This window comes from Marmota monax, unplaced genomic scaffold, assembly GCF_021218885.2.
Source record: "Marmota monax isolate L192 unplaced genomic scaffold, Marmota_monax_Labrador192_F-V1.1 WCK01_AAM20220418_F8-fsc00954, whole genome shotgun sequence".
NCBI lineage: Eukaryota > Metazoa > Chordata > Mammalia > Rodentia > Sciuridae > Marmota > Marmota monax.
The window spans coordinates 1-116428 of NW_026694622.1; the positions used below are offsets into that span (position 1 = coordinate 1).

The 116428-nt window shown below is 37.1% G+C and overlaps 1 protein-coding gene and 1 gene segment (V, D, J or C); both read right to left on the minus strand.

Moving 5' to 3' along the window:
* Positions 1 to 51939: 51939 nt before the first annotated feature.
* On the minus strand, positions 51940 to 52577 carry LOC124078073 (immunoglobulin lambda variable 1-40-like). The segment is given in 2 exon segments: positions 51940 to 52379; positions 52490 to 52577. Coding segments are annotated over 2 exon segments (498 nt in total).
* A 12053-nt stretch (positions 52578 to 64630) lies between these two features.
* LOC124078074 (uncharacterized) lies at positions 64631 to 105890 on the minus strand. Its single transcript, XM_046422695.2, has 3 exons — positions 105716 to 105890; positions 105243 to 105605; positions 64631 to 64959 (listed from the first exon to the last, which is right to left on the minus strand). The coding sequence occupies exons 1-3, from the start codon at positions 105882 to 105884 to the stop codon at positions 64631 to 64633; spliced, it is 861 nt and encodes a 286-aa protein (XP_046278651.1). The 5' UTR covers positions 105885 to 105890.
* Between the last annotated feature and the right edge of the window lie 10538 nt (positions 105891 to 116428).

The following is a 116428-nucleotide window of genomic DNA, read 5'->3' on the forward strand; positions in this document are numbered from 1 at the left end:
AAAATATAAAATGAGCACATGAAATAACACTAGATCTCATTTATTTTTAGACTGTGCATGTTAAGGTAGCAATGACATTTGTTACACATTTGTTTAATGGTTTGAGTATTCCACAAAGGCAATTAAGTGAAAATAAACATATATACAGATACAGTACATTCACTGTGAAATCAGGTACCTGAAGGTCATGTGGAAATCAAAAAGAATGATGACTTATGCTCAGCTAGCATGAGTTCACCCATTCACTAAAGCCAATCTGTGGATCACTGCCTAGATGAATGAATACACTGGTTATTCATAAGAAGAATAAACACTTCAGTGAGGATATTTGTCTATCATTATAATATCTTTCTTCATTAATTTAAACACAAGTGCAGGTCTATGATTACTGACAAGAAGCACTCTAAATATAGATTATTCTTTCAACCAGGCTTGACATTATGATAAGAGTAAAATAAACCAATTTTATCATTATTGTCTAAGGCTTTGGAATATTGAAATATGAAATCAAGTTTGAGAAAGATCTTATACAGGGCAAGACAACTTCTTATAAAAACTTATTTTTTACTGCCTCCACTTGAAGGAGAACATCTGAATTTTATTATCCACATAGATAGTTCACATGAGTCTATGAATAAGAAGTTTTAAAAAAGCAAATAAAAGAGAAAAAATAAAACACAATTTTACATGACAATCTGAAGAGACATCGTGGATATTTACATGTTTAATTCAATGATACTCTTTTTATTTTTTATTTTTATTTTTTTATTAGCTACACATGACATTACAATGATCTTGGCAATTCATACATTTGAATGAATTGGGGTATAATTTCTCTCTTTCTGATTGCACAGATTGCAGAATCACACTGGTCATAGAGTCACCTATATACATACAGCAATCATAATGTCCATTCTATTCTGCTGCCCTTCCTATCCCCCCTTCCCCTCTCCTCATCCCCATCCTTTCTCTCTATCCAATATAATGTGACACAATTTTTTTTCTTTTCCTCATCACAACATCATACATGTATTCTGTATAATGATGAGGGTCTCCTTCCATCTTCCATGCAACTCCTTTTCTTCCTTCTTTTCCCTCCCAAAACTCTTCCCTCCCAACACTCTTCCCTATTTACTGGTAATCTTCTTCTCATGCTCTTCCTCCCTATCCCATTTTAAGTCACTCCCCTTATATCAGAGAAGACATTTGGCATTTGTTTTTTTAGGGATTGGCTAACTTCATTTAGCATAATCTGCTCTAATGTCATCCATTTCCCTGCAAATGCCATGATCTTGTTATTTTTTAGTGCTGAGTAATATTCCATTGTATATAAATGCCACTTTTTAATCCATTCATCTATTGAAGGGCATCTAGTTCCACCATCTAGCTATTGTGAATTGTGCAGCTATAAATATTGATGTGGCTGTGTCCCTGTAGTATGCTCTTTTAGATCTTTTGGGTATAGTCCAAGAAGGGGAATAGCTGGGTCAAATGGTGGTTCCATTCCCAGCATTCCCAGGAATCTCCATACTGCTTTCCAAATTGTCTCCACCAATTTGCATTCCCACTGGCTATGTATGAGTGTACATTTTTCCCCTCATCCTCACCAGCACTTATTTTTGTTTGACTTCATAATGGCTGCCATTCTTATTGGAGTGAGATGGTATCTTAGAGTAGTTTTAATTTGCATTACTCTGATTGCTAGAGATGGTGAGCATTTTTTCATGTATTTGTTGATTGATTGTATATCCTCTTCAGAGAAGTGTCTGTTCAGATCCTTGGCCCATTTGTTGATTGGGTTATTGATTTATTTTTGTTGTTTAACTTTTGGAGTTCTTTGTATACTGTAGATATTAGAGCTCTATCAGATGTGTGAGGGATAAAAATTTGTTCCCAGGATGTAGGCTCCCTATTCACCTCACATATTATTTCTCTTGCTGAGAAAAAACTTTTTAGTTTGAATTCATCCCATTTGTTGATTATTGGTTTTAACTCTTGTGCTATAGGTGTCTTATTAAAGAATTTGGGGCCTTCCCCCACATGATGAAGATTAGGGCCAACTTTATCTTCTATTAGATTCAGAGTCTCTGGACTGATTCCTAGCTCCTTGATCCATTTTGAGTTGACTTTTGTGCATGGTGAGAGAAAGAGATTCAATTTCATTTTGTTGCATATGGATTTCCAGTTCTCCCAGTACCATTTGTTGAAGATGCTATCCTTTCTCCATTGCATGTTTTTAGCACATTTGTCTAATATAAAGTAGTTGAAATTTTGTGGATTGGTCTCTATGTCCTCTATTCTGTACCATTGGTCTACCAGCCTGTTTTTGTACCATTACCATGCTGTTTTTGTTACTATAGCTCTATAGTATAGTTTAAAATCTGGAATTGCGATACCACCAGTTTCATTCTTCCTGCTTCGAATTACTTTAGCTATTCTGGGACTCTTATTTTTCCATATAAATTTCATGATTGCTTTTTCTATTTCTGAAAGGAATGCCATTGGGATTTTGATGTGAATTACATTGAATCTGTAAAGTGCTTTTGGTAATATGGTCAGTTTAATAATATTAATTCTACCTATCCATGAGCAAGGTAAATCCTTCCATCTTCTAAGGTCTTTTTCTATTTCTTTCTCTAGGGTTCTGTAGTTTTCATTGTATAGATCTTTCACCTCTTTTGTTAGGTTGATTACCAGGTATTTTTTGAGGATATTGTGAATGTGGTAGTTATCCTCATTTCCATTTCAGAGAATTTGTCACTGATATATAGGGGTCTTGATTTATGGATATTGATTTTATATCCTGCCACTTTACTGAAATCATTTACTAGTTTTAGAAGTTTCTTGGTTGAACTTTTTGTGTCTGCTAATATGGGGTCACGTCATAGGCAGATAGTGCTAATTTAAGTTCTTCTTTTCCTATATTTATGACTTTAATTTCTTTCATCTGTCTAATTGCTCTGGCTAGTGTTTCAAGAACTATGTTGAATAGAAGTGGTGAGAGAGAGCAACCCTCTCTTGTTCCAGATTTTAGAGGGAATGCCTTTAATTTTTCTCCATTTAGAATTATGCTGGCCTGAGGTTTAGCATCTATAGCTTTTACCATGTTTAGGTAATTTCCTGTTATCCATAATTTTTCTAGTGTCTTGAACATAAAGGAATGCTGTATTTTGTCAAATGCTTTTTCTGCATCTATCGAGATGATCATATGTTTCTTATCTTTAAGTCTATTGATGTGGTGAATAACATTTATTGATTTCCGTATATTGAACCAGCCTTGCATCCCAGGGATGAATCCCACTTGGTCATGGTGCACTATCTTTTTGATATGTTTTTGTATCCGATTTGCTAGAATTTTATTGAGGATTTTTGCATCTATATTCATTAGGGATATTGGTCTGAAGATTTCTTTCTTTGAAGTGTCTTTATCTAGTTTTGGAATCAGGGAGATGTTGGCCTCGTAGAATGAATTTGGAAGTGCTCCCTCTTTTTCTATTTCCTGAAATAGATTGAAGAGCATTGGTATTAGTTCTTCTTTAAAGTTCTTGTAAAACTCTGCTGTATATCCATCCAGTCCTGGGCTTTTCTTGGTTGGTAATATTTTGATGGCTTCTTCTATTTCCTCACTTGATATTGGTCTTTTTAGGTTGTTTATATCATCCTGACTCAATCTGGGTAGCTCATATCCCTTAAGGAATTTATCGATGACTTAACTATCCTCTATTTTATTAGAGTATAGAGTTTCAAAATAATTTCTAATTATCTTATGTATTTCTGAAGTGTCTGTTGTGATGTTGGCTTTTTCATTCCATATGCTAGCAATTTGTGTTCTCTTTCTTCTTCTCTTTCTTAGCATAGCTAGTGATCTATCAATCTTATTTATTTTTTCAAAGAACCAACTTTTAGTTTTGTCAATTTTTTTGATTGTTTATTTTGTTTTGATTTCATTGATTTCAGCTCTGATTTTAATTATTTCTTGCCTTCTACTGTATTTGCTTCTGATGTGTTCTTTTTCTAGGGCTTTGAGATGTAGTGTGAGGTCATTTATTTGTTGGCTTTTCCTTTTATTAAGGAATGGACTCCATGAAATTAATTTTCCTCTTAGTATTGCTTTCATAATGTCCCAGAGATTTCAATGTTGTGTCTGAGTTTTCATTTACCTCTAAGAATTTTTAATTTCCTCTTTGATGTCTTCTGCAACCCTTTGTTCATTCAGTGGCATATTGTTTATTCTCCATATGATGTAGGAATTTTTCTTTCTTATTTTATCATTGATTTCCAATTTCATTCCATTATGATAAGATAAAATGCATGGTAATATCTCTTCTCCTTTGTATTTGCTAAGATCTACCCTGTGACATAATATATGGTCTATTTTTGAGAAGGATCCATGTGCTGCTGAGAAAAAAGTGAATCCACTTGATGTTGGGTGGTATATTCTGTATATATATATATATATATATATATATATATATATATATATATATATATATATAAATTACGTCTAAGTTATTAATTGTATTATTGAACTCTATAGTTTCTTTATTCAACTCTTTTGGAAGATCTGTCCACTTGTGAGAGAAGTGTGTTAAAATCTCCCATGATTATTGTGTTGTGGTCTATTTGACTCTTGAACTTCAGAAGAGTTTGTTTGATGAACATAGCTACACCATTGTTTGGGGCATATATATAATGATTGTTAAGTCTTGTTGGTGTATGGTTCCCTTGAGCAGTATGTAGTGTCCTTCTTTATCTCTTTTGATTAACTTTGGCTTGAAGTCTATTTTATTTGATATAAGTATGGACACCCCTGCTTGCTTCCGAGGTCCATATGAGTGGTATGATTTTTCCCAACCTTTCACTTTCAGTCTGTGTATGTCTCTTCCTATCAGTTGAGTCTCCTGTAGGCATCATATTGTTGGATTTTTTTTTTTTTTTTTTTTTGTAATCCAGTCTACTAGCCTATGTCTTTTGATTGGTGCATTTATGCCATTAAAATTTAGGGTTACTATTGAGATATGGTTTGTACTTCCAGCCATATTTGTTTATTTATGTTACTTAACATGATTTGTTTTTCCTCTTTTATTAGTTTTTCCTTTACTGTACTACCGTCCTCCCCCCCCCCGTTGGTTTTCATTGTTATTTTTCGTTTCCTCTTCATGTAATGTTTTGCCAAGGATGTTTTGAAGAGCTGGTTTTTTAGCTGCAAATTCTTTTAACTTTTGTTTATCGTGGAAGATTTTTATTTCATCTTCAATCCTGAAGCTTAATTTCTATGGATACACGAATCTTGGTTGGAACCCATTTTCTTTCAGCATTTGAAATATGTTGTGCCAGGATCTTCTAGATTTCAGAGTCTGTGTTGAAAGATCAGCTGTTATCCTGATTGGTTTAATGCAATCTTCTTCCTCTCTCTTGTGGCTTTTAAGATTCTCTCCTTATTCTGTATGTTGGGCATCTTCATTATAATGTGTCTAGGTGTGGATCTCTTATGATTTTGTACATTTGGCATCCTGTAGGCTTCTAGGATTTGGATTTCTGTTATATTCTTCAAATCTGGGAAGTTTTCTAGCATTATTTCATCGAACAGATTGCTCATTCCTTTGGTTTGGACCTCTTTACCCTCTTGTATCCCAATAACTCTTAAGTTTGGTCTCTTTATGTTATCCCATATTTCTTGGATATTCTTCTCATGGTTTCTTAATATTCTCACTGAGCTGTCTATGTTCTTTACAAGTTAAAATACTTTGTCTTCATTGTCTGATGTTCTATCTTCTAAGTGTTCTACTCTGCTGGTAATACTGTCATTTGAGTTTTTAATTTGGTTTATTGTTTCATTCATTTCCAGGATTTATGTTTGTTTGTTTTTATAACCTCTATCTCCCTGTAGAGTTGATCTTTTGCTTCTTGGATTTGTTTATGTAATTCATTGTCAAAGTGATTTTTCGTTGTCTGATTTTGCTGTCTAATGTCTTCCTTGAGACTCCAGATCATCTGAAGCATGTATATCCTGAACTCTCTATCTGACATTCCATCTGCTTCAGATATTACCTCTTCTAATGTTGAATTGACCCACATTGTTTGTGGTCTTTCTTTCCTTGTCTTTTTATACTGCTCATGTTTCTTTCAAGTTTGTGAAACTGTTGTGTTAATGATTTTCCCCTTATATATTTATATAGCTCTTGTATAGCTCCAAAATCCCTCTTTTGTGGAGAAAGACAATGTTAATCGTTCCCAATATCAATAGTATATCATCTAAGCATAAGTTTTCATTATTGATACATTTATGGTTAGACTCTAAATCTACAGATATTGGTTTCAATTATTATTTAAATATATAGTCATTAGTTTCATAAAAGGTATACCATTTCTGGTGGCATATAGAAAACTGAATTTTAGACAAAGGATGCTATGCTTAGGGGGAAAGGAGGGAGGGTATGAGATTAGTCTAACTTAGCAACTTTGGAGATCTCTAACCAATAGACTGGTAATTTATGGAAGAATGTATAGATTCAACCTCCTATCTGTATTTAGAAAGTTACCATATGTATAGATAGTAAAAGTTAGGAGGTTGAAAGTGGAATAGAGGGAGTAAGAATGAAGAAAAAATGTAACAATGAATGAAGAAAAGAGAAAAATGAGAGAAGGAAAAGAAAATAAGGAAGAAAAAAGAAAAAAAAGTGGAGGGAGTTGGGGCATATGTAATTCCTCTATATTATATTATTTTGGTGATTCAGTTGTTAAAGTTCTATTTCATGCACAGTTCTTGGTTTCACATATGTTGAGGTTGTGAAAGAGAGAGAGAGAAGAAAAGATAGAAAAAATGTCTCTCAGAACTATGTTTTCTTTTCTTCCAGTAGGTGGTGTTGTCTATTCCTACCTTGAGCCTCTGTGTTCAGGGTGGTGGATGTAGCCAGTGTGAAAGGACATGAGCTTCCACCTGTATTTTCCGTAATGTTTCTCTGTGTCTGAGTAGTACTGCTCAGATACAAATACTTCTAGTACCAGTACATGTTTTTCTACCAACAGTAGGTTCCTATTCAGTACAGATGAATCTGGCTCTTGATTCAGGGATGCAGAGAAAGGGAGTGTCCATGTCAGAATAGGCAAAGAAAGGGGATCTGCAAGCACAGACACATCAGAGTGAAAGGCAAATGCATGGGAAAGTGAATTTGGTATTTGAAGAATAGGGTAATAATTCAGGTTAGGGACTTGCTCTAGACCTCTGAGGTCTGTACCTACCTGTGCATTAAGAAAGGAGCAGAATAAGGAAAGGAGTCTAGGCCATTGTGGACACAGCACTTTCATAGGCCTAACTCTGATAATTCCACTGCCCAAGGCCTCTTTTATACCAGCTTCCATGTCCTCCCAGAGTTGGGGCTGCTCATGCAAATGGGTCCCTACACCTTGTCTCTACCCCATGTGTACTTGCAGTGTCTGGGTTCCTGACTGCGGGAGGATGGCATGATGAACAAGCTTGATTAATAACTGGGGCTTAGGAAAAAACAACTTCAGAGACCACACCATGAACATGGGACTCTGTACATATCTACCTTTCTTTATGTTCATAAGGTGACTTCTGCATTAACCAGAACATGTTCAACCAGGTCAGTGCCAATCATTATATCTCATATAACAGCATCTGCTCTGGGAAAATTGTAAGAGAAAATTGGGACAAGGTGATTGGGCAGGAGGAATTTGTGTGTATGCAGTGTAAGAGGAGAGCAGAAGAAATAGGAAAGAGCTGAAATATCAAATGCATCTTAGGTGTGAACATCTGGTATGAGAGGAGAAGGTAGTCCGTAGTACAAAATGAGGGAAAGGCAATACCTGAGTTCTAATTCACAAAGATAAGTCCAGATTCTTTTAAAAAGCTGATCAGAAGAGGTTTTGTTGAACATTTATCACATTGTTAACATGGCATGAAAAGTTGAAATTATTCCAAAATTTCAGAGACAATCAGTGTAGAAGAGATTCATCCCATCCCTTTAGAAATAATGTCAAAGTTAAATTAACCACTAGTAGGGGAATTAGATGAGTTATTCATTTTTTCTTTCATTCATTTTTTTCTTCAAGAATGAATGAGATGCTTCACATTCATCAGACACTAGAGATGTGTGGAGAATTTAAAGAGTGGTCCCATGTTATGGGAGCAGCAGGAGTCACAAAAAAGAGGGGATTGTATTGCCCCAAAGAAAACCCCAAGCCTGAGGACCTCCTCCTCATTCATCTTAGAAAAGAGTGTATCTCAGTATTTGCAGGGCCTTATGACAGCAAAGGCTCCAAATCCCAAAAAGACCTCAACTTTTATTTCATGTTGGGTTTATATAGAGGAGTAGGATGATGGGAAAAGGCAAAGCACCTATCCCAAGGGTTAATGCATCACAAAAGCTGGTTGCAGCAGCCAAGGAAGTACCAGTAACACCTCTTACAGTGCATCATACATGTGAACAACAGTTGATGTTAGCCCTCTGCCCTTTATTTGCTCCAGACAATGCTGACATCTGCAGTAACTAGTGCAGGGTCCTTCTGTGGGAACTAGTGTCCCTCTGATAAGAACCCAGGTTCCTGGAGCCACTCAGCCTACAGATTCTCTCTCAGACCTGCCTGTGATAGAGGATATTTTTACCCAATACATTCATTCCTTGCTCTTGCTCCTGTCACAGGTGTTAGAACTGTGGTCAGAAGGAGCCTGTCCTCCTCTAGGCCCTTTCCACTTTGTCTCCTCCCAAAGCATTATCTTATTTGCATATTCTTTTTCATAGCCTTCATATTAAAAAAATGCCAGTTTACAGAGAAAATTAGTTTAAGGGAAAAATGGGGAAAAAATTTTCTTTTTTGGTTGATTGATATAAATTGCAAAAATTCACAGTATGATTTTGTATAAAATTAATGATCCAAATGTTATATATATATATATATATATATATATATATATATATATATATATATATATATATATAAATTGAAAGGTAGGTAGGTATATTTATTTATCACATCTGCAAAACAAACACACATATGTGAGCACACACAGAGAAGGAGAAGAAGAAAATAACAGAAAAAGCAATTATTTTTACAGATAACAGGAATTACTGTTTCTTCAGAGATACTTTCTTCTCTATGAGTTAATTTAGATCAACAAAATATACCGCAATACCAGTATTAAGTAGACCATATCTAATGCAGCCACTGGAATAAAATGTATTATTTTATGATTTTCTATTGTCACTTCATGTTTACCCTGCTATTGAAGGCATTTAAAGAATCACGTGTGCTGCTGTTCTATTTATGCAACCACAGGTCCTCACCGTGAATCAGCAGCCACTGGGCACACATACTTCCCTCTGAACTGTTTCTCCCAGAATGTGTTATGCATACCAGCTAGAATAGGGATGACATGGGGATACCACAGATTCCACTTAATGCATTCTCTACAATGAAGGAAACACTTCAGGTTTGCCAGAAAGTTCAATACTTGAAGACTAAGGGGTTACTCCAACAAAGTAACATTTTCAAAACTAACAAATATATTGTAGAAATTGGTTTGTGCTTTTGGATTATGGTGGGGTTAATTTACATTCATTATTATGAGGTCTTTTTAGCAGGTGTATTATTTATGTAAACCACAAAAAGTTAAACCTAGATTTTTAAAAGTTAATAAAAGCAACAATATGTAGCAATAATAAATACATACCTGGACCTTACCTACAGATTGTTTCCTTTCCCTCTTGCTGTGTGTTATCTCAACATCACAGCTTATAATATCATTTTCTATGGACAAAGCAAAAAACTAACTCAAAAATAATTTCACACAATTCTTTTTCACCTGCTCATCCAGTATTGAGTGTAATAGGGCCTGTTCATATCCACGTATAACCTTCAGTCCTGAACATTAATGTTCTTCAACAGGAAAGTTACCCCAGTGGATTCTAAAAGAGTGTATATAAGCCAGTCTTGTATGATAGTTTCTAGTTATATAAATACTAGGTAGGTATTCATATGATTCTCTGAAAATATGCTTACAAGGAAGTTTTGCAGAAATACCTGCTATCTTTTGGCTGCAGTTTGAATTCTGATAATTTTTCTTTGCAATGACTTGAAATTTTTAATATCACAATAATTTAGACATGGATGGTGATTTTGATTGAATATTATTCATAAATCCTAACAAATAAGTTTATAACATAATTATAAAAGCAACAGTGTATTGTTAGAATCATAAAAATATTATAAAAGCAATTTTGCTTTTAAAATTTAAAAGCAAATTAGTAATAAATTGATCTCCATAGTCAAATCAATATATAAGAAAAGACTAACCATCATTTGTTAATATTCTGAATGAAATGAGTCTTAAAGGTACAGGGCATACCCTGAATCTTCCTGATAGTTAGCTATTTGAAGATTAACTCCTCTGTTCATTTTTCAAACTGAAAGGGAAAGAGGAAGTCTAGAGTAGGAGGAGGAACACTGAGAAATGGACATATACTGGGAGGGAGAGTATGAGCACATGGCATGAACCACTGGTAGGAGCAATAGCCTCATCTCCACATGAACGTGTTGAATATATTCACCCTATAAACATCTCTCCATCATGTAAATTAGAGACAGCTGAACATATGAAGATATTTTGGTTATACTTCCCCAGGAGTTTACATCACTATGTGAATACCAGTACCCATATAGAGTGTACAGTAATAATTATCCCTATCAATAGCCTGAGCAACTGTGATGGTGAGGATGGCATTGTTTCAAGGAAAGAACCAGAGAATAGATCAGGGACCCCAGAGGGGCAGAAGTTTGCACTATAGGTAATTCAATGGGAAGCATGTCCTGGTGTCTCCTAGTACCAGTTAGGGTAGGGACTTGTTGAGACTGACTTGGAACTAAGGCTGAAGGTGAGTGTCCCTGTCTCACCTGGAGACACAGAAAGTGAGGGCTCCTGGATCACAATGGTCTGAGAACACAATACTAAAAGGAATAAGACATACAGCTATTGTTATGAATAAATGGTCCCCCTGAGACACTGATTTTTTGTATCTACTCCAAGGATGCAGTTTCTCTCCCCTGAACTGCACCATGAGAGGAGCAAGTCAGTATAAACATCATCCAGGCCATGGAGGGGAATCTCAGAAGCACATAATGTCATTAAACTTCTCACTTTAAGTTTGGTATTTTAATGTCTCTTCAGACCCAGAGAAAGGTTTTTCATGCTAAGCAACCTTCATTTCTTTTCCTTCCCCATAATTCAGCCTGATGTCCCCTGAAGGAGATCATGTAAGAGGCAGAAGTTGGCAGCTCACATAGACCAGGGAGTACAGGGTCCTAACACACATGAGGTTTAGTTGATGCCTTTCCCCAGATCAGGTTCCACACACTTCAACTCAGGCATAAATTTCATCTCTTGAAAGTCAGAGATGGAATAAAAACAAGAGTGAATACTCCCTGTCTACCTAGTTCATCTATTTTATTGCAAACCCAGTTCTTCCCAGTGAACATTTTTTTTCTTGTTCAGTAAATGAGTATTGTTCCCCCTTGAGTTAATTGTCAGTCCCCTTTTCCTCTCCATGGATCCCATTTTTATACTCTGGATCCAGGTTTGTGGGAAGCTTCCTGGCCAGTTCCAGACGCAGGGGCTTTCACTCACTGAATCCTGAAGATTGTCTCAAGCAGCCTCAGTAGAGTCAAAGATTGAGATTGCACACACAGACAGCAACAGCATAAGGCTTGGGATGCCACCTGCCTTCACATAAGAAGTCATCAATTATATGGCTTTAGAACTAGTAAAACTTCAGAATTTGAGAGAAATTATTTTAATGTGTTATAAATACATGAACCCATATTTGGATATTCTTCCAAATATCAAAAAATAAGAAAAAAAGAAAACCATGTTCATCATACTTAAAAATAAAATTAAGAATATTTATGATCAAATTAATGTGAACATCTCTACCATTTTAAGTCACTTTCACTCTTGAAGATGATTAGAGATGCTAAATGAGGATAATTGGGAAGTTCAGAAATGAAACTCCTTTAATTCCTTTGTGAAATAAGATTTTCTTTTAAAAATGGTGTTCATAAATTCAAAATAAAATACAATTTCTACATTATTCATGATCATTTTATGAGATTTTCATTGATATTTTTGTTTTCTTTAGATTCATTATTTCTTTTTTATGTTTTTAAGGCATCCACTCATAAATAGAAATAAAGATTCATATTAAAGTAGGTTATGGCCAATAGTCAAAAGTATCTCATAATTATCTATCCATACATTTGATTGTGTGTGTGTGTGATAATAGTAAGATAAAGAAGATGATCTGAAATTTAAGTGAGAAAGAAATAGAAATGCTAATTTTAACACATAAAATCCTAATTATATCAGTTTTATCTTTTGCAATAAAACTCACTGAAAGAAAAAAATGACAACAAATTATTCAGATGCAATAAAAAATGAAAACATATGGGTTCATGTATTTATAACACAATAAAATACAGATGAATTGGAAAATCATAGTGACCAGAATGTAATCCTAACCTCTGTGGTGAATCCTGTGCTACCTCTAAAGTTCTTTCAGACGTTCAATAGGTACCATGAATAAACAGTTTTTCTCCTAGGATGTCCACTAGGCATTAAGGAGACAAAGGAGGAATATGAAGCCTTGGAACAGAGAAAATCTCAGGGTACCAGGAGCTCATGACAGCAAAGCAAAAGCAGCTCCATTGTGGATGGAGGTGATACTGCTTGATTCAACTAAGAGTTTAAATTGAGCTGTGTATTTTATCACTGAAGGATAGTACTGATATATTCTGCACACTGTGGGAACCTATATTTATTAGTCCCATTGAAGTCCCACTGAAGTGGGTCCTGTGATTTCATCTTTCTCCCCTACAGTGACTCAAGTCACACTGCTGAGAGCTTAGAAGTGATCTCCCTGATTGTGACATCTGACATTGTCTCATATGTCTTATATCTACCCACCCTCAAAGTTCATGTTCAGCATCCTTCATAGACCTCAAGAAACAAAAATGTCCTATTTTCAGCCCAAATCCTTCCTCTTCATCAAGGTAAGACTTTCTCAGTCTTCATGAATTCAACTGCCTAACATACTGGTAAACTGTGGGTTTAATTTGAGTATCTGCCAAAGTTCCATATATAGAGAATTTTTCCCAGGGTGGTAGTATCAGGAGGTACTAACTGGTGATAATATCTTGTGTGAGGTGGTAGGACCTTGTGAGAGAGCTATAGTTCATTGGTGTCATGTCCATAAAATGGTGGTTTAACATCATCCTGTTTGCCTTCTCTCAACTTCCTGGTTTATGATGTGACCATTCACCATAGCTCACACTTCCCATTTTATCAAACCCTCACCAGTGTCCCCAAACATATGGAACTAAATATCCCAGGCTTAAATCTCCATATCCATGAGCCAAAATAAACCTATCTTTATTTTATATGTACCCTGTGTTTTCTGTATTATTTTACTAATACACAGTAAATTAATATTCATACTAAGAAATATTTGGAGGTTTTTGTTTTCATTTTTATATAATTTTTAATTTATGTATGACAGAAGAATGCATTACAATTGTTATTACATATATAGAGCAAAACTTTTCATATCTCTGGTTGTATACATAGTATATTCACATCAATTAATGCCTTCATAATTTACTTTGGATAGTAATGATTATGACATTCCACCATCATTAATTATCCCATGCTCCCTCCCTTCCCCTCCAAACCCTCTGCCCTATCTAGAGTTCATATATTTCTCCCATGCTCCTGGTCCCTATCCCATTATGAATAAGCTTCCTTATATCAAAGAAAACATTCAACATTTGTTTTTTGGGGAGTGGCTAAACTTCACTTAGTATTATCTTCTCCAACACCATCCATTTGCCTACAAATGCCATAATTTATTCTCTTTTATTATTGAGTAAATTTTCACTGTGTATATATGCCACATTTTTTTATCCATTCATCTACTGAAGGACATCAATGTTGGTACCACAGTTTAGCTATTATGAATTGTGCTGCTATAAACATTGATGTGGCTGTGTCCCTGTAGTATGCTGTTTTTAAGTCTTTTGGGTATAAACAGAGGAGAGGGATAGCTGGGTCAAATGGTGGTTCCATTCCCAAATTTTCAAGAAATCGCCATACTGCTTTCCACAATGGCTGCACCAGTTTGAAGTTTAACCAAAAGTGTATAACTCTGCCTTTTCCCTCACATCCTCGCCAACACTTATTGTTGTTTGTATGCATAATAACTGCCATTTGACTGGAGTGAGATGAAATCTTAGAGTAGATTTAATTTGCATTTCTGTAATTGCTAGTGATGATGTACATTTTTCCATTTATTTCTTTATTGATTTTACACCATCTTCTGAGAGGTGTCTCTTCAGGTCTTTGGCCCATTTATTGATTGGGTATTTGTTGTTTGGCATTTCACTGGGCTTGTTGATTTCTTATTTTCAGTATTGAGATATACTTTTGTCTGATTTCTTCTCAATTTCTCTCCAGAGAGTCTCCTTGCTTGTTTCTTCCCTGAAATTTCTTCCTGCTCTGTGACCATTCTTCCATTCTTCCAGGAAAACACACCTAAACAATCAATCCATGAGGATGGGAGAATGAAATAGGAAGCAAGGGTATGGGTCAGATTCCTGAAGGTGCAAGAAAGTCACAGTTTGGTGAGGACACCTTCTGTACAGAGGTGTGAAGCCAGTATTTCCCTTTGTGACCTGATGCAGAGCCCGGACCTAGTTCAACATAACTAGTTCAACATCACCCCCTACTGGCCTCTGATGCTCTATCTTCAAACCCCTCTCATAATTTGGCAGTGACTCTAAAAGGACAACTGGACTATAGTAAATGGACCTTTCTGATTTTATTTCCCTGACGATAAAACCCCCATGGTGTATTTTACTAAGTCCATTTATTTTTCCGGTTTCCAATGATTTCCTGAACTCTGTTTATGTTTTCCAATATACTGTTTATGGTCCCGCATAGTTCAGAATTATCTGGTATTTGACTTTGCTTCAGCCAGGTACTTTGGGTTATTCCAGTCTATGAACTGTTAAACAAAGTTTAAAGCTGATTTACTTATTGTCAGGTTGCTGCTTTTCTAAGAGTCTCCTGTTGTGTTGTTTTTTGACTCACTGCACTCTATAGGCCTTGGCTTCAGATGTCTGTTTTCCTTGTGAGAATATAATATTGTCAAGGAATGAGTGTTTTCTATTTTGACTTGCATCTCTGTTCTCTAATTTTCCCTTGAATGTCTACTTAAAAAAACAATCTTATTTTGACTCTGATGTATGTCAGTTATCTTCTTCTAGTTTTACATTTTTCCATATAAGTATTTATATAAAACAGTGTTGCTGTATATATAAATTACTGTTATATTGTTGTTTCTACAAGTGCTCAACTAACAAACCCTTGTAAATTTAAGTATCAGAGAAAAAGTTCCTAATCAGTTTCATTTGTGAATACTTCCATGGATTTAAATGTTGATAGGTTTATAAAGTCTATGTCTAATAAAGCCTGATATTTATCCAACAGCCTTCTACTTGAGGAATATTGAGGGTAAAGCATAACTTTTGAGATCTAACATGGAAAAGACCATTGGATGATCTGAGATTTGTGTGCTTAGAGGAGAGATTTCAATCTTCATCAGGGAATCCAAAGCCACATCAGAGTGTAATCTAATGAGAAAAATGAAGCACAGCTTCTCTATGTTTTCAGAGTCAGGGAAAGATTGGCCAGCCTGGGAAACAATCAGGAGACATGAAGGGGGTTGAAGAAGCAACACAGGAGTGTGGGTTGCTCATAGGAAAGATAAAACATGATGGGGCAAACAGGGTGAGTGGTGATTTTGTCTCAATTTACCCAAGAGTGGAGAACATTGTGGCATTGATGATGTAGCCAAATGGGAATGAGGAAAAGTGTATATTTGTGGAGTGGACACTGATAATCATCCTTTTCTATTTTAACACTGATTTTCAGGCTGGAACCTAGTGGTACTCAATGAGGCCCTACTGAAAAACCTTGGGCCTAAGTTTAGGCCTGAATCCTTGATGACGGAGCACTCATATCTGAGGTCACATATCTAGAATTTCTTCCAGGAAATCCTGGGTACCAATAGCCACAGTAACCTCTATAGCTCCCTGTGTAAAATAAAATGGCCTCAGGCTCTGTGGCACATCATGTGACTTATTGGGAGATATATATATATATATATATATATATATATATATATATATATATATTTTTTTTTTTTTTTTTTTTCCCTGAAGGTCCACCATACACTCCTAATCTCTGGAATTTTGAAAAGCCCCAATGGGTATAAGAGGAGAAGTCAGTTCTATTAGGCCAGAAAAACCTACCTAGGAAATTCTACATTATCTTGAGAAGTTTCACATGGAGAAGAGTGTCGTCCTTGGGACTTACTTCACTGAACTTCACAGGAGGACTCTCAAGAGTTTTCTAATCAAAGGTGGAGCCTCACCTTCAGTCACACCCCTGAAGAAAGTTTGCTGGCTTCAGTTTTAAAATCCTTACCACTTCCCGACCCCAATGCCTAACATTCAATCCTTGACATCAAAACTGAATGTGCAGAAACCCAGCAAGGAAAGCAGGCTAGGCTTGGGCCTGAAATTTTTTCATCCTTCATCCTCATAAAGCATTTCATATCTTAGTGTCTCAATCTCAGATAGACTGTTACACCTCTGAGCACAAAAACTGGAGACAAATTAGGTGATATATTCTATGAATCCTTGAAAAGCCAAGCTTATGCTGTAGAGAAATGTTCACCTCCTGGAAGGGTCTCTTGCCCTTGGCCAAGAAAAAAACTGATGTTTTATTTTTTGTTTTCCCATAGTAAAAAAAAAAATAAAAAACTACAGGATATGTTTATAAAATCAGATCACCATAAGGAACACAAGAAAAAGATTGGATATTATATTTATTTTGGTGTTATTGTAATTTTTCCTGAGATTTCAGAAACTTTGATTAGAAAAATTGAAGGTCAGACATTGTGACCCAGAACTTGCTTAAATTCATATTTAGAGTTAAAAGCATATTAATTTGAAATTGTTGAAGAGTTATAGTCCAATACCCTGAGCAGGCAGATTTTTTGTACCTATTCACCATCTGCCTATGTCACTGTGAAAAGCATTAATGTGGCCAGTGACACAGTAATAGTCAGCCTCATTCTCAAGTTAGAGCCCAGAAATGACCAAAAAAGATGAATTGAATGGGACATCTTTGGATCCAGAGAAGAGGCTAGGAAATCCAGAGCCATGTAGAATATCCAAATGTGAGTAGTGTCTCAGAAAAAAATCTAAAAATTGTTCCACATCTTGTCCTGGTACCATTGTATCAATTTTTCAGCAACTCTTAAGGTATTGCTCAGGGTGCAGATGAATCCAACAGATGCTTCAGGAGGTGCTGAAAGGGAGGGTAGCTGAGTCAGCAGAGGCTGGGCAGAGAACCTGAAATCACAGACAATCATGGGTGCTAGAGTGGAACATATTTAAGATAGTGGTCATCTGAATTAGAAGATTAATATAAGATGGGAGCTGTCCTGAGTCTCTAAGACCTGTCCCTACCTGTGTAATGAGAGAATAGCAAGATGGATGAGGGTACATGCCATTTTCTCCACAGAGGGACTTTGCTACCTTAGACTTGTCTTAGTCTTTCTGCTGCTTTTAGGGAAAATAAGTGGCTGATCAGGTAAATTGAACTCCTCCCTTCCTGGTTTCTCAGACTACATCTGATCTCTAATTCATAGGGGAAAGCATGCTACATTCTGAGTTTCACCATAGGAAATGTCATAGACATAGCAGCTATTGGAAACCTTGCACAGGATCCTGCTCAGGACTCATCATTAGGCCCTGAGAGCAACAGGCTGAAGATCTCCTTGGGGAACACAGGAGGCAGTTCAGCCTCTGCTAGACCTGAGGCTAGTGGGCTCAGCCAGCTGTGAAAAATACAATGCACAGCACTTCTTCACCACCTTCTGGTCAAAGGTCAATATTTGGTGTCCTAAGTGTTGAATGCCACAGAGTGTTCCAACATCATTTAATACATTTTTTTGGCCTGGAATGCCTGTGTGATAAGTTGCACATAGACACAATTTTATCAGTATTAGCATGTTGTTTGTCACTTTAGAATTATGCAATATACGGAAGAAATAATACAATGTTGTGAATGTGAACAGCCAAGCTTATGCTGCATCTGTACCAAAATACAAATCCTAAACAATAACAACTCACTATTTGGCATATTATGAGGGACTTCTGTTGCACTGTGAGTTAAGTGTATAAAATTGAGTGAGGATTCTTGGGAATATTATATAGTGGTAGAGTGCTTGATTAGTGTGTGGGAGGTCCTCAGTTGAATCCCCAGCAATTATTTATATATGTAAATTAATAAATATTACATTGCATTACTGGGGAGTCTCAAAAGGATTTTTATGAAATCAATTTGTCCATACAGAAGCAATGAGAAGGAAAAATAGGATGGGGAGATTCATGGAAGCTCTGTTCTAAGAAGGAATATTCATATCCTATTAACTACACGGACATGGTGTGAGAAAATAAGAATATATTAGGAACTGAACGTTTCTTATTTAAATAACCAGGCCATTGCTATCTCTTTTGAGTACTGTGGAACATATTGCAATTTGATGGTTTCTCTATCCATCAAAGAAATAAACACTTGGTAAGAAGTTACAAATTTTGGCTTCTTAGTTCAGAAGCAGTTGATTGTGACCTTGTCTAGTGGAATGCTCTCACTTTGATGTTGAAGATGGATTTCACACAGTGTGAGAGCAGTCATTAATATGGAATGTGGATGCTAGGGAGAGAGAAGAGCAGAGATAGAACCCTGGTACCCTGCTAAACCAAGGAGTAAAGGGTAAAATAATCTGAAAAATATTATATCAGCTCATTCTGGCTGTATATTATATGTGCATTTTAGCTCATCTTTCATGCGGTATGTTTATTTATTTTTTATTTTTTGGACACAATACCTTTATTTTCTTTCTTTATTTATATGTGTTGTTGAGGACCGAATGCAGGGCCTCACACGTGCTAGGTGAGCACTCTAGCACTGAGCCACAACCCCAGCCCAGGATGTTTGTTAATTAAGTAGTATCCTCAGGTCTGGAACCAAAGTGATAAGGTGATTGCAGTTTTGGGGGGGCCTAGCACCTCTTTGATTTGACCAAGTAGAGGTTACAGGAAGGACTGAAGAGGAGTTCAGATGTGGCATCTGCAGACCTTTACATTCCTTGGAGACTGCACTGAGATGTGCCATGAAGTGTGCCTGAGTGCACCACATCTCAGAAAGCAAGACTCAGAAATAGAAAGAGAATGCAGAAAATCCTGATTCTCAGTACATGATAACAAATATTTAATTTACCCTCTCTGTACCCTGCTCAAATTCTCAAGTTCATTTTTTTTTCCTCATTATTAAGTCTTTCCTAAACTTCCGTTTGTTCTCTGCTACTTTGTGGCTTCATTGACTGTATTTGGTAAAAAAAAAAAAAATAAATAAGAATCCAACATTGTTTCTAGTGAATGCTCACCAATGTTTTATCAACCCAAAGAATTCAATATGCCTGAGAAAAAAGGCAATTCTACTCTCAAAGTAATGCAGATGGCAAAAACAACAACAAAAAAAATCAAAACAACTTCTCTCAGGAAAGTCTCAAGGACAGTGTTGTATGTGTCCTTAGCTAATCAGGTATAGCAAATGTCGCTCTATGAAATGCTATTTCCTACCTTCTATTCCTGTCATAATTGAACTTCTGTACCCAGTCCTAATCCTATAGTGATAGAATCAAGATAAGAGTGGAAATAACCCCATTAATTTATTTAGTATAATTTCTGGTATCTATTTCCCATTCAAAAATGGTCTCTATTTATCTTAAAGCTTACCTTTGGTATCACTTAGATGGTTTAACAATTGTTTTCATACTGGGTCTTACTTTGGGATGCCCATTAAACAGTTCCTGTGGCTAGGATTTTGAGTTAACTCTATAACTATACCAAAATACTTGAGAAAATCAACTAAAATTTTTGGAGCAGTTTCCTATGACCTAGCAGAACAATTACTTTTGAGCCTGCAGCTAGGTAGCACATTGTAGAAAGCATGTATAGAAGAGAACAAGTATTCAACTTGTTGCCAAATGCAAAAAGAGAAAAAGAGTTGGGAGCCGGGATTCCAGTATCCCCTTCATGGTTATGCCATCAACAATGAAGAGCCTCCATCAGTCTCTGCCTCTTAAAAGTCCCATCTTCTCCCACTAGCATCATGGACTGGAGATAAAGCCTTGACCACACGGGACATAGAGGGACAATTCCCTAAACCAAAGCACTAGAATTTATTTGGAAGATGTTAATTTGTGCTTGAAGGAACTCACAGGGAGCAACAGTGAACCATTGGGAGGGAAGGCCATGCAGTATATGGGACATCTAGGGTTCATTTTCTATGTACAAGAAGCTAAGTTTTCAGGTACTTCTGATATATGGAAATAACATACTCCAGATCCTTTCCTAGAAATTTGAAGATTTATTCACAGGCCTCCATGTCTTGCTAATGATGGTGGCTGCTGGGGGTCCATTCACTGTCTATGCCTATGAGTGGAGGAATTTGTCCTGTGAAGCTTGGACCACGTTTTCATTCAGCTCCATCACTGGGTCACCTGAAAACTTTGTAAAATTTTAGTAAAATAAAATATTTTAGCATTTCTCCAAATTATAATAGCTCAATGTTTCTTCACAATCACTCTGATGGGTCTATTGAGTGCTCCCAATTTGAGCTATGTGGTGACTGCTTACAAACTGAATATATCTCATCCTTGTTTGAATTATGTAAATTGTTCATTTTACAGATCCTACTTTTCCTATTAAGAGACCTTGTGTTGATTCACTCTAAGCATATATATTTACAGTTTCTTTAAGGACATTATGGGGCACCACATAAGAGTGTCAAATGATTATCTTCATTTAATAGAAGCCTCATGCTTCCTAACTTCTGATTTCTGTTTCATCCACCAACATAAATACTGGCCTTATCTTCAGGATCTTCTCTGCTTTGTGGTTCAATGTGGATATCCTAAGAACAATGAGATGATTACATGATCATATCATTGCTGAAATTATTTGTGTTTTCAAATATACAGCTAGATAATAGTTTCTATAGTTATCATTGTAAATCTCAATTTTTAAATTAAAAATTATAATTTTCTATTTTTTAGGTAATTTCTCTTCTTAATTTAATTTTTATTATTTCTTTTTGGTTATACATGACAGTAGATTTCATTTTGATATAATTATACCATAGAATATATCATTCCAATTAGGACAACATTTCTGTGGATGTAAATGATGGTGGGATTAATTGTGGTATTTTCATGTATGTGCATAGAAAAATCATGTTGATTTAATTCACTGTCTTTGTTTTTCCTATCCATTCCCTTCTTTCCATTCCTCTTTATTTAATCTATGGAACTTCTCTTTTTTTTTTTTCCTAACTACCAAACCCTATTTTGGGTTAGCTTCCATATATTAGTGAAAACATTTATCCTTTGGCTTTTTGTGATTTGCTTATTTAAACTAGCATGATAGTCTCCAGATCTATCCATTTACTGGCAAATGTCCCCATAAAGTCATTCTTCTTCTTGGATAAATAATTCTCCATTATGTATATATGTTACATTTTTTACCAATTCATCTGTTGAAAGGCTCAATATATGCTTCTCTTTGATAAGAAAGTGTGTTGTGTCTGCTTTCGAATATTGAAGTCCATCCTAAGCCCATTGAAAACAACTGAAGGTGTATTGCACTCCCTTTGCAATATTTTTATTTATTTATAGAATTTACTTATGCAACCCTCATCCAGTGAATATCCAGATGCTTTGGGGCTCTGTGGATAACAAGATGGAACGGTGTGTGTGTGTGTGTGTGTGTGTGTGTGTGTGTGTGTTTATGAAAAGAGAGGGAATCAAGTATTCATAAGTATCCATCCATGACTTTCTACCCAGTGAAGCTGCAGATGCTGGACATCAAGAGGCATCATTTGTGTTTTCTTTGTATTTTTACTCACTTATAAAGTGACATATTAAGGAAGAGGTTCTATAGAATGTCTGGAAACCTAGGTACCTTATAAGGCTTCAGTGTTACCCACTTACAGGTCCCACAAAGTATCTATGTCTTCTGATCCTGCCATGGATGGACTGCCTCACTGTGAGTGTTTTAATTGTTCCTGAGAGAAGGTTCATTTTTGTCAAAGAATTGCTGCTGTGTAGATCTGAGCAGGTGGAGTTAGTGTTGTCACCAATGGCTTAGTCTAACATGTCATGAAGTCAATGATTCATGGAAAAGCCTTATTTTGACTTCTCATAGTGGGTTTAGAATCAATACAGCTCCTGAATTAATTCTTAGTGTCATTAGTCATTACAAAGAAACCCATAATGAGATATAACATAATTTCCATTTAGGGTGGCTCTATTAAAAAAAGAAAGGAATAATAAGTTTTGGTTAGAATGTGTGGAAATAGGAATATTCACACATTGCTCATGGCAAGGAAAATTGGTAAAACCATTGTGAAAAGCAGTACACATTTCCTCCAAGACAGTTAACATATAGTCCCAAATTTCTATTTAATACCCAAAAGAAAAGAAAACACATCCACAGAAGAATGTGAGGTGTGCATAACACAGAATGTAGCAGAATTACTCATGAATGTCAAAATATTTAAAATACTCCAATCTCCAATGACTAATAGATGAATAAGCAAAGTAGTTTACTCATATAATGGAGTTTTCATGAGTAGTAAGAAGGAACACAGAACTGATATCACATAAGTGCATTCTTGTGTTTTAGTATGTTCAAAAGAATGAACTAATGATCACAGTATTGATCCATTAAATTACATATAAAATGGTGTTATAAATGAAAGTCATAGTATTACTAGTTTTTAGACTAAAATTGTTTCTTTGTAGTATGATGAAAGTAATCTAAACCTGGATTGAGTTGGTTTGCACAACCTTGAAAATACAAATTAAACACATCCTATTGCAAACTACATTGGATGTAATTGATGGTTTGCAAATTGTATTTAATATGTTTGTCAAACATGAAACACAAGGTTCCAACTTGTTATGGTTTTGATTAAATGTCCCCCAAAATCTCATATGTTATGCAAAGCAAAAAAGTTTAAATGTGAAATAGTTGGGTGTGAGAGCATTAATATAATCAGTGCATTAATCCCCTTATAGGTATTAACTGGATAGTAACTGTGGGCAGGAGGGTTGTGCGTGAAGAAGGTGGGTCCCTGGGGGCATATGGAGAAGATTCAGGTTCTCAGGTTCTCTCTCTCTCTCTCTCTCTCTCTCTCTCTCTCTCTCTCTCTCTCCTCTCTCCTCTCTCCTCTCTCCTCTCTCCTCTCTCCTCTCTCCTCTCTCCTCTCTCCTCTCTTCTCTCTTCTTTTTCCTCTGACTTCTCCCTGGTGTGATATCTTATGTTGCTTCCCTAAACCACACTATTTTTCCCTGACATCCTGATGTTCTTCCTCATCTTAAACCCAAAGAAAGTGAGCCAGCTGTCTATGGACCTATGAAAATGTGAGTCCCAAATAAACTTATCCCCCTTAATGTTATCCTTGTCAGGTCTTTTGGTTGCAGTATCAACAACAACAAAAATGTCTAAAATACAGATCTTGCTAAGCATTTAAATCTGGTATATTGTCTAAGAATCAGGTATTCAGACATGGACACTGTTATGTTTGCCAAAGAAATAATGTTGATTATCACAAGTACTTAGTTATGGGGGGATCAGCATTATGGGAGGATGAGGGCAGGTTTATGTCTCAGCGCCCCCATAGGTCTGATATACCATGTAATCACTAAGGTCTTTTTCCCCCATTGAACAGGAAAAATAAGCATCACCCTCAGGCTGAAGGCCTGAGATACTCAGGGATTCTATGTCTCCAAAAGTGAAAACTGAGAAGTGATCAGAAACACTCAAGAGTCAAGAATTCCTATTCATTAGTGTTTGGGGTACAGCACCAGGAATCTGTTGGTACCAGCCCATAGGATAACTTCCAATGTGATTGCTATTTCCAGTGCAGGAGAAAGTGACTTTCTGTACCACAGATCCTGAAACTGAAGTTTCTGGATCAGCCCAGACATATGATCAGAACTCCAGAAGAGTTAGAGACACAAAGATAAATTTCCTATGCACTGTGTCCAAATTAAAAAATGGTAAAAGTAACCCAGGTGTCCCATATCATTACTTTTCTTTCCACAGTCCATCTCTTGCAGATTATGAGGAGGCTGAGGCATTCAGGCCATGGTGAAGATTCCTGCAGATCTCTGATTCCTGAGGATCCACAGCTGCATCAGGGCCCCATAGTGCATTTTGGACTTTTTTGTGCACTGAAGAGAACTGGCACACTTTCAATATAAATTATGTCCTCCCACTGAATAGTATCATATACCCTGAATTTAGAATTTTTCGGATTAGAAATGGATGGAAACTGTCCTCAGCCTCTCTGGACTGAGCCTTAATAGATGGATCTCCCCATAATGCCCTGATCACCAGTTTCACATAAGAATCAGTAACAGGTTTTCAATTAGTTAAGCTGACTGCACAACTTTTCCCTTACGAACGGGAAACTCAGGTTTGAGTGCACAGAAAGGGGTCCTGGAGAGTGAATTTGTTTCTTCAAGGTCTTTTCTACCTCATCCTCCTCAGAAAGAGGGGCAACTCTTCACTGCCCACATGCCTCCTTCACAGACTGTAGCTTCTTCATGATGGTTAAACCTTAAATTCCGAGATGTAGTATCCTGAGAAGTTTTACAGTGGCCAATTCATTCACTGAAAATTTATTCTGGGTTCAACACACACCAGAATGACAAAGTGCAGGGATTCACAATTCTGGATTCTGCCACCTACAGGTGACCACTCAGTGTCCATGATCCCAGTCTCTTTAATCACCATCATAATCTTAGCTGCTGTACACAAACCAAAACCTCCTCCTTGCTTAAGAACACTTCTCCTAGAAAGATTCTCTCATGAAACTATGTCTGCCTCTGTAGAGATGATCAACTTTAATGTTTTCTTTTCTCAAGCATGGAAATGAGATTAACTGGGGACTTGTCTACAAATTTTAGAAGTCACAAAAGTCCCCAGTTCTAAAGGCAGTAGTCACCCTCAGTAAAAGAGAGATGTGAGCTGCACAGTAGGAAATTGGTGATCTGTATCCACATGTGAGAACCTTGCTGCTTCCCCTGAGAAGAAGTAACAATCACACAATGCCTCAGGCTGCTCAGGAAAGCCCTGTTTCCAGATCTCAAATGCCAGGATTAGCCTCACAACTCTGGGAGCACATAACTATCAACCATCATGTTTGTGTTTTTTTTTTTTTTTTTTCTCACTGATGGATGGTGTTTCCCTTCAGCAGTATAATAATTTACATTGCTGTTTCTATCAAAGATTTTTGACACCAGGGTTCCAGACATTGGAGATGGATGATACAATTGACCATATACAAGTACTTAGAAATGAGGGAACAATGATAGATAATTATAAAATTAACCTATAAATGACCAGAGCCTATAGACCAAGGGAACGTGGCAGTCATGAGGGTCTCATTATGGCCACTTTATCTGAGCAAAGCATCAGCCACCTGATTATGGAGAAACAGATATATGATATAATGGACCTCAGCTACAGTAAATTCCCTCAGAGTTCTGCATCCTGTAGTTCCATCTCAGGGATTGTATTGTAACACCTGGCTCCTGTAATTATCTGAGGGTAGAGTTTTGTGGCCCAAAAACTTCCAATTTATTTTTACATCCATACTGAATAAAGACACCACCAGGGTATGACAGAAAGTGACTTTAAGGAGCAAAAAGAGGGTAAGGGAGTCAGAATCAGGCAATCATGGAGAAATAATTGAGGGCATTAAGGCCATGAATGTTTTATAATAATTATGACTAATCATGTTGTTCTATAACCTGAGTAACTGGATGTTTTTCTGCAACAATTTTGTTAATGCCTCATATCTAGGCCCATGGTGACTCATGGTGAGCAAAGGAACTCACTTTCCAGGCTCCTTAAAGCCTCAGAGAATTCAGGGAAAGGATCCCTGTTTCTTTGGAAGATCTTTCCATTAGCAACATGAGCATAATTGAAGTCCAGTGCCTGGGATGAGACATATTTCCCCCACCTCAGGGTCAATATTGAACAGATTGCTTAAATTTAAACTCATTGGTTAATCACTCTGATAATGATATCTTCACATAATTTCAGATTGTTGATCTTACACAACTATATTCTTAGTTTAAAACTTCATAAAAAACTCATAAGTAAATATAATTAGAAAAAAAATTGTCACAACTCTATATCCTTGCAGCTGCCTCAAATAATTCTCCTTTTCACAAATAACCATAAAAATGCCAAATATTTTATGAGAAAATTAAGATTTCATAGTTTAATATTCTAGTACATTAGAATCCATCCAAATCTCCAAAAACACATCAGCAGTCATCTTACTTCAAGTTTTCCCATGACACTTTTTTGTTGATTTCTTTTCCTTCTCCATATCACAAATGTAGCATAAAACATCACAGCTTCCCCATAATGGATCATGTTTGTTGACTAACATGTCATGCTTCCCTAGGCATTTTTTCAGTTTCCCCTTCAATACTTTCTGCACTGAATCTTGAATCCCCTCATTGGTACCTGATGGGCACACTTTGATGTCTCCAAATAACCTCTACAGTCAAGTGTACATTCTTGGGGTGTGTCTTATTAACTATCTCTCCATCTCTTTCCTTCATGTCATTCAGACTCATCTCCAGTTACTTCTCCTCTACTCACTGCACACTGAGGTCTGTTGCAATTTCTCCTAGCTAATGTGATGAGAAAGCAAATTTAATTTTCTTCTGTTCTCAGCAAATGCTATTGGCAATTCTGGAAACATAATTCCTTCATCCATCCTTATGTTATATTTCCATTAATCTTGAAGATATCATATTAGATATAACGACATGGGGTTAGGGTTCTTTGCTTCACAGAAACCCTCACTAGGGAGGTAACTCCCTAATGCCCTGAAGGCATTCTTTACTGCTTCTCATACACCTACCATGAAAGAATGGTAGGAACTGCTGCCCTTGGGGGGAGACAGATATCCTAAAACTTACAGTAATTGTGCTTGGTATCACTATCCCAGAGTTAGGGATGGCAGGGAGGGAACAATCTGAAATGTAAATGGTAGATATTTGGCATAACTTATGATTATGTGATGTTGGAAGTTTATGGAAGAGATTTAGTACCTGAATGGAATTTCACATATTCTAGGCATTACGTCTGATAAATCCCTTTATAGAAATAAGTCAGAACTTAAGAAAATACTTCTAGCTTTCTTGTTCTTTTAAAATTTTTATTATGTATTATAGTTGAAACTAAGTATAGGGGTTCATTTTCACATGATTGTAAGTAATAATTTGCTCCAATTCAGTCCCCAAGCATTCCCCTTTTCCTTACCTCTTCTGTCCTTATTCCCTTTCATCTATCAGTCTTTCTTCTATTTACAGTTCTCTTTAAATCAGTGCGTTATAGATAACCATAAAGGTGAAACTCACTGCTGTATATTCATATGTGTACTTATGATAGTTTGGTCAATCTCATTCCAGTATTCTTTCCTTTTTCAGTCACTTCTCTCACCCCCTTAAGATCCTTCCCCTATTGTACTGAGTTCTATTCTATTTTCATAAGATTCCTCTCAGCCACACCTGTGTTTATAGCAGCACAATTCACATTAACCAGTTTATGGAACCAGCTCAATTGCATTTCAGCAGAAAAATGGATAAAGCAAAAACAGTGGTATATCCACACAATGAAGTTTTACTTAGTCATAAATAAGAATGAAATCATGACACTTGCTGGTAAATTAATGGAAACAGAGTGAGATAAGCAGACCCAGATATTCAAGTTCTGTCTCACATGCAGAAGCTAGATAAGGGCAAAAATCAGGAGGCAGAGATCTTTATTTTTTAATGTCTTTTAAAATCAATATATGCAACTGTATTTCCAGCTGTTCAGGAGGCTGAAACAGGAGGATCATGAGTTCAAAGCCAGCCTCAGAAAATTACCAAGACCCTAAGAAACTTAAAGAGACCCCATGTCTAAATAAAACATAAAAAGTGCTGGAATGTGGCTGAATGATTAAGAACCTCTGTGTTTAATTCCTAGTACCACCCCCAAAAAATCAATATATGTATTTCCTATAATACAATCAAAACACAGCTGTTTAAAACTAAGCTTTAGAATTTACGTTTTGGTGTGTGCCTATTAGATAAGTAATTCTAATCATCATTATTTATTGAGTTGTGTTTGTGATCTAAGCTCAAGAGACACCATTAACTAAGACTTTATCATACACCCAATATTGTGAACCACGCTGTCAGCCTATGTCTTCCCATCATTCAATGCTCCACTCTGCTCATTGCAGTAGAGAGGAGAGGAAGCTAATAAAAATTAATGTCATTTCTAATTGAAAATGGTAATTGGCAATAAGTAGCATCATCTCCAGACTGGAACCCAGAGAAAAGGAGGCATACTAACAAACCAAGAGCAAGGAATCTTTTTAAGAACTCTGAATACAGTGTTTCCTGAGTAACAAGAGTTTGGGAAAAATGTACCAGGTACTGCTGCTAACAAGCTGTGTCCTAATAGACAGTATGTTGCTATTTCAGTGCAGGTGATTATGGCATTCTGTCATAAGGTCTTGTTCATTGACAGCCCTGCCTATGTCTCAAATCCCAGAGGGAAACAAAGAGAAAACAATAATAGCAATGTAGCACAGTGAGGCCCATACATTGAGACTTTCATCTTGGACAGGTCAGAACCCATCTGTGCAAAGACTGAGGAGGGGGATAAAAGAGAGGCAAGGCATGGTGCAGGAGCTCCAGAATTCACCCCCCTGAGACTCCAGCATAGAGTCTGATTCTATTTAATTCTACATAAGACCCAGTCATGGAGGATCCTCTACATGCTAATGTTTCCCTCCTCATTGATCATTTTCCCATTCCTAAGGAAGAAGTAAAGTCTTCTCAGCTCCCCATCCATCACAAAATGATGGTGCTGTGTGTTCTGCAAGTTTTTTTCTGGAGAGTATCTTTTAAAATTCTAACTTGGTAACTTTCAGGGCATGGCAGAAGAATGATTTCACAGTCTGACATTTGAACTATCCATTTTCCATAGCTCTCTTACTCCATGGCCTGATTAACAGGGGCTATGAAGTATATTAGAAATCTTTTCAAGTGACAATAAAGATTTGATCTTAAATAAGACACATGCATTGGAGTTTTTAAAACATTTCCACTTTGTGAGATCCCTGTACCAGGAAACCATGTGTGTTCAGGATTTTATAACATTGTAAATCAAAATCAGTTAATTTTCCCTTGAGAAAATTTATTAGATAGGATGACAGGAGCCATCAATTGACTTACCCACTGTCACATATCATTATCATTATGGGTTATATTAAACCTACTGACAATTTGTGTGTAGTCTAAAATTTAGTGGCACTTCCTCAAAAGAAATAGCCTAGAAAATAATACTTTAAAAGAAAGAGGCATTTACATTCCAGTTTTGACTAGATGGATTTCTCACTGGAATTAGAAAGGAGATTAAAACATGAGCTTTGGAAATATTCAGGTAGAAACAATGGAGTCAAGTTTAAAGTGTCCTGAGCTTCTCTAAGAGCTGCACATGGTCATGTGGTCAAGTGTCAGGTAAGGAGGGAAAACCCAGGAAGTGATACACTGGACATGAGAGGAGAGGAAAGGCCAAGAGAATTTCTGCCTGCACAGGTGGCCTCTTTGTGTGGTGAGCCGTTCCTATAGACTGTGGCCGCCATTAGAAGATGGCGCCCGCTTCCACTGTGGCCTGTAATAAACAACTCCTTTTTTGGAGAGTTGGCATGCAATCCCTTCCCACCCTATGAGAGAGATCCACGTGGCAACTTGGGATTGGTATGCGGGAGGCTTTATTAGGCTGTGCTTGGGCGCTCGGCGGGGGGGTCACTAGAAGATGATACTTGAATCAAGGCCTGAATAAACTGCTGAGAGAAGAATCCTGTGTCGTGTTTTCCCTTGCCGGCGAGGGGTCGCGACATCTTTGGTAGGAGTACATCTACTTGAAAAGACAAGAAACTTCCAACATTCAATCTCAGAGTTTTCAAGACAGCTTTAGTGGCTTTCTTCTCAATCTTTCATGTTTATTGAGGTATATATTGATTGCCATCTTCACTGTCATATGGTCATTCCTTCCTCCCTGTTTCTCCAGCAAATCCTAGGTGCTAAGCACCTGATATAAATTCAGACAAAGCCAAAAACTATAAGAGCTTTTATTCTCACTGTGATTGTTCACTCTATCTCTCTCTAAACCCCATTCCTTACTTTTTATGTTGTGATTTCTATCAATTTCCTATAATTCTCAAACCTTTAGTTCGTAAATTAAGAAAGTTATAATCCACATCTGGGGATTAAAGTAAACTTGTATAAGTAAGGTAAAAATGAGAGACTAAGCCCTATTGTTCCAGACTGGAAAAGAATATATTTTTACTCTCCAGGTAACAACACTGTATTCATACATAACTGTTTTTTTCATATATTCATCATTTCCATGAGCAATACATACCAGTCCAGCCATCTATTTCTCAAGAAGTACATGATGGAAATCCATTTAGATATGGCTTTGCTCTTGAGAAACAAACAAACAAAAAAAAAGCATTCCGCAATGTTGACAGCACAACAAGACACTTATGAACCCCCTTACAATCTTGGTAATGAGAGAGAGAAAATAGGTCTTTGACCCATCTCTTTATTCATCTTGGTTTCGGAGCTTTAGCCATATGGTTCAACAATCTTAATATTTACACCACAGATATATCCATCTTCATTCTCAGAGTGGTTGTTAGAGATCTCTAAGTAGCAGTAAGCCAACAAGTTGGAGTCTTGGAAATAATCAGAGATTCTATCTTTCTTATTCTGGCTTTCATCACTGTGGAGATGAATCACATACAGAGGCACATTCCCTGGGCTGCTGGTAATACTCTAAAATGTAGACGGTGCTCTTCTTACTGCTTAGGCACAGTTGAGTTTGGCTGAGTCTGCCAGGAATCAGATACGGATGGCAACTATGTCAGTACTGGCTGGGAGTGGGACCTGAATACACAAACTCATTATATCCTGGAATAAAGAGAGAATGAGAGATATTAATGGCAAATCGTTTCAAGGTTTTTGAGTGAGTTGAGGAGGTGGATGTTGAGGACTGTCCTGACTTGAAGGAGGAGGGTGAGAAAGAAAAGTAGGATGAATGTCATGAATTTCATGGTGCATAAACCCCAGAGGTCTGCTGAGACAGATAAATTGAAGGTCATTCATATAAACCCTCAAGCATCAGAGGAGTAAAACAAGCCCTTCAGGAAAATTGGCTCCTCTCATTATGGATAACACAATCAGATTTGGGGTAAGTGTATGGCCCAAACTCTGGGCACTATTCCTGGAATAAAGTGGGGAGTGCAGATGGCTTGGATTAAGGCTCTCTGTGGGCATAAAGTCCCTGAATACTAGGCCCAATAAGTCTTCATCAAAGACAAGGAGGCAAGTTCATAGCTGACAGCCCCACAGGCCCCTCTATAGCATTTCCACAGAAATTCTTTCTGCCTGGATAAAGGTCATCATATCTGTGAGCACATGACAGGTGGTCCTGACAGAATCTTCTGCCTCCATCAGGGCCTTTGCCTCTGTCCTCTCCTTACCCAATGGCTGAATAAGGCTCCTTTTCAGGAGCAGCCTCTGACCCCACCCCAGTCTTTAGTTTTCTATTGGGTTGAGCTTAGTAGGAAGAGGACATATGAATTATTTCATATTAGAAGACAACCTGAGGGAAAGGGGTGTCTCATATTCAAACATTACTGAGAACATAAGTCCAATAGCTGAGTCCTGGGGGAGTTCAGGAATGACTCATTTCTCAGGCTGCTTATGAAGCCTGATTTTTCTCTTCCTACTTGATTTCTTACAAGATCAAGCAGGTAAGAGCATATAAGTGAGTAATTGGGAAGATAAATTGGTACACTCTATAATTCAGCAATACAGTGCAAATGAAGAAGATGTGAAATTAGAATACCTACAAAGGAGTTGAAAATTAAAACCATGAGCTTAAGGATTCATATGAAGTTAGGAATTAGAAAGGTTTAACAAACAAGAGATGTGACTGTCAACTTCCAAAGACAGATATCAAATACTTTCCATGGATTTTCTGGTATAAAAACCCTGCTATCAACTGAGTAGGTCACAGCGAAGAAATTGTAAGAAAGAAAGAGAAAATCAATGAAGTAGGGAAGTGATGAATAATGACTAGATGTGACAGCAATTGGGAGATGACATAAGAGCTAGAGGAAAGTCAGGTCAGTATGAAGTTTGTTCTGTGCTTGATTTGTGTTCTGCTTCTACTTTTCAAAGCAAACCTAGTCTCTCCCAGACATTTACCTATAATTTTGTTGTCTCCCAAAATGACTTAGTGGATTTTTCTTTAATAAAAACTCTGATTTAAGGGCTGGGGGTATATATCAGTGGTAGAGTGCTTTCTTAGATGTCTAAGGTACTGGGTTTCATTCTCATTACCACAAAAAATAAATAAAGATATTGTTTCCAGCTAAAACCAAAAAAATATATTACAAAAAAGAAATATTTGTTTTATTTTTTATTAGTTACACATGACAGTAAAATGATCTTGAAATATCATACATTTGAATCAAATGGGGTATAATTTCTCATTTTTCCAAGTGTACAAGTTGCAGAATCACATTGATTATACAGCCATGTATATACATACAGCAATACTAGTGTCTATTTTATTCTGCTGCCCTTCCTATCCCCTTTTCCCCTACCCTCAACTCCCATCACTTCTCTCCACACAATATAATATGACACACTTCTTTTTTTCCCCCTTACATCATCATACAATATTTTGTATAACAATGAGGTTCTCCTTCCATCTTCTGTGCAATTCCCCTTCTCCCTTCTTTTCCCTCCCACCTGTCTTCCCTATTTAGTGGTAATCTTCTTCTCATGCTCTTCCTTCCTATCTCATTTTGAGTCACCTCCTTATATCAGAGAAGACATTTGGCATTTGTTTTTTAGGTACTGGCTAACTTCACTTAGCATAATCTGTTCTAATGCCATCCATTTACCTGCAACTGCCATGATCTTGTTATTTTTTAGTGCTGAGTAATATTCCATTGGGTATAAATGCCACATTTTTTTATCCTTTCATCTATTGAAGGGCATCTAGGTTGGTTCCACATTCTAGCTATTGTGAATTGTGCTGCTATAAACATTGATGTGGTTGTGTCCCTGTAGTATGCTATTTTTAGGTCTTTTGGGTATAGTCCAAGAAGGGGAATAGCTGGGTCAAATGGTGGTTCCATTCCCAGATTTCCAAGGAATCTCCATACTGCTTTCCAATTTGGTTGCACCAATTTGCAGTCCCACCAACAATGTATGAGTGTACTTTTTTCCCTGCATCCTCACCAGCACTTCTTGTTGTTTGACTTCATAATGGCTGCCATTCTTACTGGAGGGAGATTGTATCTTAGAGTAGTTTTAATTTGCATTTCTCTGATTGCTAGAGATGGTGAGCAATTTTGTGTATTTGTTTATTTATTGATTGTATATCCTCCTCTGAGATGTGTCTGTTTAGGTCCTTGGCCCATTTGTTGATTGGGTTATTTATTTTCGTTGTTGTTTAACTTTTTGATTTCTCTCTTTAGTCTAGAGATTAGAGCTCAATCTGATGCATGAGGGGTAAAAATTTGTTCCCAGGATGTAGGCTCCCTATTTACCTCACATATTATTTCTCTTGCTGAGAAAAAACTTTTCAGTTTGAATTCATCCTACTTGTTGATTCTTGGTTTTATCCCTTGTGCTATAGGTGTCTTATTAAGAAATCAATGCAATTCTGATCAAAATCTCAATGACATTCCTTGCAGAAATAGAAAAGGCGATCATGAAATTCATCTGGAAAAATAAGAGACCCAGAATAGGTAAAACAATTCTAAGCAGGAAGAGTTAAACAGGTGGTATCATGATATCAGATTTTAAACTATTCTACAGAGCAATAGTAACAAAAACAGCATGGTACTGGCACCAAAACAGGCTGGTAGACCAATGGTACAGCATAGAGGACAGAGAGACCAATACAAAAAAATTACAACTACCTTATATTATACAAAGGTGCTAAAAGCATTCAATGGAGAAAGGATAGCATCTTCAACAAATGGTGCTGGGAGAACTGGAAATTCATATGCAACAAATTGAAACTGAATCCCTTTCTCTCACTATGCACAAAAGTTAACTCAAAAATGGATCAAGGAGCTAGGAATCAAACCAGAGACTCTGCATCTAATAGAAGAAAAAGTTTGCCCTAATCTCCATCACTTGGGGTCAGGCCCCAAATTTCTTAATGAAACATTTGTTTTATTGTGCAAGAGATTGTTCTTGGGCTTATGTTTGCTAAAGTGTTTCCTTCTTTTTTATACCATTCTTATAAATTGGGTGACAGGAAAACATAGGTATTCATTTTAGGGAAAAGGGATTTTTAAAATGCAGAAATTCACTTGCCACTTTCAAACCAGTGACTCACAATCCAAATTTTAAAAGATACACAGAAGAGCTAGATATGGTAGCACAGGTCTGTGTAGTTAGGGAGACTGAAGCAGGAGGATCACAAGTTCAAAGCCACCTTCAGCAACTTAGTGAGGACCTAAGTAACTCAGTGAGACCCTGTCTCTAAATAAAACATAAAAAAGTGGGGGGATGTGTCTCTGGTTAAGACCGCCTGGGTTTAAACCTTAGTACCAAAGTAGTAATAGTAGTTGTAGTAGCAGTAGTAGTAGTAGTAGTAATAGTAGTAGTAGTAGTAGTTGTTGTTGTTGTAGTAGAAAAAGAAAAAGAAGAACAAGGAGGAGGAGGAAGAGGGTGATAATGAGGAGGTGGTGGAGGAGGAGGAGGAGGAAGAGGAGGAAGAGGAGGAGGAGAAGGAGAAGAAACACAGAAGGTCCCTATGCAACTGTGCAAATTAAACTCTGAGAAGCACTGATCTAAGAAATAGAGACAAACATGTGTGTTTGGTAATAAATTGTTCTTTTTGCTTCAATGTATTCTACTTCTTCCAAATATATCCCCCAGACTCGCCTGGTTTACTCTTTTGTTCATTATGCACCACCTTTAATGTACTCAAGGATCTCATTGAAAGGGAAGTCATATTGCTCTGAGGTTAAGAAATCTACAAAAATATCAAGCAACATTTTATTAATGAGAATATGATCTCCTTGAGTTCATATCTTTGCATATTGGTGTCAGAGAAAATTTGAGATTATATAAAATTGTAATGTTTATATTAGTACTTCTAATCTTAATATTAAAGAGGTAAGGCTATGTTTATATATTTTAACACAGAAATTTCTGATTTTAGCCTTAAGTCACAATCACAGTCCTCAACATTAGATGTCTAAGCAGAAATATTTTCTCACTTAGTTAAATTATAGGTCAATTATAGAAAAATGCAAGCAAGTTTAGTAAAAATGTGATATTGAGTATAAGGTCTATTCATTTCATAAGATGACAATGACAATGTACCATAAACTTGGTGTACATGTAATGTATTGTTTTATTACATCTTGTAACTAGGCATCCGAAAGCCACAAGTGAAATCCTATCCCCTGTGACAATTCTAAAGTAATCACTCTTTTTCCTTTCCTGGCACCTGGTTGTTATAGACACTTTGGGTTAGGGTTAACTATTAACTTTTCATAACATTGCAAAGCAAAAGCTCCTCTGTTAGGACATGCATTACTCCTTCTCCAAGTCAGGCACTAGATTCTGGAAGGGAAAGATATCTGCTGAATGTTTGCATCTTAAATCCAAAAAATGTACTCCATATGCTACAGACAGCCTCAGATCACAGACACATTCTTCTGTGGTTTCTTAATGGAACACCTTATCTCTTCCTGCTACTTTATAGGCATAGAGAAGAAACAAATACTCAAGTTTTTAGGTAGGTCATAGGCAAGTGCTTTCATATTTTTTCCCATCTTGTGACTGTAACCATTCATTCTGCCTTCCTTTCTTCTCTCTCTGTTTTTTGCAAAAATTTGAGTATTTCTGAGAACACAATGATTTTCAAGAATATCATCCTTCATCTAATCCTTCTCTAAGAGATGCCATTTGCCATATTAGGATGTAATAGTGGAGAACTGGTGTGATGTTGATGCAGGAAACACAGATCTTTGTTCCAGGACTGTCTCTACTATTCATTTCTGGCTTCAAACCAATCACCTCTCATCTCTGGCTTTGGTTCTCTACTATGTAAAATGAAATGTTGCTTTAGTCAGCATTTAATCACTGTGACCAAAATACCTCACAGTAATATCTTAGAGAAGTTAAAGTATACTTTGGGCTCATGGTTTTAGTTCATGAATGTCCCACTCCATAGCTTCAGGCTCAAAGTGAGGCAGACCATCAAGGCAGAAGAGCCCAGCAGAATAAAGCTGCTCAGGTCATGGCAGAGTCAGAAACCAGGGAGGGGTTGGCTGCAGCAAGAACAACCCTTCCAGGGCACACTCCCAGTGGCCCACCTCGCAAAACCAGATATTTTTACAAAATTCTTCCATGTGAGGAATATGTAGGTAAAATCATAACTTTTGTGTTTTAACTTGGAAAAATGAACATGGGAGGTTGGAGAGGGCTTATTCTTCATTAGAGAATCCAAAGCTACACCAGAGTGTAATCAAAAGCTATAATGCACAGCATCCCTAATTTCTCTGAGCTCAGGGAAATCAGCAAAGCCTGAGAAAGGTTCAGGAGATGTGAAGTGGGTAGCAAAAGCTAAACTGGAGTGTGTGTTGTTCATAGGCAGAAACAAAGTAATGGGGTAAAAAGGAGTGGTGATTTTTTTCTCAGTTTATCCCACATTGGAGATCTCATTGGCATTAATGATGTACCCAAATGAGAATAAAGGAAAGAGTGGGTTGAGTGGGGGTTGGAAAGTGATAATCAGCCTCTTTTTTTAAAATTTTAAGTCTGTTTTTAGGCTGGAATCTAGTGGTACACAATGAGGTCATACAGACAAACTTTAGGCCTGTGTTAAGACTGAATCCTTAATGACCAATAACTTATATATGAGGTCACAGATCTAGGTCTTCTTCCAGAAAATCCTGGGTACCAATTTTCACAGTAATCTCCAATGTTTCTATACCTCCCTGTGTAAAACAAAATGGCCTCAGGCTCTGAGGCTCATTATGTGATTTTCAGGTAGAGTTATACATATATGTACATATGTGGGAATTTCTGTTCCATGAAGGTTCATAATCAACTCTTAAACTCTGGAACTTTAAAAATCCCCAATGGGCATTAGATGAGATAAGGATGGAAGTCAGTTCCTATTGAAGCCATATTTAAAGATAGGTAATTAGTGTAGTTAGGTAAATTAGGTCTGATATTGAATCTAATAGAGTAAAACAGGGTTGAGTCTAATGAAGAAAATGGAGATCCATCTGAGTCTGGAAAATCAGAAACCACACATGGGAGATTGAAATATTAACATCCCCAAGGCCATGGCCCATCCTAAAGAAGAGTTAATGAAGCAGCTCCCAGGAGATAGGAAGGCACTAATCAATTCATCCTAAGCCCTTCCTGCCTGTACCACTCCTCCCCTGCCCCATTGGTCCACTTGTTTCCAAACTTTTGGCCTTACAAACTGCATCCCACATCTCATGCATAATAAATAGAAATAAGCAAAATAAAAAAAAAAAAACAGAAATGTCTAAGGACAAGGAAAAAACAACTTAGAATTAAATGGGATGGAACTTCCTCATCCCATGGACTCCATCTGCCTTTCAGATCCCCTACTTCCTGGGGGGAAATCTGTTCTGCTATCCTTTAATAAAGCCTTCTACTTTCTAAACTAAACTTACCTTGGTGTGCTTCTCAGGTGTCATACCTCAGCATTCAGGGGAAGCAAGACTCTTCAAGGTAACTGGTGGAATCACTATGATGCCAGAAAAACCTATGAAAGTCCACATTATCCTGAGTGCTGTCACATGAAGAAGAGTGTCATCCTTGGGACTTCCCTTACTCAACATCACAGGAAGACACTCAGACTTTTCTAATCAATGGTGGAACCTCTCCTTAAGTCTCTCATGTCCCTCAAGAAAGTTTTCTGGTTTCACTCCCAAACTTCTTACCACTTCCCTTTCCCAATACCTAACTTTCTCTACTTGACATCAAACCAAATGTGCAGATACCCAGCAAGGGAGCCAGGCCAGCCATGGGCCTAAAATTTATCTGATGCCTCCATCCTCTAAAAGCATTTTGCTTAGTGTATCCATACCTGAGAGCCTGTTAAAGCCCAAAGCACAAAAAACTAGGGACAATCAGGTGGGTTCTTCTCTGAATCCTTGAAGAGCAGAGAACAAACTGTGCAGGAAGTTTCATCTACTGGAAAGGACTCTGAATCTTGGCCAAGAATAAAGCTCATTTACTGCTTTTTTATCCATATAATAAAATCTAAATCTACAACATCTGTTTGTTAAATCAGGTCACCATATTGATCACAAGAAAAAGTTTGGATGTTATCATAATTATTTTGTTGTTATTTGATTTTATGGTGATTTGGGTGTTTATTTATTTTCAGTTTTCCTAAGATATCAGAAGCTTTGATTACAAAATTTAGAGGACATAAATGTATATTTACTTAAAGGTATATTTAGTATATAAGCATATCAATTTAAGGTTGGTGAAGAGGTAAAGCCCATAACAGCAAGAAGGCTGATAATTTTATATCAATTCCCCATATGCCTGTGTCACTATGAGAAACATTATTGTGGCCAATGACACAATAAGTTTCAGCCTCATCCAAGATGCAGCCCAGAAATGAGACAAAGTGATGAATTTGTTGGGACATCTTTAAATCAAGAGAAGAGGCCAGGTGCCCCAGAGACAAGTAGAATATCCAAATCTGAGTAGTTTCTAAGATAAAATCTAGAATTATTCCCAATCTTGTGCTGATTCCACTGTATCATTTTTCAGCAACACTGAAGTCAGTTCTCAGGGTGCAGGTGAGTCTGACAGATGCTTCAGGAGGTGCAGAAAGGGAGGGTGGCTGAGTCAGCAGAGGCTGGGCAGAGAACCTAAAAACACAGACAATCATGGGTGCTGGAGTCCGACCATATCTAAAATACTCCTCATCTAAACTAAAAGAATTGATATAGGATGGGAGCTGTCCTGGGTCTCTAAAACCTGTCCCTATGTGTGTAATGAGAGAATGAGGGTACAGGCCATGGTAGACTGGTGCTTGATCCCCACAGAGAGACTTTCCTAATTCAGGCTTGTCTTATTTTCTCTTCTCTTTTCAGGTAAAAGAAGTGGCTGTTCAGAAAAATTGAACTCCTTTTTCCTGCTTTCTCAGATTACCTCCGATCTCTGATTCATGAGCCTTTGAGAGGATCTGAGAGAAAGAACACTGAGGGAGATGCCCATTTAGAGTATCACCATAGCAAATGTCATAGACAGAGCAGCTTTTGGAAACCTTGCACAAGATCTTGCTTGGGAGTCTTCACCAGGCCCTGAGAGCAACAGGGTGAAGGTCACCTTGGGAAGCACAGCCTTTACTATATCTGAGGCTAGTGGGCTCAGCAAGCTGTGAGAAACATCATGAAAGCCCTTCCAGAGCTCTTCTTTGACACCTATTGTCACAGGCCAATCTTTAGGGTCCTAAGACCTGAATGCTACAGAGTTTTCCACAATCATTGGACATATTGCTTTGCCTGGAATGCCTAGTAATGAGTTGCATATAAGCACAATGTTATCAACATTAGCATACTGCTTGTCATTTTAAAATAAGCAATATAGAGAAGAAAGAACAAATACTCTAATCCTCAACAATTAAAATACTGTATATGGGACATTAAGGAGTCTTCTCAGGAATTGCACCTTGAGTTGTGTCTATAAAATTGAATGAGGATAGCTTGGAATGTTGCACTGTGGGGGAGTGCTAGCATAGCATGTGGGAGGCCCACAGTTGAATCTCTAGCTATTACATATATACATACACTATATATTTAAATTACATATTTTATATTACATATGATATTGCATTGCTGAATATTTTCACAAGATTTCTGAAGAATCAATGGGAATGGGAAACAGGATACGGAGATTCTTCAGAACTATGTTCAAAGACAGAATTTTCATAACATGTTACACACAAGGACCTGTGGGTACAGAAAGAAGAATATATTAGAAATATATTTCTTGGATATTTCTTGTTTCAATAACCAAGCAAGTGCTATCACTGTTGTATAGTGTGGAAAATATGGCAATGAGATGGTTTCTCTATGCATAAAAAACTCAAATACCTGATCAGGAGTGAGATATTTTGTCTTCTCTGTTTAGAAACAGTTGACTGTGACCTTGACTAGTGACATGCTCTCATCTTAGTTTCAAAGATGGGGTTCAGACAGTGTGAGGGCAGTCACTACTGTGGAATATGGACTCCAAGAACAGAGAAGACTTAGGGATACAACAGGGGAAGCCCTGTTCAATCAAGAAGTAAAGAATAAAATAATCCTAAAAACACTCTATCAGCTAATGTATATTATTTTTTAAAGAGAAAGTGAGAGAGAGAGAGAGAGAGAAAGAATTTGTTTAATATTTATTTTTTAGTTCTCGGCAGACACAACATCTTTGTTTGTATGCCATGTTTAGGATCAAACCCGGGCCGCACGCATGCCAGGTGAGCACGCTACCACTTGAGCCACATCTCCAGCCCAAATGCACATTATTATGTGCATTTTTACTTAATCATTCAAGCAGTATGTTTATTAACTAACTAGAATCTTCAGATATGGGCCTCAAATGATATGATGAATGTAGGTTAAGAAGATACTAGAACCTCTTTGATTGTCCCAGAGATTGCAGGGAGGACTAAAGAAGAGTTCAGATAATTGTGTGGAACATTTCTGCACAAATGAACTGAAATTAACCAGATTCTTTCCTTAGCCTGTCTTTAGGAACAGTAATCATTGATCTGCAGAGTGGTTGGTTTCCGTTCTTATGATTCCCATATCCGGTGATCATATTTCTATCCAGACTAAGTCATGTGCAGGTTTAGATCTCTGTTCCCCATCTGGGTCTGACTGTACTGAGCATTGCTGTAATATTTTACACATTGAACCTGTTACACCCTCAGGCTTCACACCTGAGAGGACCAGGCATCTTTGCCCATAGTAAGGGAGCCTGAAAACAGGGAATGTGACCATGTGTGTCTGCTGTTTCTGTTTCAAATCTGTGTCCTGGGCATTTGGCTCATCTTCTGTTGCAACCAGTATGAGAAGTGATCATTGGTGACAAAACTGTTCTGGAGTCAGAGATGAGAGTGACTGCCACTCCTGAGCAAGTGGTCAGTGAGGGTTCCTGAGTTTATAATCTAAAAGTGAACCCTAAAACACAAAACATGTCTAGAAGGAGAAAGGGCAACACAGGGCCACTACAACAGCTGGAATCTGAGCACTGAGTGATGAGGAGAAGGAGGCAAGTCCAATGTGTGGTATGCATTTTTGAAGGATCCACTTTCACTAAATATTAGGCCAGGTTTTATAATGACCCATGATTTCTTACTAAAATGCATGAATAAAGGGGGCATATTTGTGTGGTGTATTATATAAATATGAGCTCTTTACCATCAACTTCAAAAACATGGTCCTCAGTCCTCACAGCAATTAGATTTTCAAAGAAAGACTCAGGATGGATGTTTTCTATGATTTTCCCCATGGGAGGAAGGAGCTTCTCTAGCACTGTGCATGGTCCACTGAACAACTGTTCATGATCCAATAAAGCTAAAAAACTTGAGTGTCCATGAGTTTCCTAGGAATGTCTCCAGTGCCCACTGGAGGACTTTTGGCCTAAATATGAAAGGTCTCATTTCATAAATAACTGAAGTATTTGTATGATATTCTGGCTGTATTAGGATGCTCTCTCATTTGTTACTTGAGTTTTCTTTGAGCATTCCTATTTATATCTATTTATCTGTTTTTGTTTCTTTGTTTGTTGAAATCATTCCCAGTTGTAGGTAATTAAATTTTAGTGTTGCATGTTCTTATACTTGCCTGAATTTTTTATCATTAATATACTTGTATTTATTTTGTATAATGCCTCATTGGTTTATTATAATTGTATGATAATAGTGGGATTCATGGTACATATAATCTTACATCAGGAAACATATTTTCATCATCAAATTAATTCCCCAGTATTCTCTTTCCCTCAAATCCTCCTCTAAGCCTCTTTCTCTACTATACTGGTCTCTTTTCTGTTTTTCTTTACTTGCTGCATTAATATTATTAATAATATTGGGATTAACTGTGATATATTGCTACATGCACATAGCATCCTTGGTTTGGTGTCCTTCCACAGAACCTTTTTTTTTTCTTCCCTGGATCTTCTTTCTTTATTCATTATTTCTCCCTTCAAGTTCTTTCTTTCATAAGTGGAAGTTCTTTCTTTCATAAGTGGAAGTTCTTTCTTTCATAAGTGGAAGTTGCCAAGAGAAAAATAAATAAACATGGAAACTGTCTCATGAGTTTTTTGAATAAGGTAAAGAATTGTTTTCATGACTGACTTCCTTATAAGGTTGTTGATTTTGAGCTTCTCATTGAATATAGAGAAGGCTTGAGTAAAAAATTATTTTAGTTACATATTCTATAGGGTTAAAAGAAAGAGGAAACACTCAAAGTTAGAGAATTAAATTTTCTTTTCATTTCATTTTTAGTATTATTGTTTTATAAATAGTTCAGTGGAAATAGGTCAGTCAGGCAGATGTTCAGCCAGGTCTACATGACCATAACATTAAAAAAAAAAACCTCAGAAGGGGCATTTCTTTTCTTTTTTTCCTGTTTTGTTATCTTGGTATCAGGGATTGAACCCAGAAGGGCTGAGCCATATCCCCAGCCCCAACCTTTTTTTGTTTGTTTGTTTGTTTGTTTGTTTTGTTTTGTTTTTTTCCCCAGAGAGAGTGTTTCGCTAAGTTTCTGAGGTCCTTGCTAAGTTGCAGAGGCTGGCTTTGAATTTTTGATCCTTCTGCCTCAGCCTTCCAAGCTGTTGCAATTACAGGTGTGCACCACCACAGCCAGCTTTTAGGATTTTCTTGTTTCAAAATAATGTATGCATGATAGCACATATTATTTCTAGGAGAGATAGCAATGGCCATGATTGTATCATGAGAGTAAAACTACCTCTTAGAATAAGATTAGAACTCCCTCCTCTTCAATTTCTGGAGACTTGTTTTGCGGCTTAATATATAATCTACCCTTCCCATGAATCCATGTTTAATTGCAAAGAATATTTCTCTTCATGGTTCACTGAGAAACTGTTCAGAGGCTAATGTGAGTGAAAGTCTGAGAAGAACCTCATATTACTTAGAACACTATTTCCCACACTGGTAATCAGAGTGACCAGTTTTCCAGTTGTGCTTGCATCTACATCTCTTAAAATCATTCTTGCTGATCATCCTGCTATGGAGCAAGTGGAGATTTATACTGAATCAGACAACCATGAAAGACACATTCTCAATTAGCATTGAGATGCATAGACTTAGGAATTTTATTTTATTATCAGATCAGATAGTCTTATCATTCTGGATGAACACAATTGCAACCCTTGATATGAAATAACAGCAAAGCTTATGCTCATAAACCTTTTCTACCACATGAAATGAAAGGTGATTCTTCATGTGTTCATTTCATTCTTTCACTAACTCAATAGAGAATCACTCATTGGAATAATTCTGGTCAGCCTGCAAAAGGAAACATGCATGGGAGAAGGAGAGTTGTAGCTATTCAAATTATCATGCTATTGTCCAGATGTAGCCCAGGTCTCCTCTGATTCTACTTTATTGAGCAAGACAGTCCTTAGCTAAGGCACTCTTCATGGAGGCAGAGAATTATGTCTGGCACCCCAAAGGATCTGGAAACTTGAAAACCATGACACCACATGTGCATACATCTGATGCAAAGTCTCATTTCCAACCAATTCCTGGACATCTTTTAAATTGCTCACCAAAGCAATGTTCATAGCCTTTGGTGATCAGAAACAACTTCAATATTCCAAGTTGAGTATTAGGATAAATGGCTTCTCTGTGACATTTTTTGTTGTTGTTTTGTATTGTATTGTTTTGTTTTGGGTACAGATTGTTTCTTAGTTGTTGAAACTTGCCTTCAACTTGTTATTCCCACTGGCTCAGCATACTGAGTTTCTGGGATTCCGTACATTCACCACCACAGATGGCAAAAGATTTTGTCCCTGAAGAAATCTAAGGGGAAGTTTCCCGGAACTAGATCTTGCCATCTTCATCATTCTCCTTAGATGTTCTAGCACATCTTCTTGGAAAATGAGGTATTTCCCAGACATTGGTTATAAACACTGGGAATCTCAGCTGAGATTACTAGAAGAAGGAAACCTGAAAGGCACTCATTTCTTATTTACCTACCTGAAATTTAAAAGCCTGATTTGGACTCTCCACAGGAAGGATATGTATTAAAATGCTGTTAAATCTTTTCTCATGGATGGCATAGACCTGGACACAGTTGTAAGTACTCACCTTTAACAAATATCCGTGTCCTGAACCTCCCTGATGTGTCATTTGTTGTTACAGCATATGGAGATTCCACAATTTTCTTAGGAGTATTCATGTAACCAGATGGTCTCTGTGAAACATGCTGCAGTTAGAGAGGTCTTTGAAGAGACTGTGGTAATATAATAGAAATGGTCCAATCTCTCTGACCTAAGCACACAGGACAGGATCCTAACCCTTCCAGTGCTGTTTTGCTTCCAAGTAACTTCCTAAGAGTGTTGCATGTCAGCCTTCTTGCCTTTTATCTCAGTCCCACCACAAGCCCTGAATTAGGACAGTCACTCTTCCAGATGAAGGGCCTGGCTAGGCCTATCCACAGGCTCATTGAGGAGATGTTGAGCCCAGTGAAGTGTGAGCAGATATCAAAGGTAAAGGGTTTCTAATTGTACTTCATCAATTTTTGCAGGAAAGATCTTAGATCAGGATGTCAATAATACAATGAACACAAAAAAGGCTGAATTCTATTGGTCTCTATACTGATGGAATTATAAAATAAAATTTTGATACAAAAGTGATCAAAGTGTCCATCCACATAAAAATATTTAGGGAACACAAAAGTCATGCTATATCCTTGGGATAATCAAGGGAAATTCAACACAATGTGGAGGGTCCCAAAAGAAATATATAGACTGGAAGAGACTGTGGTAATATAACAGAATGCATATCTGCTGTGAGTTTCTAGATATAAAAGTTATATTAAAGGAAACCTGACCAGTATTCAAAAAAATAAATTCAGTGATTGCTTGGTTGTTTCTTTGAGCAGAGATGGAGGGAGGATTCTGAAAGGGCAAATGGGTTTTATGTGCTGGTGGACAGATTCCTTGGCCTGAGTGTGTTGGTATTTCCAAAGGTGTGAAAATATCTCAAAATATCTCAAAGTTTTCACTCATGTGTGCTTTATTTTCTGTAAAATACTGAATATGAGGAAACTTATATAAAATAAAGCTAAAACACGAATCACAGATACACATAATGAGGGAAAAGGAGAAGACAATATAAATAGGAAATGGAAAATAGGAACAATGGAGGCTGGAACCACAGGATTCCCATTAGATATAAATTCTGAGATGACCAGGGTTTCACTGGCTGCCTCATCACCTGAACTTCAAGACAAAGAGACTACAACATCCTGTTAAGCTCCTCAAACTAATGAAAATCAGGAATTTCTGTTCTTTAGAATATATTTCCCTGGGGTGGATCAAAGGTGGTGGAGTAGAGGAGATACTGTTTCTGGCTGCTCTGGGCATGAATCTGAGAAAGCTATCAGGTGGCCTCTCCATGGGGTCTCGCCTTGACAGAATACAACATCCCAAAGAATGTGACAGGACCACATACAGCAGATTTTCTCAGAATCCACCAGAGCTGCAAACGCCCAGCAGAACTCAGAGCCTCTGTATTCTGATAAGACTCCACACTCCAGTGCCAAAGCCCACAGTTTGAGCACGTGTGTGGCTCTCAAGCAGCAGAACAGAAACACCAAATCAGCACCTCTGCAGAGCAGCAGAACTCCAGACTATGCTTGCTCCCACGCAGGTCACTGGACTTCATTCTAGCCACAGAACAAGGACATCCTAGCTCCCCCAACTTCACCACACATCCTAACAGGGGAAACAGATGAACTCAATCTTAGTAAACCTTTGTCACCAATTTTTGGTGGGAGTGGCTACCAGTGCAGATCTGCAACTGAACAGGTGATATATTGTTGATATTGGGAACTGTCAACATTGTTCTTCCCCACTAAGGAGGGATCTAGGAACTACACAAGAGCACTACAAATATATAGAGTAAAAACAATAAAACACCAGTCCCATGGAGTTGGAAAGAAATGTGAGCAACATGAAAATATAAGGGAAGAAATTATCACAAACAATTCAAGACAACCCATCTTTACAAGGCTTAATAGAAACAGCAGAAAAAAAAATGAGAAAGTAAATTTTCAGTATTTACATGAAAGGGATGTTTTGGAATCTCAAAGAAAACATTAGACAATAAATACAGACAGTGAAAGATCACTTTGACAATGAGCTACATAAACAAATCCAAAAAGCAAAAGATCACCTCTACAGGAAGATAGATGTTATTAAAAAAAAAAAACAGAAATCCTTGAAATGTAAGAAATAATAAACCAAATTAAAAACACAAATGAGAAGCATCACCAGCAGAGTAGACAACGTAGAAGATAGGAAATCAGACAAAGAATACAAAGTATATTATCTTTAAAAGAACATTGAAAGCAAAGTGAAATGATAAGAAACCATGAGCAGAATATCCAAAAAATATGGGATAGCATAAAAAAACCAAATTTAACAGTTATTGGGATTGAGGAAGGCACAGAGGTCCAAACCAATGAATGAGAAATCTGTTCAATGAAATAATATCAGAAAACTTTCCAGACATGAAGAATAAAATGGAGATTCAAATCCAAAAAGTCTAAGAATGCCGAATGTGCAAAATCACATCAGATCCACTCCAAGATACATTATAATGAAAATGTCCAACATACAGAATAAGGAGAGAATTTTAAAAGCCACAAGAGAAAGGAATCAGTTTACATATAGGGGCAAACCAATTAGCATAATCACAGATTTTTCAACACAGACCCTGAAAGCTAGAAGATCCTGGAACAACACATTCCAAACACTGAAAGATAATGGGTTCCAACAAAGAATCTTGTATCAGGCAAAACTAAGCTTCAGATTTGAACATGATAAACACAATAAACAAAAGTTAAAAGAATTTACAGCTAGAAAATTGGCACTAAAAAACATTCTTGCCAAAATATTTCATGAAGAGGATATGAAAAACAACAAAGAAAACCAGCAGAGGGAGGAAGTACACTTAAAAGAAAGTCTAATCAATGAGGAAAACTAAGTCAAGTTGAACAACAAAAATAAACAATTATGGCTGGAAATACAAACCATGTCTCAAAAGTAACCCTAAATGTTAATGGCTTAAACTCACTAATCAAAAGATATATGCTAGCATATTGGAATAAAAAAAAAGATTCAACAATATGTTGCCTACAGGAGATTCGTTTGATAGGAAGACATACACAGGCTGAAGGTGAGAGGTTTGGAAAAAATCATACCACTCCCATAGACTGTGGAAACAAGCAGGGTCTCCATATTCATATCAAATAAATTAGATTTCAAACCAAAGTTAATCAAAAGGATAAAGATGGACATTACATACTGCCCAAGGGAACCATAAACCAAAAAGACATAACAATCATAAGTATATATATGCCCCAAGAAATGGTGCAGCTATATTCATCAAACAAACTCTTCTTAAGTTCAAGAGTCAAATCAACCACAACTCAGTAAACTTGGGTGACATTAACACACCTCTCTCTCCACTGATGAGATCTTCCAAACAAAAGTTGAATAAAGAAACTATAGAGCTGAATAACAGAATTAATAACTTAGACTTAACTGACATATATAGAATATATCAACCAGCATCAAGCGCATACCACTTTCTTCTCAGGAGCACATGGATTCTTCTCAAAAATAGATTATATACTATGCCACAGGGCAACTCTTAGCAAGAGATTCTACCATGCATTGTATCTGATCATAATGGAATGAAATTGGAAATCAACCACAAAATAAAGAATAAAAAATTCTGCATCACATGGAGACTGAACAATGTGCTACTGAATGGACAATGGGTTACAGAAGACATCAAAGAGGAGATTAAAAAATTATTAGAGATAAATGAGAACACAGATACAACATATCAAAAATCTCTATGAGACTATAAAAGCAGTACTAAGAGAAAAATTCTTTGCATGGAGATAATTCCTTAAAAGAAGAAAAATCAACAAATAAATGACCTCACACTACATCTCAAAGCCCTAGGGGTAAAAAGAACAAATCAGCAGCAAAAGCAGTAGAAGGCAAGCAATAATTAAAAGCAGAGCTGAAATCAATGAAATCAAAACAAAAAAAAAATTTAAAAATAGACAAAACTAAAAGTTGGTTCTTTCAAAAAATAAACAAGATTGACAGACCATTAACCATGCTAATGAAGACAAGGAGAGAGAGAACTCAAATTATCAGCATAAGTGATGAAAAAGGCAATATCACAACAGACACTACAGAAATACAGAAGATAATTAGAAATTATTTTTAAACCTATACTCTAATAAAATAGAAGACAGTGAAGGCATTGATGAATTCCTTAAGTCACATGATCTGCCCAGATTGATTCAGGAAGATATACACAGCAAAACAGACCAATATCAAGTGAGGAAATAGAACAACCCATCAAAAGACTACCAAGCAAGAAAAGCCCAGGACTGGATGGATACACAGCTGAGTTCTACACAACCTTTAAAGAAGAACTAATACCGGTACTCTTCAATTTATTTCAGGAAATAAAAAAGAGGGAGTACTTCCAAACTCATTCTATAAGGCCAATATTACCCTTATTCCAAAACCAGACAAAGACTTCAAAGAAAGAAAACTTCAGACCAATATCTCTAATGAACATAGAGGCAAAAATCCTCAATAAAATTCTGGCAAATTGAATACAAAAACATATCAAAAAGTTTGTGCACCATGATCAAGTGGGATTCATCCCAGGTATGCCAGGTTGGTTCAACATATGGAAATCAATAAATGTAATTCATCACGTCAACCTACTTAAAGATAAGAGTCATTTGATCATCTTGTTAGACACAGAAAAGACTTTTGACAAAATACAGCACCCATTTATGTTCAAAACACTAGAAAAACTAGGGATAACAGGAAGATATCTCAACATTTTACAGGCTATCTATGCTAAGCCTCAGGCCAACATCATTCTAAACAGAGAAAAATTGAAGGAATTCCCTCTAAAATCTGGAGCAAGACAAGGATGCTCTCTCTTACCATTTCTATTCAACATAGTTCTTGAGAAACTGGCCAGAGCAATTAGATAGAGGAAAGAAAGTAAAGAAATAAGTATAGGAAAAGAAAAAGTTAAACTAGCACTACTTAATGACGATATGATTCTATACCCAGAAGACCCCAAAACTTCACCAGAAAACTTCTAGAACTAGTAAATGAATTCAGCAAAGTATTGAGAGATAAAAAAAAAAATCAACATCCATAATCAAAGGCATTTCTGTATTTCAGTGACAAATCCTCTGAGAAGGAAATGAGAAAAACTACCTCATTCATAATATACTCAAAAATAATAAGATACTTGAGAATCAACTTAACAAAAGAGGTGAAAGATCTATATAATGAAAACTACAGAATCCTAAAGCTAGAAATAAAAGAAGACCTTAGAAGATGGAAAGATCTACCCTGATTTTGGATAGACAGAATTAATATTATCAAAATGACCATACTACAAAAGTACTTTTGGGATTTTGATCAAAATGCAATTTTGATCAAATTCCCAATGACATTCCTCATAGAAACAGAAAAAGTAATCATGAAATCCATCTAGAAAAATAAGAGACCCAGAATAGCTAAAACAATTCTAAGCAGGAAGAGCAAAGCAGGTGGTATTGCTATACCACACCTTAAGCTATACTACAGAGCAATAGTAACAAAAACAGCATGGTATTGGCACCAACACAGCCTGATAGATTAATGGTACAGAATAGAGGACACAGAGACTAATCCACAAAATTACAATTACATTAGACAAAGGTGCCAAAAATATGCACTGGAGAAAAGATAGCATCTTCAACAAATAGTGTTGGGAAAACTGGAAATCCATATGCAACAAAGTAAAATTGAACTCCTATCTCTCACCATACACAAAAGTTAACTCAAAATGGATCAAAGACCTAGGAATTAAACCAGAGACTCTGCATCTAATAAAAGAAAAAAGTAGGCCCTCAACTTCATCGTGTGGGATTAGGCCCCAACTTCCTCAATAAGACTCCTATGGCACAAGCATTGTAAACAAGAATCAATAAATGGGATGGATTTAAACTAAAAAGGTTTTTCTCAGCAAAAAAAATCTGTGAGGTGAATAGAGAGCCTACATCCTGGGAGCAAATTTTTACCCCTCACACATCAGATAGAGCACTAATCTCTAGGGTATATAAAGAACTCAAGAAGCTAAGCACCAAAAAAACAAATAGCCCAATCAACAAACGGGCTAAGGACCTGAACAGACACTTCTCAGAAGAGGATATAAAATCAATCAACAAATATATGAAAAAATTCTCATCATCTCTAGCAATCAGAGAAATGCATATCAAAACCACTCTAAGATATCATCACACTCCAGTCAGAATGGCAGCTATTATGAAGACAAACAATAACAAGTGTTAATGCGGATGTGGGGAAAAAAGGTATACTCATACATTGCTGGTGGGATTGCAAATAGGTGCAGCCAATTTGAAAAACAGTATGGAGATTACTTGGAAATCTGGGAATAGAACCACCATTTGAACCAGCTATTCCTCTTCTTGGACTATACCCAAAGGACTTATTATATGGACACACCACATCAATGTTTATAGCAGCACAATTCACAATAGCTAAACTGTGGAGCCAATCCAGATGTCCTTCATTGGATGAATGAATAAGAAAAATGTGGCATTTATACACAATGGAATACAACTCAGCATTAAAAAAGAAAAAAAATCATGATATTTGCAGGTAAATGGGTGGCATTGGAGAAGATAATGCTAAGTGAAGACAGCATTGAAGTCAAAAACAGATGCCAAATGTTTTCTCAGATAAAAGGGGGGTGACTCATAGTCAGGTAGGGAGGGAGAGCATGAGATGATTAGATTAATTCTAGATAGGGAAGAGGGGTATGGGGAAAGATAGGGGGAAGGGTATTAGCAAGGATGGTGGAATGTGATGGTCATCATTATATAAAGTACATGTATGAAGACTCGAATTGGGTGTCAACATACCTTATATACAGAGATATGAAAAATTGTGGTATATATGTGTATTAAGAATTGTAATGCAAAAAAAAGAAGTACATGTATAATGGCATAAATTGACATGAACATACTTTATATACAGAGATACAAAAAATGTGCTCTATATGTGTAATAAGAATTGTAGTGCATTCCAATGTTGTTGTGTATTTTACAAATAATAAAATCAATTTTTTTTTTTAAAAAAAGAGGACATTGTCCTAAAATAATGCTGCTGTGAATTACTTTGAAGAGAGTGGGCAAGAGGCTACAAAACCATGCAAGGAGTTTCAGCTGGATCTATAGCGAAAGGTAGCAGAAAAAGCCAGAGACCAGGCCTGAGCAAAGCTGCTGAGTGTTTGCTCTCCTAACAGATGGTAAAGTGGTTCTTGTCTTACTTCCTCATGAGCTTGAAGCACTGTGAGAGAGCTGAGGCTACTGTCATAAGACTGACAGTAATAGTCAGTCTCATCCTCAGGCTGTAGCCTAGTGATAGTCAGTGAACCAGAGTTGCCAGACCTGGAGCCAGAGAAGCGATCAGGCACCCCTGAGGGTCGATTACTATTATAATAGCTGAGGAGTTTGGGGGCCGTTTCTGGGAGCTGCTGATACCAGCTCACACCATATCTACCAATATTGTTGCTACTTCCAGTGCAGGAGATGGTGATTGTCTGTCCTGGAGTCCCAGACAATAAGGGCTGCTGAGTCAGCACAGACTGGGCCCAGGACTCTGGAATTGAGAAAAACACGGAGAGCATAAGTTTTGTCTAGAAACAATAGTAGAGTCAGGATCTATATCAGAGGACTCCCACACCCTATCCCTCCTCCATATCTTGTCACCTGTGCACTGAACAAGGAATGTGAAGAGGAGACAGGACCAGGCCATTGTGAAGGTCATCCTGAGCTCTGCCTTCTGTACACAATGCTGAACAGAGGTTCCCCCAAGTCTCTCCCTTGCCCTTTTCAAACTCTGAGAAGGGGAGGATCTATCTATGCAAATTAGATTCTCCCTGTTTTCTGATTGCACCCTTAGTCTTGGTTCAGACTACTTTACATAAAGATGCCAAGTGGGTATGCAGGGGTGGATTTGAGTTGGTTTAGGGGTGTGGAAGTTCACAGCTGTGAGCCCTAACAAGAGAGAATCAGGCAGGACCAGGTGGCTCATTAGAGTTCTGATTACTTCCTTACCCATCTTGACTGGTCTGCAGTGCCCCCTGTTGTCCAAGCCCATACACATCATCATAGAACATTGTGATCAGAACCCCTGAGACAGTCCTACAATTCCACTGCATCCGACTGCCTCTGCCTTGTCTCCAAGCCAAACCCCTTATGTGGCCTCCTCATTACCTCAGGATGGCCTTCTTGCTTTCCCCAGACTCCACATTGTGAATTAATGCATACTTCTCTTGGCTCTTTCTTGGACAGGACTAAGATGGTGTTTTTGATATAAATTCTTCTTAGATCAAAATGAAGCAGGTGAACATAAAAACTATGGTTTTACTAGCTTGCAGGGTAGCATCTAGTTTATTATACACAACACAAATCTTTGTTCCAAAAGTTATATCACCTAGTACTTGGTGAGAAACTCAGTTTCAAAATCTTATGATTAGCCTTTTGATGCCATTTAGAAAATATTAGTATGCTTGTTTCCAAGCTTTCACAGTTCACATGTTTGTAACCCTTATTGTTAACAAGTGATACTGAGAGTGGTGATTATAAGTCCATCACAGCCATATAGCTTCAGCCACCATTGTCTACATGAAATGCCATGGGGACTGTAGATCCTGAAAGTACTCAGACAGTAGAACTCATTAATGTTTTCAGACATGGATGGAAATGCACTATTTTAGGCAATGGCAGGGATGGAGCCTTTTGTTCAAAAGATCTTAGTGTTTTTCACAAGAGTCCCCATGGTTATAGCTGAGGAATTAATCATATTCTGAATTTTTTAAAACTTTTATTCTATTTTTAATTGTTCTTATTAGTTATAGATGACAAGAGATGGTATTTTGACATATTACACATATGTGGATTATAACTTCCCACTCTTCTGGTTACATATGGTACAGAATTACATTGGTCATATATTTATAATGTGCATAGGAACACATGTCTGGTTTATTCTACTATCTTTCCTATCCCTCTAACACCTCCCTTCCCTTCATTACCCTCTGTCTAATCCAAAGTATTTCTATTCATCCTTAAGCCCTGCCCTTATTTGAGTTATCACCCACTTTTCAGAGAGAACATGCAGCCTTTGGTTTGGGGAATTGGCTCTTTTCACTTAGCATTATAGTCTCCAGTTCCATTCATTTACTGGTAAATACCATAATTTCATTGCTCTTTATAGCTAGCTAATATTCCATTGTGTATACATACCACATTTTCTTTATCCATTTATCTGTTGAAGGGCACCTAGGCTGGTTCCATAGTTTAGCTCTTGTGAATTTAACTGGTATAAACATAGACGTGGGTGCATCACTGTAGTATACCTTTGGGTATAAACCAAGAAGTAGGGTAACTGGATCAAATGGTGATTCCTTTCTAAGTTTTCTGAGGAATCTCCATACTGCTTTCCAGAGTGGTTGTACAAATTTGCAGTCCCACCAGCAATGTATGAGTATACATTTTTTCCTACATCCTTGGCAACATTTATTGTTGCCTGTATTCTTAATAATTTGCATTGTAACTGGCATGAGATGAAATCTCACTGTAGTTTTAATTTTCTTTCTCTAATTTCTAGAGATTTTGAGTGTTTTTTTTCATAATTTTGATAATTCCAGATCCAAGATAGGCAACAATTTTCATTCTAGGACCTAGAATATCCCATACTTTTAGAAACATAACTCACCTCATAGTAGGTTGGTACTTTTTATGTCCAGCACAATTTGTAATTAAATACATACAGAATTAAAATCATACAGAAATAATTATAATTATTTCTGTAAATCATACAGAAATAATTATAATTATTTCTGTGATAAGATAAATTGTGTACATTGTAGAATCTAATACTTGTTACTTTTATGAATAAATATATAGATTAAAAAATAATCTACATTTCCTGATTAATAGATTATTTTAAGTTATATATAAATTGTGTGCACTATAAATTCACTCAATTTTTTTTTAAATTTAAAACATTAAATTTTAATCTTCCTTCCTTCCTTCCTTCCTTCCTTCCTTCCTTCCTTCCTTCCTTCCTTCCTTCCTTTCTTCCTTCTTGTCTCTACCTGTTAGGAATAGGCACTGTTAGCCCCTTTGGGAATTTCTGTAGTTTGAATAAAAATTCACTTTTTCATGTTCATATAGAACTATGTGAAGTGCAATGACTGTTAATGTCCTGCAGATTCTTTCTTTCCACAAGACAACTCCACTTGCCTTCAATTCAGAAAAAGCAAGACCAAAAAAAAAAAAAAATCATCTCTACTGCAGATCAGGAAGTTTAATTTTCTGCTCTTCTTGATAATTGTACTCAAATCCGACAGCACATATAGAGTTTTATCTTGATTATAATCTTCTCTAATTTTATCTCTAAACATGAACCCAGATATTTGAACTCTTTAAATCAATCAACATGAAACATATTATATAAAATGGCCAATGTTCAGAATGAAAATTGCAGATACAAAATAAATATAAGATATTGGAACTACAAATCCCACCATTCTGGAAAGACATATTGAGATTCCTCAGAAAACATGGAATGGAATCAGCATTTGACTCAGCTATCCCACTATCAGATTATACACAAGCACTTAAAATTATACAACAAGCAATTAAAATAAATGCACTACAATGATGCAGCCACATTAATGTTTATAGCAGCTCAATTCACAGTAGCTAAACTATGGAACCAACCTATATTCAATTCAACAGATGAATCAATAAAGAAAATGTGGTATATATACAAAATGCAATATTACTCAGCCATAATGAGAAATAAAATTATGGCATTTGTGGGAAAATGCATGAAACTTGAGACTATCATGCTAAGTGTAATAATCCAAACCTCAAAGTCCAAGTATGAGTGTTCTCTCTGATCTGTAGGTGTTAACCCATAGCAAGGGAGCGTAGGGAGGGTAAATATAGAAGTACTTCAGATTATAAAAAGTGAAATGAAGTGAAGGGAGGGGGATAAGAATAAGAATGACAATAGAATGAATCAGATATAACTTCTCTATGTTCATTTATGTACAAATACATATAATGACCAGTGGAACTCCACATCATGTTCAACAACAAGAAAGGTATCAAAATTGTAATAGATTGCACCCAATGAATATATAATGTGCTAAATACACTCTAATATTATGTATATCTAATAAAAAACTAAAAATGAGCACATGAAATAATACTAAATCTAATATATCTTTAGACTGTGCATATTAAAATAGCAATGAAAGGTGCTACAAATTTATCAAATGGTTTTAATATTCCACAAAGGCAATGAAGTGAAAATAAACATATACAAAAGTAGTATGTTCACTGTGAATCCAGGTGCCCAAAGGTCATGCGGAAATCAAAAAGAATGATGACTTATGCTCAGCTAGCATGAGCTCACCCATTCACTAAAGCCAATCTGTGGAATACTGTCTAGATGCATGAAGACACTGGTTATTCATAAGAAGAATAAACCACTTCAGTGAGGATATTAATCTATCATTATAATCCCTTTTTTAATTGATTTTAACACAAGTGCAGGGTCTAAGATTACTGATCAGAAGCACTATAAATACAGATTATTATTTCAATCAGGCTTGATATTATGATAAAAATAGAATAAATCAATTATAATTGTGTTCTAACTATTTGGAATATTGAACTATGAAATATGCATAGTTTAAAATTAAAATAAATTTTGTTATAAACTGAGTTATAATGATATTATGGGTTATCATCTTGATGGACTTCAACTTCTTTGCCATACCTCCTTTACTGCTTTTAATTGATAATATTATTATTTTTAGCATTAGTATAGCTTATTGTAACATGTACAGTTTCTATGAGCATTGTGTAATGGTTGAGAATTGTGGTGTGCCATTAATGTAAACCAGACTCTAGTGTCTTATTTTATAAACATTGAGGGTCTTTACTGCTGCAGTAAATTGACATAAACTTGGATCCTCTACAATTGAGGTCTTCTCTTACTTGCTTATCTGGTGGTTTCGCTGTCACAAGTATTAATTTTATAAACAGGAGGGTAATCATTGTCCATATCCTCAAATTGGAGCCCAGAGATTTACAAATACACTTCATTGGTTGAGACATCATTGTATCCAGAAATTCAATTGGGGAACTTGGGCCTCAGCTGTTTCTCTGAGTCTGAGTAGTACTACTCAGATACAAGTCCTGATAAAGTAACAGTACATGTTTTACTTTTTTTTTTTTTTACCAATAGTAGGTTCCTATTCACTATTCAGTGCAGGTGAGTCTGGTTATTGATCCAGGGATGCATAGAAGGGGAGTGGCCATGTCAGTGTAGGAAAATAGATGGAATCACAGAAACAACAGAGTGAAGGGAAGAGGTAGGGGGAAGTGACTTGGTTATTTGATGAATAGGATAATGACTCACGTTAGGGGTCTGCCCTAGGCCTCTGAGGCCTGTGCCTCCCTGTGCATTGAGAGAGAATTAGAAGGAAGAACAGAGTCTAGGTCATGGTGGATGCAACCGTTTCATAGGCCTAACTCTGCCTATTAAGGGATGCTCATGCAAACGGGTCACTACATCTTGTCGCTACCCCATGTGTACTTGCAGTGTCTGGGTCCCTGACTAAGGGAGGGTGGCATGATGAAGAAGCTTAGTTAATAATTGGGGCTTAGGAGAAAACAAATTCAGGACCACACAATGCACATGGGACTCTGTACAACTGTATATCTCTTTAGGTTCCTAAGGTGACTTCTCTATTAACTAGAACATGTTCAACCAGTCTGTGCCCGTCATTATATCTCATATTAGTGCTACTTCTCTGGGAAAATTGTAAAACAAAATTGGGATAATGTGATTGGGCAAGAGGAATTTGTGGGTGTACAGAACAAGATGAGAGCAGAAGAAATAGGAGAGAGCTGAAATATCAAGTGCATCTTAGGTGTGAACACCTAGTGTGAGAGGAGCAGGTAGTCATAGAACAAAAGTAGGGAAAGGCAACAACTGTGTTCTAATTCACAAAGATGAGGCTAGATTTAAAAGAGCTGATCAGAGGAGGTTTGGTTGTACATTTATCACATTGATAACATGGCATGAAAAGGTGAAAATTATTCTGGAATTTCAGGGACAATCAGTACAGAAGGAATTCATCCCATTCCCATTGAAATAATGTCAAAGGTAAATTAACCACTAGTAGGGGAATTAGATGAGTTTTTAATTTATTCTTTCATTCATTTTTTTTCCTTCAAGAATGAATGAGATGTTTCACATGAATCAGTCACTACAGATACGAAGATAATTTAAAGAGTGGTCTTAGGCTATGGGAACAGCAAGAAGGGATTGTTGCCCAAAAGAATACTCCAAGCCTGAGGACCTCCTCCTCATTCAGGTAAGAAAAGAGGGGTATCTCAGTTTTTTCAGGGCCTTGAGACAGAAAGGGCTCCAAATCCCTGAAAGACCTCAGCTTTGACTTCATTTTGGGTCCATATAATGCATTCTCTACAATAAGGGAAACACTGCAGGTTTGCCAGGAAATTCTATGCTTGAAGACTGAGGGAGAGCTCCAACAAAGTACCATTTTTAGAACTAGCAAATATATTGGTGTGTGCTTTTGAATTATGATGGGGTTAATTTCCATTCATTCTAATGAGTCTTTTTAGCAAGTGTATTATTTATGTAAACCACAAAAAGTTAAACCTGGATTTTTAAAAGTTAATAAAATAACATTACATAGCAATAATAAATACATATCAGGACCTTACCTACATAGTGTTTCCTTTTCCTCTTGTTGTGTATTACCTCAATATAGCAGTTTATAATATTATTTTCTATGGATAAAGCAGAAAACTAACTCAAACTTAATTTCCACACAATTCTTTTTCACCTGCTCAGCCAGTATTGAGTGTAATAGGACCCATTCATGTCCATGTATAACCTTCAGTCCTGCACCTTAATGTTCTTCAACAGGAAAGTCACCCCAGTGGATGATAAGAGAGTGTAAGGAAGTCAGTCTTGACTGATAGTTTCTAGTTATGTAAATACTAGGTATTTATATGACCTTGTAAAATATGCTTTCAAGGAAGTTTTGCAGAAATATCTGCTATCATTTGGCTGCACTTTGAATTCAGATCATTTTTCTTAGCAATGACTTGAAATTATTAATGTGGCAATAATTTAGACATGGTTGGTTATTTTGATTAAATATTAATTATAAATCCCAACAAAAAAGTTATGACATAATTATAAAAGCAACATGGTATTGTTAAAATACATAAAAATATTATAAAAGAAATTTTGCTTTTAAAATTTAAAAGCAAATTAGTACTAATTTGATCTACATAATCAAATCAACATATAAGAAAAGACGAACCATCATTTGTTAATATTTTGAGTGAGAATTGTCTTAAAGGTATTGGCATACCCTGAATCTTACTGACAGTTACCTATTTGAAGATTAACTCCTCTGCTCATTGTCCAAACTGAAAGAGAAAGTGGAATCCTAGAGTATGAGGAGAAACACTGAGAAATGGACACACACTGGGAGGGAGAGGATGAGGCACATGGCGTGAACCACTGGTAGGAGAAGTAGTCAGCCTCATCTTCACATAAAAGTGTTGAACATTTTCAACCTATAAACATGTCTCCATCATGTAAATTAGAGACATCTGAACACATGAAGAGGTTTTGGTTGTACTTCTCCATGGGTTTACATCACTATGTGAATACCAGTACCCATAGAGAGTGCACAGTAATAATTAGCTTCATCATTAGTCTGAGCCACTGTGATGGTGATGATGGCTTTGTTTCCAAGGAAGGAACCAGAGAACAGATCAGGGACTCCAGAGGGGCAGTGGTTTGCCCTATAGATAATTCACTGGGAAGCATGTCCTGGTGTCTGCTAGTACCAGCTTGGGTAGTGACTTGTGAAGACTGACTTAGAGCTAAGGCTACAGGTGGGTGTCCCTAACCCACCTGGAGACACAGAGAGTGAGGGCTCCTGGAACCCAGTGGTCTGAGAATCCAATACTAAAAGCAAGGACACAGACAGTTATTGTTATGAACAAATGGTCTCCATGAGACACTCCTTTTTTGTAGGGACTCAGAGGATGCAGTTACCCTCCCTGAACTGAACCATAAGAGAAGTAAGTCAGTATAAACATCATCCAGGCCATGGTGGGATTCTCACATGCACATAATGTCATTACACTTCTCATCATAGATCCCATTTTCATACTCTGGACACATGTTTGTGAGGAGCTTCCTGGCCAGTTCCAGAGATGGGGCACCCATTGTCTGAATCTTGGAGACTGTCCCAAGCAGCCTCAGTAGAGCCAAGGATTGAGATTGCAGACACAGACAGCAACAGTAAAAGGCTCAGGATGCCACCTGCTTTCACATAAGAAGTCATCTGTTCTTTGGCTTTAGCACTAGTAGAATTGCAGTATTTGAGAGAAAGTGGGTTATCCTTCCCAATATCAAAAATAAGAATAAAAGGAAACCATATTCATCATATTTAAAAATAAAGTTAAGAATATTTACAATCAAATTAGTGTGAATATCTCTGTGACTTTAGTACACTTTCACTTTTGAAGATGATTACAGATGCTAGATGAGGATAATTGGGAAGTTCAGATATGAAACTCCTTTAATTCCTTTGTGAAGTAATATTTTCTTTTAAAAATGGTGTTCATAAATACAAAATAAAATACAATTTCAACATTCTTCATAATTATTTTATGAAATTTTCATTAATATTATTTTTTCCTTTGAATTCATTCATTCTTTTATATTTTTAAGACATCCACTCATAAATAGGAATAAAGATTCATATTAAAGTATGTTATGGCCAATAGTCAAATGTATCTCATAATTATCTATCCATACATTTGATTGTGTGTGTGTGTGATAATACTAAGATAAAGAAGATGATCTGAAATTTAAGTGAGAAACAAATAGAAATGCTAATTTTAATACATAAAATCCTAATTATATCAGTTTTTATCTTTTACATTAAAACTCGCTGAAATAAAAAATGACAAGAAATTATTCAAATGCAAGAAAAACAGGAAAACATATGGGTTCAAATATTTATCACACATTAAAATACATATGCATTAGGAAATCATAGTGACCAGAATGTAATCCTAAACTCTGAGGTGAGCCCTGTGCTACCTCTAAAGTTCTCTCAGACATTCACTGGGTACCATGAATCAACAGTTTTCTTCCTAGGATGTCCACAAGGCATTAAGGAGCCAAAGGCAAAAGGAGGAATATGAAGCCTAGAAATAGAGGAAAATCTCAGGTTACCAGAAGCTCATATCAGCAAAGCAAAAGCAGCTCCATTGTGGATGGAAGTGATACTGCTTGATCCAGGTAAGAGTTTAAATTGAGCTGTGTATTTTATCACTGAAGGAGAGTACTGATATATGCTGCACACTGTGGGATTCGATATTTATTAATCCCATTGAAGTCCCCCTGAAGAGGGTCCTGTGATTCCATCTTTCTCCCCTACAGTAACTAAGTCCAACTGCTAAGAGCTGAGAGGTATTCTCTCTGATTGTGACATCTGAAATTGTCTCATAAGTCTCATACATACCCACCCTCAAAGTTCATGTTCAACATCCTTCATAGATAGATCTCAAGAAACAAAAACACATGTCCTATTTTCAGCCTAAATGCTTCCTGTTCATCTAGGTAAGTCTTTCTCAGTCTAACATGAGTTCAACTTCCTAACGTACTGGTAAACTATGGGTTTAATTTGAGTATCTGCCAAAGTTCCATATATAGAGAATTCTTCCCAAGGTTATATACCAGGAGGTACTTCCTGGTGATAGTATCTTGTGAGAGGTTGTAGGGCTTAAGGGAGAGAGCCATAGTTCACTGGTGTCATGTCCATAAAATGGTGGTTTAACACCACCCTTTCTGCTATCTCTCAACTTCCTGGTTTATGAGTGAACATTCACAATGGCTCACACTTCCCATTTTATCAAATCCTCACCAGTGTCCCAAAGTTATGGCACTAAAGATCTCAGGCTTAAATCTCCATATCCATGAACCAAAATAAACCTCTCTTTACTTTATATGTACCCTGTGTTTTCTTTGTTATTTTATTTGACTTTTTTGGTACATAAATTCAATGGGCTTGCTGATTTCTTTTTTTTGTTGTTGTTGTAATTTTTATTTATATATGACAGGAAAATGCATTACAATTCTCATTACACATATAGAGCACAATTTTTCATATCTCTCATTGTATATGTAGTATATTCCCACCAATTCATGTCTTCATACATGAACTTTGGTAAGTAATGATTATGACACTCCATTATCATTAATTTCCCCATGTCCTCTCCCTTCCCTTCCAACCCCTCTGCCCTATCTAGAGTTCATCTATTTCTCCCATGATCCCACTCCCTGTCCCATTATGAATCAGCTTCCCTATATATAAAAAAGTTGACATTTGGTTTTTTGGTAGTGGCTAACTTCAATTAGCATTATCTTCTCCAATACCATCCATTTACCTACAAATGCCAAGATTTTATTCTCTTTTATTGCTGAGCAAATTTTCATTATGTATATATGCCACACTTTTTTATGCATTCATCTACTGAAGGGCATCTAAAATGGTTCCATAGTTTAGCTATTGTGAACTGTGCTGCTATAAACAGTGATGTGTCTGTGCCCCTTTAGTATGCTGTTTTTAAGTCCTTTGGGTATAGACTCAGGAGAGGAATAGCTGGGTCAAATGGTGGTTCCATTCTCAATTTTCCAAGTAATCTCTATACTGCTTTCTGTAATGGCTACACCAGTTTGCAGTCCCAGCAGCAGTGTATGAGTATGCCTTTTTCCCCACGTACTTGCCAATGTTATTATTGTTTGTATGCATAATAACTGCCATTCTGACTGCAGTGAGATAAAATCTTAGTGGTTTTGATTTGCATTTCTCTAATTGCTAGTGATGGTGAACATTTTTCTATGTATTTGTTGATTAACTGTCATCATCTTCTGAGTGGTGTCCCTTCAGGTCCTTGGCCCATTTATTGACTGGGCTATTTGTTTTTAGTGTTTCAGTGGTCTTGATGATTTCTCATTTTCAGTATTAACACATACACTTGTCTGATTTCTTCTCAATTTCTCTGAAGACATTCTCCTTGCTTGTGTCTTCACTGAAATTTCTTCCTGCTCTGTGACCATTCTTCCATTCCACCAAGAAAACACACCTAAACAATCAATCCATGAGGATGGGAGGGTAAAATAGGAAGCAAGGGTGTGGATCAGATTCCTTCAGGAGCAAGAAAGTCACAGTTTAGTGAGGACATCTTCTGCATAGAGGTGTGAAGCCAGTATTTCCCTTTGTGACCTGGTGCAGAGCCCTGTCCTGTTGTAAGTAGTACAACATCACCCCCTACTGGTCTTTGATGCTCTGTCTTCAAACCCCTCTCATATCTTGGCAAAGACTCTAGAATGATCATCTGATTATAGTAAATGGACCTTTCTGATTTTATTTCCCTGACAATAAAACTACCATGGTCTATTTTACTGAGTACTTTTTTTTTTTGGTTTCTAATGATCTCCTGAACGCTAAATACACTGTTTATAGTCCCATATATTTCAGGATTATCTGGTATTTGACTTTGCTTCAGCCAGGTACTTTGGGTTATTCCCAGTCTATGAACTGTTAAAAGAAGTTTAAAACTTGAAAGGAAAGTGACCACAACACTTGGAGCGACCAAAAGATATTTATTGCATCAGTGCAACAGAGGAGAAGAGAGAGAGGGAGAGAGAGAGAGAGAGAGAGAGAGAGAGAGAGAGAGAGAGAAGAGAGAAGAGAGAAGAGAGAAGAGAGAAGAGAGAAGAGAGCACACACACAATGGAGACAGAGAGAGAAAGAGAGCAAGAGAGAGAGAAAGAGAGAGAGAGGGCTGGCAGGAGGGAGTTTTTATAGCCCAAATCTAACGGGGCCTCTTGGCCTGCAAGCTGCCTTGTTGACACACAAGGGGTTAAGTGTTTGGCCTTGAGCGTGGAGTTGAGTGTTCAGACTTGAACAGGGGCTTGGGTGTTCGGGCTTGAAGCAAACAGGGGATAAAGAATGAGATGGAGGGTTAGAGAAGCCAGGTCATCCTGCAGCTAACTTTGTTTGGCATGTCCTGCAGATAGCTTACTCAGCCTGTCCTGCACCTAACATTTTTCCATTTTTGTTTTTCTAAGTGACATGGGGGATGGTGCAAAGTCCTCTAGCTATATCCTGCTTAATGGTGGGTGGCATAGGACCTAGAAGGGGAAATGGAGGAATGTTCGGGGGACAGGTCTGAGAACATCAGGGCAGCCAGAAATAACACTCAGTGGCTATAGACAACTACTTCAGTAGGGGTAAAGTCCATAAAAGTTCCTTGAAGCCACAAGTCGTTGATGGCATCAAACCTGTCCTGGATGGAGGAGATTCTTGGTATCAGCCACTGGTCCTGTAGCAGGAACTCTGGGAAGTATTGAAGGTGGCTTGGTTGAATCCAGTAATGTTAAGGGTGACAGCCCGATTGCAGCCAGTGGATGAGCAACTACCTTGACCCATAAATTGAGAGTGGGTGGTGTCATCCTGGTGCCATGTCGCTTGGATATTAAAGCACCATCTGTGGTTGGGATAGAAACTTGAGAGAGATTAATGATTAGTAAAAGAAGAAGAGAGTTGGCAAAAAATCTTGAGTTTAGTGGGCATGATGGAAGTCCAGGACTGGATATTTGGAACAGGTGCCTTTTTAAGGTGGGAGCCATGGTACCAGGGGGAGTGTCTAAATGTTTGGTCACCATTGGGGTAGTAAGTATGACTGTATGGGGTTTTAAGGTTGGAGACATGGACCAGGGGGAGTGTCTAAGTGCTTGGTCACCATTGGCGTAGTAAGTATGACTGTATCGGGTTCAATCCAGCGAGGTTCCAACGATTGAGAATGCAGTTCCTGAAGTAAGCCTAAGTCACCCAGTTGAAGAGGGTCCAATTCAGTTCCTGGTTGTGCTGGGGATGAGGCAATGCATGGCACAGGAAGGCACTGGTCTGCATGTTCCCTGAGAAGTGAGGGCTGGACCGTTGTCTGACTGGGTGGAGGTGGGAAGTCTGAACCTGGGAATGATCTCCTCAATGAGGATGGAGGCAATGGTGTCTGTAATTTCCCTGGATGTGGGGAATGTATTTATCCAACCTGAAAAAAGCATCAACCAAAGTAAGTAGGTAGTGAAGCTTTTTGTGCCTAGGCATGAGAGTGAAGTTGATCTACCAGTCTTCGCCTGGCTAGTGACTCTTCATCTGATGTGTGGGGAGTTTAGGTTTGTTGCTTCCTTGTGGGGATACTGTAGAGCAGACAGAACAAGCAGAGTGGACCTGCTGAAGAGTAGTTCTCATTCCTAGGAAGTGAAAGAGGAATTGTAAAATCTGGAAAAGTGGTTAAGGAGGGTTTTAGGTGGGGGCAGAGTCTCTGGAGCTAGAGGAGTTGGTCATGAGTCATAGGTCTCCATCTTGGGCATCAGGGGCTGGTAGTTGATTGACTGACTGGTTGGTGAATTTATGTATCTGATCTTTCAGGAACTTCTGTAGGCAATTTAATAGACATGGTCCTATTAGGAGAAACATAAAGAGGACTAATAGGAGTCCTGCTAGGGGGAGGAGCCAAGGCCATACTTGACTGAACATTTCCCATGGAACTTGTTGGCCTAGTTGCTGTCTCCTCTTTTCTAGCTGTTCTTGTCCTTCATTACTCCCAGAAATGACTGTGTTTTGGCTTAACTGTTTTTGGTAGGTGTTTAAGATCAAGCTGGTCAAAATTGACTTTGTTTCTATCTATTGTTAAGAGTCAGCCGAGTTCCCATAGGGGTCACTTGTGGGGGAACTTGAGAACAGCTTTTTGGTTCTGCTAGTGCCATTTGCACTAAGATAGGTCTAGGTCTTGCTTGACCATGTGGCTTCCTTTGGAAACATCAGGGATGTCTCCTGTCTCCAATGACCCTCCTATTCAGAGCAAGTGCACTGATTGGCTTTTCATTCTCCAGTGGTCTCATTAATCTCCCTGATCAGGAGGTTATGTGTCCCAGAGTTGCAAAGCTCTTTAGAGAAGTTCCCTGTTCCCTGGATTCAGACTGACTCAGAGGGCCAGAGCCAAATATTGGTGTTTTTTTGGCCATTTTAATTTAACTTTAAGTCTTGATTGTAAACATCCAGCAAAGTCAGTTTCACCTTAAATTAAGAGTACTGGGCTTTAGCTGAAGTCTGGCCTACTTTGGAGTCATTCTGACATGTAGTAAGATGGGAGGGATAGCCTTATCTTAGGTAAGGCAGGGCTCTTTATAAATCTTAGGTAAAGTATTCTAGTATATGAAGTTGATATTTGTTTCCAAATATCATTTTATAAAGTTTACATATATTGTTGCTTGATGTCACATGAACAATAGCTAACACAATATGATATTACGTTTAAATTGTACCCTAGTTTATAGAACTTTATATTAATCTTATTGATAACAGGTCCAGTTTTAGAAAATTAAATTATATAAATAATAAGTGTTTCTCTAGCAGGCAAGTCTTGAAGGTGCGAGGACTAGGACTTTATGAGCCATCGAGACTGTGAAGATATGTGTGGGGTGTGATGTTTGTTCTCTGTTTTGTGTTCCTGGAGGTTACACAGTCCTTTGAGGGAGACTTACAAAGCCTATGCTGGTAAACTACCAGCTGGGAAGGGAAGGGAATAATTTTGAACCCAAGAGTCTAATCTGCTGAAGGCTGTGGTGGGGTGCTTTCCTCCCTGCAGCTTGGCAAAGAGGTTTGCCAGACAATCAATGGTTAAATCCTCCTGAAACCACCATTGGGTTTAGGACTCCAGGAAAGGGAAACTCACCAATCAAAGGCCGGTGGTGGATGGTGTTCTGGCGGTTGAGAAAATGGGTTCAGGCCATCCAGTGAGTGGCACTTCTGAAGGAAGAGGGACCCAAAAGTGGGTTTTAACCCTCTCCCGGGTTTCGGCACCAATGAAAGGAAACACTTGGAGTGACCACAACACTTGGAGTGACCAAGAGATCTTTATTGCAGCAGTGCAACAGAGGAGAAAAGAGGGAGAGAGAAAGAGAGAGAGAGAGAGAGAGAGAGAGAGAGAGAGAGAGAAGAGAGAAGAGAGAAAGCACACAAAGGAGACAGAGAGAGCAAGAGAGCAAGAGAGAGAGAGTAAAAGAGAGAGAGAGAGGCCCAGCAGGAGAGAGTTTGTATAGCCCAAATCTAATGGGGTCTCTGGGTCTGTAAGCTGCCTTGTTGACACACAAGGGGGTTAAGTGTTCAGCCTTGAGTGTCGGGTTGAGTGTTCAGACTTGAGCAGGGGATTAGGTGTTTGGGCTTGAAGCAAACAGGTGATAAAGAACCAGATGGAGGGTTAGAGAAGCCAGGTCATCCTGCAGCTAACTTTGTTTGGCATGCCCTGCAGACAACTTACTCAGCCTGTCCTTTACCTAACAAAACAGAAAGCTAAGGAGAGGTCACAAGTGTTAGTAACTCTGCCTGAATTTCTCTTACAGGTTTACTTATTGACTGGTTGCTGCATTTCTAAGAGTCTCCTGTTGTATTCTGCCTCACTCCACTCTACAGGCCTTGGCTTCAGATGTCTATTTTCCTTGAGTGAGAATATAATATTATCAGGGAATGAGTGTGTTCTATTTTGACTTGCATCTCAGTTCTCTAATTTGCCCTTGAATGTCTACTTTAAAAAAACAAACTTATTTTGACTCTGATGTATGTCAGTTATCTTCTTCTAGTTTTATATTTTTCCATATATTATTTATATAAATAGCATTGCTATCAATATAAATTACTGTTATATTGGTGTTTCTACAACTGCTCAACTAACCAACCCTTGTAAATTTTTGTATCAGAGAAAAAGTTCCTAATCAGGTTCATTTGTGAATACCTCCATGGATTTAAATGTCAGTTGGTTTATAAAGTCTATGTCTAAAAAACCTGATATTTATCCAACACTCTTCCACTTGAGAAATATTGAGGGTAAGGCATAATTTATGAGGTCTAACAGCATTGGAGGGTCTGAGAGTTATGTACTTAGAGGAGAGATTTCATTCTTCATCAGGGAATCCAAAGCCACATCAGAGTGAAATCTGATGAGAAAATGAAGCACACCTTTCCTATGTTTTCAGAGTCAGTGAAAGATTGGCACAGCCTGGGAAACAATCAGGAGACATGAAAGGGGTTGAAGAAGCAACATAGGAGTGTGAGTTGCTCATAGGCAGAGATAAAGCATGAAGGGGCAGACAAGAGGAGTGGTGATTTTGTCTCAATTCACTCTAGAGTGGAGACAATTGTGGCACTGATGATGTAGCCGAATGAGAATGAGGAAAAGCACATGCTTGTGGGGTGGAAAGTGATAATCAGCCTTTTATATTTTAAGCCTGAACTTCAGGCTGGAACCTAGTGGTACTCAATGAGGCCCTACTGACAAACCTTTGGCCTAAGTTTAGGACTGAATCCTTGATGACTGAATACTCATATCTGAGGTCACAGACATAGGATTTCTCCCAGGAAATTCTGGGCACCAATAGCCACAGTAATCTCCAATGTTTCTATAGCTCCCTGTGTAAAACAAAATGGCCTCAGGCTCTGAGGCACATCATGTGATTTATTGGTATAGTTACACATATATGTATATGTGGGGAAATTTTCTGCTCCCTGAAGTTCCACAATCTACTCCTAAACTCTAGAATTTTGAAAAGCCCCAATGGGTATTAGAGGAGAGAAGTCATTTCCTAAGAGGCCAGAGAAACCTACCTATAAAAGTCCACATTATCCTGAGAGGTGTCATACAGAGAAGAGTGTCATCCTTGGGACTTACTTCACTGAACTTCTCAGGAGGACTCTCAAGAGTTTTCTAATCAAAGGTGGAGCCTCACCTTCAGTCACATTCATCAAGAAAGTTTTATGTCTTCAGTTCTAAACTCCATACCACTTCCCTACCCCCATTGCCTAACATTCAATCCTTGACAACAAAACTGAATGTGCAGAAACCCAGCAAGAGAGCTAGCCCTGTGCTTGAAATTTCTTCATCCTTTATCCTCACACAGCATTTCATATCTTAATGTCTCAATCCCTGACTGCCTGAACAGCCTTGAGCTCAAAAACTGAAGACAAATTAGGTGATATCTTCTCTGAATCCTTGAAAAGCCAAACTTATGCTGTAGAGGAATATCCACCTCTTAGAAGGTCTCATGCCCTTGGCCAAGAAAAAAAAAACTGGTGTATTTTTTTTCAGAGAAAAAATCTAAATCTTCAGGATATGGTTATAAAATCAGATTACCATATAAATCACAAAAAAGGTTGGATGTTATATTTATTTTGGTGTTATTTTTAGTTTTCCTGAAATTTCAGAAACTTTGATTAGAAAAATTAAAGGGCAGACATTGTGACCCAGAACTCACTTAAATTTATATTTAGAGTTAAAAGCATATTAATTTGAAATTGGTGAAGAGTTATAGTCCAATACCCTGATCAGGCTGTTTTGTTTTTTGTATCAATTCCCCATATGCCTATGTCACTGTGAGAAGCATTAATGTGGCCAATGACACAGTAATTATCAGTCTCATTCTCAAGCTGCAGCCCAGAATTGACCAAAAGGGATGAATTGTATTGGACACCTTTGGATCCAGAGAAGGGGCCAGAAATCCCAGAGCCATGTAGAATGTCCAAATGTGAGTAGTATCTCAGGAAAAATCTAGAATGCTTCCCCAGCTTGTGCTGGTACCACTGTATCCATTTTTCAGCACATTGGAGACATTATTCAGGGTGCAGATGAGTCTGACAGATGCTTCAGGAGGTGCAGAAAAGGAGGGGGACTGAGTCAGCAGAGGTTGGGCAGAGAACAATCGTGGGTGCTTGAGTGGGAATCATATTTAAGATAGTGGTTACCTGAACTAGAAGATTAATATAGAATGGGGTCTATCCTGAGTCTCTAAGACCTATCCCTACCTGAGTAATGAGAGAGTAGCAAGAGGAATGAGGGTACATGCCATTTTCTCCACAGAGGGAATTTGCTACCTCAGGCTTGTCTTACTCTCTCTGCTGCTTTCAGGGAAAATAAGTGGCTGTTCAGGTAAATTGAACTCCTCCATTCCTGCTTTGTCAGAGTACATCTGATCTCTAATTCATAAGGGGAAAGTATGCCTAAGGAGATGCCCATTCTGAGTTTCACCATAGGAAATATCATAGAAAGAGCAGCTATTGGAAACCTTGTGGTTTGTACAGGATCCTGCTCAGGAGCCATCACCAGGCCCTGAGAGCACCAAGCTAAAGATCTCATTGGGGAGCATAGGAGGTAGCTCAGCCTCTGCTAGACCTGATGCTAGTGGGCTCATCCAGCTGTAAGAAACACAATGGAATGCCCTGCACAGCTCTTCTTCACCATCTTCTGATCAAAGGCCCATGTTTAGGGTTCTAAGTTCTGAATGCCACAGGATTTTCCAACATCATTTGATATATTTCTTTGCCTAGAATGCCTGTGTGATAAGTTGCACATAGACACAATTTTATCAGTATTAGCATGCTCTTTGTCACTTTAGAATTTTGCAATATAGGGTAGAAAAAATACAATGTTGTGAATGTGAAGAACCAAGCTCATTCTGTGTTTGTACCAAAATACAAATCCTAAACAATCACAACTCGCTATTTGGGACATTATGGGGGACTTCTATTGTACTGTAAGTTGAGTCTATAAAATTGAGTGAGGGTGCCTGGGAATATTGCACAGTGGTAGAGTGCTTGTTTAGCATGTGGTAAGTCCTCAATTGAATCCCCAGTTATTATTTATATATGTTAATTAATAAATATTATATTGCATTAATGGGGATTCTCAAAAGTTTTCTTATGAAATTAATTTGTCCATAGAGAAGCTATGAGAAGGGAAAGCAGGATGAGAATATTCATGGGAGCTCTTTTTTAAGATGAAATCTTCTTAAACTATTAACCACAAAGACATGGTGTAAGAAAAGAAGAATATACTAGAAACTGAATATTTCTTATTTGAATAACCAGGCTGTTTCTATCACTGTTGAGTACCTGGGAAAATATTGCAATTTGTTGGTTTCTCTAACCATAAAAGAATTAAACACTTGGTAAAAAGTTATAAATGTTGGCTTATCAGTTCAGAAACAGTTGACTGTGACCTTGTCTAGTGGCATGCTTTCACTTTGGTATTGAAGATGGGATCTACACAGTGTGAAGCAGCCATTAACATGGAATGTGGATACTAGGAAGAGAGAACAGCAGGAAATATAATCCTGGTATCACTGTTAAACCAAGGAGTAAAGGGTAAAATAATATGGAAAATATTTTATCAGCTCAGCCTGGCTCTCAATTTTGTGTGCATTTTTACCTCATCATTCATGCAATATGTTTATTTATTTTTATTTTTGGACACAATGCCTTTATTTTATTTATTTATTTATTTATTTATTTATTTATTTATTTATTTATTTATATGTGGTGCTGAGGATCAAACCCAGGGCCTCACACTTGCTAGGCGAACACTCTACCACTGAGCCACAACCCCAGCCCAGTATGTTTATTAAGTAAGTAGTATTCTCAGGTCTAGTACCCAAGTGATAAGTTGATTTAAGATTTATGAGAGACTAGAAACTCTTTTATTTGTCCAAGTAGAGGTTACAGAAAGGATTGAAGAGGAGTTCAGATGTGGCATCTGTAGACCTTTACATTCTTTGCAGGCTGCACTGAGATGTGCCATGAAGGGTACATGAGTGCACAGCATCTCAGACAGAATCAGAAAGAGAAAGAGAATGAAGAAAATCCTGATTGTCATTAGAAGATGATACCAAATTTTTACCCTCCTTGTACCCCTCTCAAATTCTCAAGTTCATTTTTTCTCATTAATAGAGTCTTTCCTACACTTCCACTTGCTCTCTGATACTTTGTGACTTCATTGGCTGCATTTTGTGCAAAAAAAATCCCACATTGTTTCTAGTGAATTCTCACCAATGTTTCATTAACCCAAAAAATTCAATGTGCCTGAGAAAAAATGGCAATTCTACTCTCAAAGTGATGCAGATGGCACAAAAACTCAAAACAACTTCTCTCAGAAAAGTCTCAGGGACAATGTAGGTGAATGTCCAGATGCTGTGGCACTCTATGGATAACAAAAATGGAAGTGTGTATGTGTATATGTGTCTTTGTGTGTGTGTGTGAAAAGAGATGGAATCAAATATCAATAATTATCCATCCATGACTTTCTACCCAGTGAAGCTGCAGGTGCTAGCCATCAAGTGATCTTTGTAGTTTTATTCACTGAGCAAGTGACATATTAAGGAAGAGGCTCTAGAGAATGTTTGGAAGTCTAAGTTCACTGTAAGGCTTCAGTGTCAGCCATTGACAGATCCCACAAGGTGTTCATGTCTTCTGATCCTGCCATGGTTAAGCTACCTCACTGTGAGTGTTTTAATTGTTCCTGAGAGAAGGTTTATTCTTGTCAAAGAATTTCTGCTCTCTATATTTGAGCAGGTGAAGTTAGTGATGTCACCAATAGCTTAGTCTAACATGTCATGAAGTAAATGATTCATGAAAAATCCTCAGACTTTTGACTTCTCATACTGTGTTTAGAAACAATAAAGCTCCTGAATGAATTTTTACTGTCATTAGTAATTACAAGAAAACCCATAATGAGATATAAAATAATTTCCATTTAGGGTGGCTGTATTAAAAAAAGACAAGTAATAATTAGTTTTGGCTAGAATGTGTGGAAATAGAGAAACTTACACATTCCTCATGTCATGGAAAATTCAGAGCCTCTGTGAAAAGCAGTAGGCATTTTTTCCAACACAGTTAACCTATAGCTCCCAAATTTCAATTTAATACCCAAAAGAAAATAAAACACATCCACAAAGTAATGTGAAGTGTGCATAACACTGAATGTAGCCGAATTACTCATGAATTCCAAAGATTTTAAATATTCCAATCTCCAATGACTAATAGATGGATAAGTATAGTAGTTTACCCAAATAATGGAGTTTTAATAAGCAGTAAGAAGGAACACATAACTGATATCACATAATTACATTTTTTATGTTAGTATGTTGAAAAGAATAAATTAATAATTACTTACGGTATTGATCTATTAAATTACATATAAAATGGTGTTATAATGAAAGTTATAGTATTACTAGTTTTTAGACTAAAATTGTTTCTTTGTAGAATGATAAAGTAATCTAAACTTGGATTAAGTTGGGTTTTACAAACTTGAAAATACAAAATAAACAAATCCTGTTGTGTACTTCATTGGATGTAATTGATGGTATGCAAATTGTATCTTAATAAGTTTGTCAGACATGAAACACAAGGTTCCAACTTTTTATGGTTTTGATTAAATGTCCCCTAAAAGCTCCTGTGTAACACAATGCAAGAAAGTTTAAATGTGAAATACATGATTTGTGAGATAATTAATATAATCAGTACATTAATCCCCTGATATGTATTAACTGGATACTAACTGTGCGCATGTGGGTTGTAGCTAGAGAATGCATGTCTTTGGAGATTATATTTTGTCCATATGGAGAAGAGTCAGAGTCTCTCTCTCTCTCTCTCTCTCTCTCTCTCTCTCTCTCTCTCTCTCTCTCTCTCCCCCCCCCCCCTCTTCTGTCTGCTCTCTGGTGTCATAACTTAAGTTGATTCCATCAACCACACTATATTCCCTGATATACTGATATTCTGCCTCATCCTGAGCACAAACTAATTGAGCCGGCTGTCTATGTACCTATGAAAATGTGAGTGCCAAATAAATATTTCTCCCTTAAAGTTATTCTTGTCAGGTCTTTTGGTTGCAGCAACAAGAATCTGTCTAAAACACAACTCTTGCTAAACATTTAAAGCTGGTATGTTGTCTAAGAGTCAGGTATTCAGACTGGTCACTGATATGTTTGTCATAGTAACCCATGTTGATTGTCAAAAGCACTTAATCTTGGGGGCAACAGCATTATGGGAGGATGAGGGAAGGTTTATGTCTCAGCACCCCCATGGGTCTCATATACCATATAATCACTAAGGTCTTTGTTCCCATTGAACAAGATAAATAAGCATCACCCTCAGGCTGAAGGCCAGAGATACTCAGGAATTCTGTTTCTAGAAGTGAAACCTGAGAAGTCTTCAGAAACACTCAGAGTCAAGAATTCCTATTTATCAGTGTTTGGAGTACAGCACCAGGAATCTGTTAGTACCAGCCCATAGGATACCTTCCATTGTTATTGCTATTTCCAGTGCAGGAGAAAGTGACTTTCTGTACCATATATCCTGAAACTGAGATTTCTGACCAGCCCAGACATATGACCAAGACCCCAGAACAGAAGAGTCAGAGACACAGAGATTAATTTCCTATGCACTGTTTCCAAATTTTAAAAGGATAAAAGTAGCCCAGGTGTCCCAAATCATTACTTTTCTTTTCACAGTCCATCTCCTGCAGATTATGAGGAGGGTGAGGCATCCAGGCCAAGGTGAAGATTCCTCTAGATCTCTCATTCCTGCAGACCCACAGCTGCATCAGAGGCCCATAGTGTGTTTTGGACTCTTTTGTGCACTGAAGAGGACTGGCACACCTCCAATATAAATTATGCCCTCCCCCTAAATAGCATCTCATTCCCTGAATTCAGAGTCCTTTTCTGATTAGGAATGGATGGAACCTGTCCTCAGCCTCTCTGGACTGAGGCTTAGTAGATGTATCTCCCCATAATGACCTAATCACCAGGATCACACAGGAATCAATAACTGATTTCTAATTAGTTAGGCTAAATGCACACCTTTTCCCTTAAGAACAGGACACTCAGGCTTGAGTGCACAACAAGGAGTCCTGTAGAGTGAATTTGCTTCCTCAAGTTTTTTTCCACCTCACCCTCCTCAGAAAGAGGGGCAACTCTTCACTGCCCATGTACCTTCTTCACAGACTGTAGCTTCTTCATCATGGCTAAACTCTGAATTCTGAGATGTAGTATTGTGAGAAGTTTTACAGTGGCCAATTTATTCACTGAAAATTTATTCTTGGTTCAACACACACTGGAATGACAAAGGTCAGGGACTCACAATTCTGTATTCTGCCACCCACAGGTGATTACTCAGCATCCAAGATCCCAGTCTCTTTAATCACCATCATCATCTCAGCTGCTAGGCACAAGCCAAAACATCCTCCTTGCTTAAGAATGCTTGCCCTAGAAAGATTCTCTCCTCCAACCATGTCTGCCTCTGTAGAGATGATCAGGATTATTTTTTTTTCTTTTCTCAAGCACAGAAATGAGATACACTGGAGACTAGTCTAAAAATCTCAGAAGCCACAAAGGTCCCCAGTACTAAAGACAGTACTCACCCTCAGTAACAAGGGAGATGTGAGCTGCACAGTAGGAAATTGGTGATCTGTATCCACATGTAAGAACCTTGTTGTCTTCCCCTGAGAAGGAGTAACAATCACACAATGCCTCTAGGCTTTCAGGAAAGCCCTATTTCCAGATCTCAAATGCCAGGATTAGCCTCAGAACTCTGGGAGCAAATAACTATCAACCATTAACTAAGAACTCCTCAAACACCCAAGATTGTCAACCATATTTTCAGCCTATGTCTTTCCATAGTTCAATGCACCACTCTGCTCATTGCAGTAGAGAGGAGAGGAAGCTAATGGATATTAATGTCATTTCTAATTGACAATGGTAATAAGTACATCATCTCCAGACTGGAACCAAGAGTTAGGGAGACCTACTAACAAAACAAGAGAAGGAATCTTTTTAAGAATTCTGAATGCAAGTTTTTCCTGAGTAACAAGAGTTTGGGGAAAATATACCAGGTACTGATGCTAACAAGCTGTGCCCTGATTGATAGACAATATGTTGCTAATTCAGTGCAGATGATTGTGGCATTCTGTCAAAAGGTCTTTTTCATTGAAAACCCTGCCTGGGCCTGAAACCCCAGAGGGGAGACACAGAGAAAACAATGATAGCAATGTAACACAGGGAGGCCCCTGCATTGAGACTTCCTCCTTGGACAAGTCAGGCCTGATCTGTGCAAAGACTGAGGAGGAGGATAAAAAGAGAGGCAAGGCATGGGGCAGGAGCTCCAGAATTCAGCCCCCTGAGATTCTAGCATGGAGTCTGATTCTCTTTAATTCTCCACAAGATCAAGTCAAGGAAGATCCTCCACATGCTAATGTTTCTCTCTTTACTGATCATTTTCCCATTCCTGAGGAAAAAGTTAAAATTTTTTCTTGAACCAGCCCCATAGGAATGTATGTAACTGGCCCTTGATGGCCTTGAGTTCTGGGAGGTCTCAGCAACTGTGATCACCTCAACACAAAGGGAAGAAAACATACTATTTTCTCAGCCATACTCTACATTTCTTGGGGGCTTCCCAGCTAAATGGCCAGATCCATCCTCTGTGAAGGGTCCAAACTGAATTCTACAGAACTTTTATTTATTTTTTGCTAAATAAACATAGGCTTTCTGACTCACCTGAGGATCTCACATATGTGCATTTTGGGTGCTATTAAACTCATCAGAAGCTGATGCTCTAAGAAGTAATGTGAATCCAAGGGGCTTTTATTACAGCTTGCAGGTAACTTCATAAAATCAGCACCAAACACCTTGTTCTCTTCAGTTTGTGTCACAAAATAACTGCAGAGTGACTTTTACAAACTGCACCTAGTTGGCTCCATGACACCAAGGAATTGGGAAATCTTCAACTTTTTTCATGAAATCATTCTGAAATATTTCATGTTTTCAAATAGTTTTGTTTCCCATTCTCAGTGCCATCCTTCTCACCCTCAGTTATGACAAATTTTGAGTATAATTTCTATTATTCCTTACACCATCAATTTACACATTTTAGATATTTCTTCTCAAAGAAATTAAGCAATGTGTGGTCTTTGTGTTTGTTTACAGCCAGCATGAGTTTTCATGCTCATCCATGTGGTAGCATATTTTCCACAGCTTTTATGGAAGAATATTATTCACTTGAATGAATGACTCCAGTCCATTTACATTTCTATTGTACAGTATTTGATAACTTTCCTGATAATATTTGAACGAATACACCACCAGTGAAACCCCAAATCATGTACAATCCCAAGAATAAAATGTTAATCAGAATGTTATATTCCATATATTATAATCTGTTAAAATATACCCTACTGTCATGTATATATAAAAAATAACAAATAAAAATGGATTAACATAAAATAAACATCTATTATAAGGTAATTTTTATAGCATGCACACTGCTTGGGACTTCTATAACATTAGTTAGCACAGTTTCCAATCTCATGTTACTGAAAATACTATTCAATTATCAAAAAATTTTGTTTGAATTCTCTGCTATTTTTTTGCTCCACAGATGGGGACTCAAAGCTCAGAGATATAAAATCCAACCTATATGACCAGATTGAAGGGCATATAGAAGATTCAAAGAAGCCAGTTTCATGTAGCTGAAGACAGCTCTTAACTGAATGGTTTGAATGAAAGCCGCTTTTGACTCCTGGGAGGGAACATTTGGCAGTCTTTACATCTATTTTTTTTGTCACAATTGAGGGAAGAATGTTAATAGAATTGAGTGGTTATAAAGCAGCGATTATGCTGAAACAGGAAGCTAATGGAACTAGATGGGACTGAAAATAGAAACTAGGGTTAGCTAAATGGTGCTGCCACCTCTGAATTAAATGTGTGTACTATACCAACAGTGTCTTGCATTTTCTTTCAACTTCCAGGATCCTGAACTCTTTTCTGCAGTTTTGAGCCTCAATATCACCTTGACAATTGTAAGAGGTGGCAGGACATTCCAGAGATAAGAGATGTATTGGTTCAAGCAGACAGGAGGGTCCTATGCCCAATAAGTATTACTTGGTGCCGAGGTTCTATTAGCATGAACTCTTGTTGACAGTTGTGATATGGTTGATGGGTACTCTGTGAGCATAGAGAAGACTTCTGGTTACCCTTTGTTGAACAGGAACCTGGCAGAGCACAATATGAACTGAGCAGCTGAGCCTGAGGAGGAAAGTCCAGGCACCAGCCTGTGACCAAGAACAAAAATATCAGTGGCAGTGTAGATGAGATGGATTAAACAGCCTGAGAAGTTGCTCATGAAGTCCCTGCAGGTAAAAGATTCTTACAGCATTGAATGCAAAAACTGATGCAATGGTATGAGAGGCTGACAAGAGTAGGGATTTGAAAGACAAGTAAAAAGACTTGGAGGCCAGAGTACTGTCACTGGAGAAGAATGTATGTACCTTGAAAATGCTCCTCAGAATTTCCCATAGTACTGATGGATTCTAAGGAGAAGGAAGAAGATTAACATCTGCAATTCCACGCAGTTCCAGCCAAAGTCTCTGATTGGCAGCCACCAGCAGCTCCAACACAAGGGGAAAAGTTCACCATGTTCCACTAGTTAAGCAGAGTTGGTGGACTTGGAAAAATAATTTGGCCAGAGACCAAGAGAGCCCCTGGTCAGTTTGTTGCTATGACTGTGAGATTTAGGGGTGCCAAAAGCTGAAAGAGGCAAGATACTCCATGTAGTACATTTATTACTTCCATATAAACTTTACCTCAGATGTCCTAAGAGTTGAACCAAAAGTGAGCCAAAATGTGCTAGAAGCTGGCAGGGGGCCAAGAAAGCCTAAGTATATTAGAAGCCTTCAGAGGCAAGAGACCTATTATTTATGTAAGTAAAACAGAAACAAGAATATACCTTGCAGGTAAAAACCCTATACTTTCCAGTTTTTAGTACACTGATATCTCCAGCCATGAACAACTTCCTCTGTGTATGGCAATGGCTTTGGAGCCAGAGACAGCTTATTTTCTTTTTTTTTTTTTTCTTTTTTTTTTTTTTTGGTATATGTACAAGACAACATAGTCGGCGAACTGAACTGAAGCATCCCACATGTTGATAAGTAGTGAATGTTGTGCTATGTACTGGATGCTAGTTCTGTGACCAGAACTCTGGGAGTAAGCCACCAGGAAAGGTGACTAAAGGGCATATTACTGGCCATGCCCTCCTGAGTGGCTCAGGGAATAATGAAGCAAATTCCTTGACTAGAGTGTGCTGTTTACTATGGGTACCTCCAACCTACCTGGTGGCTTGATTGCATCACTGCTTACATCATGGAGTGAGAAAACGATGCAGAATGTATCTAAATAATGGGGTTTGCCTTTCAAATAGGATTCACTAGTAGGGAACTGCCTGCTCATGTGGTTTGGTGCTCAGGAATATCCACAACACCTAACCCTTTGAGCCACAGATGATCAATTACTGCATGGATGTGTCCCTTTAATATAATGTCAGGTTGATTGCATTGGTCTTTTACTGAGATAAGACAAGGCCAATTTCCCTTGTCAGCAGTGGATACAGCTACAGGTTTTTGTCAGTGGTCAAGTGAATCTGTATATGACGATTTGTGTTATAAAAGTTTTGATACCCTGTATAGCCAGACCATTACAATAGAATGTGATAAAGATACTCATTTTGCAGCTCTACATGTGTAGCAATGGGCACAGATTGAATGGAGATTGCACTTCCCATACCACCCACAGGCAGCAGGCATGATAGAAAGATATAATGGCCAGCTTAAATAAGGAATGAAGTATGTAGTCAATCCACATTCAAAGAATGGGTATGTATAGAATCTCTTGGCAATTAAGAGTGCTGAGTAAGCATCCCAAATGAGGGAAACAGTTCTGTGCAGGCTTTTCCACATCACGCAGTGTCATCAATACAGATCCTGTTGACTAGAAGAGATGTTGTATTTCAGCCTGCTTTTTAGAGGCAAGGGGATGTGGTTTTTGCTGTTCCCACTGGATTAAATGAGAGACAAACTGTGAATTCGACATGGCTCTGGACAATAAAGACCCCCAATTTTTGTTGGATATCCCTGTTAGCCCAATGAAGAAAAGGACTAGAGTGTGATCTCATTGTGATACCATGGATAACTATCAAATGACTATTCTGGGTACATGTGACTTCACTGAATCCTGGAGACTAAACTCAGATTTTAAAGGGCACTTTTGTTATTTGCCATTGATCAAGTATAAGTTCCCCAATGCTGGAGAACACTGATCCTGTTGAAGTTCAGGACCAAACTATACAAAAATGGTGTCTCTGTCCATGGAAGCCACCTCACACTGCCACTGTGTTTCCTGGGATTCAAACCTGGAATGCGTTCTCCTGGATGGATATGAATTACCTGCATTAAATCCTGTAATTACATTGTTCTTTGGTCTGTAGGTCTGTTCTCACGAACACCACTGTGAACTGGCACACACTAAACACAGAGTAGCAAACACCTCTGCCTGCTGAGTATGCATGGAAGTGCCTGCGAATTTTGCTGCCAGACTCCCCTGGTGAATCTAGATTATGTTCCTGGGCAATTGGATATGGCTGGTAAAGACTTTTATTGCTACCTCAATATGGGATAAAAACTTGTAATGGTTTTTATGAATACTAGGTAATAGGACTTGTTTTTTATTCCCTGTTGTTGCAGGTCACATTGTTGTTGTAGCCTGTGGATATATGGCTCTGTCATCCTCACTATGACATTAAGGAAGACTTCAAATATATGACGTTTATGGTGAGGATTCCCACAGGGGTGAATTCTAATGCATTCCAAATGGTTATAGTTAGGCTCTCTTCTGAGGTTTCCAGGTTATGTTTTCACTTTGTCATCTAGGTCATGAACACCATGATTCATTGCATGCCCTCAAGGTCATATATATTTGCTTGTGAGCATGTACCCATTAATGTTAACTGTTGGCAGTGTATTCTTCTTTGTCTATCCTGCATATAAAAAAGCCCTATGGAAATGGCTCAGGGGGCTGAAAACAAATGGCTGGGTTCTGAATCTGGAGCTGTGATTAGTTAAGTTTGATGCTACTTCTGAATAACGCACGTTTATGATTCCAATTGCATATTGCATCTACTTCCACCTGCCAAGATTCTGAATCTCTTTCTCCAGGTCTGAGACTCAACCTCAGCACAACACTTTATCTAAACTTTCAGTGGCTACTGCTTGGAATTTTCTATCATGTCCTCTAAGTGGGAGGGATAAAAAGTTCATTATTCAAAGAGGATCTGGGCAGCATGTTCCTGCAGTAATCCTACTTCATTATTAAGGTGCAATCACTAGGTGATGGCTCAATTGCTCATGATTTAAAAAATGCTAGAATGTCTGTTTTCTTTATAATTTTCACAGAACCTCTGAGAATCACAGCTTGTACTTGTTGGGAATGTTGCAAGTGAGAACTGGGTACTAAACCATGAGATCCCTCCTTGACAAGTACAGAGGTTTCATAATCTTCACTTTGAGTCAATAATAAATGAGGACACAATCTTTTCACTTATTTAAAGTGTTTTTTATCTAATTCCATTCTTCTCAAATAATTTCCCTGATGTTAATTAAAAATTTTAGGCATTTACACTAAAATTTTCAAAAATATGTGTGGGGAACTTAGGACATATTACAGTGTCAAGCAGAATCTCTGTACAGAAAATGAACTATGTAGAGATAGGCCAGGGTTTTCCTTCTGTGGCTTGGAATTTTTACAGTACACAGTTTGAGTAAACAGAAGAAGCAAAGAAAGTTATTGCATTACTGAGTAAAAAATGTCTTGTCATATTACTTCATATTTATTTTGATTTTTTTAGCAGGAGTTAACACTATTCTTTTTAGATTTTATTTTTAGTGTCTTATTTTGCTGATAAAACTGGGATATTGGACTTTTCTATAGTCTCACTTGAGAGTATCTAGAAAGCACACTTAATAATATGCACACCTAGATTCATAGTGGGTTCATTATCACTGGATCAGATGGTTGGTGTCTAGCAGGATCCAGTATCACTCTAGAATTTACATTTGAATGGAGTCTAGCTCCCTATTTCTCCAGGGAGCTATATTGTGATTTTCCTATTAAAGTTTGCCAAATACTGCAAATAATGTTTATTTTTTGCTTTTCCTGATCAGACATTCTTGCTAGATAAGTATTTGACAAATAATGATTGACAAGAATGCTTCTGCCATACAGAGCATGCAATGTGTTTTGCTCTAGAACCCTGAAAGCTGGTTTTCTATTGTCACCTTGAGAAAGGGTAAAAACAGTTCTTCCAACTAAAGAACATATACTTCCAGGACAAAAATGGACCTAAAGCAGTGATTTATTTTTGGATATAAAACTTGTGAGATGAAATAAGTTTTCTTTTACATTGGAAGGGATGTCTTTATGTGCTATGGACTAGGGGATTACTAGTGGATTTTTGAGCTCACTGACATTATGGGCCTCTAACACTTCATAGAAAACCCTAACTCCCATCATCTGGAGTTGTGTGTATTATGAAGAACTCTGAAATATGTTCCATTCTGCTATTTTTTTTTTCCTTCAAGCAGTTAAATTTCAACAACATAATGTATTCATGTAATGTTCTGTGGAATGTGCAGAGTTTCCAGGCTTTTCCAGATTTGACAAAATAAGAAATTTAACATATTCTTGTCACAACATTTTTTAATGTACAGCAAGTTGAATACATTAGTATTTACAAAATAGATACTGTTTTCCACTAAAATTTTTGTGATTCCTCTAAACAAAGCTTGAAAGAGCAGAAAAGTATGATTAAGAAACCTTACTCGTGAATTTAAAGATTCCATTTATGAGTTCATGAGAGTTGGATAAATACTAGTTGAAAGATTATTGCATCTTAAAAAATGTTGCTTATTAAAATCTGTAAACTTGAACTGTAAGACAAAATTTTTAAAAGCCCAACAAATTTATCAAAATAAATTAGAGTACAATAAATGTTTCATGAAACTACTGAGATTCTAGCCAGTGCTATGGCTAATATTATAAACTGAACATTTTATTAATTGTACTCATACTAGTTCTACACACAGTGAACAATACAACCACAATAATCAACCTCAAGCTAACAACAAAGTTGCAAGGTCCATAAGAAGCTTCTTCAGTGGAAAAAATATGATGGAACATTTAAAACATTTAGAAAGGGGATAAGGCCTTTTAACAGTATAACAGTTTTTTATGATGCAGATAATTCATCTAACATTTAGCTGATGAATTATAGTATAACAGATTATGACAATGTTTATTACACAGTTATGATTTAAAATAGTACTAAAATAGAAAGACATATACTACATGTTCATATACTCTTATCAGCAATATCTGGCTTTTAATGAATCTGTAAGAAATAAGTAAACTGTCAAATATCTTCTCTTGAATCAACAGAAAACATAGATATTGGCAAATGTTGGATTTTCCTTTTTTTTACTACCCACTATGGATTCAAATGTGAAATTCTCACACATATGCCAATATATTATTAACATTTAATGGTGTGTATGAACACAGAGACTACTAGTTAAATATGGGAAATTAAAAATATACTTTCAAGTTAATGAATTTTGCAAAAAAAATGCATTCAAAAATCTGAAAGATGTACAAAAATGAACTTGTAAAATAATTAATAAAGCTGTCAGCTGAACTTCCATAAAAAATATGCCTATAAACAAGGATCAGTGATTCCACACTTGTGATAGTTTGGTGGGAAGACATTCCCCAGTGAGAGCCACTTAGTCTGACTCCTATACATGAAGAAGAGTTTCTGAATATAAAATCTAACAGTCTATGATAGCCTTTGTTAAGTCACCATCTTTATTACATTTAGGGTTATGGAGGTGCATATTGACTGCCATCTTCACTGTCATGTGGTCAGTCCCCCCTCCATGTTGCTCTGACAAATCCCAGGTGCAGAGCCCCTGACAAAAATTCCCCCATGACTTCAGACAAAGCCAAAAAAATGTAAGAGCTTTTAGTCTCACAATGCTTGTTCACTCTCTCACTCTTTCCACCCACCTTATTATTTTTTACCTTGCGCTCTCTATCAATTTCCTAAAATTTTCATATATTTAGTTCATAAATTAAGGAAGTTATCATACAAGTGTGAGCATTAAAATAAATTTGGATAAGAAAGGTAAGAATGAGAGCCTAAGCCCTACTCTTCCAGTCTGTAAAGGATGCTATTTTTACTTCCCCAAGTAACAACACTGTATTCATATACATTTGTTTTTTTTTCATATATTCCTCATTTACATGGAATAATACATTATGTACAATCCTACTGTGGCCCCACACTTCTCAAGAAGTTCATGACTGAAATCCATTTACCTATGGCTCTGCTCTTGAGAAACAAAACAAAACAACAACAACAAAAAAAAAAAAACTTTCAGCAGAGTTGATGGTTCAGGACAATAAGACACTTGCAAACCCCATGAAAATCTAGGTAAGGAGGGAGAGAAAACAGCTTTTGATCCACTTCATCATTCATCTGGGTCTCAGGGCTTTTCCCATATTGTTCAGTAATCTTACAATTTACACCACAAATATATTCATCTTCATCCTCAGAGTAATTGTTGGAGATTCCTAAGTAGTAGTCAGCCAGCAAGATGGAGTCTTGAATGCAATCAGAGTTTCTGTCTTTTTTGTTCTGGCTTTTATCACTGTAGAGATGCAATACATACAGAGGCACATTCCCTGCCTGCCAGTGATACCCTAAAATGTAAAATGTGCTCTTCTTACTGCTCAGGTTGCAGTTGAGTTTGGCTGAGTCTGCCAGGAGTCAGATATGGAGGGCAACTATGTCAGCACTGGCTGGGAGTGGGACCTGAAAACACAAACTCATTACATCCTAGAATAAGGAGAGAATAAAAGAACATTAATGGCAAATAGTTTCAAGGTGTTTTGAGTGAGCTGAGGAGATGGATGCTGAGGACTTCCTAACCTCTACAGTAAAGGAGGAGGATGAGAAATAAAAAGTAGAATGAATGCCATGGTGCAGAAATCCCAGAGGTCTGCTGAGACATTTCTACTGAAGTTCTCTCTTATTCACCCTCAAGCCCCAGAGGAATAATACAGGCCCTTCAGGCAAATTGGCTCCCCTCATCCTGGCTAACACAGTCAATTTTGGGGTCAGTGTGTGGCCCCAAATCTGGGCATTATTCCTGGGATAAAGTGGGGAGTGCAGATGGCCTGGATTAAGGCTCTTTGTGGGAATAAAGTCCCTGAATACTAGGCTCAATAAGTCTTCATCAGAGATAAGGAGGCAAGTTCATAGCTAACAGCCCCACAGGCCCCTCTATAGCATTTCCATAGAAATTCCTTCTGCCTAGATCAAGGTCATAATATCTGTGAGCATATGACAGGTGGTCCTGATAGAATCTTCTGTCTCCCCCAGGGCCTTTGCCTCTGTCCTCTCCTTACCCAATGGCTGAGTAAGGATCCTTTGCAGGAACGGCCTCTGACCCCACCTCAGTCTTTAGTTTTCTATTGGGTCCTGCTTAATAGGAAGAGGACATATGAATCATTTCATATTAGAAGACAACCTGAGGGAAAGTGGTGTCTCATACTCAAACATTACTGAGAAAATAATTCCAATTGCTGAGTCCTGGGAGAGTTCAGGAATGACTCACTTCTCAGGCTGCTCATGAAGCCTGATTTCTCTCTTCCTAATTGATTTCTTACAAGATTGAGCAAATAAGTGAGTGATTGTGAAGATAAAATTGTACACTCTATAACTCAATAATACAGTGCAAATGAAGAGGATGTGAAAGTAGAAAACCTACAAAGGAGTTGAAAATTAAAACTATGAGCTAAAGGATTCATATGAAGTTAGGGATTAGAAAGGATTAAGAAACAAGAGATGTGTGTGTGTCAACTTTCAAAGACAGACATCAAATGCTCTTCCTGGATTTTCTGGTTTAAAACCTTGCTATTAACTGAGGAGATCACAGCAAAGAAATGGTAAGAAAGAAAGAGAGAACCAAGAATGAAGTAGTGAAGTGACGAATTATGACTAGATGCGACAGCAATTGGGAGATCACACAAATGCTAGAGGAAAGTCAAGTCAGTATGAAGTTTGTTCTGTGCTTGATTTCTGTTCTGCTTGTACTTTTCAAAAGAAACCTAGTCTCTCCCAGACATTTACCTGTATTTTTGGTGTCTCCCAAAATGACTTAGTAGATTTTTCATTAATCAAAATTCTGGTTTAGGGACTGGGTCTATAGATCTATGGTAGAGTGCTTCCTTACATGTGTAAGGTACTGGGTTTCATCCTCAGCACCAAAAAAAATAAAATAAAATAAAGATATTGTGTCTTACAACCAAAAAAATATATATTACAAAATAAAACCACAACATTTGGTTTATTGTGCAAGAGATTATTCTTGGGATTGTTATAGTTAAAGCTTAATCCCAGGGTTTCATAAACTGACTTCCAGACTACTCACATATAATTGAATCAAGCCTTTATTGAAGCACACCAGTGGCGGCTGACCAGAACATAAAGCTGTTCCCCTGATCATCCCCAAACAATTGCAAGGGCACTCCTTATAAGCCTGAAAACCACAAAAGGGATGTTCGGGGGGTTTAGCCAATGCAAGCAAGCCAGGTTACAGAAGCGGGACAGTGCAGTCAAGCAGAGGGAAGTCTAACAATTCACAGTTAGCCCAGTCACCCCAGTTACAGAAACATAGCCCTGTAACCCTAGTTACAAAAACAATACCCATTAGGTAGTTTTGTGTTCTTTTTTTTAAGAGAAATTTTTTTAAGAGTGAAAGAGAGAGAGAGAGAGAGAGAGAGAGAGAGAGAGAGAGAGAATTTTTCAATATTTATTTTCTAGTTTTCAGCGGACACAACATCTTCGTTTGTATGTGGTGCTGAGGATCGAACCCGGGTCGCACGCATGCCAGGCGAGAGTGCTACCGCTTGAGCCACATCCCCAGCCCAGTTTTGTGTTCTTAAAGGTTTCTATAGCAAAAGGAAAAGAACATCTTGCCCCAGTCATGACCCTTCTATTTGGCGTGGTTGTTTTACAAGATGAAGTCATAAAACAAAATGGAGTCACATTTGCTCCTACTATCACATTCTCCACTGGTTTTAGTAGGTTTGATGTCAATCTTGTACATCATTAGACCTCAGGTTTTTTTTCCATCTTTCTGTGTCTAAGGGACTATACTGGGCTTGCAAGACCATAAGTCTGATCTCACCTACATTCTTGTGTATATTGTTTAGGAGGGTTTTTAAAAGGCAGGGTCTTACAGTAATACTAATCAGGAGAAGGACTAGGGCCCAACCATGGCTGAAATGATGGTAGTCAAACAAGGGGACCATGATAATAGGTTTTGAAACCAATTGCCTGAAGTTTCTAGTGCTTCATCTCTTTCCTTTTCCTGTTTCTCACAAGCACCAAACTGTCCTTTATTATCCCAGAATGGTTTGCATAGAAATAAGTTTCTCCTGGAGCCATACAAAGTCCTCCTTGTTTCAGAAAGAGACCATCTAGTCATCATCTGTTTTGTAAGACTATTTCTGTCAGAGAGTCTAGTGAAACCTTTAGTTTGGAGATTGTCTTTTCTAGTTTTCCTAAATCTATATCTATTTGATGACTGAGGGACTTCCCAAACCAACCAGGAAGCGAACTAAAATGGGGGCAGCCAGTCTATGTTGATAAATCAGTGGGCCCTGGCCTTTTAATAAGTCCAGGTGTTCTTTTCCTTTTACTCCATCAAAATAGTATGTTACATAGTTCAGAATTATTGACAGTTTGGAGATTTAGGCAAGGAGTTTGAATTGGGACCCGGGAAGCACATTTTTTGGTGAATGGGGAGTTGTTCCACTTATAAGGTGGGTTGAGGAAGCAAGTGTGTCTTTCTGGGACACCACCCAGTGTAATCTTGGGAGTAGTTTTCCAGGTACATCTTTCTGAGCTAGTCATATAGGCGAACATCTATGTTGACTGTAATTTTTTCTCTAATATTAGGGACCTCCAACTGCCATAAGTGAAAAGGGCAATTTGCTATTTCGAGCTGAAAGGTTGCAATGTGCAGTGGGGCAAGCATTTTGGAGTCCCTCTTTAGAAACTGAGTGGGTCAAGGAGTCCATGGTAAAAATCTGGTTCAGGAAGAACAGGGTTTAAATTCACCTGGGGTGGGCACTACTATGAGAGAAACAAAAAGACATGAGTGCTGAAGTAAGATTAATATAAAATAGCAGTTGTAGCACCTGGAACCTTTCCATGAATATCATGAAAATGAAAGAAATTAATAATTGTTTACCAGGAAGCAGAAGACCTGAGAAATTGTCCCCATAACAAGGTCTAACAAAGCCTATTAAGGCACTGTTTTTAGAGAACATAAATCTTTAACACTATCAGAATTATCAGGAATGTAGACAAAACATTTAGTTAAATTAGTTAATGTCATCTGATTTTTGTAAAAATACTTTTTTGGCTTGACCTCTGTGTTCAGTAAAGATCCTTTTGTTACTTAGGGCTAGATAATTATATTAATAAACACTGATTACATATATCTGTGTAGGAGGTTAGGAAGATCTGTAGGCCTTAAACTGAATAAAAACTTCTGGAAATGTTTATTGGTAATTATCAGGCATTTTTGCCTAAGAATTTTTCTTCTGTTGTCTCCAGTCTTACTCATTTTGAGGGGTGTTAACATAAGTCTATATTATAAGTTATATTAAAATAATTGTTGTTTCTGTTTAAATGCTCAGGAATGGCTGTGCTTTGGTTTTAACTGTTTTTTCTAGGTATTTAAAACCAAACTGGTCAAACTAACCTTGTTTCTATCTATTGGTAAGAATCAACTGAGTTTCCTTAGAGGACATTCTTGGGGAACTTGTGAGTAGCATTTTAGCTCTGTTAGTGAAATCTGCATTAGGATGGGTCAAGGTCTTGCTGACCATATGACTTCCCTTGGAAGCATCAGGCATGTCTCCCTTTTTCAATGACCCTCCTCTTTTACAGCATGTACACTCATTGGCTTTTGGTTCTCCAGGGGTCTCATTAATCTCTCTTATCGGGAGGTTATGTGGTCCAGAGTTGCAAAGCTTCCCCCCCACATCCTGGGTTCAGGCTGACTCAGAGGGCAAGAGCCAAATATTGTCTGTTTGGTTTTTTTGGCCCCTTTATTTTAACCTTAATATTTAAATTTGGCCTTAAACATCCAGCAAGTCAGTTTTATCAGTTTTAAAGTAAGAATGTTGGGCTTTAACTTTAATGTTTATAACTTTTACAGTTAATTTGTACATAACACAATATCCTTATTTTATTTATTAATTTATGTAATGCTGAAGATCTGCCTGAAGGCAGAAGATGACACCTTAGCATCCACTGTATGATCCAATCATTGTATGCCAACAAGGCAGCTTGCAGAACCAGAGACCTATAAAAACTCTCTTGCCAGGTCCTCCTCTTTTGCTCTCTTCTTTTTCTCTCACTTTCCCTATCTCTCATTTTTCTTCTCACTTTTTTCTTTCTCTTTTTCCTTCTCTCTCTCTCTCTCTCTCTCTCTCTCTCTCTTGCATTTTCCTCTCTCTCTCTCTCTCTCTCTCTTGCACTTTCCTCTCTGTCTCTCTGTCTCTCTGTCTCTCTCTCTTGCACTTTCCTTTCTCTATCTCTCTCTCTCTCTCTCTCTCTCTCTCTCTCTCTCTCATTAATCAGACCCTGTCACAGTAAATATCTCTTGGTTTCTCTGAGTGTAGTGGTCACGTTTTTTTTAGTTATAATGAAAATACAAAGTGAAATTACCAATAGTAAAAACATATTTAGCTTGTATATAATTTTGAACCTTGGCTGAAATATACATTATATTTTCTGTTTGAGATAACAGTAATCTTTACAATAAAGTTAATTTTTGAATATAACTTTAAATTAACTGAAATCTGGCCTACTTGAAGTTATTTTAACATGCTGTAAGGTGGGAGGCAGAGCCTTATCTCAGGTAAGGTGGGGCTCTTTACATATCTTAGGTAAAGTGTCTTAGTTTTAAAGCCGATCTTTGTCTTTTTAGATATCATTTTATAAAGTTTACATATATTGTTTCCTGACTCTGTATGAATGTTAGTAGTACAATATGACATACATCTAAAACATTAATTAAGGAAAGGCTGAGAGCCCTTAACATTTTTTTTTGAAGTGTTAAGTGGCAAAATGTTTTACAATATTAATCATTAAATAGATTAGGCTCTCATCACTTTTAAAAATATCTTTAAATTTTTATATCTTAGTGTAAAAGGTAACATAAGATTTGGTTACAAAACATCAAATAATATAAATAAATCCCCAATAAATTTTATTATCTTTATAAGTTTAAATTACCATTACAGGCAATTTTAGTTTGGAGAATACCAGCTTGATAAAATGATCCTTTAAACATTTTACCTTAAAGACTTGTATACCTGAAAGATATGAACACATTTAATCTGTAAAGATGAGTAATGTACCACAGTTTTATTAATGTTTTTATATTAACCAAGGTTAGCTTTTAAGGGAAAATCTAGACTTTGTAATGTAGGACAGTACTTTAAACTAACAGTTGCTGTTTAACCACAGATGTACAAACCTTAATTTCTCCAAGATTACTTGTTTTAGAGGATAAAACTTAACTGACACAATGTTAGAAGTTTTTGTCATCTTAACATATGAATATATCAGTACATTATTATTTGTTCTTAGGGAACAACCTTAAATAGTTTTAACTATTTGTGTTACATATATAATCAACTTAGTTACATATAAACCTTTTAATATTTTTCTTTTACTTATAGACCTTTATATTACTTAATTAGACCCTTTTGTTGTTTATTTAGATGTATTATAATTATATTTTACCACATAAAGACTTTTTACCTGAAAACGTTTTTTATTAAATATATTTTTATATTTAGAACTTTTTAATAATTTTAATCCATTGATCCTTTATAGTTTGTACCTTGAAATAACCTAATAAATTTTTGAATTTAGATAAATTAATCTATTTTAATAAGATGAAATATTTGTTATTTACAGTACTTTAATTGAAATACAGTTAAAATCTCTTGACTCCTTGTATGTAGAATTATACCTGTTGGGACTTTGTAATTTATACTAAACTTGTTTTTATGATAACACAAAATAATTTTAAATTTTATTTTTAGTTTACCAATTTATGAGAACACCAACATTGTTTAAGTATTTTACCTTATGGAATTTAAGGAGTCAAGACTACTTGATATTATATTTAACAGTCAGCATTTTAACTTTGTAAACCAATTAGATGTCTCTTAACAAATACATCCATGATTAATTTCATATACATTTAGATGTAATTTATATATCTTTTTTAAAAAATAAGGTATCAGACAATTGCATTGAATACTATTAGTAATCTTTTGTTGTTGTTGTTGTTGAATAAAAGTCCTAGAGACAATGGATATCAGACACTTTATAGACATTAACATTTTAAAAACTGTTTAACCATCTAGAAACAAAACTTTGCATTAACTTTAAAGACATTTGTACTTTTATCCCCCAATTTGAATTGAACCTTTTAAATCATATTAACCAAAAGTATTTGGATCCATTTTTTTAAATTATAATTTATGAGCTCATATGTCAATTTTTTTGTAACAAAGATATGTAGACATGGCAATACATGTAGATGGACAGTATACAGGTGCACCCACACAAAGCAAACAGACAAACAAAATCCTTGTAGCTTATTTAGTAAAAAACCTATTAGATTGATAGTTAGCCTTTGTAAATTGGCCTTAGAAAAAGGCAGATTGTAAACAGAAAAATATATTAACCTAGGAATATTGGATCAAAATTATGAGTTTAACAAATATAGAATGTTAAAAATTTTCAGGCTTTTTTCCTGAGGTGGTCCTGTTCATGAAAGTTGAAAAGAGTTGAGGGAACATAGACAAATGAAGGGGGCTTATTTTTCCTTGGAGGAACTTCCCAAAGATGCAGCTTCATTGGTCTCCTCGGGAGGGACACCAGGTTGGGGTCCCATATTAATCTGTTTTTTCTGGTTTCTTGGATAGCGGCCACCAACTTTTAGCCTGACATTGAAAAATCTTTAGACCATTTTTTAATAGTTGGGAGTTATTCATACTTGCAATATTGAGAGACAAAAGCCAAATTTGCTAGACAAAATTATGCTTTTTGTTATATGATTTAGGAATAATAATTTTATAAAACACTTTAATTTTAATCTGTCCTCATAGGAACTGACATGATTTACCCAGTTGTCCACCTGGCCCAGTTCCTAAATGAAGGCAATCTCTAGAATGTCTTTTTTACCTTTAGCTTTTACTTTTGACAGTTCTTTTAGTCCTGTTGGCAGCACTTTACATTTTAATGCAAGCTTTAGTGAGCACAGTTAAAACCCTTTAACCATTTTTTTTTCATTAGAAACAAACTGAGGTAGAAATTAACACAGAACACAAAGGGAACAAACAAAAACAAACCAACAGACAAAGTCCTGAAAATTGTTAAGAAAACAAGTTAAAGGGGTCCAGATAGAGATAGGGCTTACTTGTCTCATGATGTCGTTGGAGTGAAGGAGTCCTGATGAAAGAAGAGTGGTTATGAGAACAAAAAAAGGTCCCACACACAACACATGGACAGATAAACACAAGACAAATGGCCAGCGAACAGACACTGGACAAATGACAAACAGCAAGAGGATGCTGGATAAATGACAAACAGCAGAACAGACACAGGACAAGCAACAATCACTGAGATCACCCAGAGAGACCTCTAATAGGGTAGAGACCACATCTTGTCCTGCCCCCAGACAGATGAGGCTTCCCAGGGAGGCCTCCAGTGGGCCCCAGATACAGACAGATGAGGTCACACAGGGAGACCTCCAGGGAGACAGTGACAGCATCTCATCCTGTCCCAGGGAAGGTGTAAGTGACTGCATCCAATCTGTCCTTTTCCACCCAGAAGAGTCAACTCACCAGAACTGACGGGCCAGCAGGAGACTTTTCAAAATGTCCTAGTATGCATTGGAGTTGTCCTCAGAGTGAGGCTCAGGAATGTTCTCAGGAACTCCCCTCTACTCCGGGACCCAGGTCCAAAGGACCATCATTGGAGGCAAATTTGGCATGAGGGTAGGGAAGAAATGGATCCTGGATGAGTCCCCAGATGTTATAGATAAAGCTTCGTCCCAGGGTTTCATAAACTGACTTCCAGACCACTTATATATAATCGAATCAAGCCTTTATTGAAGCACACTGGTGGTGGCTGACCAGAACATAAAGCTGTTCCCCTGATTAGCACGAACAATTGCAAGGGCACTACTTATAAGCCTGAAAACCACAAAATGGATATTTGGGGGTTTAGCCAATGCAAACAAGCCAGGTTACAGAAGCAGGACAGTGCAGTCAAGCAGAGGGAAGCCTAACAAATCACAGTTAGCCCAGTCACCCCAGTTACAGAAACAGAGCCCCGTTACCCTAGTTGTAGAAATACTACCCCATTAGGTAGTTTTGTGTTCTTAAAGGTTTCTATAGCAAAAGGAAAAGAACATCTTGCCCCAGTCATAACACTTCTACTTTGCATGGTTATTTTAGAGGATGAAGTCATAAAACAAAATGGAGTCACATTTGCTCCTACTATCACAGGATTATGTTTGCTAAAGTGTTACCTTCTTTAATGTACTCAAGGATTCTCATTGAAAGTGGCAGTCATATTGCTTGGCATTTAAGAAAGCTACAAAAATATCAAGCAGCATTTTATTAGTAAAAATATGATCTTCTCGAGTTCCTACCTTTGCATACTGGTATCAGTGAAAATTTGAGATTATATTAAATTGTATTTTTATATAGTGCTTCTAATGTTAATATTAAAGAGGTAATGCTATGTTTATATATATTTTAACACAGAAATTTCTGGTTTTAGCCTTAAGTCACAATCATGGTCATCAACGTTAGAAGTCTAAGAAATATGATCTTATTTAGTTAAATTATAAATCAAGATGAAAATTGCATGCAAGTTTAGTAACAATGTGATATTGAGTATAAGGTCTATTCATTTCATAAAATTACAATGACAATGTACCATAAACTTGGTGTACATATAATGTATTGTCCTATTACTTCTTGAAACTAGTCATCCAAAAGCCATAAATGAAACTCTGTACCCTGTGACAATTCTAAGTTAATTCCTCCTTTCCCCTTCCTGGCATCTAGTTGGTTGTAGGCACTTTGGGGTGTTCCTTGACCATATAGTGTGTGCCTCTATCTTTATATGACATTCTACCTGGGTTTCCCTTTCTTCTGATGACCATCCTCTTCTGGGGGATTAGTTATATTGGATCAGTAGATCACCCTACTCCAGTATAGTCTCATTCTACCTAATGACATCAACAATGACTCTGTTTTTAAATAAGGTCACAACCTGTGTTCCTTAGATCATCACTTCAATATGTCCTCTTTGGGGAAAGTATTTTAGCAAAAAACATTAGCGAAGACAGAATCTTGACCCAAATATTTTATATTTTTTTAAAATTTTTAAAGTGATATACAATGTTTATGTCAAAAATTAAATGTAACAAAATTGACTTTAGTAACACATGGAAGATAATTTGCTTGCTTTTCTCTTAGATGTTAAAAACAGTATCACTTGAGATTCTTCTTTCTGGAGAAAATACATTGACATTTGCCAGATAGAATCCAAGATTTTCTTTTCAGAAAACAAATAATTTCCTCTGTTTTTCATGGCACACCCACACCAAAATAAGTCATTAATATTCTCCTCTTTAGGATTCAATCAGGAAAAGGAACATTCTCCCCATGGATAATTAACTTTAGGCTGCCTGAGAGCTCAGAATCTCATGGGCCACATCTTACATGATCAAGTTTGTTTCCAGGCTTAGTCATGAGCATGTTTTTGTCCTGTTTTCCCATCTCGGTATCACTGTGCTGAGACCCACAGCACACTGGCAGATATTAACCTTGTCCATACACTGGGCTCCACAGAGGATCTAAGGAGGGAGCCTAAGAGCCTCACAGGTAACCAGGAGTGACCATTGTTTGCATCATAAATGAGTGTCTTATGGACTTAGACAGGCCTCTTCAGGAAACAGAAAAGCAACCACTAGTGATTGCCTCTGGAGAGTTACCGTCCCTCCTGTGGACAGGATGAAAACTCCATTAGTCAGCACAGCCTAGAACAGGACAATGAAATGAAAACAACCTGTTGAGAATGAGGAGAACAGGAGGATCATTCAAAAGGCAGTTCTCTGAAATCTATTTGAATATGGGAAGAGTGGGAGCAAAGAAGGAAGGAGGAGGGCAGGCATCCAGTTCATGGTGGGACATTTTAAAGATCCCAATTGTCCACAGCAGGACTTTACTGCTCTATATCTCCCCCATAGTCTCCTGAGTGAGGGCCTGAGGTTGTGTGGTGCATTAGGCACATATGAGCCCTTTTCCAATATGAAAGCATCCTCCAGCTCAGAGAGAAGTTCCACTATCAGAGGGGCTGTGGTGTTGTGATCTGAGTTTGCCCCATGGAAAGAAGCACCTGCTATAACCTCCATTTCAAGCCAGTGAACTTGGCTCAAGGAAATTATTTGTTGGCCATCCAAGACTTTTTCATGCCTTGACAACTTCTGAGAAGATCCATAGTACCCACCAATAATTTGATAATTATACTTAAATGCTCTAGTCGTGTTAAATATCTCTCTAATCCTAGAAGTTTAGATGCACTGTTTATCCTTGAGTCTCCCTGGAGTTTTATTTTTCATTCTGTTCTATTTTTCAGTTATATAAAATTCATTGAGTTGGCTTAAATGACTTATTTTTATTTTATTGAAATTTACTTCCATTTTACTCATTCCAAAAATATCTGAAATTGGCCATGAAAAGGTTCTGCAAGGCACATTAAGCCTGACATCTCCCTTACCCTCTATCTTTGTCATTGAAGTTGGCCAAATGTGTCACAGTGTTACTTAAGACTAGTGGAGATGCTATAAACATTGAGCATGCTGTGTTAGTGCAATATAACAATTTTTCAAAATATGTCTTCTTTTAGTTTTAATTGGACACAATGCCTTTGTTTTATTTATTTATTTTTATGTAGTGCTGAGGATCAAACCCAGGGCTTTGCACATGGTAGGCGAGCACTCTAGCACTGAGTGACAACCCCAGCCCCTGTAATATGATGTTTTTAAGTCCTTTGGATATAAACTAAACAGTAGGATAGCTGGGTCAAATGTTTACTCCCCTCCAAGTTTTCTGAGAATTCTCCATATTACTTTCCATAGTGGTGGCACCAATTTGCATTCCCTCCAGCAATGTATATGTGTACTTTTGTCTCTACATTCTCAACAATACTTGGTATTGCTTGGATTTTTGGTAATTTCCATTAGGACTACAATGAGAAAAACTCTTAGAAAATTGTTGATTTGCATTTATCTAATTGTTAGAGGTGTTGAACATTTTTTATATATGTTGATCAATTCATTCTTCTGTGAAGTTTCTCTTCAGTTTCTTTGCCCACATATTGATTTGGTTATTTGTGTTTGTTTGTTTTTTGGTGTTAAGTTTTTTGCTTTCTTTATATATCCTGGATATTCATGCTGGTGTGCAGGTTTTAATAATTTTCTCCCAAAATTGTAGGCTCTCTCTTCACATTATTGATTGTTTCCTTTGCTGGAAAAAGCTTTTTAGTTTGTATTAATCCCATTTGTTGATTCTTTTTTAATGGGGATTAGGGTTAGGGTTAGGGTTAGGCTTGATATAAAAAGTGTTTGTGATTATCTCTTCTGAGGTCTGTAAAGTAAATATGCCAAGTCAATTCTTGCAAAAGCCAACCTCCAAACAAGAGCACATTTGATTCAGATGCACAGTACACAGGCTTGAACCTGGTTCTTTCTGGGACTCTTCACCTGCTTGTCACTGTAATGATGGTTTATATACCACTGAATACATTGGTGTTCAGGATCATGCTTGGACAGATTCACTGTTATGGTTGGTTTATGTACAGGCTAGAAACCAGAGAATTTTGCAGGGTTCACAGAAACAAGTTTCTCTTTGTGTCTTTCATGAGGCCCAAGCAGTGCATCCACATGGAAAGTAAACATTTCTCCAAGAATTATGGAAACTGAACTTTCCTTAATCATCATAGCCTGGAGAGTTGACCTTAAAACCAAGAGACTGATTGGTAAATAAAGAAGATAGGGGACTAAATGTCCCATGTTGCCATCTCCACTTCTATTTCCATGATTCTGCAGTGAGCCAGAAATGTGAGCAAGAGTGGAGCCCAGATCATACTACAGACAGACTACGTGTGTGATTTTCAAGAGTGATCACCAGAAAGACAGCCCCAGAATTCTCATTAAAACTCTTTACAGAGTTCCAGCCACACCAGCCGCTGTGGGGACCCAGGCACACAGCATGCCTGGTCCACCCCTTTCCTAGTGGGGCAGACTCTCACCAGAGCCTAGCCTCTGGTTCATGACTGTCTCTTCTGAATAGGGGGCTACAGCTGGAGCTGAGATCTAGCCCAGACTACCCAAAGCAGCCCAAGCAGGTTCTAGACTCTCAGTTAGCCTGGTTCACCCTTCCCTCAGTGTGGCAGACACCACAAGAGCTAGCCTTTGGCATAGGACCAACCATTCAGACAAGCATGCAAGGTTAAGCCCAGAGACTCAGATCCAACCATACTGGCCTCTGTTGGACCCAGGCACATAGCAGGCCTGGTCCAGCCCTTTCCTGATGGGGCAGACACTCACCAGAGCCTAGCCTCTAGTGCAAGACCACCCCTTCTAATCAGTGGACTACATAATCTGGGAGCCAGACAGCCCACACCAGCCCACAAGGGATCCAGGCTCTCAGAAAGCCTCATTCACCCCTCTGCTGACAGAACAGACATGGCCAGAGGCTAGCCTTTGGCACAGGATCACCCCTTCTGACCAGCAGACTACCACAGGAGGTTAAGCCCACTGCCCAGATCCACCCACTTCAACTTAAGTGGGACCCAGATCCAGGACATAGTAGCATTCATTGAGGGACACCAACAGGGTCTGGAAGCCCAACATCAAGGTGAGGTACAAACAATCTGCACAGGTACTGCAAGAATATAGGAACTAAACTGTAATATCTCAGATCCACACTGCAAGAAAGGAACATGCATAGAAAGCATGGGAAAACAAGGGAGAAAAGTGCCACAAACAAAACAAGACACTATAATAACAGAACCCATGGACAGCGAATTTGATAAATTTTCAGAGAAAGAGATCAGAAGAGTCATAATTTAAATAATCTGTGAATTAAAGAATGATCTAAATGAGCTAATACAAGCAAAGATTGATCACTCCAACAATGAGATAAGAGAGCAAATACAGGTAGTAAAAGATTACTTCAAGAGAAAGATAGAGACTCTGAAAAAAAAAATACAGTCAGATCCTTGAAATAAAGAATACAATAAATCAAATAAAAAACTCAATAGAAAGCATAACCAACAGACTAAATCACTAGGAAGAAAGAATGTCAGATAATGAGGACAAAGTATACAATCTGGAAAATAAATTTGATCACACAGTGAAGATAGTTAAAAACCATAAACAGAACATACAAGAATTATGGACAGCATCAAAAGACCAAATCAAACAGATATTGGGATAGAGGAATGCACAGAGTTTCAAACCAAAGGAACACACAATCTCTTCAATGATATAATATCAGAAAATTTCCCAAGCATCAAAAACAAATTGGAAACCAAATACAAGATGCTTAGAGAACACCAAATTTACAAAATTACAAGAGATCTATACCAAGGCATATTATAATAAAAATTCCTAGAATATAGAATAAGGGTAGAATCTTAAAATCCACACTATAGAGGAATCATATCACATATAGGGGATGACCAATTTGAATCTCAGCAGATTTTTCAACCCAGACCATCAAAACCAGGAGATTGTGGAACAATATTTATTTACCATGCTCTGAAATGAAATTTATGCCAACCAAGAATCTTATATCCAGCAAAACCAAGCTTTATATTTGATGATGAAATAAAAACTTTCCCTGATAAACAAAAGTTAATAAAATTTACAACTAGAAAGCCTGCACAGAACATCCTCAGTGAAATAAATATTCCAAGAAAAAGAAATGAGAAACATTATGAAAATCAGCAGAGAAAGGGATTACACTAAAGGAAAACCTAATCAGAGGAGAAACACAGTCACATTAGATACCAAAAATAAACAAAAATATTTGGGAATACAAATCATGTCTCAATAATAAATCTGAATGTTAATGGACTAAACTCACCAATCAAAAGACATAGACTACCAGATTAGATTAAAAAAAAAAAAAACAATGCTGCCTCCAAGAGACTAATCTCATTTAAAAAGACATTCATACTGAAGGTGAAGAGTTGAGAAAAATCATTCCACTCACATAGTCTGTGGAAGCAATCAGGGGTTTCCATCTTCATAGAAAATAAAGTAGACTTCAAACTAAAGTCAATCAAAAAGAATAAAGATGAACACTACATACTCAAGGGAACCATGCACCGGTAAGACTTAACAATTATAAATATATATGCCCCAAATGATGGAGCAGCTATGTTCATATAAAAAAAAAACTCTTCTCAAGTTCAAGAGTCAATTAGACCACAAAATAATAATTTTGGGTGACTTTAACACACCTCTTTCATCACTAGATAAATCTTTTAAACAAAAGCTGAACAAAGAAATTATAAAAATAAATAATACAATCAATAACTTAGACTTAACTGACATATATAGAATATTCCATCCTTCAGTCAGAGAATATACTTTCTTCTCAGCAGCACATAGATTCTTCTGTAAAATAGACCACATACTATGCCACAAAGGAACTATTAGCAAATATAAAACAGTAGAGATATTACCCTGCATTTTTCATATCATAATGGAATGAAATTAGAAATCAATGATAGAATAAGAAAGACAATCCACACCTGAAGACTAAATAATATGCTACTGAATGAACAATGGGTCACAGAAGACATCAAGAAGGAGATTAAAAATTTTTTTAGCAGTGAATGAGAACACAGATACAAAATATCAAAATCTCTAGGACACTTTCAGAGCAGTTCTAAGAGGAAAGTTCATTGCATGTAGTTCACTCCTTAAAACAAGAAAATGTCAACAAATAAATGACTTAACACTACATCTCAAGTCCCTAGAAAAAGAAGAACAAATCAACACCAAAAGCAGCAAAAGACAAGAAATAATTAAAATCAGACCTGAAATCAATGAAATTAAAACCAAAGAAACAATTGAAAAAATTGACAGAACAAAAATTTGATTCTTTGAAAAAATAATTAAAACCAATGAACCATAGCTATTGAAGAGAAGAAGAGAGAAAACTCAAATCACTAATAAACGTGATGAAGAAGGAAGTATCACAACAGACACTATGGATATACAGAAGATAATTAAAGATTATTTTGAAAAATTGTACTCCAAAAAAAAATTGAATATATCGAAGGAATTGCCAAATTTCTAGTCATATAATTTGCCCAAATTGAGTCAGGATGATATACACAATTTAAAGAGATAAATTAAATTTCGAGCAAAAAAAAGCAGACACCATCAAAAGTCTATGAATTAAAAAAGCCAAGGACTAGAAAGATACACAGCCGAGTTCTACAAGACCTTTAAAGAAGAACTAATACCAATGATCTCCAATTTATTTCAGAAAATAGAAAAAGAGGCAGAACTTCCAAACTCATTCTGTGAGGCCAATATCACTCTGATTCCAAAAACTGGCAAAGTCACATCAAAAACCGAAAACATCAGACCAATATCTCTAATGAACATAGATACAAAAATTCACAATAAAATTCGAGCAAATGAAATACAAAAACATATCTTGGAAAAAATAAATCAAATTGATAAATCTTTTGGCATGCTAATGAAGAAAATGAGAGAAAACTCAAATAACTAAAATTTGTGATGAAATGATATTTTGATGAACACCATTAAAATACACATGACAATCAGAAAACTACCCTTAACATCTATGCTAAAATAAAACTAAAAATCATAAACACATGCACAAATTTCTAGATACATATGACTTAACAAAATTGAACAAGAGGACATAGAAAATTTAAAGAAATCAATTTTAAGCAATGAACTTGAAGACACCATCCAAAGCCTACCAACAAAGAAAAGCCCAGAACTAAATGGATTCTCAGGCAAGATTTCCAGACCTCAAAGAATAACATCAACCTCCTCAAATTATTTCATGAAATACAAAGGAAAGAACCTTTCAAACACATTCTTTAAAGATAGAATCACTCTGATAACCAAACCAGAAAAAGTATATCATGTATACACAATTTCAGACCACTATCTCTGATGAACATAGAAGCACAAATTCTTCATTCTAAACCTGTCAAATACATACAAAAAACATATTTAAAAGATAGTACACAACGAGACATTGTTTATCCCAGGGATGTAAGTTTGGTTCAACCTCTGGAAATCACTAATTGACTTTTCACCTCAATAGACTTAAAGACAAGAATAACATGATTATCTCAATAGTTGCAGAAAAGGCATTGGAAAAAAAATCAGCATCCATTCATGTTCAAAACCAGTAAAAAGACTAGGGATAGTAAGACCATAGCTCAAAATTGTAAAAGCAATATATTCTAAACCCAAGACTAACATCATTCTAAATGAAGAAAAACTGAAAGTGTTGCCTCTAAAACCTGAAACAAGCCAGGGATGCCCTCTTTCACCAACTTTATTCAACATAGTCTTTGAAACCCTAGCCAGAGCAATTAGAAGAAAAAATTATAGGGATATGACAAAGAAAAGAAGACTCAACCAGTCCCTATTTGCTGATGGCATGATTGTATATTTAGATGACCCAAAAAACTCCACAATAAATATTTTGGAACTCAAAAAATTAACAAAGTAGCACGATATAAAATAAACATGCATAAATCAATTACATTTCCACACACTAATGATGATTCAGCTGAAAGAGAAATTGGGAAAATTATCCCATTTACAATATCCTAAAAAAATAAAATGAAATGTTTACAAATAAATTTAGCAAAAGAGGTGAAAGATGTCTACAAAGCAAATTACAGGACACTAAAGAATAAAAATTGAAGATCTTAGAATATGAAAAAACCTCCCATGGTCTTGGATGGGCAGAATTAACATTGTCAAAATGGCCATACTACCAAAAGAGCTTGAAAAATTTTAAGGCATTTCCTATTAAAATTGCAATTATGTTCTTCTTTTCTATGGGAAGAAAAGAATGTAGAAAAAGCAGCCATTGTATTCACTTGAAGAAATAAGAGGCCTAGAATAGCCAGGGCAATTTTCAGTGAGAAAACTGAAGCATGAGACATCACAATACCAGACTGCAAATTATTCTAGAAAGCCACAGTAACAAAAACGGCATGGTATTGACACCAAAACAGACATGAATACCGAGGTACAGAATAGAACATGCAGAGACAAACTCACATATGTATAGTTATCTCATAGTATCCAAAGGCACCCTAAACATACATTAAACAAAAGAAAGCATCTTCAACAAATGTTGCTGGGAAAACTGAAAATCTATATGCAGCAAAATGAAACTAAACCCCTGTATTTCACCCTGCAAAAAATTCAGCTCAAAGTGAATCATGGACCTTGACATTAAAACAGAGATCCTAGGCCTACTAGAAAACAATTAGGCCCAACTCTTCATCATGTCAGGTTAGGAATCAAATTTCTCAACAAGACTCCTAAAGCACAAGAAGTAAAATCAAGAGTCAATAAATGCCCCTGACTTCAATACCCAGTATCCCGCCCCCCAAAAAATTTGGTACATATACACAATGGAATATTACTCACTCACACTCAAAATCTTCTTCACAGCATAGGAAAAAAGAACATGAAGAGAGATCATAGACAATCGGAGAAATACTTTGTCATCTATACCTCAGATAGAGCATTAATCTCCAGGATATATAAAGAACTAAAAAAAGTAACAAAAAAATCAATAAATAAATAAATAATAAAAATAAATAAACCAATCAATAAGTGGATAAATGAACTGAACAGACTCATCACAAAAGAAAAAATGTGATCAGATAACAAATGTATGAAAAATGTTCCATATTTCTAGCAATTAGAGAAATACAAATTAAAACTACACTGAGATTTCACCTCACTCCAGTCAGAATGGCAATAATCAAGAATACAATAACATTAAATATTGGTGAGGATGTTTGGAAAAAGGTACAGTCATACACTGCTAGTGGGACGGCAAATGGGTACAAACACTCTGGAAAGCAATGTTAAGATTCTTTAGAAAATTTGAAATTGAACCACCATTTGACCCAGTTATCCCCACTCCTTGAAATATACCCAATGGACTTGGTTTCAGCATACTATGGTGATGCAGCCACATCAATATTTATAGCAGCTTACTTCACAATAGCTAAGCTATGAAGGCAACATAAATGCCCCTCAATGATGAATGGATAAAGAACATGTGGTACAATTTTGGTGTAGTGGTGCACACCTATAACCCCAGCAGCTTGGAAGGCTGAGGCAGGAGGATCACAACTCCAAAGCCAGCCTCAGCAAAATTGAGGTGCTAAGCAACTCATTGAGACCCTGTCTCTAAATAAAATACAAAATAGGGCTGGGAATGTATTTTGGTGGTCAAGTGCCCCTGACTTCAATGCCCAGTATCCCCCCCCAAAAAAAGAAGAAAAAAAATGTGGTACATATACACAATGGAATATTACTCAGTCATAAAGTAGAATGAAGTATGGTATTTACTGGTACATGGATGGAATTGGAGACATAATGCCAAGTGAAATGAGCCAATACAAAAAAAAAAAAAAGCTGAATACTCTCTCCGATATGTGGATGCTAACACAAAATAGTAGGGGGAAGTTCACGGGGTTGGACAGAGGGTAGTGTGTAGAAAGGATGAAGGATAGGAATGGAAAAGATGGTAGAATGAATCAGACAAAACTTTCCTATGTTCATATATGAATACACAACCAGTGTAACTCCTCATCATGAACAACCACAAATATAAGATGTTAAATTTTATTTATGTATGATACATAAAGTATGTTATACTGTCATGTATATCTAAAAAGAACAAATAAATGGAATTATAGATAAGCATACATGTGTGTATATAAAAAATAAAAATAAAAGTATGTGATTAGTTATGGCAGAAATGGTCTCTGGATATAAAGGAGAAATTCAGGCTAATGTCCTTCATGTGTTACCATTTTCTCTTCCATCCTTAGATGCCAGTGTTATGCTGATGGGCTTCCCAATCTCTAGAATCATGAAATATATAAACTTACACTGTTCAAAATTTATACATCCTGTGGTATTGTCATTGCAATTCTAAAATAATTAACACCTGACCTCTAGCCTGGCATGGTGGTACATACATGTAATCGCAGTGACTTGGGAGTCAGCGGTATACAAAAAATTACCTCTAGAAATAAGGAGTAAACATTAGCACTATTTAAAGGTGGATAAAAATTGTGTAGTATGTAAGCAGGTCTGACATCCATCAGAGCAGAAAAAACAAGTGCCTGGAGGACTGAATAGTTTAGGGGCACTAAGAAAATATTATTTTATAACCAGAAGCAATATGAATATAATCCAAAATGGATTATATTTCTTCTATTCTAATGAGTCATAAAATATATTTTAATTTACATGTTATCTACAAAAAGGATCTCTGAAGGAAGAAGCATGCAGACCACAAAGATCATGATGTATCCTCAGTAGGATGAAGTGCAATTCAACTCATCATGGAAGACACTAAAAAGCAGTGTTATAGGGTGGAAGAATACATTAAGAAAGGAATACCTACTGTATGATTCCATTCATAAAATGTTTTAAAAGTATAAACTGAGCAAATACCACAGAGAGCAATTCACTGGTTGCCTGGGAGGTGGTATGAGAACAGTTAGAGGAAGTATTCCCACAAGGCACAGGAGGCTTGTGTGGTGTAGTGGGTTTCTTGACCTTATGTGTGGATGTTCTCAAATGTGTGAACATATCTCAATATTTGTACAAAATTTCACTTCTGGGTAGTTCAATGACTGCCAAATATTCCACAACAATAAAATTTATATAAAATAGGCTACAACCAGAATCACTGGAGTACATAATGAGAACCAAGGAGAGGATCACACAGTTCTGGATCTCCTGGAAATAGGGAAGAATGGATGTAGAAACCACAGGATTCTCCATCAGATGTCAAAACTGAGATAATCAGGGTTGCACTGGCTGCCTCATCACCTAAACCTCAGGGAAAAGAGACCACAGCATTCCGAATGTTCAGCATCTCAAGCTAAAGAGGAGCAATGATTTATTTTCTGAAGAATCTCCATATGATATTTTCCTAGGAACATGCTGCTGTGAATGATTCTGAGGACAGGGGACAAGAGACTCCTCACTCAAAGAAGTGATTCAGGAGATTCAGCTGGGCTTATACTACTGGTAGCAGAAAAAAAAAAAGAACAAGCCTGAGCAAAGCTTCTGGGTGTTTGCCCACCTGACAGATGGTAAAGGGGTTCTTGTCTTACTTCCCCATGAGTCTGGAGCACTGTGCGAGCATCAAGGCTACTGTCAGTAGATTGACAGTAATAGTCAGCCTCATCCTCAGGCTGAAGCCCAGTGATGGTCAGTGAAGCAGAGTTGCCAGACTTGGAGCCAGTGAAGTGATCAGAGACCCCTGAGGGTCGATTACTATTACCATAGATGAGGAGTTTAGGGGCTGTTTCTGGGAACTGCTGATACCAGTTTACACTATAGCTACCAATATTGGTGCTGCTTCCAGTGCAGGAGATGGTGATTGTCTGTCCTGGAGTCCCAGACAGTGAGGGCTGCTGTGTTAGTACAGACTGGGCCCAGGACCCTGAAAGAAAAAGTGACACAGACAGAGTGATTTTTGTCTAGAAAATAGAGTAGAATCAGGATCCATATCAGAGGACTCCCACACCATATTCCTCCTCCTTATCATGTCACCTGTACATTGAACAAGGAATGTGAAGAGGAGACAGGACCAGGCCATGGTGAAGGTCATCCTGAGCTCTGTCTTCTGTTCACGATGCTGAGGAGAGTTTCCCCCAAGTCTCTCCCTTGCCTTCTTAATACACTGAGAAGGGGAGGGTCTATCTATGCAAATTTGTGTCATCCAGGTTTTCTAATTTCACCCTGGGCCCTGGTTAACACTAATGTATATAAAGATGCCAAGTGGGTGTGCAGGGGTGGAGTTGGGTTGGCTCAGGGATATTAAATATCACAGCTGTGAGCCCTAACAAAAGAATGTCAGGCAGAGCCAGGTGGCTTATTACAGTTCTAGTTACTTCCCAACCCCTCTTAATGGGTCTGCCATGCCCCCTATTGTCCAAGCCCATACACTTCATCATGTGACATTCTGATCAGGAGTCCTGAGACAGACTTGCATCCCCACTGAATATTCAGGTAAATGAGCCCCTCTGTGGCCTCCCATTACAACAGGGTGGCCATTTTGCTTTCCTCAGATCCTCATGGTGAATTTATGCATAGTTCACTTGACACTTCACAGTAAGATGCTCTCTTTGATATAAATTCTTCCCAGATCAGGATTAAGCAGGTGAACATAAATGTTTCAAGGTACCATCATCTTTACAACACAAAAACTTTGTTTCAGGGTCCTTTCACCTTGGACTTGGCAAGGAACTCTGTTGTAAAATCTTATGAGTTGCCATTCAGAAGGTACTTGTGTGCATGTTTTCAAGCTTTCTCAGTTCAGATGTTTGTAACCCTTATTGCCAGAAAGTGACTGAGGATTGTGACTATCAGCTAAGCAGAGCCATATAGCACTTCAGCCACAATTGGCTACATGCAATGCCACAGAGACTGTAGATGCTGAAAGGCCTGAAGTTGCAGGACTTGTGAATGTTTTCAGTCATGGATGAAAATGTCCTGTCTCCTAGCCAGTGACAAGGATGCAGGTGGTCTGGGCATGATATCAGCCTTTTCTTCATATTTGTTCAATATGATTCAGTGTATTTCACAAGGGTGAAAAATTTCAACTGAGGAATTTTTTTTTAAAATGTTCCATTTCCATTTTTAATTTTTATTTATTTATTTTTATTTTTATTATTATTTGATCTTCTACTTATAGATGACACTAGAATGTATTTTGACATATTATACATACATGGAGTTTAACTTTCAATTTTTTTAGTTGTACACAATTTATAATTACATTGGTCATGTGTTCATATATGAATATAGAATAGTAATGTCTGATTCATTCTACATTCCCAATCCCCCTCCCTTCCCTTCATTATCCTTTGTCAATCCAAAGTACTTTTATTCTTCCTTACATGCCTGACCTTATTGTGAGTTAACATGCACATATCAAGAGAACACTCACCCTTTGTTTTTTGGAGATTGGCTTATTTCACACAGCATTGTAGCCTTCAGTTTCGTCTATTTACGAGCAAATGCCACAATTTTATTTCTCTTTATGTCTAAAAATATTCCATTTTTTATATATACCACATTTTCTTTATGAATGTATCTATTTAATGGCACCTGGGCTTTTTCCATAGTTTAGATATTGCGAAGTAAGCTTCTGTAAACATTGATGTGGCTGTCTCACTATAGTGTGCTCTTTTTAAGTCCTTTGTGTATAAAATTAGGAGTGGGATAGCTTAATCAAATGGTGGTTTCTTTGCAAGCTTTCTGAAGAATCTCCATATGGCTTTCCAGGGTGGTTGGTTGCACCCTTTAGCATTTCCACCAGCAATGTATGAATGTACCTTTATCAAATTTATTGTTGTTTGTATTCTTGATAATAGTTATGGTGACTGGAGTGAGATGGAATCTCAGTGCAGTTTTAATTTTAATTTCTCTAACTGCTAGAGATTTTGAATATTTTTTCACAATTTTGATTATTCCAGATCCCAAGATAGGTAACATGTGCCATTCTGGGGCCTAGCTTTCATACTTAGGAATGTAACTCAACTCATGGTAGATTGGTACTCTTCAATTCCAGCAAAATTTAAATATAGACTGAAGTAAAAATCAAGCAGATATGTTTATTTCACTGAGAAGAGAAATTATGAACATTATGAAATCAAATATTTTTCATATTTATGAAAGTGATAGTATAGAGATTAGAAAAATATAGCATTTTAAAATGAATTACTTTTAAAATTGCATTTTAAAATAAATTATACATGGAATATGAACATTAGTAGTTATTCAAATTTATTAAATTTTAATATATTATATATCAATCATTATTTCCTCTTTTATTCTTCTTTCTTTCCTCTGAAAGGAACAATTGTAGGTCAATTTGAGATATTTGTAGCTTTAATTAAAATTTATTTTTCCACCTTCACATGGTTCTCTCAACTGCAATGAATGTTAATATCCTGCAAATTTTTATAGCTTCTCTTTCCCTTCAGTTAAAAAAAAAGAGCAAGACCAAAAGATCTTTCTACTCCACTGAAGATATAAATGTTTAATTCTCCTCTTCTTCATGAGTGTACCTATATCAACCAGCACATATAAAATTTTCTTTTGATTATCTTCCATAATTTTATCTTCAAATATGAACCCAGAACATTTGAACTCTTTAAACCAAGCATCATGAAAATAATTATATAAAATGACCAAAGTTTCCAAAAGAAAATTGCAGATAGAAAGTAAGCACATTATGGTGCAAATGCAAACAGGTCCAATCACTCTAAAAAGCAGTATACATCCACTATTTTACATATTGCTATACTAGTGTCTGTTGTATTCTGCTGCCTTTCCTATCCTCTACTATCCCCCATCCCCTCCCCTCCCATCTTCTCTCTCTACCCCATCTACTGTAATTCATTTCTCCCCCTTGTTTCCCCCCCCTTTCCCCTCACTTCCTCTTGTATGTAATTTTGTATAACCATGAGGGTATCCTTCCATTTCCATGCAATTTCCCTTCTCTTTCCTTTTCCCTCCCACCTCTCACCCCTGTTTAATGTTAATCTTCTTCTCATGCTCTTCCTCCTAACTCTGTTCTTAGTTACTCTCCTTATATCAAAGAAAACATTTGGCATTTGTTTTTTAGGGATTGGCTAGCTTCACTTAGCATAATCTGTTCTAATGCCATCCATTTCCCTGCAAATTCTATGATTTTGTCATTTTTTAATGCATAGTAACACTCCATTGTGTATAAATGCCACATTTTTTTTAATCCATTCGTCTATTGAAGGGCATCTAGGTTGGTTCCACAGTCTTGCTATTGTGAATTGTGCTGCTATGAACATCGATGTAGCAGTGTCCCTGTAGCATGCTCTTTTTAGGTCTTTAGGGAATAGACCGAGAAGGGGAATAGCTGGGTCAAATGGTGGTTCCATTCCCAGCTTTCCAAGAAATCTGCATACTGCTTTCCAAATTGGCAGCACCAATTTGCAGTCCCACCAGCAATGTACAAGTGTACCCTTTTCCCCACATCCTCGCCAGCACTTGTTGTTTGACTTCATAATGGCTGCCAATCTAACTGGAGTGAGATGGTATCTTAGGGTGGTTTTGATTTGCATTTCTCTGACTGCTAGAGATGGTGAGCATTTTTTTTATGTACTTATTGATTGATTGTATGTAACCAAAGTGATGCTGCAATCTGTATATGGGGTAAAAATTGGAGTTCATAACCCACTTGAATCAAAGTGTGAAATATGATTTGTCAAGAACTATGTAATGTTTTGAACAAACAACAATAAAAATTTTAAAAAAATAAAAATAAAAAGCAGTACAAATATTTCTTAGAAATCTTGGAATGGAACCATAATTTGATCCAGTTACCCCACTCCTCAGCATACACCCAAAGGACTTAAAATCAGAATACTACAATGGCTTAGCCACATCAATGGTTATAGAAGCCCAATTCACAATACCCAAGTTATGAAACCAACTTGGGCACCTTTCAACAGATGAATCAAAAGAAAATGTGGTATATATACACAATGGAATATTACTCAACCATAAAGAGATATAAAATTATGGCATTATCTAGTAGATGGATGCAACTGAAGACTATCATGCTAAGTTATATAAGCCAGTCCCAAAAAAACAAAGGCCAAATATTCTCTGTGATGTGTGGATAAACCCATAGCAACTGAAAGTAGGGAGAAGAATTGAAGATCATTGGATAGACAAAGGGGAATAGAGGGAAGGGAGGTGGGATGAGAAAAGAAAACAAAGTAGATTAGACAAATCTTTTCTTTCTTATTTTCATTTATTCATATAAATGAATAAATAAAAAGAAGAACATATAACTCTACATCATGTTTAACAACAAAAATAGAATCAAAATTGTAATGCATATATATATATATATATATATATATATATATATATATATATATTAAGATATATGCTGTCATAGATATCTAAAAACAACAAATAAAATAAGCACATGATATTATTCATCTATTATTAGAATTAGCATATTCAAATAACAATGAAATGAGTTACACCTTTATGGAATGGTTTAATATTCCACAAACACATTTTTTTGGAAATAAACATATACTGAAACTGTATATTCACCGTGAATCCGAACTGAATGTGAAGTTGAAATCAAAATGAATGATGACTTATGCTCAGCTAGAATAAGCTCATGCATTCACTAATTTCAATCTGTGGATTACTGCATAGACACTTGCATACACTGGTTATTCATAGGAAGAATAAACCACTTAAATGAGGATATTAGCCTACAATTACACTTCTTTTCTTCATTAATTTAAACTCAATTGTAGGATCTAAGATTAAAGAGATGGAGGATTTTAAATGCACACAGTTCTTTCAACCAGACTTGATATTATGACAAAGGTAAAATAAACCAATTTTATTGTTATGTTCTAAGGTTTTGAAATATTGAAATTTGAAATTAAGTTTGGAGAATATCTCACATGGTGCAAGAAAACTTATTTTTAAAGCATCATTCTTACTGCTTCCACTTGGAGCAGAACATCTGAATTCTATTATTCACATAGATAGTTTACATGAGTCTACAATTAAGTAGTTTTTAAAAAAGCAAATAAAGAGACAAAGTAAAACAAGCACTTACATATCAATCTGCAGAGACATCATGGATGTTTGCATATTCATCTCAATGATACTGTTTTAAAGAAAATGTATTTACAAAATTCAGGTCTAATTTGCAAGAACAATTTCTGTGCCTGATGGGTAGATACTAATCGATGCTATAAATTTATTATGATTGATATGTAAATTTATTTCATACATATATACAATTATGTAAGAAAAATAAAAGGAGACACAGAAACAAGATGCAGAGACAGGAAAGATGGCTGCTCATCCAAGTTAATACATTTATTTATACTGATAAATTACATTAGGCCAATAGTACCATAAGTACATTATACTGTTTATGGTATCAGCAAGATTGCTTATTCTGCAGTTACTTTCTGTATTTACAATATGCAATGTTAGGAGCTCTGTGCAGCTCTCAAGAAAGTCCATTGTCTGAAGTTACTGTTAGGTGAGGAGATCCAGGAGCACTGGGGCTTGGTGAAACATTGTGTTTATCTGGCAAGTAACTTCCTTTATTCCCAGGAGCTATGTATCTGAGATCAAGGTCTAGGCTGATAAGAATCTAGCACAGATCCTCCTTATGTAAGTCATTGCCACAATAACTATACATTGCACATGTATCAGTTACCATACTAGTTCCTAAGAGAAACTACAGGGCATTCTAAGGGTAGGGAACACAGTACCTGTTGTTCCTAAGGAGTTTTCTCACCAGAGGAACACTTCCTGTATATTTCCATGGTCAGAATCCATACCTAATTTTGCATAATTCATAATTGAAATAAAATGTTGTTATATATTAAAATATATGGATATTATGGGTTATCCTCTTGATGGGTTTCAACTTCTCTACCATATCTCTTTACTAATGATAATTTACAATTTTATTATTTTTACATTTAATATAATTTTTTTAATAATTTTTTTGGTCTTGTTTTTACAGTTTCTGTGAGTATTGTGAAATGGGAAGAGAATATGGTGTGCCACTAATGTAAACTAGAATCTGATGTTTTATTTTATAAACAGTGAGGTTCTTAACTACCATAGTAAACTGACATAAACCTACAACCTCTACAGATGAGGATTTTGTCCCAATGGCTCACTTGGTTTTGTCACTGTCATAAATACTAATTTCATATACAAGACAGTAATAATTGGCCTTGTCCTCAATCTGCAGCCTAGAGTTTTACAAATACACTTATTGGTTGAGACATCTTTGTATCTAGAAAGTCAATTGAGGCGCTCAGGACCCATCTTTTCTCTGATTCAGAATATTAGTTCTCAAATACAAGTCCTGCCATTACCAGTACATGTTTTATCTACCACCTGGTCAGAGTGCAGGGGAGTCTGGGTGTTGATCCAGGGATGAAGAGAAGGGAAGTAACCATGTAGGCTTAGGCAAAGAGAGGGGATCTGCAAGCATAGAACCATCACAGTGAAGGGCAGAGGCAGAGGTCAGTGACTTGGCTATCAAAGGCAGAGGGTAATGACTCAGGTTAGGGGTCTACCCTAGATTTCTGAGGCCTGTACCTACCTGTGAGTTGAGAGAAGAGCAGAAGTAGGAAAGGGCTCCAGGCTATGGTGGACACAGTCACATATTAGGCCTCACATGGATAAATCCACTGCCCCTCTCTCTTAACCAGTTCTATTGGTCTCCCAGAGTTGGGGCTGCTCATGAAATGTGTCTCTACCATCTATCTCTACCCCATGTGTACCCCAGTGTCTGAGTCCTTTACCAAGGGAGGGTGGCATGATGCACTAGCTTACTTAATAATTGGGTTTAAGAGGAAACTGCTTCTGGAACCACACCAATGTCCAAGTGCATGGGACTCTACCCATATGAACATCTGTTTAGATTCCCAAGGTGACTTCTGCATTGACCAGAACATGTTTAACCAGAACTGCGTTCAGCATTATATCTCATATTAGAGCATCTCCTATGGGGAAATAGTAAGACAAAATTGGTACAAAGATATTGGGAAGAGGGTATTTGTTGGTGTATGATGAAAGATGAGAACAGAGGAAATAGAAATGAGGTGAAATTCCAAGTGCCTCTTAGGCATGAAACCTGGAAATAAATCTCAAATAGGAGAGGAGCAGGTAGTCCAGAGAACAAGATGAGGGAAAGGCAACACCTGTGTTCAGATTCACATAGTGAGGCCAGGTGGAAGAGCAGGTCAGAGGACAATTTGATGTACACTTGTCACATTGTGATCATGGAATGAAAAGGTGGAAATTATTTAGTAATTTCAGGGACAATCCCAGCTGCAGGGAATCATTTCCCTCCAATAGGATTAATGCTGAAGTTCAATTAACCTCTAATTAGGGAATTAGATAAGTCACTCAATTCTCTTTTTACTCATTTATTTTTTAACAATGAATTAGATGCTTCATATACATCAGAAAATAGAGACAAGAAATGAATTTAAGGAGTGGTCACAGGCCATGGGAGCAGCAGAAGCCAGGCGCAAGAGGGATGGAATTGCCCAAAAGGATACTTCAGCCTGAGAAAATCCTCCTCATACAGATTAGGGAAGAGAGATATCTCAGTAGTTGCAGGGTCAGAAAGTAGCAAGGTCTCCAAAGCCCTGAAAGACCTCATGTTGGGACCAGATATGGGAGTAGGAAGAGGGGAATAAGCACAGCCATTATTCTGAGGGTGAATGCATCACCAAAGGTGGTTGTAGCCGCCCAGGAAGTACCCATCACATGTCTTACAGGGGATCCTACAGCGGAACCATATTTGATGTCAGGCCTCTGCCCTTGGCTGGCTCCAGGCAATGATGACTTCTGGAGTAACTAGTGCAGGGTTCTTCTGTGGGAACTAGTAGCCTTCTGATGGGCACCCAGGTTCCAGGAGCCACTCAATCTGCAGATTCTCTCAACCCTGCCTGTGGTCAGAGGGTCTTGCTACCCAATTGTTCCTCCCCCTGCTCCTATCACAAGTGTCAGAACTGTGGTCTGAAGGTGAAAGTCCTCCAACAGGTCTTTTTCAGTTTTTATTCTCCATCCAATCCATTTTTTTTATTTTTTGTAGTTGTAGATGGACACAATGACTTTATTTTATTTGTTTATTTTCATAAATAAACAAGGCAGAGGGTAATGATTCAGGTTAGGGTTCTACCCTAGACTTTTCATGTGGTGCTGGGGATCAAACACAGTGCCTCAGTCGTGCTAGGCAAGCGCACTGCCACTGAACTACAGCCCCAATCTATTATCTTATCTAACATTTTCATCTGCTTTTCACAGCCTTCAAACTAGAAAAAAATGGCTCAGAGAAAAATAACTTAAGGGAAAAATTAAAACAAGAAAATTTATTCTTGTTTGCTTGATTGATATAAATTTGTAAAAATTCACTGTAAGATATAATAAAAATAATAATTTAAATATAGCATCAATATTTATGTGAATATATTTAAATGTAGGTAGGTAAATTTACTTACCACAACTGCCATATAATCATGAATGTGTAAGAACACACACAGAATGAGAAAAAGGAAATGAAAAAAAAAAGGAATTTGTTTTACATATAACAGGTATTACTATATTTCTTTGTAGATACTTCCTTCTATATGAGTTAATTTAGATCAAAAAAATATATCCAAATACCAGTATTATATAGATCACATCTTGAGTAGGCACTGAAATAAAATAGATTATCTTATGATTTTCTATTATCCCTTCATGTTTACCCAGCAACAGAAGGCACTAAAGGAATCATGTGCCCAGCTGTTCTATTTTTGCAGTCATAAGTTCTCACCACGAATCAGAATCCACTGGGCACACATATTCTCCCTCTGTCCTGTTGTTCTAGAATGCATTGTTCACACCAGGGAACTTTAGAGCTACATGAGGATGTCACAGTTTCCCCTGATGTACTCTCTACAATGAGGAAAACCCTTCAGGTTTGCCAGGAGTTTATCTGTTTCAAAAATATTTTTCAGAATAGCAAATATACTGGAGATATTGTTTTGTGCTTTTGCAATATGACAGGCTTATTTTCCATTCATATTCATAAGGACTTTTTAGTAGTTATATTATTCACTTCAATCACAAAAACTAAATCTAGATTTCAAAAGGTTAGTAAAACAACCTAACATTGCAAATATAGTGCATATCAAGACATTTCTTACACAAGTTTTCTTTCCTTCTTGTTGTGTATTACTTCAACATAACAGTTTACAATCCTTTTTTCTCTTGATAAAGCAAAAAAGTAACTCAAGCTGAATTTTCACAAATTTCTTCTTCACCTGTTCAGCCAGTGTTGAATGCAATAGGACCTGTTACTGTTCAGGTAAAACCTCTAGTCCTGAACATTTGTGGCCTTCATCAGGAAAGCCAGCTCAGTACATGGTAGAAGAGTGTTTGGAAGTTGGAATTCTATGGGAGTTTTTAGTAATGCTGATACTAGATAATTATATGAAACACTGAAGTATGCAGTTATTTATATGAACCATAGAAAGCATGTATAAAAGGAAGTTTTGCAGAAATCCCTCTCATTTTTGGCTGTTGTTTTCAATTAGATACTTATTGTTTGCAATGACTTGATATTCTCAAATCAGTTTCTGAATGAGTTAGGGATTTTTAATTGAAATATAGGAATAATTTAGACATTGATAATGAGTGTGATTGCATACTAATCACAAATACACACAAATAAGTTCATTATGTAAGTATAAAACCAAAATTGTGTTATGTTATAAACATAACAAAATAATAAAGGCAATTTTTCTTTTATAACTTGAAAGAAAATTGAGTACTAAGTTGACCCATAAACAAATCAATGTATGAGAACTACTAATGATCATTTGTTAATATCTTAAATCAGAAGCATCTTAAAGATAAGGGATAATTCTCTGAATCTTCCTGATGGTTACCTCTTGGAGAAGAGTTCTCTGCTCCTTGTCTCAACCAAAGAGGGAGAATGGAAATCTAGTGTAGGAGAAGTCACTCTGAGAAATGAATACACATTGGGAGAGACAGAGTGAGGCACATGGTATGAACCACTTGTAGGACAGAAGTCATGCAGCACCATGTTCACATGAAAGTGTTGAACATTTTCACCCTCTCACTCTCTCTCCACCCTGTAATGTATGAGACATTCTGAGCATGCACAGATGTTTTGGTTGCACCTCCCTGGATGTTTAGATTACTGTGTGAATACCCATATTGAGGGTGCAGCAATAATCAGCCTCATCATTTGTCTGAGCCCCTGTGATGCTCACGGCAGCTTTGTTTACAAGAATGGAACAAAATAATAGATTATGGAATCCAGAGGGGCAGGTATTTGTGCTCTAGATAAGTGTGTATGAAGCATGTCCTGGCAAATGCTGGTGCTAGCTTGGGTAGTAACCTGAAGGGACTAACCCAGAGTGAAGGCCACAGGTACGTATTTCTGTCCCACATGAAGACACAGAGAGTGAGGGCTCCTGAATCACAGTGACCTGAGAATTCACCACAAAAAGCAATCAGAGAGACAGTTATAGTTATGAAGAAAATGGTCCCCCTGACACACTGCTTTTATGTAGCCACCCCAAGGATGCAGTTCACCTCCCCTGACCTGAATCAGAAGAGAAGAAAAACAGTTAAAACATGATCCATGCCATGATGGAGATCTTCAAATAGACTTGGTGTCCTCACATG

Excerpts from the sequence above, each read along its gene's own strand:
- LOC124078074 (XM_046422695.2), bottom strand. The coding sequence starts at position 105,884 with ATGACACAAATTTGCATAGATAGACCCTCCCCTTCTCAGTGTATTAAG. Across the intron at positions 105,606-105,715 it reads ATTCCTTGTTCAATGTACAG|GGTCCTGGGCCCAGTCTGTA; the intron begins GTGACATGATAA and ends TTTTTCTTTCAG. Across the intron at positions 64,960-105,242 it reads ACCCCTTTACCATCTGTCAG|GGAAATTACAGACACCATTG; the intron begins GTGGGCAAACAC and ends CCCCACATCCAG.